Here is a 144,179-nt window from a genome sequence, read left to right as displayed (position 1 = left end):
GAAAATTCCTCTTTTAACATTTAATTGCTTAGATCTCGAATATCATGGGAATTCCTCTTTTTACATCTAAATTCTTATGCATAAAAATAAATTTATAAAAAATCCCTCTTTTCTCTTAATTAAATATTTATGCATAAATACTAAAAATGTATTCTTCCATGAATATGATAAAAATCATTCTTTTGCATAGTCTTACCTCTCTAAGTTTGGCTTGATTCTTTAACTATAGCAGTGAAGCCCCCAACCAATCAATTGGCCCCACCAAGAGGAGAAGAGAAAACTTCAAGAGTTGTTGGAGAGAGAGAGAAGCTCCAAGCTCCCCAAGAGAAGAGAAAAATTAAGGGATAATAGAAATATGCTTATTTTAAGATAATACTAGCATGGTAATGCTCTAATATGAAAATACAAAGGAATGAGGGTTTATTTATATGTGAGGGAGGCCACTAACCAAGTCCAACTAGGTTCTAGAGCCTTCCAGCTTTAGTTTGACCCAATTTGGACAAGATTTGGATCAGTTTGGCTCCCTTTTTGATCCAATTTGGTTTAGGAGAGAGGAGAGATAAAAATATCACATTTTTTTGAATTAAAAAATCCAAGCGATGATGATGAAGAAGGCACCTAGCTCAAGTGGTATTCCCACCTTATTGAGGTGTCAAAAATGCATCATTTCACTTAAATATCTCATTTTTTTACTAGTATACCTTAGTTTTTAACTAATAAACCTTGTACTCAGTCAACTCTTCATCTTATGTGAGCATTTACTCATTTTTTTGGTATTTTCTTTTATTCTTTGCATTTATCTCATCCCAACACTTGGATTAATCCCATTGGCCCATTGGAACCTTAATTGGACCATAATCCAATTTTTTTTGAAAATGTAGACCCTTAGGCTAAGCTCCCTTATACACATTTTCAATTAATTCCTAATGCACGTTGGAAAGTTGAAGGGAGTTTTACAGTCCTATGGAGCTTTGAATGATAGGTGGAGGAATTGCTAACGTTGAAGGTATATCTGTAATGAAGTTTGTCTCGGCGGTAGCTTGGGGGTGACTGTGTCACATAAGACTTTTTGCTTCCCTTTGTCTTGAGAAATCTTGACTTCAGATGTTGCCTTGGGTTTCCATTGGGTTTCCATTGAAGGGTAGGTGCTTAAGGTGTGACACGAGGTAGGGGCTTAGGTTGGAGAGGTTTGGGGATCCATAGGGTATGATTGCCTTCATGGTAATGTTGAGCGAGGATAAGATATTTTGGGATCCACTAAAGGGTTGAGTGCATGGGTTTAGGGTTCGGTCGAGGATCAAAATGCTTAGGAGGTCACGTAGGTTTGTGTCGATCTTGTACTTTGTAGGCTTGAGGTTGGTGAATGGGGGGCTTACAGTGGGGACAAGAAACTTTGGATGCCCATTTTGGCACAAGGAGGATGGTGGGACCTTTTGGGGATCCACAAAATGGAGATGCTCCCTCATAGTAGCCTTGTCCTGAAAGAAGTTGCTTGGGCACCCAGTGGGAGATATCGAACCCTTTGAAGATTTTTTAGTATGGTTAGCAGCAGTGTTAGTTTGGTTAGTATGACATGGTATGGCAGCTGCTTGTGATTTGGCCATGTGAGAGCATGCTGCCACTGTGTGGTGGTTGTGTGGGTATGAGAGAGGCGTTGGCGCAGATGGCATGTTGAGAGGTCTCTTTTTTGGAGGAACGAAGTGATAAGGGTGAGGTGTTGGGCTATTTATGGGTGGTGGTAATGGGAGTTTGTGGCATGGGAAAGAAATGGGAATTGGTTCTTCATCTTTCATTATAATGATAATGTGGCCAAAATCCAATTGTATGGTGGCCGTCCATGCATCCCAGTCGATGTTATATCTATTATGGCCCATCCATCCCTTGCCGAGGATTATTTCTTCACTCATAGTTCTTGCAGGCATCACATAAAACTTCCCTCTCAGGGGATTATTTCCAATGTGGAACAAAAGTATGATTGTGTGCCAATGCAATGAATATGCTGTGAGGCAACTGTGGTAACAACGGCAGATGTTTCTTTCAATGTGGGTTCCTAAAGGGAGCACCATGTTTCATAGGATAGTAAATTGTAACTAGTCCTTGTATCAACAAGAGCTAATTTTTGGACAAAGCTGGTTGGTGTGGCCATTCCTAACCATAACCTAGCTGGCTTCACCTCCTAGTCTTCTTCTTCTAAGTCGATTACTTGGGCCATGTTGACCATAACATGCTTCTGCCTCAGCTTGGCTTGCCTCACCTTGGCCTCTTCTTGCACAATTTTCTTCATATCCTCGTCGTCTTTTTTTGATTATTTTTAATCATGGATGGCCCTCAAGGTGGCCTCAGTACGAGGGCCATAGTAGCATTTAAGTTTTCTACCATTGAGGTATTCTTCCATCTCGACAGCATCAAGGGTTTGAATGCGCACAGCACCTTGTGGTGTGAATTAAGAGATTAGGAAAAGTCCTAACCCACGGAGCTTAAGCTTTTTCATATGTGTTTTTGTGCTGAATAAGAGGACCATGTTGCCCTTATTCATTTATTTGTCCTTGAGCTAGTCATCGAACCACTATTTATGCCTTAGCGTTTCAACAATCATGTTGTAGACTACAAGGAGGTAGGTTTCATCAAGCTTTTTAAATTTGAACAGGCAACAAGTTAAAAAGCATTTTTGGTGAGTTTTTTGTACACTGTGGCACATAGGCTTGGGACTAAGAACTCCATGGGCATGACTGCTTCAGTGCCGTAGGTTAAACTAAAAGGGGTAGCATTAGTTGCTTCCTTATATGAAGTTCTATAAGCCCAAAGTGCCGCCAACAATTTTTGTTCCCAATCGTTGTGGCTGGCCTCCCTCTACTGTTTTGGTTTTGATGGTGCACAAGAGTTTTTTTGTACTTTTGGCTTAGCCATTCACTTGAGGATAGTAAGGGGAGGAGTTCTTGTGGGTGACAAGGAACTCTTGTAAAAGGAAATTGATTAGTTCGTTGATGAAATGTGTTCCATTGTTGCTAACAAGCTAGAGAAGACACCCGAAGCGTGTGATTACAGACTCATAGAGAAATTTGGTTGTTGATCAAGCATCAGCTTTGCAAGTTGCGCAAGCTTCTACCCACTTGGTGTAGTAGTCCGTGCAGAAATTATATATCTAGCTTGAGTGTATTTGGTTGTTGGATTGATGGGTCCTACAAAGTCTATGCCCCATTTTTCAAATTGTTGTAAGGACACGATGGGGTTCAGGGGCATGTGATCCTTGAAACGAGGGATTGCTACGTGCTGGCAGTCATCACATCATTTGACATACTCAGCAGTGTCAGCCATTATAGTGGCCCACCATAACCCAATTGTGAGAACCTTATTACAGGACCTGGTTGTATCTTGAGAATCCATGTAGGAAGCTGTAGGCTTCCTTTCTCGCTACTCTATCTAACACATGTTCAGTGAATGGTAAAGGATAGTGGTCCCTTATGGTGGCAACATTGACCTTTTTGATGTCGACACGCACCCTAACTTTTTCATTTTTCTTGGGCACTATCATGATTGGTGATACCCACTTTGTATGTTCAATTTCATAGATGAATCCGGCGTCGATTTCAATCTCTTCCTAGACTATCTTGGAATATTTGGGGTTCATTGGGTAAGCTCGTTGCTTGATTGTCCTAGCTCCATCAACCATGGGAATGGTGTGGTGTACCACTTTTGGAGGTACACCCTTCATACCAGTGTACTTCCAAGCAAAGCACACCTAGGATTCAGTTAAGAGAGTAATGAGCTCTTCTTCTTCTTCCTTTGAAAGGTCAACGAATACGGGCCTCAGGTCTTCACCCGAGCCTGCCAAGTTCACTTCCTTAACCTGGATGGGGACTGTCATATGAGGTCCTAGGTTGCCCACTATGAACAAAGAGGTCGGTCATTTGAAAGGTCTTAAAGTGCTTGGGCACCTGCCGTGTTTCTTCATCTTTAGCACTTTCCTTATTAATTAGCCTTTTGGCTTCTTTTTTTGCAAGTGCTAATTTTTGTTGTGTGCCTTGCATGCAGAGCGACAAAGTTTTTCAGGGACTAGTTCTGGTTGAATGGGTTCAATCGGATGTGGGATAGTAGTGTGGACCAAAAGAGAGTTGTTTGCAAACTCTTTTTGTCATACGTCATTGAAATGCTAATGGGATTCCATGGCTCCCATATACTTCAACCAATGGGTTTTAGAGTTGTCTGGGAAAATGTACTGCTTTGGCCCAGGGAATCCTTTGGGCCTCTGAGTTTTATGGGAGCATGTACTCCTTGATGCCTTAGCTCAAACAGCCTGATCCAGTGCGTGGCTATATTGGGAAGATATTCTAAACTAAGGTGGTTCCCACAATCTTAATTTTAAGGTCCTTTAGTAGACCAATGGGTCTAGCAGTGGCTCCATTGGCGAGTTTAACTAACAATCCAAGGTGCAGTAACTTGGTGGCCGTCAGCAAGGCTGCATTAAGTTCATTGCCTTCAAAGTATTATCTGAGCTTGTTCACTCAAATGGTAGGAGTACCTTTTACCTTAAGAGATATGTGGAATTATTCTCCCTCAGATTCATCAGAGCTATTGGGCTCCATGGTTTCGTGTATGCCTACCCTGAGACATCCTTCCATCCAATCTTTTAGGTCGTTCGATAGGTTTAAGCTACCTTGGAGCAAGGTGCCGATAGGGATCTAGACCTGAGAAGAGAGACTTGCAATGTCTCTTGGGAGCGGAGGTAGTCCTTTGAGGAATAACGGGTCTACTTTGTCTCAAGCTTTTTGAGGTATATGGGATGGGAACATGTATTTCTGCGTTAGTTCCCCTATGATGCTCATCTCCCAGGTCTCTAAGATATTCCACCACCCTATCTTTCTGTTGTGGGGTATCTTCTTCTTTTGTTAACTCTTGCATGAGTGGTTGGTCTAGAACAAGGATAAACATGAGCATCATGCGCAGGACTTTGGTTTGAGACAGATGGGCATGGTTCACGGTAGGCAGTAGGAGGATCAGCTTTCATCTGAGCTTGGCACTCACGAAACTAACTCTTGGGTGGCTAGGAGCCTTTCTTTTTCCTCAATAGGATTTGGATATTCCTTTAGTTTTTTGGATAGCTGATAGGGATCAATGGGTTCTTGGGTGCGGGCAACTGCACGTAGCATATCTTCTTCTTTGGATGAAGAAGTCAAAGGATGAGTTGTTATGCTAGAGTCAGAAAAGCTTTTGATAATCACTCGGATTTCTCCCTTCTCAACCTTGGTGGCCTTCTTTCGTGAGCGCCGAGTTATTCAGGCTTGTTTAGGGGCTCTTGCTTGGTCCTGGTTTTGAGAGGTTGATGCCTCTACAGTAGCATGTGTTGCGGCCCTTTGCTTGTTATGTAGCCTGGTTACTACGTTGAGGGGGACTGCTTGAATGAAACGATCTCTAACACTCAATAGGTTAAGGCTGATGCTGGGATTATCTTCATGAGCCTTTCTAGTCTTAGAGCAAGTAGTCTTCATACATATGGTTGATACCACATCCAATGTACAGTGGAGTCAAGGCTGGAGTACCTGCTGGGGCATTCATCACCGTCCTATTCCTGTTGGGACACTTAGCCACTCGGTGAGGTCCACCACAATTATAGCAATGTATGGGCGGTCTTTTTGTTGTTTGATTCATATCCCTAGCCTGCGATATCGGCGCTGCTAAGTATACAGGATACATCTGATCACCTTCTATAACATAGTGATTTAGAATTTGGGAGGGCGGGCTCATGGGCTCTTGGATTTCATAAGTGGGAGTCTCTAGGATTTCTCTCTCATTCCCATCCTTGAAGAGTTCTGTCAGGGTTATTTGACAAACTGGTGTGACTCTGGGTAACGAGGGCTGTGGTGGGGGAATTGGGGGTGGTAAGAGCATTTCTAGGACCCTAAGGATTCCTCTTTGGGCCACTTCTTGGCCACGTTGGGGAGCGTTGTGATGTGCAGAGGTTGGGAAAGTCAGCGGTTGCTTGGGGTGGTTTGAGGGTAGTACACTTGAGGCATGGCTTGAGCTTGTGATGGTAGCAGTTAGAGATCTTGTGATTGTCCCATTTTACATAGTAGGTACAATAGAGGCTTGGGAGGGGTCTCAGATCAGGACATTCGGTGCCACTATGGTTTTCTCAACAGGTCGGGCACCATATAAATTCCCTTCTAGGATAAATATGTGGATGGCCCCCTCGATCCTGACCTTGGTTGATTCTCCATTGCTGGGTCATCTCTTGCATTAGGGCGGCAGCCAGTTTCTCCACACTTTGTCTAGACATGGACTCCTTACCCATTTCATGAGGCTTTTGCTGATCTTCTTGATGGAGGCTTTTGATGCACCCTTGTGGAGTTGTCGAGAACGTGTTCCCTTCAAGTTATCCTCAAACTTCAAAGCACTCTTGCAGCAGTGTTTAAAAGAGGTGTCACCCAAGGTAAATAAGGAGTTGTGCAGGGGAATATCTTTGAGTCCCTCCAGAAATCTCCTTATTAGTCTCTCACATTAGAGAATTGTCTACAGTATTATAGCGTGAGTAGAGATATCTGACTCTGTTTATGTAATCTCTGATGGTTTCGCCCTCATTTTGTTTGACATTATTGAGCTGTTCAATAGGGCTCCATCGGGTACCTTGACGAGAGTACCCTACCTTGAAAGATTCTTTTAGAGCCTTGAAGGAAGCTTGATCTTTACTGCTGATAGGCTGGCGGGCCTTGTTGTGGGGGGGGGGCGATGGGCCTTGGTAGACCCATTCTCTTTGGTATGATTTCTTAGTCCTCTAGGAAGACGGATCTAGTTCTTGGTTTGGCAAGGTTTTTGGAGCTCTAAATGAGCCTGCGGCCCCTGAGATGGGTATGGCTCTCCAGTCTTGTAGCTGGGTCTGAGTTTAATGTCTCTCCTTGGCCGACTTCCACTCTAGGGTCTAGAGAAGGAGTGGGCCCACTTTCTTGAGGTTTATTCATATCTCTCACCTTGGGTTGCGGTTTTACGGACTGTGTCTTCCCAGGATAAAATTACGAAACCTTGATGTAAGGCTTTGCTGAGAATGAGTTGGAGAGATAGGAGTAGGTTCCTGGACAAAGTTCTTGGACAAATGGTCTATCCATGCACTATGGTTCAAGCTTCTTGCCTCTGGGTCTGGGGTCCCTCGTCCACTATTGGGGAGGTCCTCACTCTTGCTAGTATTGTCAAAGACGAGCATCGTGACTCCACGCGGTATTTACCGATGGATCCGATCTAATTTGTGAAGGGGCGTCTAAAGAGCTCACTTCGTCAAAGAGAGGGTTATTTCTCACCAACCTACCTGAGCGTAGGTGCATGGGAATATAAAGTTATTGCTTAAAAAAAGAAGTTTTTTTAAATAAAAGGAATGTCCGTACGCTTGTCAGCGAACGGGCATACGCTCCTCAATGTAAGAGAAGGAACATACATTAGCTTCTCTACTAGCACAGCGTGTGGTTCGAGGAATTCAAAATGGAATGGGCGTTTGCTTCTAGTGAGAGAAGGAATAGACGTTCAGAATGAGATTTCAAGATGGAATAGGCATTCGCTTCTAGTGAGAGAAGGAATGGACATGCGGGATGAAGCCGATTGGAATGGGCATGGCAAGCTGATGTCACAGGTGTGTTCTCTTTAAGGTTGGCATGGGTGTTTGCTTCTGGGTCAGCCAACAAGGAACAGACATGCGAGTTTATGAGCCAATTAGAATGGACGTGGCAAGGTGAAAAAAGTTTGCTCTAGGACGAGGAGCCAACGGGCGTGTGTGGCAAGTCTTTGGAACATACGTGTGAATGTTGGAATGGGCGTGCGCTTGTGAGCATATGGTCATGGCACTGCTACATAGGGATTTTTCAAATTTGTTTGGCCGCTTACAGGTCTGATATCCAATTTGATAATACAAAATTCTCCTTATTTAAATGCACTTCAATGCACATGAGGCCTAATTAAATGCAATTAAACTAATTTTAATGCTCCTGCCAAATTTAGGTATTAAATCTACCAGATTTGGTTTGTAGGCAGAAGGAACAGGCATGGTAGAGTTGGAAAGGGCGTTCTCTGAACTTGCCAACGGACGTTCGACTCTCAGAAAAGCTTAGCAGAATGGAAATTTTCTTGGGAACCTCTCCAATTAGCAGTTGATTTAGGCACCTTCCTAGGGTCTTTTGACGTTTCTGTTTTTACAGCAGGGAGCTAGAGCTAGTCTCTAGCTACTTATTAATACCTACAATGCATGGTTTAAGCTAATGGATTGAGATTAATTGAATGATTAAATAAAAATGCAAACATGAAGAAAAACACAAAAATTAAAAATTGCTTGAATGTTGAGGGCAAGTAGGGGCACTTACTTGCTTCTTCCTCACTCTCGGTGAAGACTTGAATGCTTCGATGCTCAATCAACAATCCAACCTCCGGGTAATCTCCAACAAAAAACAAAACAAACAATGTTAAGCAACCAACAGGTGGATTTGAATCCTGACCAGGCAAAATCAAGTTCTAGCTAATGAATCAATTAGAGGACCCTAAGCCAAACGCCACTGCCACCGACACAGCGACGCCAAAGATGCTAATAGTTTAGCATGCTACCTCACAAGCACAAAAGAGAAGAAGATGAGAGTGCATGCAAGGGTCGAATTTGGTGATTTGCACTTGGCCAACCATATTAGGGTTAACTCCCCGCCGATGTGAGGCCACTAGGGGCTCACTCTACACTCTCTTTGTGTCACCCAAAGAGAGATCCAAGTAAGCTAGGTAGGTGCAAGAGGGAAGGAGCTATAGAGAGCTCAACCTCAACCTCAACCTCTACCTCATGCCAATCGTATGCAAAAAAGACAAAGTGGAGAGCAATGAGAAGGAAGAAAAGGAGAGAAGGGAGAGCAACACTATTCCTATTCACATACACCAACAATCACAAGCATGCAAGCATCACAAGCAAGCAAACTACCATAAGCTCAAGAGAGAGATCCAAGTAAGCTAGGTAGGAGCAAGAGGGAAGGAGCTATGGAGAGCTCAACCTCTACCTCTACCTCTACCTCATGCCAATCATATGCAAACAAGACAAAGTGGAGAGCAATGAGAAGGAAGAAAAGGAGAGAAGGGAGAGCAACACCATTCCTATTCACATACACCAACAATCACAAGCATGCAAGCATCACAAGCAAGCAAACTACCATAAGCTCAAGAGAGAGAGGGAGAGAAGGCAAGACTCAATTGAGACAAATGGGATTGTCCCTTTTCATATTCCATAAAATGTCTTATATACATGAGCTCACTTTTTGTACAATGGCCGGCCGCCCAATTACAAATGGGGGCCCAAAACTAGTCTTCCTAGTTTTACTAGCTCTATATACATCAATTCCTTATGACTGGCATTACGCAAGCTGTAAGCTCAGTCATCCCTTGTATCATTTACAATTGACGCTTAGCGTGGTTACAAAAAGATGGATTACAAAGGAAGTGTGGTAGCTATGCGAAAGGTCATGTTAACTAGAGTGGTTAACACTAGTTCTGTAATTGGACACTTAAGTGTCCTGAGACACTAAAGTGTCCTGAAAAGTTCTTGAATTTTTGTGGGCAATCTATTAAGAGTTTTGAAATGCTTAACATCCACAGATGTTCCTCAAGACCCAAAAAATCCTTGAGATTTTTTAAATTGCACTTTTCTTAGCTTTTGCAAGGCAATATTTTAATTTTCTTAGACACATGCTGATAAAATGCATGATTTTTGCTGTTTTCAAAAAATAGTAGTAATTTGGACATAACTTTTAGAAGGGACATAGTTTGATCATGAAACTTGGCTTGATGAAAAGCCCATGATGTAAACTAAATCCTGGAATCATCAAACGACAATTATTGGATAAATTTTTGACTCGCTACTAATATTGAAATGATGTTTTTTATACAGGTGGAGCATGAATTTTTCTCCTTCCAAATGCAAGCTAATAATGTAAAACTTGAGGTGCACCAATGTTATATAGGGTAAATACTACTTTGTTTTGAATTTTCCAAAACTTTATAGCCACTTTTTGGGCCTCTTCTCATACATGGCCTTTTGCGCAACCTGTTTTTAATACATAAAAGGTCTAATTATGAGCCTAATTTTGATTTTCATCAAAGGGGAAAGGTGTGTAAGTGCATTATTTGTTGTAACTATAGGTGTAGACTACTTGTGCAAGCATAGTTATGATTAGTTTTTGATAAAATATGATCAAATTATATGCATATATATTTTTTATAGTTTTTTTAGAACTAGGCGATAAGAACCTACTTAAGTGGAGGCTAAGTTAGTGTCATACACATCAAATTATGGCTTATTTATCTCATCTCAAGCATGAAAACCAATAATCAACATTCTCATTGATAGAGCTACATTATTTTTTAGTGGCGTGATTGAGTTTTGATAATGCGCGTCATCCACATCCATTTTCGTGACATACACATCCACATCCGTTCTTCACATTCACATTCACATCCATTTTCACATACACATTCACATCCATTCTTCACATACACATTCACATCCATTTTCACATACACATTCACATTCACATCCATTTTTCAGTTTGATTTTCTTTTGAATACAAGGAGTATTGCTTGAATCAGTATCCCCAAAACTTCTTGATCGGAATTCTGAATTTCATACCAGAATTCCTCGAATTCTATAACCTTGATCCACAGCTCAATTCGAAGGGTCTCAAACTTAGTTTCAGATTTGGTAGGAATTTTGAGGGTATTTTTCTAAACTGGTCACACCTTCTTTCCTCGAAATTGACGAAAGAGTTTGGTACTGGTCATAGTCTGATTCAAGGTTCGAGTTGGATAAGATTTTTCCTGAACTATCTTTCTCGAAAAGGTTTGATAATTCAGTCACTATTTTACTGAATTTCTTTCTTTGAATATTCACTTAACTGATTTCTAAATTAGTTACGAATTCCAATGAGGAATAAAATAATCATTTATCTGAATATTTCGATCTCGATAGATTTCTTGAATTTTCTTTTTACAATCCGTGTGAATATAAAACGATAGAAATTTCTCTCTTAGAGTATTTAATTATTCATTTTATCAAATACTCATAGAATTTAAACATAGAATTTAAGAGAATTCTATTTTTGGTATAAAAATTCTTTATGCATCTATTTATGCATAAAAATCAACTTCAATGGGAATAACGCTTTTATAAAAAAATCCTTTTATGCATCTAAATATGTATAAAATCAAATTTAATAGGAATAACACTTTTAAAATAAAAAGAAATTCTTTATGCATCTATTTATGCATAAAAATCGAATTTAATAAGGGTAACACTTTTGTAATTAAAAAAATTCCATTATGCATCTTTCTATGCATAGAAATCAAATTTAATAAGAATAACACTTTTGTAATAAAATTTTTTTTATTATGCATCTTTTTATGCATAGAAATCAAATTTAATAAGAATAACACTATTATAATTAAAAAATTCTTGTATGCATCTTTCTATGCATAAAAATCAAATTTAATAAGAATAACACTTTTGTAATTAAAAAAATAAGCAAGCTGATTCTAGAAATTTTCAGATCAGTTTGGTGAATTTTTGACCATTTTTGGGTCAGTTTAGCTTACTTTTTGGATCTAGTTTTGAAATAGGAGAGAGGAGAGATGAAAATATCTCATTTTATTGATTAAAAATAGGGGATAATGATGAGAAAAAGGTGCCTACTTCATGAGGGGAGATCCCCACACTGAGGTGTCAAAATTCAGTTTTTTAATTCTTTTCTTTGGTCCTTAGTCTTCATTTTATGTGAGCATTTACTTATTTTTGGGGGTTTTTTCTTTTATTCTTAAATTTATCTCCTCCCTACATTTGGATTAATCTTATTGGTCCATAAGAACCTTAATTGGACCATAATCTAAATTTTTTAAAAAATCTGGACTCTTAGGCTAAGGTCCTTTATTCCTATTTTCAATTAATTACAATTGCACATTGGAAAGTTCTTTTTTGAATTTCTGTTTCAGGGGAAACCATTTTAGATACTAGGAGGATTTTTATATCCAAAAATATTTCAATTTTGAATTACCTCCCTCTAGACATTTTCTCTCTCTCGAGGCCAAAACAAGGTAAAACAGGATCTTTCTTTTATTTTAGAGAGGGGAATAATTATAAGATCAGAAGGGAAGTTTCTTACACCTGTACACCTCAAAAGCTGGAGGGAGGAATCTTACAATGATGACGTTTGGCTTAAAGAATGCTCCGGCGACATTTCAACGTATGGTATATGAGATTTTGGATGAATATCTCACCACCTTCATGAGAGTGTTCATGGATGATTTCAGCATCTTTGGGATAGAACTAGAGAGCACCTGCATCATCTACGACTCTATTTGGAGAAATGCAAGAAGGCTCAGCTTAGTTTGAATCTGATAAAATGTGCCTTTATAGTCACTAGAGGAATTTTATTGGGCCATGTCATGTCCAAGGATGGTTTGGAGGTTGATCCAAAGAAGACGGAGGTCATCCAACACTTGCCAGTCCCTACTAATGCACAATAGTCATCCTGGTTTTTAGGGCAGATCCGGTGGCATAGTCGGTTTCTACGATATCTCGTGGATGTAGCTTGCTCGTTACATACCCTCATGAAGCAAGGGGCTATTTTTGTGTGGTCGAAAGAATGTGTACAGGCATATAGCCCGCTAAAGAAAATGCTCAACCTCGCACCCATTTTGGTGGCCCCAGAATGGTCTAAGCCTTTCCATGTCTTTGTGGATGCTCTGATGTTGCCATTGGTTATGCCTTGATGCAGGCCTTGGAGGACGGGTGGTGTTGGCCTATTTATTATGCCAGTAGCCCTGATTACTCTCAGAAGTTTAAAGAAATTATTCTAGCATCAAGTGGGAGTCTTTAGGCATGATTTACTCAGTAAACAAGTTTTGGTACTATTTATGGGTAATGAAATCACATTCCATGTCGATCATCAAGCTATGTTGTACTGGTGAATAAGCCCAATCTGACAGGGAGGTTGACACACTAGATGGTATTAATGAAGGAGTTTACTTTCCATATCCAACACACTCTGGGGAAAGAGCATGCGAAGTTGATTTCTTGTCTCGGTTGGAATTCGATGAAGCTCCGGTTTGGTGTCCCCGATCAGCTCCTGGATGTCGATTTGTTCAAGATTGACATCTCCATTGATTGGTAGTACGACGACATGCTCATATTCATGGTCAAAGAAACCTTTTCGGCGACATTCACAAAAGTCCAGCGAGACGAAAGAATCTAGCCTTAAGGAGTAAGATGTTTACAGTGATAGCCAGACAACTTTATAAAATGGGGGTAGATCAGATTCTTTGTCGTTGTGTGCCAGCCCATGAGTAGGCGACGACGATGCTACAAGAAGCACATCAGGGCATCACGGGTGGCCATTTCTCCAGCAAAATTACAACAAGCAGGAAGAGTTTTTCAAGTCGGAATATGATGGCCCACCATCCTTAAGCATTGATGGAAGTTTGCTTGTTGGGAATGTGATGTCTGCCAAAGAATTGGCTAGCTTGCAGTAGAGTAGATTGAATGCCTTATACCTTGGTGCTTCCCTTAGAGCCTTTCCAGAAGTGGGGGCTAGATTTTGTGGGACTCTTTAAGCCAACAGCCCGGTTTACCAAAAATTGATACATCATTGTGGCAATGGATTATTATACAAAGTGGGTGGAAGCGCGATCTCTTCGCGAACGACAATCGAGTAGAATCAGTTTCTATACAAGATGATCATGACCAACTTTGGATGCCTTATCGAGCTGGTTAGTGACCAAGGGGGACATTTTCTGGATAAAGTTATCCAAAGTCTAGCAGAGCATCACATGATTGTTCATGAAAAGTCTACAGTATACTACCCCTAGGCTAATGGTTAGGCGGAATCCACCAACAAGGTGTTGTAGAAAATATTGAAGAAGGTGATGAATGAGCATCTCACCGATTGGGATCAGAAATTGCACTTGACGTTATGGGCTTTTCAGATAGCCTATAAGGTGGCTACAGGTCTTATGCCCTTCTCTCTGGTATATATGGGCTGGAGGCAGTTGTACACATGGAGTTCATTGTCCCTAGTCTGTAGGTGGCAGTCCAGGAGCACCTTGCTCCAGAAGACTACTTGGCTCATTGGCTAAATCAGATTATGGCGTTAGATGAGTGCTGGATGCAAAGCTCTTGGAGTGCTGAAATTATCCAGCGTAGATAGAAGCTTTGGGTGGATCGTAATACAAAATACAAAATCTTTGATATAGGTGATCTGATCTTGCTTTTTCACTACCGAATGGGTCCCCACCTTGGAAAACTCAAATTATGGTGGATCGGTCCTTACCGGATTGTGGCAAAGTTGGGCAGTGGTATATTTATTTTGGTCACCATTGATGGAATGACCCTGCCAATGCCAATCAATGGATTTCGGCTCAAGCCTTACTATGGGCCTATGCCGGATTCTCATGAATGGGAGAAAGTTGTATCCGGAGGCAACACACAAACCAGTGATCCCGATCACTGCGTGGTCTATAATGGTCCGACGTCTGGTGAGGTCCGAGGTTTTTCCCGGATGAAGTGGACAGTGTGGCAATTTGGTGGCACTGTCTGGTTACATATTCGCAGTACCTTCCACGTTAGCGTCTTTTGCCATGTAATGCTCTCGAGGCGGCTTGCATGGGGTTCTTGGGCAGTGCCAACGGTTTGTACCACTATGATTGAGGTAGTTACAGAGGGGAGCCCATGTGTCAATCATGTGCTGTAGGGGATTAATACACCATTTCTATTCTTAAGCATGGCTTCTCAAGACGAGGGAGGATTTGGCAGGAGAAGACGCTCACAAAATTATCAAGATGAAGATCTCTTTATGCCAGTGCCTCGGGCCACTCAACGACGATCCTCGTCTTGGGAAAATGACCCCATTGGCACGTTCCTCCACACCCCGAATATTGCACTCTCCACATCTCAAGACAGATCAACGATGGGTTTTCTCTCCTTCTGGACAGGGCGGTGAATCTGACAGGACTATTGGATACGATTGTTACGAAGGATTGCATGGCCACCGAGGAGAATTATGCCCTTCGTTTAAATCGATGACGACTATGGTTTGGGCAATTTGTGGCGGCAAGTGTCTGTAGCTTTATCTTCTTTAACTGGCTACTTCAAGCTTCTTGGTTCAATTACCTGATTAGCTTTCTTCACTTTGTTTTCAATAGTTTAAATCTTTGAGGACTCTCTGATGTTGTCTCTTGCACTCTCCATGCCCTCACCCACGTTGCTTGCCGATGGTGGAGTTTAAAGACCTGCAAACCTTGGAGGCCATGCTGGTGCCTTCCCAAGAAGACTGGATCTATGACAGGTTGGGTTGTACGATTTTGTACACCTGCCTTGGGAGTAGTGGTGGAAAACTCTGGAGGCTCCCATGCAATTATGGCTGCTGCAGCAACATAAGGTGATTCTGTGGCCCGATGGCGGCATGGAGGAGATTACGCCAGTGCTGGTGGCTTTGGTTTTTCACCTCCTTTCTGTTGGTGATGGTCCGCCGGTGTCTGCCCCACAGATGAGAAAATGGAAAGGTGGTTTGTGTTAAAATATACAAGTGAATAGGGTGTGTGCGGGAACAAGCCCTTGGCAAAAAAGAGAATCTGTAAATGTGAGAGAACCTGTGAAAAGGTGAGAAGAATCTACTAGGAGAACATAAACGGTAGCATGAGGAGATTTAGGAGGCTATAAAAGAGAATCTGTAAATGTGAGAGAACTTGTGAAAAGGTGAGAAGAATCTACTAGGAGAACATAAACGGTAGCATGAGGAGATTTAGGAGGTGTGGAGATATTCTGGGAGAGGTGGAGATAATCAAGGTGGAGTGAATCAAGGAGAAATTAGTTGGATTGGATGCTTGGATGTAAACTCTATAAATTGAGGCATTGGGTGGCCTAATGAGAATTTGCTAGTTTTTGATTATCCATGCCTACATTAAGCTATCAATTAATTGCTCACGAATCACATCTTAATTGCTCATTAATCACATCTTATTATCATCTAATCTCTTTGTTAATGATATTGATTCTAGCATTTGATCCACCATAGCTCATCACATTGTTGTAATTTTAACATGGTATCAGAGCCTAGCCTAGAATCCATTAAGTTTATGAGCCCATTATCTAACTAATTAGAATTAGTAGATGATTAGGAAATAATCACTTTTTTAGTTATTTTCAAGTAGCCCACTGTACCCCCAGCCAGTGGAGGGGCTTGATCTCTCTCCAGGAGCAACATTAGATCAAGCCCTTGCAGCCATACAAAGCTATCTCAGTTATGCTCCAGCCAAGCGAATCAGTGCAGCAAATCGCCAAGACAAGCTCACAATTTTTGCTAATCTGTAGGCACCATTTTTTGAGAAAAAATTATATCTCTTCTTCTTTAGTTGCAATGGGTCTAATTCCTCTTGGCCCTAAAGGTTTTCAAGGGTGCTCTACAAGCTGGTGAAGTCAGAATTTGATTTGATCAAGTCTATAGTGAGATCCAAGCTCTTCATCAAATCTGCATGTGACTTTGATAAAAACAAATATTAAGCATTCAATGTTTGGTCAAATCTTGTGTTTCTTGGCTTAATCCTCTACTAGACTAATTACTATTGATGGCCGTGAAAGTATTTGAGCTCATTTGAACTCTAAGGCCTTAAATCTGGGCTCCCGCATACTCTATTTTTTGCACACAAAATAGAGGATTAATTTGCTAATCAGTGATGATTAATTAGTGCTAATCACTATTTTTGGTGCAATTAAGGGTTCAAATTAACCATTAGGTATTTGATACAGATCCCTATAGCTTCAGATTGCAATTCGGAGATGGTTTGATACTCCAACCATTTCGTACAAAAAACTGGTTACCCTTGATTTAATGTAATTTCGGGTTACTTTATGCTGATAAATCTATTGTAATCATCTCCTAAATACCATATTGAGTTGTAAAAGGGTAGACACTACCCTTGAATCTTGAAATTGGATCAAGAGGTAAGACCCCCTTTACATTATTATGAGTATGGCACAAGAAATAGCCAAATTTAATGGAGAGCAGTTCTACACACATGGAAGACAAAAACTATGTATTTGTTTGTGAGGAAAAATCTGTGTGGGGGCTAGTTGAGGGAAGAGATGAATGCCAAGAGGTGAGGGAAAAATGAGTGGAAGAGCAGGAATGAAAAAGAATTGGGACTTATCGCACTCAATTTAAATGATGAAATCATTCATCACATCATAGGGATACAATGGGCAAAAGATGCATGGGATGAACTCAATAAATTATTTGGCACACAAGCTAAAAAATCAAAGATAAATCTATTAATGTAATTCTACAAATTGGATATGAAGGAAAGTAAACCTTTAATCACACACTTGAACAAATATAAAAGAATTAAGCAACAACTGGCAGCTATTGGCAAAAAGGTAGAAGATGATGAGGCACTAGCAGTGCTTCTGAAGAGTGTGGACAAAGGTGAATATGAAAACATTGTAGCAACACTAAAGAATGTACCTGAATTGAAGTTACACGAGATAGAAGGAGCTCTACTGGAGCAAGAGGAGAGGCAAAGAGAAGAAATGGCTTGACTCAACAAGGAGGAGAAGAAAAAGCATTCTTCACCCGAGGAGGATTCTCTCGAGGACGAGGACGAGGACGAGGACGAGGACGAGGACGAGTAGGAGGAAGGACCTTCACTTGCCACAACTGTGGAAAGCTAGGACACATGGCAAGAGACTGCTACAGCAAATCCAGTGGAGAAGGAACAACATCGACAAACTTCATGGAGGCTCCTAAGGAAGTGGAGAAGGAACGACATCGGCAAACTTCATGGAGGCTCCTAAGAAAGTGGAGTTAGATCATCTTTTCGGTGAGAGAGAGAGAGAGAGAGAGAGAGAGAGAGAGAGAGAGAGAGAGAAACCCCACAACCCAATGTAACCTGCCCCAATAGAGTTAAACCACCTTTGAGCCATTGATGATGTAGGCCATGTGGTAGATGTATGTGTGATCACTTTAGTCAAGGTCACGGGCACTTGTTGTAGTAGCCTTGGACACATAGAGAGAGAGAGTGTCAAGGACTGTGAGTTTAGGGACTTGAGGCACTGGTCGCGGACTATCAAGTAAGAGGGAAACTTGGTATAAGTTCTAGGTGTGTGCTAGGATTATTCACTTCAGGGGAGGTGTTGAAATATACAAGTGAATAGGGTGTGTGCGGGAACAAGCCCTTAGCAAGAGGCTGTAAAAGAGAATCTATAAATGTGAGAGAACTTGTGAAAAGGTGAGAAGAATCTATTGGGAGAGAATAAAGGGTAGCATGAGGAAATTTAGGAGGTGTGGAGATATTCTGGGAGAGGTGGAGAGAATCACGCAAAAGAGGTGGAGTGAATCAAGGAGAAATCAGTGGGATTGGATGCTTGGATGTAAACTCTATAAATTGAGGCATTGGCCTAATGAGAATTTGCTAGTTTTTGATTATCCATGCCTACATTAAGCTATTAGTTAATTGCTCACTAATCACGTCTTAATTATCATCTAATCTCTTTGTTAATGAGTTTGATTCTAGCATTTGATCCACCATAGCTCATCACATTGCTGTAATTTTAACAGTTTGGAGCATGCCTTGCATCGTAGGACTTTTTAGTTTCCTCTTACCTCAGTGTTACTCAGAGATCTCGCCTGCGCTTCTTGGTGGAGATGGTAGCTTTGACACATCGTGCCACTTATGCTTCTAAATTTATCTTTAGTTGGATGATTATTGTAGAAAGCAAAATTATTGTTCCATGGGCCACACTCCTCCATCAAAAACTTCTTGCTGGCATCAAGAAGACCACAGTAAATGCCAAGAGTAAGCTTGGCCCTTACTTAGCTGCCCTCCTTCAGAGTGTCCAACCAATGGCGATGGCAGCCAAGGAGGAGGCACATTTGATAGCATCAGGGGAGATGGCTCTTCGGCAGCTCTGACCTTGCATGATATTTTGGTGGAGCCAAGAAGTGTAAACATTTTGACCCAGCCAAATGAGTCTCCACTCAAGAGCTAAAGAGATTGAGGAGTCAGCAGCAATCAATGACGTCTGAGGCTGGATCTTCCCCTAGGCCTGCCAGGTTGATTCCCTTGACCTTGGCCATTGACCTTGGCCAGACCATCGTAAGATGTTCTTGGCTTCTCCTTATGCGTCCTTTGGGCCTTTTCATATTGTGTATGAAACGATCTCCTACACTCGGTGGGTTTCCCACCATGTAGCCATGGGAACCTAACCTTCTCAATTGTCGCTACTTCATCGAGACATACAATGCTAGCTAAGCTACATGGTAGGTTTTAGACAATGAAGGTGCTCCCGAGACCATCCACCTCAGTGTCAACCTTGTCTGTGATGTGCTCCACCTCCCTAGAGTTGAGCATTCGTACATGTGCCACATCAATGTCATGCACCATGTGCGTGATGCCTTCCAGGGCCCGACAACCAAAGATGGCATGGAGTGGCACAACATCACATGGTAAGAGCTGGTCATTCCCATGTACGCCCTCTCCTTTCTCCTCATGACATGTTGGGTAGACCGCTTCAACTGCTGTAACCTTTCTACCCTTGCCTGCATCCATCAAGGAGTAATCGTGGACTGGGTAGAGTATCTCCACAGGGAACTTCACACCATTTCTCGAACCCACAGGGCAAGCTGGCTACCTCTTTGCTCCTTACTAAATTCCTCTACCATGTAGCCGGCTAAGAGGAGATCCCAGTTGGCTCCCTCTTTGCTCCACTAAAGTCCTCTACCATAGAGTCGGCTGGGAGGAGCTCCCACAACCTGTCCGTCCCCAAGGTAGCACCACCATCCGTCCCACTATCCCTACACCACACCTTTCACCAACCACGACACCCTCCAAGTGCCACCACCCCATGCGGAGAAGGAGGCATGACGTAAAGGAGAAAAAGAAGAGGAACTTCATTGAATAGCCCAATTTCTCAAAGTGAAGCTCCTCCAAAAACCCAGCCTCAAGAGCCAATCCTTCCTTCACCCCACAGCTCTGAAAAGATGCAGGGGGAAAGAGAGCTTGAGCTCTTGCAAGCACACACACACACTCACAAAACCCTAATACAGAACACACAAGGTGAGAGGCTGAAAATCTTCTTCTTCTCTACTCAACACTCAACACACCATATACAAGATAAGAGTACACACAATATGAAAGGTACTCAACCAAATACATACACGGGTTCTCTATAGTGTGAACCCGACTAAATGAGCTGGCGCTATAACTATGCCAGTCTCTAGAATGGCTGTCACACAGCCAGTCATCCCACTGGCCGCATATCACCCAAGATCTCACCAACCATGCCAGTGGTGTAAGTGTGGGGCCTATCCCCCAGGCGGGTCATCAGTGGCCACTGCCTCACTAGACGAGCTCGATATCTCAACACTCCCCCTCGAGCTCAACTCCATCTCATGTACACCAAGCGAAGCCCTGAATCTGCGGAGCTTCTCTGTACCCAATGCTTTGGTGAAGATGTCAGCTACCTGATCCTCTGTGCTGACATAAACAAGGTCAAGATCTCTTGCCAAGACCTTCTCTCTGACGAAGTGGTAGTGGACCTCTATATGCTTCGTACGAGCATGAAATACTGGGTTCCTGGCCAATTGTATACTGCTAAGGTTGTCACAGAAAATGACAACTTGTCTATCCACTGATAGACCCAAATCTGCAAGTAGCTTTCTCAACCAAGCTACCTCACATGCTGCCATAGCAGCTCCTCTGTACTCGGCCTCTGTACTTGATAGAGCAACCGTAGGCTGCTTCTTGCTGCTCCAAGTCACAGCAGCACTCCCCAAAGAAAACATGAATCCACTGGTAGATCTTCTATCTGAGATACTACCAGCCCAATCAGCATCTGTGTACCCATGTACACATATCTCTGTCCCAGTCTCATAGAATAGTCCACAATGCAAAGTAGACTTCACATACCTCAGTATGCGTCTCACTGCATCCAAATGCGGTTTCCGTGGAACCTGCATAAACTGACTCACCAACCCAACAGCATAGCTCAAATCTGGTCTGGTGATCGTCATGTAGATCAAACTTCCTACTATGCGCCTATACATAGTAAGGTTCTCCAGAATCTCTCCAGAATCTGCACTCAACTTGCCATTCTGATCCAATGGCACAGAAATAGGCTTACAGCCTGTCATACCATACTTGGACAACATGTCCAAGCCATACTGTCTCTGCAGTAATCCAATACCATGTGGTGACCTAATCACCTCAATGCCTAAGAAATATCTGAGCTCCCCCAGATCCTTCATCTCGAACTTCTGTCTAAGCAAGATCTTTACATCAAAGATCTCTGCATCATGGTTCCCCATAATGATCAAGTCATCTACATAGATTACAACAAGCACAACTCCTCTATCACCATGTTTCACATACAGCGAGAAATCTGCATTGGCTACATGAAAGCCAATAGTGACAAGATATTCAGAAATCTTGTCAGACCATGCTCTTGGTGCTTGTTTTAAGCCATACAAGGCTTTCTTCAACCTGCAAACATGCTCGGGGTGACTCACATCCTCATAACCAGGTGGCTCCAACATATACACCTCTTCTTGCAAATCCCCAATGCAAGAATGCATTCTTTACATCCATCTGATGTAAAGACCATTGCTTTGACGCAGCCATTGCTATCACAACTCTCACTGTTGCCATCTTGGCAACTGGGCTGAAAGTTTCCTCATAATCAATGCCATATGTCTGCGCATATCCTTTGGCTACCAATCTAGCCTTGTACCTGTTTATGCTTCCATCACTGTTATGTTTAACTTTGTACACCCACTTGCATCCCAATGGCTTTCTTGCCTTCAGGCAATTGCACTAAATCCCAAGTTTCATTTCCATATAGTGCATCCATCTCCTCATCCATAGCTTTCTCCCAACACACATTTCCAACAGCCTCATCAATGCACGTGGGCTCAACAACCTGCACAACCTTTGCCATATATGCATAGTGATGTGCCACATAACCATCATAAGTAAACCTCTGCACAGGGTTCTTCACTCTACCAGATCTTCGCAGCTTTTCATTCATGGCTTCCATAGCCTTCTTTACACCAGGTGTTCTCATAGCTGGGATCCCAAGCTCCTCATCAAGGCTCATATCTGAGCCACTAGACTCTCCATCCACATGAGAATGCCCTGCAGAAATGTCAGGCATACCAAGGGGCTCAACCACTTTCTCTTTTCCTTTACGTGATGTACTAATCACATTTGCAGGACTGGTATTATGACACAGCCTGCCACTCCATGGTCTATCAACAGACCCACTAGATGAGGACTCTCCTGGTCCACTCAAAGACTGTGATTGTTGACCTGCATTCTGTGCAACCACACTTCCACTCACATCAGCCCCAACAGCTTCTTTTTCAGCAGCATACCAGCTGCTCATCTCATCAAAGACAACATCCCTACTTACCCTCAACTCACGTGTAGCAGGGTTATAACGCCTGTATCCCTTTTGCTCAAGGGAACATCTAATAAACACACATTTTTCAGCTTTCGGATCCAGCTTAGTTCTCAGCTCATCTGGCACATGCACATATGCAATGCATTAAAAAACTTTCAGATGAGACAAATCTGGTTTTCTGCCAGTAAACCTCTCCTTTGTGGAGTTACATCATGTATGGCTGTAGTTGGAGTCCTGTTCATGATGTATACTGCTGTAGAAACAGCCTCAGCCCAATAGCAATGCGGCATATTCTTCTCTTCCATCAATGCTCGTGCAATCTCAGCAATGTGCCTGTTTTTCCGCTCAGCAACTCCATTTTGCTGCGGAGTGCGCATCTGCATGTAAACTGTCTCCGACTAACGTTCTTCTTCAAGAATTCAGAGAACTCATTGGAGAAGTACTCTCCTCCTCCATCTGACCTTAGGCACTTTACATATTTCCCTATTTGCTTTTCAACCAAAACTCTAAAATTCTGAAAGTGAGTGAACACCTCACTCTTCTCTTTCATGAAATATACCCACACTTTCCTTGTGTGGTCATTAATGAAAGTCACATAGTACCTACAGCCTCCCATAGATATGATCTTCGTAGGACCCCATACATCTGAATGCACAACATCTAGTGCATTTCTGCTCACATATCTGTTACGTGGAAACATATGCTTTGTTTGCTTCCCAAATTGGCATGCTTCACATATTTTCTGCATACCTTCCACTTTAAATTTTGGCAGCCCTGTCACAATTCCTTTTGTCTGCATAGACTTCAATCTCTGCACATTTACATGTCCAATTCTTTTATGCCATATGTCTGTGTCTGTTGCAACCAACCTACACTTGTCTTTAAAGTCTTCAACATAACAACCATCAGGGTTAAACCGAACCTGCAAACCCTGCTCAATCATCTGGCCAATTGAAACCAGATTCTTTGTTATGTTCGGTACATGAAGTACATCCGCAAGGTACTTCACTTTGCCATCCTGCATAGACAATGGCACATCTCCAACATGGGCAATTGGATGAGTAGTGTCATCCCCTGTTTCCACAAAACCTGGTCTTTCTGGGTTTTTCATCTCCTTGAACCACTCCCCATGACTTGTCATGTGGTTCGAAGCACCTGAATCCACATACCATACATTATCTTTTTGTGCTGCATCAACATTTTCAGACATGGCATTCACAACATGCTGCATAACAAACAACCTTTCATTATCCTCATTATTTCTGCTTGAGGATGCATAGTTGTTTTGCTGCACTTTCCCATTTTGCATGTCAGCCTGCTTCTTATAACATTCTGCCTGCACATGTCCAGGTTTACCACAATAATAGCATTCACGTGTATCATTATATTGCCTTTGCCAATTTCCACGGCCTCTTTGACTCCCCCTGCCTCTGAATTTTCCTCTTCCACCTGCGTGTTGTTGTTGTTGTTGTTGATTCTAGGACTGTTGTTGTTGCTGCTGCTGTGCTGGCCATAATTTTGATTACCTGTTCGGCCACCTCCTTGACCGTGTCCACGGCCTCCTCTACCTCGTCCTCTTCCTGAACTCGTGTAGAAAGCCTATTGCTCTGAACTGTTCTTACTTTGTGAAGACTGTTGGTCTTCACCCAAGTTCTTCTCTTTGATAATCAGCATAGACACCAAATCTGTAAAGTTGGGAATGTTTTCCTGAGTCTGGATAGACGTCTTGAACGCCTTGTATTGTGGCCCGAGACCACGGAGACAGACTTCCACCTTGTCATCATCATCTACTGACACACCAATAGATGCAAGGGATTCCACAATACCCTTTATCTTCAACGCATAGTCATTCACAGACATGCTCTTTTTCTCCACAGTATGAAGTTCATTCGTCAACTGTATCTTGCGTGCCTTGGTATTTGTTTCATAAAGCTTTACCAAGGTGTCCCACGCCTCCTTGGGGGACTTGGCATCCTAAATGTGCCCAATCATGGTGTCCTGTATACTAATGGAAAGCCAATACATAACCTTCCTGGCTCCTTGGTTCCAGTCTTTAAACTCTTTCACATCTGCAGAGCAGTCGGATTTATATCCGGTATCTCCGGTGCCTCTTCATGCTCACCTTCTATGTAGTCCCAATAGCCTTTTCCCATCAAGAAATTCGTCAACCTGAACCTCCAAGCATGGAAGTTATTCTTATCTAGCTTCTCAGCCACAATATGTGTTATGCCATCATTAGACATCTTGCCAAACACACAATTTTACCAGAAACTGCACTTTGGTTTTTCCTGCACAAATGCTGTATTTCTTGCACAAATGCTGTATTTTCTGCACAGCGGTACTGTAGTACTCTCAACATCCGCGGGCGAGGCCTCGGGTGTGTGGACGCCGCCCCGCGCGGGAGGCCGATGCCGCTTTCGCCGCCCGTCCAGCGGCGACAGGAGCCCCGGAGTGGCAGGGCAGGGAACCTCACAGTTGGTATCAGAGCTTTGTTGAAAGCTAATAAGGATAAACAAATTCTTATCAGAAATTGATAATAAAAACTCAGAAAAGGTATTTTTCATAATCTATTTTCATTCCGTAAGCTTCTTTAATGAAGAATTTTTAATCAAAGAAATTATTTTGATAGATGGAAGTTTCGTACTTATCTAGTATTCCCAACCTCGCCCAATCACCAAACATGACTGCATTCGCCTTTGAGCATCTCATCTCTTCCACTGCAACTCGAACAAGCCGAGTCAGACTCGCATGCCAGTTCGAGGATTTATATTTTTCTGACCCCAGTGGAGAGATGACAGCATAAGTGGTTTGCACGAGGGCAGTATGTCCATGCCTCTTGTGACCGATGTGCAACGCTGAGGCAAAATCTCTCATTGGCCATGATTCTAATAAAGTTGAAAGTGGTACATGGTGTCATTCTATATCATTCAACGCCTCAGAATTTTAGACTCTCATGCTGCCGAATCTACGGACTCCTTAGTCGCTTTATTCCTACGGAGAAGATAATAGCTCCCTTGGCAGTAAGTGAATGTTTGTATCAGGGCATGGCTATGGCCCAATACCGTCGTCTTATGCGTCTCCCGAGGAGATTTTGATTTCTAGAGCCGAGCTGCATATTGAAACTTTTATATAAATAAAGAAATGTATTCTGGAGAAAAATTCTTTGCTGTATAAGTGATTGTTTATGGACAAACTGATAAAGAAAAATCTGTTATTGGACATATGTCATAGATCTCTAATAAGATTATTTGTCTTATTTAAGAAATTATTTTTCGAATCTCTTAAGTCTTACAATCTTGTGGACGATATCAAAAATAAAAATTTAATAATATATGAGACCTTTCCCCCGAAGTACATTCTCAAGAACTCTGGCTCTCTCCAGAATGCAAAGGGAAGAACTTTGAAGCGAGAACAAATGCTTCGGATGTTAGGGATTTGGGCACCAGCTTAAGGATTGCCCATCTCCTTCGGTGGGCCAAGGAAGCCAGGGTCCCAGAGTTCAGAGACCGACTCCTTCATTTCAGGTCCCCCGTGCCAAAATCATGGTGGTAACCCAAGAAGAGTGCCAGCTCAGCCCTGCAGCCTCTATGCAAAGCTCTTTCTGAACTCTCTCCCAGAATTGGAATAACCAAAGAGAGAGAGTTCCACCTCAAACTGCAGCAGCCAGAGAAGTCACCATAGCTGAGGAAGTGGAGGAAGAGAAAGGATAGATCTATGCAGCAATTGAGCATCAGGGGAATAACCGTCGTCAATTCTCAGTCCTCCAGACTCCAACAGAGTACCAAGGTAAGAAATTCAAGCTTTTGATTGATTCAGGCAGTACTCATTCTTTTATTTCCCTAGGATGTCTGCGTTAATTAGTCCTAAATCAAAAATCAAGGAAACCTATGCAAGTGGAATTAGCCAGTGGGAAGATTCTTTTCACCTACATTGAGACTGACCTTATTCAGTTTAGCCTAGATGGGAACGTAACAGAGTGCCAATTTTTCAGAGTCCTACCCCTGGGAATATATGATGGAATCCTTGGAATGCATTGGCTCCAAAAGAATCAGGCTGACATCATTGTCACAAAGGAACCATCTCTTTCCTTGACCTTCACGGGAGTAAAGTTCAAGGAATTGGAATTTTCGGATCCCCATTGCTACATTTAGTCAAGGCTTCCAAATTATTAAAAGGGCTAAAAAAGAAGCAAGCTATGTATGTCATTAAAATGAATCCAGTAGACATAAAATGCAAGGCTAAAGAACCAGAGTGGTTAAGTGAGTATGCCGATGGATTTCCTGAAGAGCTAACTCAGATGCCTCCGTCTCGTGAAGTAGATCATGAGATCAAATTAACCCCCAGAGCCCAGCGTGCATACAAAATGCCAGTCCTTGAAGCCATAGAACTTCAGGAACAATTAAGACAACTATTAGAGTAGGGATTTGTCAGACCCAGTGTCTCACCTTGGGGTGCGCCCGTTCTTTTTCAAAAGAAGAAAGATGGAACATTAAGACTCTGTATTGACTATAGAGGATTGAATCAATTAATAATTAAGAATAAGTATCCTATTCCTAGGATTGATGAACTTCTGGATCGATTAAGTGGAACCCAAATGTTCACAAAGATAGATCTCAAATCCGGTTACTACCAGATCAGAATCAAGGAGCAAGACATCCCAAAGACAGCATTCAATACTCGCTATGGGCATTATGAGTTCACATTCATGCTGTTTGGATTGACTAATGCCCCGGTGACATTCAATCGTCTTATGCAGGATATTCTCAGAGAATACTTGGATGATTTTGTTCTTGTCTTCTTTGACGATATCTTAGTATACTCAAAGAATGCTGCAGACCATGAAGATCATGTGCGCAAAGTCCTAGAAATCCTAAGGAAACACCAACTCTTTGCAAAGAAGAGCAAGTGTTCCTTCTCTGTTGACCAGGTTGAATACTTGGGATTCATAGTGTCAAAGGATAGGATTTCTCCTGACCCCACCGCCGCAAAGATCCAAGCAGTAGTCGAATGGCCACAACCGAAGTCAGTAAAAGAAGTCAGAGGATTCCTAGGGTTAGCCGGATGGTATAAGATCTTTATACCTAGGTATGCTCAGATAGCATCTCCTTTGACCTAGGTATGCTCAGATAGCATCTCCTTTGACTAACCTTCTCAAGAAAAGTACACTTTTTCAATGGGCTGCAATGTGTCAAAGTGCCTTTGACAAGCTAAAGACAGCCTTAGTAACCAACCCTGTTCTTAAATTGCTAGATTTTACCAAACCCTTTGAGGTAGTTATTACTGATGCCAGTGGATTTGCCTTAGGTGGTGCTTTAATGTAGGAAGGTCATGCAGTGGCCTGTGAACCCCGAAAACTCAGAACACATGAGAGAAATTATGCCGTCCATGACTTGGAGTTACTCTTAGTAGTGTATGCTCTGAAGTTGTGGAGACATTATCTTTTGGGACAAAGGTTCACCTTGATGAATGATAGATCATCAAAGTCTGAAGTGGATCTTCACCCAAAGGGATCTCAACATGCATCAAAGGAGATGGATACAGACCCTGCAAGAATTTGATTTTGAAATAAAGTATCAGTTGGGGAAAGAAAATGTGGTTGCAGATGCGCTCATCAGAAAAGCCTCCTTGCTTGCAATTATAGTGGGGTTAAACCCATTGATCAATGAAGCAAAGGAGAAATTCATGCAGGACAAATTCTTTGCCCCTATTTCTACCCTTCTGATGCAAGAAAGCAAAACTCCTCAGGAAATGAGTCGAGTTCTTGGGTACAAACTGGATGAAGGATGCATGTATTATAATAATCGGCTATGTATCCCCAATGATGAGGAAATAAAGGAAAGAATTCTGAGAGAAGCCCATGATAGCCTGATAGCTGGACATCCACCAGGGTTTATAAAAACCTATATGTGTGAAGAAAAGCTTCTTCTGGCCAGGACTCAAAAAGGATGTACTTGATCATGTGCGGAAATGCTTGATGTGCCAAAGAGTCAAGGCAGAGAGAGTCAAGATGCCAGGGAAACTGCAGCCTCTAGACATTCCACAGATGAAGTGGGAATGCATCAGTATGGACTTTGTCAATTGGATTACCTTCAGTGCAATCAGGTTTACAACTCCATTTTTGTGGTAATTGACAGACTAACCAAAGTTGCCCATCTGATTCCAGTGAAAGAAACATACTCTGCAGTGGATATTGCCAAAGTTTTCCTTAAGGAGATCTTCAGATTGCATGGTTTACCCAGGAGGATAGTAAGTGATAGGATCCCAAATTACATCAAAATTCTGGACTATGTTCTTTGAAGCAGTAGGAAATTTCTTGGATCTCAGCACAGCCTATCACCCCGAAACTGATGGCTAGACTAAATTAGGTAATAGTGTTGAGATATCGAGCTCGTCTAGTGAGGCGGTGGACACTGATGACCCGCCTGGGGGATAGGCCCCATACTTACACCACTGGCATGGTTGGGTGATATGCGGCCAGTGGGATGACAGGCTATGTGATAGCCATTCTAGAGACTGGCATAGTTATAGCGCTAGCTCATTTAGTTGGGTTCACACTATAGAGAACCCGTATATGTATTGGTTGAGTACCTTTCATATTGTGTGTACTCTTATTCTTGTATATGGTGTGTTGAGTGTTGAGTGAAGAAGAAGAAGAAGATTTCAGTCTCTCACCTTGTGTGTTCTCTATTAGGGTTTTGTGAGTGTGTGTGTGTGCTTGCAAGAGCTCAAGCTCTCTTCCCCCCTGCATCTTTTCATGGTATCAGAGCCTGGTTCGTGCTAAGGGCTGAGCTGCAAGCAAGAGAACCACAGGAAGCGGTACGAGGGTAAGAGCTGCAACTACTCTTCCCTATTTGTGTTGGTGACTACACCCTTGTCGGGAGATCTACGAGAGGCACCGGCAAATGATCTCTAATTGAGGAGGTTTCTTTGCGGGAGTAAAGCTATAGGGAAACTATACTGTCCTATCGGACGACATTTTTTGGGCCGAAAACGCGTTTCGGGCACGTCTGGACCTCCGTTTTTTCAGAAAGCAGGCGATTTCAAGCACTGCAGGTAAGTCATCGATTCTTTGTAGAACTCTGTTTTAAGAACTACAGGAAGACAGATTGACTGTGCAGACACTGTGGGTGCTGCAAGGGGTCAACAGTTGTCATTGGGTGTATGTATGCACATTGAAGTCACTGGTTGTGACATTTGAGAGTACTACAGTACCGTTGTGCAGAAAATACAGTAGTTTGTGCAGAAAAACCAGAGTGCAGTTTCTGGTAAAATTGTGTGTTTCGCAAGATGTCAAATGATGGGATAACTCAGATTGTGGCTAAGAAGCTTGATAAGAATAACTTTCATGCTTGGAGGTTCAGGTTGACGAATTTCCTGATGGGAAAAGGCTATTGGGACTACATAGAAGGTGAGCATGAAGAGGCACCGGAGATACCGGATATAAATCCGACTGCTGCAGATGTGAAAGAGTTTAAAGACTGGAACCAAGGAGGCAGGAAGGAGGCGTGGGACACCTTGGTAAAGCTTTATGAAACAAATACCAAGGCACGCAAGATACAGTTGACGAATGAACTTCATACTGTGGAGAAAAAGAGCATGTCTGTGAATGACTATGCCTTGAAGATAAAGGGTATTGTGGAATCCCTTGCATCTATTGGTGTGTCAGTAGATGATGATGACAAGGTGGAGTCTGTCTACGTGGTCTCGGCCCACAATACAAGGCATTCAAGATGTCTATTCAGACTCGGGAAAACATTCCCAACTTTACAGATTTGGTGTCTATGCTGATTATTGAAGAGAAGAGCTTGGGTGAAGACCAACAGTCTTCACAAATCAAAAACAGTTCAGAGCAACAGGCCTTCTACACGAGTTCAGGAAGAGGACGAGGTAGAGGAGGCCGTGGGGACGCGATCAAGGAGGTGGCCGAACAGGTAATCAGAATTATGGCCAGCAGCAACAACAACAACAATAGTCCCAGAATCAACAACAACGACAACAACATGCAGGTGGAAGAGGCAAATTCAGAGGCAGGGGGAGTCAAAGAGGCCGTGGAAATTGGCAAAGGCAGCATAATGATGCACGTGAATGCTATTATTGTGGTAAGCCTGGACATGTGCAGGCAGAATGTTATAAGAAGCAGGCTGACATGTAAAATGGAAAAGTGCAGCAAAACAACTATGCATCCTCCTCAAGTAAAAATAATGAGGATAATGAAAGGTTGTTTGTTATGCAGCATGTTGTGAATGCCATGTCTGAAAATGTTGATGCAGCACAAAAAGATGATGTATGGTATGTGGATTCAGGTGCTTCGAACCACATGACAAGTCATGGAGAGTGGTTCAAGGAGATGAAAAACCCGGAAAGACCAGGTTTTGTGGAAACAAGGGATGACACTGCTCATCCAATTGCCCATGTTGGAGATGACACTGCTCATCCAATTGCCCATGTTGGAGATGTGCCATTGTCTATGCAGGATGGCAAAGTGAAGTACCTTGCAGATGTACTTCATGTACCGAACATAACAAAGAATCTGGTTTCAGTTGGCCAGATGATTGAGCAGGGTTTGCAGGTTCAGTTTAACCCTGATGGTTGTTATGTTGAAGACTTTAAAGACAAGTGCAGGTTGGTTGCAAAAGGCAACAGAGTGGGCAGAATGTTTACGTTGGATGTAGACATGCCTGAGATGAGTGCTGCAATGTTTGCAAATGGTTCAGGAGTTGTTGCAGACACAGACATATGGCATAAAAGAATTGGACATGTAAATGTGCAGAGATTGAAGTCTATGCAGACAAAAGGAATTGTGACAGGGCTACCAAAATTTAAAGTGGAAGGTATGCAGAAAATATGTGAAGCATGCCAATTTGGGAAGCAAACAAAGCATGTGTTTCCACGTAACAGATATGTGAGCAGAAATGCACTAGATGTTGTGCATTCAGATGTATGGGGTCCTACGAAGACCATATCTATGGGAGGCTGCAGGTACTATGTGACTTTCATTGATGACCACACAAGGAAAGTGTGGGTATATTTCATGAAAGAGAAGAGTGAGGTGTTCACTCACTTTCAGAATTTCAGAGTTTTGGTTGAAAAGCAAACAGGAAAATATGTAAAGTGCCTAAGGTCAGATGGAGGAGGAGAGTACTTCTCCAATGAGTTCTCTGAATTCTTGAAGAAGAATGGTATTCGGAGACAGTTTACATGCAGATACACTCCGCAGCAAAATGGAGTTGCTGAGCGCAAAAACAGGCACATTGCTGAGATTGCACGAGCATTGATGGAAGAGAAGAATATGTCGCATTGCTATTGGGCTGAGGCTGTTTCTACAGTAGTATACATCATGAACAGGACTCCAACTGCAGCCATACATGATGTAACTCCAGAGGAGAGGTTTACTGGCAGAAAACTTGATTTTTCTCATCTGAAAGTCTTTGGATGCATTGCATATGTGCATGTGCCAGATGAGCTGAGAACTAAGCTGGATCCGAAAGCTGAAAAATGTGTGTTTATTGGATATTCCCTTGAGCAAAAGGGATACAGGTGTTATAACCTTGCTACACGTGAGTTGAGGGTAAGCAGGGATGTTGTCTTTGATGAGATGAGCAGCTGGTATGCTCCTGAAAAAGAAGCTGTTGGGGCTGATGTGAGTGGAAGTGTGGTTGCACAGAATGCAGGTCAATAATCACAGTCTTTGAGTGGACCAAGAGAGTCCTCATCTAGTGGGTCTATTGATAGACCATGGAGTGGCAGGCTACGTCATAATACCAGTCCTGCAAATGTGATTAGTACATCACGTAAAGGAAAAGAGAAAGTGGTTGAGCCCCTTGGTATGCCTGACATTTCTGCAAGGCATTCTCATGTTGATGGAGAGTCTAGTGGCTCAGATAGTGTAAAGGAATGAATGAAGATTTGTATTTAAATTTTTAAGCAAAAATTTAGTTAAATTTATCTTTTTGCATAGATAAATTTTAAATGATGAAAGAGAAATTTTCACTATATTGGAATCCAAATATTTAACTGAGGAAAGTGTAATTTCTAGTGTTTTGCCATAACCTCCTTTGTATGGCTGACCATTTTTCAATTTTTAACTCTCTAAAATTAATTAGAAGTTCACCAAGAGTATTTAAATCATTCTAATGTAAACATTTTCTACTTATTTAAGAGAAACATTTTCTACTTATTTAAGAGAAACATTATGAAAAACTTGATTGTATCCAATAATCAATCATCTAGGATAAAGAATGGTTGGATTTACTAAAGAAGAGAGGGGAATGCCTTTTTTCAATGAGGCATAACATCATTTCATTTTAGAGAAGACAAAAATCATAAAAAACCATAAAAGAAATAGAAAAGAGGAGAATCTCCAACTTACATGGATAATTTGAGAGCTTTCCTTTGGCTTGATGGTTTGAGGGTTCTACTCTTGTTTGAAACACAAGAGTGGCCACCAATCTTTTAGAAGAGAGAAGGTCAAAAACTAATGAATTATGAGTAAAATTCACAGTTTTTGGCACTTGGGAGAAGCAGGGTAACAGTGCAAAACACTATTGAGTTTCAACAAAGGGGAAGGCTTCTATTTATAGAAAAAAGTGAGCTTCTAACCAAGCCAATTGATTCTAGAATTTTCCAGATCAGTTTGGTCAATTTTTGACCATTTTTGGGTCAGTTTAGTCCACTTTTTGGATCTAGTTGAAACAGGAGAGAGGAGAGATAAAAATATCTCATTATTTGGGAGTTTAAAACTCTCCCACACATGTGAATTAGGCACCTCCTTCATGAGGGAAATTTCCCCATACTGAGGTGTCAAAAATGCATCATTACTTCTAAATATCTCTCTTTTTAACCTTTAACCTTGTCCTTAGTCAACTCTTCTATGTGAGTATTTACTCATTTTTGGGGGATTTTTCTTTTATTTCTTCATTTATCTCCTCTCTAATTTGGATGAATCTTATTGGTCCATAGGAACCTTAATTTAAAATTTCGAAAAAATCTTGACCCCTAGGATAATGCCTCTTGAATAGATTATACTTAATTTCTAATGCACCTTCTGAAAATCTTTTTGAACTTCTGTTTCAGGGGAACTTATTTTAATAAGATGAGGTATTTTTCTATCCAAAAATATTTAAAAATTGAATTACCACTCTCTAGAAGATTTTCTCTCTCTAGGCCACTGGTATAAACAAGATCTTTTATATTTCTGGAGAGGGATTTGATTACAGGGAAATATGCTGGACATCTTGAGAGACTGGGGAGGAATCTTACATAGTTAATCTTTCTAGGATTAAGAAAGGTTGGAATGTAAAGAAGAGAAGGGGGTGGCCTTTTCATCAAAGGCATAGAATTTGAATTCAATTCAATCATTGCAAAACATAAAAATCAAGAAAACCATAGATTTTTTATTAAAATTCGTAAACAAAGTAGAAAAATTAGCTTACATGGAGCTTGTAAGCTCTCCTTTGGCTTGAGGGATTGAGGATTCTACTATTGTTTGAAGCAATAGTGGCCACCAATTCACTTTGGAGAGGATTAGGCCAAAAACAATTGAATTATTAAAAAATTCAATATAGATGGCTCAGGACAGGAGTAGAGTAACAGTGCATAAACAACATTAAGCTTTTACGATTAAGCTTTTATAAAGGGGGAGGCTTCTATTTATAAGAAAAAGTGAGCCTCTAACCAAGCAAACTGATTCTAGAATTTTCCAGATCAGTTTGGTCAATTTTTGACCATTTTTGGGTCAGTTCAGCTTACTTTTTGGATCTGGTTTTAAAATAGGAGAGAGGAGAGATGAAAATATCTCATTTTATTGATTAAAAATTGAGGGTAATGATGAGGAAAAGGTACCTACTTCATGAGGGGAGATCCCCACACACACTGAGGTGTCAAAATTCAGTTTTTTTAATTCTTTTCTTTGGTCCTTAGTCCACTCTTCATCTTATGTGAGTATTTACTCATTTTTGGGAGGTTTTTCTTTTATTCTTCAATTTATCTCCTCCGTCCCTACACTTGGATTGATCCTATTGGCCCATAGGAACCTTAATTGGATCATAATCCCAAAATTTCTGAAAATCTAGACCCTTAGGCTAAGGTCTTTTATACCTATTTTCAATTAATTTGCACATTGGAAAGTTCTTTTTGAATTTTTGTTTCAGGGGAAACCATTTTAGATACTAGGAGGATTTTTATATCCAAAAATATCTCAATTTTGAATTACCTCCCTCTAGACATTTTCTCTCTCCAGGCCAAAATAGGGTAAAACAGGATCTTTCTTTTATTTCAGAGAGGGAAATAATTATAAGATCAGAAGGGGAGGTTCTTACACCTGCATACCTCAAAATCTAGAGGGAGGAATCTTACAATATGACCCTTACACACATGAATGACTAGGAGTATTTGGTGAGAAATACCAACAAATCCCCCCCTCAATAAATATCATGTTACCTAGTGGGGTGAATTACCCAATACCATGCCATGCTATGGGTTTGAAGGTAGAATGTTGCCTCCTTGTATAAGCAATGACAATTCCCCCTCAAAAATTTCTTGTTACCTACTAGTGGTTAGTTACCTACTAGTGGTCAATTACCCAAGTGGGTTTGAAGGTAGCCTATTGCCTCCTAGTATAATTAAAGGCAAATAAGAGAACCTACTAGTGGTTAGTTACCTACTAGTGGTCAATTACCTACTAGTGGTCAATTACCCAAGTGGGTTTGAAGGTAGCCTATTGCCTCCTAGTATAATTAAAGGCAAATAAGAGAACCTACTAGTGGTTAGTTACCTACTAGTGGTTAGTTACCTACTAGTGGTCAATTACCCAAGTGGGTTTGAAGGTAGCCTATTGCCTCATAGTATAATTGAAGGCAAATAAGAGAACCCACACTATGGGTTTGAAGGTAGTCTATTGCCTCCTTGTATAAGCAAAGACAATTCCCCCTCAAAAAATTCTTGTTACCTACTAGTGGTTAGCTAGTGGTCAATTACCCAAGTGGGTTTGAAGGTAGCCTATTGCCTCCTAGTACAATTAAAGGCAAATAAGAGAACCCACACTATGGGTTTGAAGGTAGTCTGTTGCCTCCTTATATAAGCAAAGACAATCCCCCCTCAAAAAATTCTTGTTACCTACTAGTGGTTAGTTACCTAGTGGTCAATTACCCAAGTGGATTTGAAGGTAGCCTATTGCCTCCTAGTATAATTAAAGGCAAATAAGAGAACCCACACTATGGGGTAGTCGAAAAGCCCATTCATCAGCAACATAGTAGGCCTCCTTCTCTTGGTCTTCTTTAGCTTCTTCTTCTTCTTCTAATATAGCAAAGCTGAAGTCTATGCAAGCCCAAAATATTATTATAGGTTTGCTAAAGTTTAAGGTTTATGGTATGCATAAAGCATGCCAGCTTGGTATAAATAGGCCAAACATGCTTTCTCGTATGAAAAGCATGTCAGTGCAAGACTATTGGATGTTATACATTTATATGTATGGGGACCGCCGACCAAGACTGCAACAATTTCAAGCTGTAGGTATTATGTTACATTAACTAATGTGATCACACTAGGAAAGTGTGGGTTTATTTCATGAAGGTAAAAACTAAGGTGTTTGCTCACTTTTAGGGATTTAAAGCCTTGTTCAAGAAGGAAAAGGTATGCAGATCAAAATTCCTAAGATCAGATGGTGGAGGAGAGTATTTCTCCAATGAGTTCAGTGATTTGTGAGAAATCAAGAGACAATTTATGTGCATGTACACTTTATAATAGAATGGTGTTATAGAAAGGAAAAATAGACACATTACAAAAGTGGCACGTGCCTTAACATTTGAAAAGAATATGCTAGATTATTTTTCTATAAAAGAAGTATCAAACCGTTGTTTACATTATGAATAGGACCTCCATTGCACATGTTTATGATACGACCACAATTTAAGTGAGTGTGAACACTTATGGCCATATATATAAGTGAATATCTCTCACATAATACAAAGGACTCTCCCATTGTGCAATAGAGTCTTGCTCTTACTAATCCTCTTGTCTCTCCAATGCATGCTAGTGAGCGTGTGTGAGTGATGTGAGGTGACAAGAGGACGAGTACATGTAGTGCAATGCGGCGGTGTGATACGCTCAACGGGAGACACGGTGGAATTGCTTCTCAAGGAGTTTTAGAGCTTGGAGACCTCAAGGGTTACAAGATCGACCATTGGAAAGGTCTTCACGCGACGACAGTTGCGGTTCACCAGGTAATCTCTTGTAGGATGTGTTTCAAGGGGAGTTAGGGTAATCCATAACATATAGGAATATGACCAGGATGCGTATAATCGACTTAGGGTCTTAAGTATACAATAGTGCACTTGGAGAGCTTAAATCTATCAAGTAAACGTGCATATCTATAAGTGGTGTGAGCAAGATGAGGAAATTCCAATTTCTTTATTGGCTAACTCTGAGGAGGAGGAAAACTTAATGCACTTATTGGGTACCATGGACACATGTCTAAGGGCCCACTAGAACTCAGTTGTTCTATGACAAAGAGAGTAAATGTTAACCCATTGCTAGGGTTAACAAGAGATACTACCATTATCTTACATCAAGGAGTCAAGGTAGATACACCAAAAGGTCATACATTCAAGATATGAAGCAATGGCATCCAAATCTAGAACTTGGACGGGTACCCGTAATGGTCCTATGTAATACTTATGGTGATTCCTGCTTCAAGAGTATGTGGTAGTAAGTTAGGATGAAGTCTCGAGTGATGTACTTCATGGATATATTATGAGAGTAGTCATTGTAATAGCATTAGGCCTCTTATGTGAGTCTAAAAGTGCCATGTCAGCCACAATTTAAGTGAGTGTGAACACTTATGGCCATGTATATAAGTGAATATCTCTCATAATACAGGGACATTGGAAAGATCCTCATGACAGTTGTGGTTCACTAGGTAATCTCTTGTTGGATGTGTTTCAAGGAGGGTTAGGGTGAGCCATAACATTTTTGCTGCCACTGCCAGGGAATCATCCCTTGGCTTTTTTCATCATTTTTCTCTAATCTATGCATTACCCATTGCCCATTGTCTTGATTAATAGTTTCCCATGAAAAAGATGTGATTTTGATAGAGATTTGTCTGTGATGATGCACATAGCTTAGCAATTCCATGCTCTATCCAATTATGTGCCCAATGTTGTGAATTAATTAGTGATTAGTGGTTAATTATAGCCCTTGATTAGTCCAAAAAGAGAAAGGATTAGTGAAAAGATTAATCCTTGATTAATTCTTAAGTATTTTTTTACATAACTCATTAAGGCTAATGAACATTGAATGAAAAGATGCCAATGAGTTGTCAAATTGTCCATTTTGGGAGTCATTTATGAAGGGTGTAAGGGGGTGTCATAAAAGGGTTGACTTTTTTTATTCCCACTTGCCTTTTTTGGAAAATGCAAGTGGGTAGATGTGAAGATGAGGAACATTCTCATGGTACCACCAACAAGAAAGCCAAAAGATGAAGGAATCAAGATTCAGGAGAGGTAACACATAATAGAGACACAAGGGAAAAGGCTGCCTATGAGCAGTCACACTAGAAAGCCAAAAGGGTGTTGCTTCTTAGGCTCTATCCCATGCTAGTGCCATTCAAGATGTGAAGAACTTGCAGAGATTGCTAGACTTGGGGTTTAGAGTTATTATCAAAATAGAGGAGGTTGATGCTGAACAGAGAGATTCTTTTATCAAAAGAATGCACAAGGATCTTGAGGAACAAATCTATAAAGATTTCAGACTCAATTATTTTTGCTTGTTTATGGTAAGTTCTTAACTGTTTGGTACAATGTTAGCAATGAATTTTTGAAAGCCTAATGTGACTAAACCTTTTTTGACATCATGATGAGATCCAAGTTACCTCTAGACGTCCAACCAATGGTATATATTCTGGACCCCCACTTCTCTCAGGCTACAAGAAATTTGAGAGAGCCAGTAATAACAAGCTTAACCAAATGGTTTACACACTTGAACTTTCATAGGGTCGATACCATCCTTTTTCCCTATCACTCAAAGTAAGTGAATGCTGCCTATCATCTTGATCTTTTTACCATGTCTACTTGAAGACTGATTGATTTATGTCTTTCTTGTAGTGGGCATTGGATCTTTGTATGCATTGATGTCCAGGATCATCAATGCTTTCTCTTCAACTCCTTATATGGAACCCATCAAGAGCTTAGTCTCTGTATGCTTCCCTTCTACAAGTTTTGTTAGATTTTGGTAAGGTTATTTTGAAATTGGTTATAAGTACATATCTTTGTTGTAGATCCTTAAAGAGACTGTTCAATGTTCTTGATCACATTTGCCCCAATGTCAATCTTCTAGACTCTATCAAACCTCTTTTCATGCCTGTAAGTGCCGCCCTTCCCACTACACATGCTAGTTTTTAATATGATGTAGCAAATTGCTTATGATTTTTAATGCGTGTCCAGACTCCACAGTAGAAACATGAGTACTCATGTGGATGGAGGATCTTGATACATGCAAAATACATGTTGGACACTTATTATGATTTTGAAAGACCTGACATTGTAAGTTCAGACACCCATTCATTTATAATGACACTACACTGATCAATATGGGATCAAAAGGTAGCTTAAATTCATTAATCTTGATTACTACTTGATGAGCACAGTTACAATGCAGAGTTTGTGGATAGTTTTAGGGCTAAAACTGTAAGTTCTCTCCTAGACCATGCTCATAGAGCACTAAGAGAAGTGGTTCTTGTGCCAAAAAAAGAAGAGACCTTATGTGAGCAGATCAAAGAGAAGGAAAGCATGGCATTTGATTTAGAGATAGGGGAAATTTTTTAGGAGGAGACCAGAGAAAAGGAGCCTACCAGAAGAGGGGACAATGGAACAAGAGCCTGTTTTTGCAGAAGAAGGCACTATGGAACAATAGCCTGTTGCAAAAGAGGATCCCATGGTATAGGAAAATGCTACTCAAATAGAGTTCATGGAAGAGGGAAAGCCCTTGGAGCATGAACCTATGGAAAACATGACCCTCTATCTTCCTTGGATCATGAGCCTATGCTAGTAGGAGTTGAGCCTTTGACCTCCTCTCCCACTGTGCCAAAAGAACAGCCCCTACCTAAGGATCAGCATGTGCCTTTGCCCATGGATCAACCTCTCTCAGAGGATCAGACTTTGCCTATGCCCATGGATCAGCCTCTTCCTGAGGATCTGCCTTTTTTGTGTCTTTGATGATATAACTGCACTCACAATAGAATAATCCTATCAAAATTGAAAAGGATCTCTTCATTGAATGAAAATGGTTGTATATTCAATAAAATATGATTCTTATTTCTTTTTTTTTTGTGAATTTTACTTTGTTTGCGCAATTTCCCCAACGTTACGTTGGCCTTTCTCTGATTGGTGGTGAAGAGGGATTTTTCGTTGTGGGCAAAAGGCCCCAAAATGATCTCCGTTTTCCCCTAATGTCTTTTGTGAATGTGTTTCTAGGAGAGGTTGAAACATGCAATAAAAAAGGGCAAGTACATGAGTAGGCCAAGTACATCAGCATAGTCCTTAATGTGGACATCCTCATTTTGGTGCCCTCAATATGACAGGGAATTATGAGGAGAAAATCCAAAGTTTGACAAGGAATCATGGGGAGCTGTTGAGTTTAGAGTTTGAAATGACAAGACACATTTTTGTTTAGGGATTGAGGTCTACCATGAGTCGGATTACATCTTCATTTCTTAGCAGAAGTATGCAAGAGAATGGCATTTTGTATGGCCGAGTACAAGCCATATGAAGGTTGAAGACACTTCTCCACTTGTGGATATAAGGACTATAGGAAGTTGGTGGGGAGTTTTGATACTCTTGTGCAATACATGGTAATACATGAGCTTTGTAGTGAGCCCTAGGAGAACCATCAGAAGGTAGGTATATGAGTGTTCAGATACATCCAAGGTACAGTTAAGTATGGCATTATCCATACCTCGAGAAGGACCTTGACTAGATATTGTGACTCAAATTGGAAAAGAGATTATGATAGTAAGAAATTAGTTTTTGGTCACTGTTTTTCACTTGGGTTTGAAGTTGCCTCCTAGATTAGTAAGAAATAGATCTAGGAGTTTACTAGATCAGTAAAAAATAGCCTACATTGGCCTTTCTCTTCGAATGGTACAATTACGACCGTAACAATGGCCCTCATAATTCAACTAATAAATAATTGATGTTTAAAATAAGGCTCCTAATATTGAGATTATAATTGCTAAACTAAATAGTTGATTAAACTTTATCTTTCAGTAGTAACATTTTATTGACATTTATAAATTTGGTACTTCAATCAAACTTGCACTTACTTTAACTATCATGTTCTATCAAAGCAACACGGTAACTTGTTACACATATTCTAAAAACTTTTATGAAACATGACTTGTAGTAGCAAGAAAATCAAATTTCATTCTCAAACTTAAATTTTACATGAATAGCAATGATGGAGGTGGCATTAAGGCAACGCCTTAACTAAGATGGAACACAAATTTTACATGAATGACAATGATGGAGCTGGCATTAAGGCAATGCCTTAACTAAGACGGAACCTAAACTTTACATGAATGGAAATGATGGAGGTGGCATGTTGAGCAATGTTTTAACTAAGATGTCCATGCCAAGGCATTCAACTTCAACGTAATGAATTGTTGAACAAGAAGGTGCATAGTGTTTATACGTAAACAAGGTAATTACAATGTTAATAATAAGTAAACAACGAAATTACAAAAAGTTCGTGAAACCTTGGGTGTCTCAACTCTCTTCCATTGTGCTTGTGATACCGGCTATGGCATTTTCTCATCCTAGGATACTTACTCCCATGATGGCCCCGTGGTGACTTATTAAGGCACACAACCCGGGTTTAGTTACTCCGATGATTGATTGACGAGGTTTTAGATGGCCTTGAAGAAACAATTGTTCCCATCCATCCATCCACCATCATGTAGATGCATCAACACGTACTCGGCGATATTGCCTCCATGGATCGTGACACTGAGGCCTAGTGAATGGTACAAGAAGGTGTATGAGCATGTATGTATATGGGCATTTACTAGCAGCTTCCGTGTGTTCGTAGGCCTTCAAGAATGGTACCCCCCTAGGAATAGTTCAAGAAGGGGCAGCCTTCATCTTCCAAGGTGGGACTACCATCTTCCAATGTGGTGACGTGTTCACTTGGATCTTGAAAATAAGGAATGGAGGGGTGGTGCATGGAGGGAGAGGCGCTGATTGGTGTGGTGCAGATAGTAGTGGTGGTGCAATTGGGCTCTTGGGTGGGATGGTTGAAGGAGCGAAGGGCATCCTTGTCTGCTGCCATGCCTACTGCCACAGCTGCCTTCTGCACGGCCTTAGGGGACATGGCCTCTTCTTTGCCGGTCATGTTGAGCATAAGTGGAGGAGGGGGCGAGCCTGGGAAATTGAGAACTGCAGCGGGTCCTCGTAAGCACGACACGGCCACGTCGTAGGCGCGCGCAGCCGCTTCGGGAGTGGCATATGACCCCAGCCATATGCGCGACCGCTTACGAGGCTCCCTGATCTCCGACACCCATTTGCCCCATGGGCGTCTTCGGATGCCCCTATAGGCCGCCTTCTTCTTCTTGTTGTTGTTACTACTAGCTTGGGGTTGAGTTGCTGCCTGTTGTTCACCTTGATTACTCATGGGCGCTGATGGTGGGCACCCTTGTTGCTCTAGCCTGTCCATGATGATGATGATGATGAGTTAGCCCTTCTGGACTGCTAGAGGGAGGGGTCTTGTAACCAACCTGCTGCTGCCTTTATGCATTACAATGGCATTCGTGAGGGGATAGGTTGATGGCTCTCACATGACGAGGTAAGAGGGTACGAAGCATTTAAAGCAAGGTAAATGGCACTCACAAGAAGATGCGGAAAGCATAGAGAGAGAGAGAGAGAGAGGGGCGAACCAGGAGGGTTAAAGGTTTGAAATGCTTTATGGAGCTTCCAGGCAAAGAAGAACTATGAAGTCCACCGTCCAAAATCTATGAGCACGGGGACAAATGAGAGTGCCCGTTGTCAAGTAAATCTAGGGTAGGGTTAGGTCTTGATGTGGCAAGATGGTGATGCCTCAGGTCTCCTCACACGGCCTGTTACTAGAGTAGGCCATGATGCACACAGTATGGAGGTGTCTGCCGTTCCTTCTCAAATACAATGATTTGAAAAGGCCAACGCGAGTCACGGGTGTCTTGCTGTCACGCAGCAGCAGCAGCAGTAGCGTACAGCTACGGCCACGTCAAGAACTGACCCTCCACGCCTCCTCCACGCTCGCTACACGCAACACAATGTATTAGCCTATTGCCATTCCCTTCTCTCGACGCTTCCTTTGAAGATTTGTTTCCTGTGTGGCCATCTCTTTCTCAACGTCATCGCTTCTCTTTTTTATTGCTCGCCTCTAATCATGCCACACGAGTCCTCCGCAAAAGATAAACCCAGCCCACACCATGCCACATGGGATGTCCCCTTTCGTACCAAGTCGCTTGTATTTAGAGGACTCGCACTCCTAAGTCATATTCACCGCCCCAAGGTGGTACCAAACGTTATGCACTATACGGATCCGTACATACTGTACATTGTTTGGTACGGAAAAAAAAATTTAAGGTATATAAAAATACATACCATTGGTAAAAATACATACAGAAGGTTGAGGTCGTACGGCCTTCAGAGTCCAGACGCAAGAAGCAGACGCAAGCACGCCACACAGAAGGCACAAAGTTTAGAACAAAACACAACAAAACGGCGAAACGTTTATTGTAGGCGAAACCCCACACACAAAACACACACACACACACACACACACACGTACGGATCGATCCGTACGTACGGATCCCCGTACGGTACGGATTGGATCCGTACGTATGTTTTGATCCTACCTTGCACCCCCCAAATGTTGTCTACTATGATCCTTAGATAATTGGGGGCAAGCCTGATTTTAACCTCCCAAATTAATTATCTAAGGATTGAACTTTAGAGAGGTGTGGCCTACTTCCTTCACCCTCATGCCCTCCTCCCCTTATTCCCATGCGCACCTACCATCTCTCTCTCTCTCTCTCTCTCTCTCTCTCTCCCCCCCCGGTCATGTCTTTCCCATCGCGTTACACCTTTAGATGCCACCCTTGCACCTGATCCTTAATGCTTGCAGTCAATCTGCTCATGTATACTTGGCCTACTCTACTCGCCAAGAATCACTCCTACATATACATTCCTTCCGGTGTCCTTCTTCTTTGAGCACACCCAAAAAAGTCAACCTATCATGATTTGGAGCATCAAAATGTAGATCAGACATTGTGATCGAGGGGACGGTGGGAGACAGAGATAGATAGATAGACATATAGATTCATCTTAACGTCCATGGAGGCCAAATATGGCCTATGGGACAAACAAAAGTCATACATCAGTTGTGGATTGGGAGCCATGAGGCATACAAGGAAAAAGGAAAAGAAACAATAGAGTAGCTTTAGCTATGAAAGCTTCATAAGAGAGAGAGAGAGAGAGAGAGAGTATAAAATTTACATAAAACATCCTACTAATCTACTCATAAATCTACAATGCCAAGTACTAAATACAATCACCCATGCTAAAAATACACATGATATTGGTTTTTTAGTTTTGGCTTTGGATTCTCTAATAGACTACACACTTGCTAAACTTGGCTATTTCTATATTCTTATGACTGAGTTGCATTGGGGTGAGTTTCTTAACAATTCATATTTTTGTAATCTTAAGTTTTTTTTAATTGTTGTAGGATCTAAACTTATCATTTTGGTAATGATACTACATGATTACCCTCTTGTATCTTGAAATTGAGGCAAATACTACCTCCCAATCAATCATCGACATAGTTGCATATAATTTGTTCACCCAAGTACCTCTCCTCATCTACATCCATGTACCATCTATTAGGTAAGCCACCCACATGGATATGAAGGCCTTTGATGATTACCTTAATTCTCTTTCCTCGAACTCTTCTTGAGAGAGAGAGAGAGAGAGAGAGAGAGAGAGAGAGAGAGAGAGAGAGAGAGAGAGAGACTAAAACTTGAGCAATAGTGAGAGCGATGATTATATGCAGTAAAGCATCTCCCCAATTTTTGTGTGTGTGTGTGTGTGTGAGTGAGAGAGAGAGAGAGAGAGAGATACACTAAAACTTGAGCAATAGTGAGAGCGATGATTACATGCAGTAAAGTGTCTCCCCAATTTGTGTGTGTGTGTGTGTGTGTGTGTGTGTGTGTGTTTGAGAGAGAGAGAGAGAGAGAGAGAGAGAGAGTTAGTCATAACCTCTATGGGGATGCCCATTATTTTATTTATTTTAAATGTGCCTTTTATTCATTTCATTTACAAATCTCTCCCTATTTGCACACTGCACGAATTCTCTCTCTCCCTTCATTGTTGTGCAAAATCGCCGCCCTTCTCTCACCTCACCGACTATTTTATTCTCTCTCTTCCTTTTTCAATACTTCCCATCATCACTGTTGCCTATCTCTCTCTCTTTTCTCTTCGTTGAATTATACCTGCTACCATTAGTTGTTTTATTTTCTCTCTCTCTCTCTCTCTCTCTCTCTCTCTCTCTCTCTCTCTCTCTCTCTCTCTCTCTCTCTCTCTCTCCCCTTTTTGTGATGCACGTCACCGATCGCTTTTTCTTTTCTTTTCTCTCTTTGCACCATTGCCATCTAATCTCTCTCTCTCTCTCTCTCTCTCTCTCTCTCTCTCTCTCTCTCTCTCTCTCTCTCTCTCTCTCTCTCTTTGCACCATTGCCATCTAATCTCTCTCTCTCTCTCTCTCTCTCTCTCTCTCTCTCTCTCTCTCTCTCTCTCTCTCTCTCTCTCTCTCTCTCTGTGTGTGTGCTGTTGCGCTACTGCTGCCAACCTTTGCTTTAGCTACTTTGCTTAGCTAATAACTTTAGCTAAAGATTAGCTAAGGCTAACCTTTCAAGCTTAATAAGACATCAAGCCAAGCGACGCTCAGCTCTCTTATAAATCTTAATACTTCCTAGCACCTTAAAAATCTTTAAATCTTAATGCTTTATAAGGTTTATAAACCTTTACAGCGTTGCAATTCAAATATTTTTAAGAGCTTTATGATTTTTATAGCATAAGCTTTAAATGCTTAAAAGCTTACAAGAGTCCTTAAAGCTTCAACACTATAATGCTCTACATTTCAAAGCTTTATAAACTTTATATTTTATATTTTTATTTTTTAATGAGCTCTAATGCTTTAGCTTACAAAGTCCTATACTTTATAACCCTTACTATCAAAAAAGTTATACTTTCATAAGCTTCAAAAGCTTAAAAAGGTTTACACATAAACCTTTAAGCATTAAAAGCTAAAACCAGAGGCATAAAACCCCACAAATATTATACCCTCCAAAGCTTACAAAGAAAGAGGCGTACATCTAAAGGGTAAAGCTTCAAGTACATTTAACACCCAGGGATACAAGCAAGAGGAGAACTTCAAGAATTTATCAAGGTTTTTTTTTCAAGGTTAAATTAAGGGTTTACATCATCAAGGTTCTCCACCATACGGACTTCTTTGACATCTTTTTGTACATGACTCAATCATGAGGATGATAGCTTCTCTCTCAAGCAAGAGGGTAATCTTGAACATGAAAATAGTCCTGATGATCCAGGTATACCTAAACCTATTGAAAATAAACTCTCACCTCATATCCTTCAAAAAAATGAATGGGCAAATTAAGGACAAGAAAGTAATCAATGGTAAAAGTAGCTCCTAGATTTTATGGACCTTTCATCAATATACGCACATGCAACACTTCTATTAAATATCTTGTGACTTTCAAGAATCATCCTATTGAAGATGCTAAATGGATGCCACAAAGGTTTTTTCGTTCTTACCAAAATCTCATCCACTCATACCATCCATGCAATTGAGGTCAATTGCAACCCGAGCAAGAGGGAATGTTAGTCATAGCCTCTACGGGGATGCCCATTATTTTATTTTGGGATATTTTATTTTTGATACTCTTTTTATTTATATCATTTACTAGGATTAATAAGCTTGATTAGTTGTGTGCACTGAATAATATGTAGCGGATTATGTATTAATCATGGCTGGAACATTGGACCACTATGAGATATTTTGAAAGACATGTGAACACCTTTTATGGTTTCATATTTAGCCATTAATAATTTTGTAAGGCTAAGGCCTCAAACCTTTGTATATTTTATACTTTTGGTAGGCCCAATACTTTATATTTATAGCTTGCTATATTTTTTGTAGAGCTTTTATGCTCAAAAACTCAAAAGCACTTGAGCTTTTTTCCTTTTGGAGTTATCTTTTTAAAAAGTAATCTTTCCAATACATATAAATATGGGTGAGTGATACAAGGGCCACAATCATCCAACCCAATCTTGTGTCGATGGTGATCTCTTTCTTATTCTCTAGCTCTCTTGTTTATTTAATTTTATTTATTAAGGTTTATACAAGTCTATGCTATGCTCTAATTTTTGTGTCTAAGATTTAGAACTTCTTCTCCAAGTGGTCTTAATAAAGATCCTAAGAGAGAGAGAGGGAGAGAGGAGAGTAAGGTCTAAGGGTTTCCATTATATAAAATATTGGGTCAAATAACTTATTGCTCAAATTAGCAAGTTATGGTGTGTAGCAATGGCCGTACTTGACAATGGTGTGTAGCAATGGCCGTACTTGACAATGGTCTGGGGGATAGTAAGGATTCACCTATTTGTCCTTCGGCTAAGTTTGCATACAGTTGGGACCTCTTATGGAAAAGAACAATTTTTATAAATAGTAAGTCGGAAACACATGTCATAGTAATAAGGAAAATGCATGATGGTCAAAGTTCAGGTAAAATTTTGGGGCTCGAGAAAGGTAATTTAAGAATACGAGCACTTGAGACGTGCTTACATTGTAATTTTGAGGCTCTAGCAAGGTAATTCAAGCATATGGGCAAGAGAGAGAGAGAGAGAGAGAGAGAGAGAGAGAGAGAGAGAGAGAGAGTAATATAAATGTCTACAGAAGGCCAAAATGGCTTATGAGTCAACACCAAAATGGCTTATGAGTCAACAAGTACAAATTTGAAGGACCATGTTGGCCTTGAGCTAAATCTATGATACATAAAAGAAAATACATGAAAACATCCTACTAATCTACTCATATATCTACAATGCCACGTACCAAATACAATCACCCATGCTAAAAAAACACATGATATTGGTTTTTTAGTTTCGGCTTTGGATTCTCTAATAGACTATTCACTTGACTTCTTTCCGAGCTACTCTAAACTTGACTATTTCTATATTCTTATGATTGAGTTGCATTGGGGTGAACTTCTCACAACAATTCATATTTTTGTACTCTTTAGTTTGTTTGATTGTTGTAGGACCCAAACTTATCATTTTTGTATAACGATACAACATGATTACCCTCGTATCTTGAAATGAGGTAAATACTACCTCCTAGTCAATCATCGACATAGTTACATATAATTTGTTCACCCAAGTACCTCTCCTCATCTACATCCATGTAGCACCTACTAGTAGGTAAGCCACCCACATGGATATGAAGGCCTTTGATGATTACCTTAATTATCTTTCCTTGATCCTTTCTTGAGAGAGATATATATGTATATATACACACTAAAACTTGAGAAATAGTGAGAGCAATGATTACATACAGTAAAACATCTCCCTAATTTTGTGTGTGTGTGTGTTTGAGAGAGAGAGAGTGTGTGTGTGTGTTCATCTCACAATCTCTATGGGGATACCCATTATTTTATTTCAAGATGTTTTATTTTAAATGCTGATTTATTTATTTTATTTGCTAGAATTAATGTGTTTAATGAGTTGTGTGCGTTGGTATAATATAGTTAGGATTAATGTGTTTAAACAATTGTGTGCACTGACTAATATTATTTTGGATATAGGCAATTTCAGTGGGTGGATTATATATTAATCGCAAGTGGAAGATGTATTAGACCACTATGAGATATGTTAGAAGATATGTGGACACCTTTTATGGTTTCATATTTAGACATTAATATTTTTGTAAGGCTAAGGCCTTAAAAGCAATTAGTATTTAATACTCCTTATAGGCCTAAGATTCTATTTTGTGGGTTGCTATAACTTTTTTTATAGAGCTTTTACACTCAAAAACTCAAAAGCACTTGAGCTTTGTTTTTGGAGGTATCTTTTTGAAAAGCAAGCTTTCTAATACATAAAAATATGGGTGAGTGGTATAAGGGCCACACTCATCCAAGGGAGATTCAACCCAATCTTGTGTCGACGGTGCTCTTTCTTATTCTCTAGCTCTCTTGTTTATTTAATTTTTTTAATTAAGATTTATGCTTTTAATTTGTGAAAGTGTATGCTATGCTCTAATTTTTGTGCTTGAGAAATAGAATTTCTTCTCCCAGTGTCTTAAAGATCGTGACAGTGATATCAAAGCTTTTGGGAGACCACTCAAGGAGAAAGATTTTTGAAGAAAAATTCAAAAGCAAATTTTATGTAATTATTTAGAGCAAGAAAGCCATGATTTGAGTTTTGGTAAATATTAACGCTTCAAATAAAGAAGGAATCCTTGCACGGGAAAGCCAAAGAATCCCGACACTATCAAGAAAATGATTATGAAGTGGAAGGGCACTAACAAATCAGGTTTAACCATTGGAATACCTCTTCTCCATCACCTATTTCAAAACCTCCTTCCAAAACCACAAAACCACTTCAAAATCCACTTTTTGATTTCTTTATCCTCTCCAAAATCTAATCGTATGGATGGAATGAGCAGATTTTCAACATTGTTCTTCTAATTTCAGAATTTGAAGAGCTTTACTACCCAGAAAATCCATATTGGATGGTGGAGGGACTTCTATATTTTTCAAGAATTTTTTTAAAAGAAAAATTTTCAAATCTTTCAGTGTTTGCGCGCTTTCCAAATTCTCTCTCTTCCTTCATTGTCATGCAAAATCGTCACCCTTCTCTCACCTCGTTGGCTATTTTATTCTCTCTTTCTTTTTCAGTGTTGCCCATCGTTGTCGTTTCCTATCTCTCTCTTTTCTCTTCATTGAATTTTACCTGCTACCATCAATTGTTTTTTTTCTCTCTCTCTCTCCTTTTTGCATTGCACATTGTCAATTGCTCCCCCTTTTCTTTTCTCTCTTTGTGCCATCGCCACCTATTCTTTTTTTCTCTCGCTGTTGCGCTGCCAACCAGTCTTTGCTTTAGCCACTTTGCTTAGCTAATAACTTTAGCTAAAGATTAGCTAAGCCTAGCCTTTCAAGCTTAATAAGACATTAAGCCAAGCGACGCTCAACTCTCTTATAAAGCTTAATACCTTAACACCTTAAAAAGCTTTAAATCTTAATACTTTATCAGCTTTATAAACCTTTAAAACTTTACAATTCAAAAGATTCTTCTTTTTTAAAAGAGCTTTATGCTTTTATATCATAAGATTTAAATGCTTAAAAGCTTACAAGAGTCCTTAAAGCTCCAACACTACAATGCTCTACATTTCAAAGCTTTATAAACTCTATATTTTTTTTATTTTTTATTTTTAATGAGCTCTAAAGCTTTAGCTTAAAAAGTCGTATACTTTATAACCCTTACTATCAAAAGTTTTATACTTTCACAAGTTTCAAAAGCTTAAAAAGCTTTAAACATAAATCTTTTAAGCATTGAAAGCTAAAACCAAAGGCATAAAATCCCGCAAATATTATATCCTCCAAAGATTACAAAGAAAGAGGCGCACATCTAAAGGGCAAAGCTTCAAGTACATTCAACATCCAGGGACACAAGAAAGATGAGAACTTCAAGGGTTGTTTTTTTTTTCAAGATTAAATCAAGGGTTTCAAAGACAATACATCATCAAGGTTCTCCACCATACGGACTGCTTTGATATCTTTTGTTGCACGACTCAATCATGATGATGACAACTTCTCTCTCGAGCAAGAGGGCAATTTTGAACATGAAAATATTTCTAATGATCCAAGTATGCCTAAACCTATTGAAAGTAAAGTCTCACCTCATATCCTTCTAAAAATGAAATAACAAATTAAGGACAAGGAAGTAACCCATGGTAAAATTAACTCCTAGATTTTATAGACCTTTCAACATTATAGATAAAGAAGGACATCTTATTTCTGAGTCTATCATTGACCATGATACCATCACTACATGCACATGTAACACTTATGTTAAATATCTTGTGACTTTTAAGAATCATTCTATTGAAGATGCTAAATGGATGCCACAAAGGTTTTTTCATTCTTACTAAAATCTCATGTACTCGTACCATCCATGCAGGTCAATTGCAACTCGAGCAAGAGGGAATGCTAGTTATTACAACCTCTATGGGGACGCACATTATTTAATTTTGAGATATTTTATTTTAGATGCACCATTTATTTATAACATTTACATGATTAATGTGTTTAATCAATTGTATGCACTTACTAGTATTATTTTGGATATAGGTATTAATCGCGGACATAACATGTGTTGGACCACTATGAGATATTTTGGAAGACATATGGACACCTTTTATGGTTTTATATTTAGTCATTGATATTTTTTAAGGCTAAGGCCTAAAACCTTTATACATACCAATTAGTATTTAATACTTTTAGTAAGCCCAAGACTTTAAATTTCTAACTCACCATATTTTTTTGTAGAACTTTTATGCTCAAAAACTCAAAAGCACTTGAGCTTTTTTTAAAAGTTATCTTTTTGAAAAGCAAGCTTTCCAATACATATAAACATGGGTGAGTGGTACAAGGGTCACAATCATCGAGGGGAGATTCAACCCAATCTTGTGTCGAATGGTGATCTCTTTCTTATTTGCTAGCTCTCTTGTTTATTTAATTTTGTTTATTAAGGTTTATGCTTTTAATTTGTAGAAGTCTATGCTATGCTCTAATTTTTGTGTCTAAGAATTAGAATTTCATCTCCAAGTGTCTTAAAGATCCATAGAGAGAGAGAGAGAGAGAGAGAGAGAGAGAGATTAGTGAGGGAAAGCTAGTACATCAGGTGGCCATGTGGCCATGTGGCCATTTGTAAAATAATTTTTGGTCATATATCTTCTATTAAGAAAATAAAAAGAGAAAGGTCAAAGGGTTTCGTACTGGAAAATGGTCTAGGGGATAGTAAGCATTCAATTATTTGTCCTCCACTAAGTTTGCATACAATTGGGACCACTTATGAAAAAGAACAATTTTTGTAAATAGTAACTTGGACGCTCGTGTCATAGTAATAAGGAGAATGGATGATGGTCAAAGTTTAGGTAAATTTTGAGGCTCCAAAAAGTTAATTTAAGAATACGAGCACTCAAGACATGTTCACATCGTAATTTTGAGGCTCTGGCAAGATAATTTAAGCATATGGGTGCTCGAGACATGTTCACATTGCAATTTCAACAAGGTGGATTGAGTGTCTACACATTGACCAAGGGCGGGCTCCCAATAATTAATGTGCAAAACCAGATCACATGACGGAAGGCATCTTTGGCTTCATCCATTGAATGGATAATGTTTAGCATATAGAAGCTAGTGTGGCACTAGGGTATGCTCGATAATGTGCCATAAGCTTATTTATTTTGTAGAACCTAGAGTAGACAATTAGATCAAGTTTATAAGTGAGTTATAGTAGTGTGAACCACCCACACTTATCCACTTGTATAGAAGTCAATTTCTCTACTTTGGAAGAGACCATCTTAAACTTCATGTAGTTTTTCTATTTTTCCTCCTGCTAATAATGCTTGTTTTTCTCTATTGTGAAACTTTCTCCATGATTTGGTTGCACCATTGTGTCCTTGAGAAATACAGATCTTTTTTGAGCTTAAGTTTGTGGAATTAGCTCAAGATTAAAGCTTTACGTATGGCTGTAAAGAATCCATAAGAGCTTCTTTAGTAAAAGTACTACCCACTTGCTTGAGTTGCATAGTCGAGTGAAAATGAGTGGAACCATGGATGACACGGCGGTAAGAGAGTTATGCTCAAGACTGGGGACTATGAGTGAGGAGTGAGTTGTTAAGAGTGAGAATTGAGTTATTAGGAAAGAGCAAAGAGAAAAGAGTGAGGAAGAGAAGCAGTGTGAAACCATTAGGAGGTGGAAACACACTCTTAATGTGAAAATCTTGAGGGGATTGAAGGATTTTGGATGTAAGAGAGCACCATTATCACGAAAGGGAGAGGAGGACGATAAAATCTTAGCTAACTTAAAATTTGTAGAAAAATAGTTTGGGCGGAGCCATGTCACATTGCACTACCGCCGTGAGATGGAGAGCCACATCACACTACTGCACTACCTCACAATGCCATGTCATGCCGCACCACCTTGACTATAGTTTGCAAAATTTTCTAAGCCTAGATTTCTTATGCGTGATCTCTCTAGTGAAGAGCTTCACATTGTAATTTTATGGAGTAGATAGTTAAGGAAGGACATGTGTGAATGATTAGGACTAGGTAGCTTCATGATAATATCATCAAACTATAACCTCACACTAGATATTCTATTTGATAGATGCTAGGAGAGGGAGGAAGAGGTTATTGTCCTCTACAACCCAACACCTAGTGTGACACCTTAGGTCTTCTCCATCTGCAGCACTACAACCCGTACTACAACATTCATTGTATCCACTCTTGATGACTAGTGACCTTAATCAATGGGAAATACATTTATGCATCCATAGAGACTTGGTTTACAAAGTTTTGGCATACTGATCAGGGATGTAACATGTTATTGTGTGGCTAACCCCACTCAAGTACTAGGCTACAACATAAAAAGGAGAAAATTAGCCTAATTGGAGGCACAAATCCTCACTTACATAAAAAAAATAGGCAAAGAATAAAAAATCAAGAAAAGTAAGATATAACCATATTCTTTGCTAAAACATGCATACAGTTGAGATGTGGCATCATCATTTAGTGTAAGGTGGCCCTTGCCCCCTACTTCATTGAAAATGTGAACCCCAAGGTGATGTAAATTAAGTAAAACATGTGTCAATTTTGTTAGAAATCTAGTCTGGGATAAAATGACACACCTTAAAAATAAACAGTATATTTTAGAGTTCTTTTGGGTCCTTTAAATTTTAATGATGTAAATTGAATGGTTGATCAATGTGAAAATGGCATGTATCTCGAGTAAATGCTCCACCACCGGAAGCTTGTCCTTACTCGCCTAGGTGCCCATTGTTACAAGAGAAATTTATCTGATAATGATGACCCCATGACCTTAGTATTGAATTCAAAATGGCATCAAGCCTTAGGAAGTTTAAAAGGTGAAAAATTGAGAAAAAATGCTAACAGTTATACTATGGTTGGGGGATAATATCAAAATATTATTTTAAAAAAGGAAGATTAAATTAGCAAGCTATGTAAAGTGGTGACATTTGTCACCTTCCTTCACCTTGGTGTGAAGATAGCCCTCTCATGCCCATGCATATGCTAATTGAAGTGAGTTAGCCCCTCTCTTGCTATCTTTAGCTTGATGCAAGATAATAGAGGAAAAGGGGAGGAAATCATTGATTTTAGTGTCTTCCATGCGGAAAATTAGGTTGAGAAGGTGGTTATGGAGAGAACTCTATGCTTACAACAAGAGGTATAATAATGGACTTAGCAAATCTATACTTCTAAATCTTGTTTAGTTAGGGACTGATTTACTTAAGAATCAATTGTTAATCTAACCTAAATGATCTTTTGTTTACCTCTTTCCGTATACCATGGCCTAGCCTTACATACCCTCTCCACACATGATCGTGCACACACACGTGCATGTATATCTATTGGTGCACATATCTTATGTTGTTTTCTATGAGATATTAAAATGACAATTGAGCTTATTGTATATATCTTCAAGAACTCACATATACTCCCCATGTGGCACTTGTGCATATGGGATGGCCCTACTTATTGATCTATATTGAGAGCATGGGTTAGGGTGATCTCACTTCCCCTCTAGCCCAAGTTGTGGAGTCCATCTTGTGTTGCTTCCATTTGAGTTTAAGGCTTGTGATCCCCCCTCGCATTTTAGAGGTTGAGGCATCTCCTTTTAGAGTAGATAACCACAAGCTCGCCCCCCTTAGGAAAGTTGGCAATTGTCCCGAACAACCAGAGCAACCACAGACTCGCCTCCTTGAGAAAGTCGACGAGGCCCTGGCAAAACGAAACCTTGAAAACCACCCTCCAGCCTTTAGACAAAACCAAAGGGCGGTGCAAAAACAAACACTCGCACACAAAACACTTCAACACCTTTGAGGACCAAAAAAAGGAAAACAAACAGGGGGAGCTAGAGTGCTCTTGCAAACAGTACACGGACATTGATTGGCCCCAAAACGCAGTGGCTCCCCTTGCGGTATTTCTTTAATTGATTATAAGAGAGCTTTGATTACAATAAGGCTGGAAAATCAGCTCATAATAGTAGAACTCTTGAAGCCTGCAAAGACCGTGCATCATGGTTTCATATCCACTCGGCATCCACAAAGAAATCTAGCCATTGTTCACATCAAAAGACTCTTTCACATGAGTCTTGTATACAGAAGCTTTCTCCTATGATCAGGGCTCCCACAACCAGTCATAGCCTCTCACCCTATCAACAGCATCACACCCTGCCACATCCAGTGCTTCTGCATCATAACAAAGACTCCCAAACTGTCTAAAAGAGAACTCGCATCACAACACAACATACCATACAGTCAACACACTTGTACCAACCCTCTCTACCTTCCAAGGGTACTATCCATCTGTGTCATGGAATTCCCTATCCCTTGTCTAATCAATAGCAAGGCTGTACCAAACATGTGTCCATTCCTGTACCTTCAGCTTGCATGTGACCTATCTCCTGGAGAACCGTAAACATGTTTCCTCGAGAAACCTACGACCTGTTTCCACATGAAACCCTTAGGCCTATTTCCCTTTGAAACCTTTGTCCTGTTTCCATACAGAACCATTCACAACACCATTCAACAATAGTGCCAACAACGACATACATCTAGTTACCTGTTCCCTCATGAAACATTAGGAAACATAGAGATGCCCTTAACTGTAGGTCCCTCTGTTCCTTTCTAGCAGCAAGAAAACAATCTGCTCCATGAGCATGCAGCCATCACTCCCAGGCCAAGAAACACATTCAATTGACCTGTACTTGCAGCTGAAAAACCAAGCACATAGTTGAATTTGCTGCCAAACAAAAATAGCCCATAAATAGTCTCAAAACAGCCTCGGAATTGCTCATGTTCGTAGCCACATGCATTGCCATGAAACAATCCATAAACCCTTTCCAAAATAGTCCTGAACCAACGCAAAGAGAAGCTGAAAGTTCCATCAGTTGAATGCATTGACATGATGTCTATGTTCATGAGAAACCATCCCCTGGCCGCTTGTATGTCCAAAGAAACCAACCCCCTGACCACCGAGAAACTAGCCCCTTCTTTGTGCAAAAACACGCCGCCCTCCAAAAAGCACACATCTGGCCACCTGTGTGTCCAGAGAAACTAGCCTGTAACCTGCAGCGCCTGACTCTTTGCAAAAGAGGAAGCCATCATGTAAGAATAATCCAGTCCTCCGTGTGCCAAGCGAAAGAGGGAGAGAGAGAACATATGATGTCACTTCAGCTCGCCAACCCTCCTTTAGAAAAAGCACACGTATGGAGAGACTTCTCCTTGCTCTTGACGGAACCAAGGATGTGTTGTTTTGGGCATGGCTTGATTGCACATAAGCTCCCCATGTGTGAGAAGCTTGTAGTTGAGCCCTTATGCTAGTGTGCCATTATCTTCTTCTTGTGAGGTCTTGCTTTGTGATGTGAGCCTTGAGTTTGTGGGTGACATTGCTTGAGTGGAGGCTAAGCCCTTGTTCTCCAGTCCTAGGAGTATTGTGCATCATCCCTCTGAACGCTCAAAGTGAAATGTAGTTGTCCAAAGTACTAGCAAGTGTATATCTTTGCAATAATAATGTTTTGGGGATGGTATTGTTTGAGTCCTTGTCCCATCCTCAACAATCATTAATATCGTGCTCATTTCTTGACCATAGTCAAATGATTGAGCTTCTTGTTCAGTCTTTGGTCATCATCTTGTGAGAGAAGATACAAGTCTCTTATCCACTTACTCTCCTTAATGCTTGAAGTGTTTTCTGTTGATTCCTCGCTACTACTTTCAATAGCTTCTAGTCCTCTCCAAGCAAACATTCTCAGTTAGGTGTTACTTGTCGAGTGACCAGACCCGATGCTTAATTTACAAGAGGATCCTAAGTGGTTAGATGCACTATCTTCTAGAGTGAGATCATTACCAATTACTCTCCCAAATTTTAAGTGTGTGAGAAATGGTATAAACATGCCAAATACTACTCACCACACTAGTTAAACGATTAACAACTTTTTGCCATTCCACTAGGATGCGTTTTTCACAATGTCTAGTTTGCACCGTCATGGAAATCCAAAGCTTTTAATGGTGAGAACTCTACCTCGCAATGTGCTTTTTTAAGTGTAGAAAGTGCACTATACTCCAATGATCCAAACTAGGAATTGTTCTCGAGTATTTCAAGACGTGAAAAATTACCTTGGTTTTTCAGGGTGAAAAAGATTTTCATGGCTTGAAATGCTACGAGTTTTGACTTTCATTTTAGAAATTTCTAATTATGCACCCTACACAGTCCTTTGAACTTCAATTATGATTTAGACCAAGGATATTTCCTTAATCATAGGATAATGAGTTTTTTACGGACATAAAAAATAAATACTCTTAGTTTTTCAAGGATGTGAAAATCTTAGATTTTTAAGGATAAGAATAAGATGCTTTCAAATAAGTACTTCTATATTAATAAGGTAATCCTTTCAATCACAATGTAATTTGCAAGGAATTTTTCAAAAGCGTCAAAACCAAAAAATGACAATGTACAAATTTAGAGGTGTTAATGAGTGTTTTTCCTATTTCTAAAGTTTCCAATTTGAGTCCTTTTAGCATAAAATTTTCAATTTTGATATCAATAGGACTCAATTGAACACCATTTTTTTAAATTTTAATGATTAAAAAAAGACAAAAAAACACAAAACCTACAATTACATGGCATAAAAAAGCAAGGATCAAAAAAATGTACAAATGCACAAAATGATCGGTTCTCTTTTCTCAAGCTTTACCCAAGTAATCATAACCCTTTAAAAAACATATAAAGCATAAAAAAAGCCAACCTTTTCTTCCTTTTTTCACAAAACACACAACCTAATGTTTTTCTCAACCAACATAACATTGCTAAAAAAAGTGGCTATGGAAAACGATAATTGCATAAGAAAGTGCAGGCTCTAAAAAGAGTGAAAGAAACAAGAATGCCTCCCTGAGGGTGTCCAAAATGAAATGACCCATTTTAGCCCTCTCCATGGCTCACGCATTTACAGACACGACTCGCTCGAAGGTAACTTATCCTTCTTCTAAACTCAAATCACTTAAAGCCGTCCAAGTTTGATTGGTGATTGTCAACTCCTTTCCTTCAAACCCTCTCTTTCCATCTATCACAAAGGAAGTTGCGTCATCTTGCTCGAAGGACACACACCTCTCACTATCTACTCTCTCAAATGAGGAATATACAAGAACATGCGCTAAGAAGTATCTACACTCTACTCTCTACTCTCTCTCTCTTTGGTGGTTCTCTTTTGATGAGACACCAACTTCAGATGTACTCTCAGTTTTGGTCTCATAGGCCACTATGGCCTCTTAGAGACGTTAATATATCATTTCATTTCATCTCTCTCTCTCTCTCTCTCTCTCTCTCTCTCTCTCACTCTCACACACACACACACACACACACACACACACACACACACACACACGGGTCTGAAAGAGCAAAGAGCAAGTAAACAACTAGAGAACGCGTTTAGTACAAACGGGGATTGTGTCCATTCATTATGAGATAATGTGTTATATACAACTGGCCCTTATTCTAAGTTAACACCTCTCACTATCTACTCTCTCTCAAATGAGGAATATACAAGAACATGCGCAAAGAAGTAATCTACTCTCTACTCTCTACTCTCTCTCTCTCTCTCTCTCTCTCTCTCTCTCACACACACACACACACACACACACACACACACACACTCGGGTCTGAAAGAGCAAAGAGCAAGTAAAAAACTAGAGAACGTGTTTAGTACAAACAAGGATCGTGTCCATTTACTATGAGCTAATGTGTCATATACAATTGGCCCTTATTCTAAGTTAACTAATTGAGTTTGGGTGTGGCCAGATTTCTCATAAATGTTATAACTTTTATAGTGCCTTTGCATGACACTTATTCTTTACTCTTATACAGCGAAGAGCGTCTAATTAACCCAACATAAGGCTTATATAATGACCCTCTTATTTTGAAACAATCTTGTAACATGGCTTTTAAGATCTTGTGGGACTCATTTTTTTTACTAACATGGACTCTTTATTCAAGATTTCAAAAGGCAACTCCTATAAATAGTGACATCAACAAGTCTCAATAAGCACATGCCTCTTAGAGCCTATTCACACTGAAGAGGGAGTGACCGGGTGGTTAGTCATTGGTGGTCCGACGGTTTAATCCACGTGCTCAAGATAATGGTGGTGTAGCTAAGTGCCCACATGCTGCTTTCATCAACAACTTCAATACAGTGCGTGCCACGTGGTCAGCTTATGCCACGTTGGGTTTTTTTTCACTTCTCTACATTGCTATTTTTTTCCCAGTTTTTAATGCGGTGTTCGTCCACATCTATTAATATTATTTTGTTATCCTCTTCCTCCTCAGCGCCTGGAGCAAAAACGACAGTTGTTTTCGATAAGCTATGGCGACTAGGGTTTACCAGTTCTTTCCCATCCTATTTCCTTTCTCTCTCTTTGGGCTTCTCACCTGTCTAATCAGGCAAGCAACACCCGCCGCCCCCCCTTGGGTGCATGGGCACCAAGTGGAGGGGTGCCCCGACCCTATTGAGGGCAGAGGGGGCCGCCCCGCCCCGAAGGTCCCAGAGCTTCACTTCTTCCAACTTTCCAACAATTCCCCCGTTGGCCCCCAACATCGGATCAGAACATAAGAGGCGCTGATGAGGCAAGACATGATGCTTCAAGGTTTCATGGACACAAAAAAGCAGCTCGAGGACTCGAGTGCAAGAATAGAAGAACTGAACCTTATCTTGCTCGAGAAACAAATTGAAGAGAAAGAAGAGCTATCCAAGCAGGTGCCCCCCAAGGCTCCCACTACTCCATCATTAGGTAATCCTCCTTCCAATACCCCTCAGGTCTGCTTGCCCCCATACACGTTGCTTGCATTGGAAATGGATTACTCAGCCAGATGCCTACTAGGTCTCCTACTTGGACCTCGTCCTCCTGTTGAATTTTTAAGGAGTTGGGTAAGGGATAACTAGTAGGTTAGAATTGGAATTGATGTTGAGGTCATCAAGCCCTTCCTAACGGGTATTACATTTTCCTCTTCAAGGACTCTGAAATGGCTCTCAAGGTCATGGGCTCTGGCCAATGGATGTAGATGAACCTCCCCTTCTGCTTTTTTAGATGGTCCAAAGAATTTAACCCTAATGGCCCTAAGCCTTCTGCCTACCTGGTTTGGGTGGAACTACCCAGTCTCCCCTTTTACCTTTACCCATGGATTAAAAAGATTGTATCCTCTGTAGGCAAAACCCTCAGCCTTTGGCCCAAGAATGACTATAATCAGCCTGGCATCCCCAATTCTTGTTGAAATTGACCTAGACAAACCAGTACTTGAAGAAATTGAAATTAACTGTGGGGAATACACCCTTCATCAGGTCTTTTAAAAGCACATGCTTGCTTCCACTGTGGTGGGCAAGGCCATGTTATTAGGAACTGCCCTATCAAGAACCCAAATCTTGGAGCTCCTAGTCCCTCTTTCCCACAACCCCCTGACAGCAGAAGCCAACACTCTGGTGGCAATGTACAACAAGGTCCCCCTCCCAATGCCCCTGGCCCTGTAAAAGAGAAAGGAGACGGATTTGTTCTTCCTAACAGGAGGAAAACAGTAAGACAGCACAGACCAGGCCAGCAGAGGACCTATGCTAACACATATGCTCTACTAGATAACCCCTCTAACCTGGAAGATAGTGAGGATTCCCAAGAGTCCAGTCATTCCACCCCTTTAGATAAGAACAGAATCAATTCAGAAGTCAATCAGATGGACCATGACCTCATCAATCCCTACCAACCATTAGAGGAGGTGAACCAGAATGAGGATATAAACAGGGTGAACCTAGCCCAGCCAGACAGAAAATGGGAGGGTTAGGTTCACCCTGATTATATCCTTCATAGGCATTTATGTTGCAGGCCCACAGTCTACTAGGGTCAGAACTTGGAGGACCCTGAGATTGGCTCCTGATTCCATCATCCTAATGGGGGACTTTAATACGGTTGAGACTAGAGAGGACAGGTTTAGAGGTGCTACACAGATTCTCAAAGGTGCTGAGCTGCAATCTTGGCAGAGTACCTCAGATTTCTTTGAACTATGTGACCTTGGAAACTCAGGTGACTTCACCTAGCAGAAAAATGCTGTGGGGGAGCTAGCCAGATAGGCCAGACTGGACAGGGGTGCAACACATTTGTGAGGACTGAATGTAGAATTGACTTTTCCACATGCCTATCTGATCACTACCCCATTACCTTACTGCTGGACAACTATGACAAAAAGGTCCTCAATCAATGGTTTCACACTGACCCTGCTTTGTTCAAACTGTCCATGGTCCAATAAGAGGTTTAAAAAATCTGGGAAGACTTCTTTAGAAGGGGTCTCCTCACCCAAGCCAGGACCTACAGCCTTGCCACCAAATCTACCCAATCCCTTTTGATTTGCATCAGGAAGGAAATGACCAAAATCAGGAAGTCAAGGAAAGATCAGCTCTGCCTAAAGCTAAAGAACATGGAGGAATTGGCCAATAAGAAAGACCCCTCAATGCAGGAAGAGGTGTGTAGAACTAGAGCTCAGATCAGAGAGGAGGAAGAGATCTCCCTCAACATGCCAATCTCTTCTTTAGAGACTGGTGGGCAGGCAAAAGTGATCTCCCCACCCCTGAAATGTTCAAAATGATGAAGATAAAACAAAGCAAGGAAAAAATTCCCTTCCTCAAAGATAATGGAATTAGCTGTGGTTCTCAGGAAGACAATAGAAAGGTGGCCTTCCAACACTCCAACAATATATTCAATAAGAGGGGTGAGCTCACAAAGGATGCATAGCAGTGACAGGAGAAGCCAGAAAACCCACCATCCCAAAAGGTATCTCAAAAACTATGGAATATAATCTGTCAAAGGAAGAAATCAGCAGGGCAATAGACAACCTCAAGGGGAAGAAAAGCCCAAGGGTGGATGGCTTGCCCTCATAATTCTTCAAAACCTTCAAAGAGACCTTGATGGACCCCCTACTAGATGTTTGGCTGGAGGCTCTGTCATATGGAGCTCTCCCCCTCTCAATCAATGAAGGATGGATCATACTTATTCACAAGAAGGGAGAGAAAGATAACCTGGGCAACTGGAGACCCATCATTATGCTGACCAGTGCTTATAAAATCTATACAAAAGCCCTAGCTATGAGGGTCTCATGCCACATGAAAAGCTGGATTAGACAAGAACATAAAGGCTTCATAAAGTGTCGATACATCCTGGATGCTATTATTACTCTCTCGGAGGGCATGGAATTTGTTGAGGAAACCAATCAAGATTATCAAAATAGATTTTGACAAAGCCTATGATAAGACTAAGCTAACACTATGTTTTGGAGTCTCTGGGGGCAAGCAAGCACTTTATCCAGATGGTGGGGACCCTTTTTGGTAATGCCACAACAAGGGTTAATGTTAATGGGGTGCTCTCTGAGGCCCTCCCTCAGACCAAGTCCATTAGGCAAGGTTTCCATCTGCCCCCCCTGCTCTTATGTCATTGCAACAGATGGAGAAAGGGGAGATGCAGGGAATTTCCCTCCCCAGTGCAAACAACTCTGTACTCAAATGTTTGCAGATGACCCAAATGCAATGGTAGCCAACAATGAACAAAGTATGAGATGCTTTTGGACATGCCTAGACATACACTGCATAGCATCAGGATCAATGATAAACCATCAAAAAACCGGGATCAGAACACTGATTGACAAGCCAAGAGAGTGGCTGATTCATGCAAGATGCGAAACATTGGAAGATGGGGTGATATTCAAACTGTTGGGTATCCCAATAGGCTTCAAAGTCACTATGAAACAGAGGTGGCAATGGGTTCTAAACAAAGTAGAAGGCAAACTCACTAGGTGGCAAAAATGACAACTCAACCTTGCAAGTAGGGAAATGATCATCAACCACTTCATCATTCCCTCTGTAATCTATTTTTTAAGCTACGGGAGACCCTAGATGATGACCTAAGAAAATTCATAAGGTTGTGCAGGAAATTCTTGTATGGGGGGGGACCCATGGTTAAAGTCAATACCAAAGGTCAAATGGGACTGGTGCTATCTGGAAACTGGGAAATGGGGACTTCGTCTCCTAGATGTATCTAACTTGGCAGACAGAATGGCTGCTAAGTGGGTTCTGAGGAGCATCTTAAACCCCTCAGAAGACCGGGCCTGGCTGATCAATGGGAACACAGATCAGTTCAAGCTCGAAAAATTCCCCAAGTGGAAGTACCTACTACCTCTGACAATATTGATGAGCAAATATCATATTAAACATGTGGGTAGCCCTCTAGTCATTTCTTTATGGAGAGGTTGGAACTCAGTCAAAGGAGACCTACTCCTTTCACAGATAAACCTAGCCATACTTGGAGGCTCCATGGAAGAGACTCCATCTGGCGACCTATGCTGCCCATCCTCCCAGTGGAGGCGGCCGGGGTTGAACCTGCTTGCAGACTGCACAAATCAGGCATTGAGCTCGCACTCCTACCTCGTGCTCCTACCTCATGCCCATCCCTGCTAAGAAAAGGATCCCCCTGTTCACTGCACACTCGATAGAAGGTGAAGTCTCATGTGGGACATAAAACACTGGTATTTCCTCTTTGGCAAACTGTGGAACAAATATGTTGAGCCAAAGAAGGCATGTCTAGCCTGGCTAATTATGTACAGAGCCATTTGGACCCAGCAGAAAGCACACAGATGCAACGTTGGGGATGGCAAATGCCACAAATGCAAAGAGATGGAGGATGATTTACACATCTTAATCCACTGTCCTCAAGCCAAAAGATGGTTTGACTCTCTATCCACTTGCATTACGACATGGAATAGACGGTCTGTAGGATGGAAAACTCTGATTTTGGGAGATAACTGTGGTCTGTGCTGAGTTCTGAAATGTTGTGGGTACTATGATAAACAGGTTGGACTTTGTCTTTAATAGTTCTCCTACTCAGCAAATCTGGCTGAAAGACCAATTGATATATGCAATTGAAAGGTTCATCCAGAGAAGACTTGGGATTTGGATGCCAGGATATCTCAACTGCACAAGAAGGCAAAGAAGAGGAAGGCTGACAGTGTGATCAGGGCATGCAAGACCGCATGATGTTTAGAGAAATAGTTGTTACCAAGGACACCATTTTGATAAAAGCTCTCTATTTTATGTAACTCTTTTCTAAGTTCTTAATATAAAAAGCCATTTCCTTGAAAAAAAATATATATTATTTTGTTAAAGGGCCCGACTGTTCAAGCAGTTTCCATTACCACAGTGATAATTCTAAATTTCCCCCAGCACCCACCTAGTGGCGTGAACTTGGCAGCCCACCAGCTGCACCATTTGGTGGGGCGCTGGTGGCTGCATTAATTCATTTACCAAAGAAAGGGTTGCAGGTTCCTCTCGGCCATATATGTAGGGTTTAAGAAGAGGATAAGACCGTACATGTAAGGTAGGAAGGGGAGTGCAGGGTTCAACAAGAGGAATCCTGAGGTTATACCTGCACAAACGTTTATAAGCTTCATGCACACATGTACAAGTTTCATAACCTGGGTACTAAAGACTTCTTCTAGCGAGTTCACCGTCTTGGCAAAACGTTACTTCTGGAAAACATACGCAATAGTGAACTGTTTCCTAGTCATGTGGTAGAATTCATCTGTTTAGCACATCAAGGCAGTCCGTGAAGAAGCATTGGAATATGACCCAATTGGATAAAAGGCATCATAGTTGACCGATACAGGCCAGTGCTATCAGACAACAAAAAAAGGGAGACTTTTGTAGGATCTATGGAAGAACATATTATGTTTGTGTTTCATTTGCACGTAGTTTGGTCATTATCAGAAATGTTAAGCACCCTCTTTAAATGCTTCCACATGTCAAGCCTGGCTGTTTCATGAAGAGCTAAATCAGAAGCTCTCTGTGAATTTACAAAAGCTCTTAAACCCATCTGTAACATCTCCACCAATTTAAGCAGCTCTGTATTTTCTTCAATGTGCAGCAGCTTTTGGGATAGTGCGATTAGCATCTGGCAAGTTTCATATTCGAATGTAGATTGAACCTTCCTCGCACTGGATGGCCTCCTGCACATGCATTTGTAAGCAAACATTACAAATGGAATTGGGCACTTTTAAAGCAACAAAGCATTGACTTGTGTACACTAGCTTCTAGTTGTGTAAGCACTTGCAGTTGATTTCCAAAGTATATGACATCATCTAACATATTGAGCAACAAACTGGCTAGCAAAGGTTGGTCCAGTTATGGAAACAGCACTCTTACAAAAGCTACATAGAAAACTTTTTCCCTGATTGGCATATTTTGAGTTTCCATAACATGGGCACTTAATGGAATTCAACAGGATTGTCAGGTTGGTTCCGTCTGACAATATTTTCATCACATCGGAAGACATTGCCCAGGCAATGGGTGTCGGTTATGCACATAGTTTCCACGAGTTTCGGAAACGGGGGTGCGGAGCACGGCGGGAAACGGAGTTTCGGAGTTTCGGCCTTCGGGAAGAAACGGGGAAACGGAGTTTCGGTTTTAGGGTTTAATACATACATATATAATTAATAAAAACATTACAAAAGCTTGAAAAATACATCTTTGCTTAAGTAACAAGTTCAATGTCAAAGACTCAAATGATAGATCAAAATTCAGAAATGACAACTGTAGGCTCAAGCCTCAAAAGAGTCAATACAAAACAAGATCCATCATCCATCATCCATCATCCATAATCCATAATCCATATGTATAGACTATAGTAAATACAAAACATGATCAAAAATATCCATGTGGCTGGCAGGCTGGCAGCAGCTGCTGGCATGACAAAATCCTAGAGCTAAGTGCTCCAAAAATCACTCATCAAGATCATCCATGGAGGAGTCATCCTCCGACTCATGAGAGTCAGGCTCAGATGAAGAAATGGTAGGATCATGGTCCTCTGCCTCTGCTGAAGTGGAAGCGATGGATCCCCCCCTCTGCCTCTGAGAATGGGTGGTGCAGCGGGTGTTGTGGCTCGGCACTGTCAGCTCCTCATAAAGCAAGGTGTACATATCACGCTCATTCTGTGGGATCTCTGGGATGAACCTCTCCCTCATGATGTCGATCTTATCCACATTCACCTGTGAAGGCTCCGGATGTCGGGCATTCCTCTCAAGGAGCTGGAGGTTGCAATGACAAAACACCAACCGCTCTAGCTGAGCGGTACTCAGCCTATTCCTCTTCTTTGTATGGAAGAGGGCCCAAGTGCTCCAATTCCTCTCACATGGACCCGAACTGCAATCCTGTGAGAGCACTCGAATGGCGATGCGTTTCTGTTATTGAAATGCACATACAATTAGAAATTAGAACTAAGTGGAAACAAGAAAGATGCACATTGTACAGTGTACTATGTAAACTGTAGTTAAGGGTAGTGAATTACCAGCGTGGGAGCACAATTTCCATACTTCTCCCACCATGAGACAGGCTGTAGCTGAGTCTCTCGAAGCTTTGCAGTCTCTCGACCAAAGCTCCCTGTCTGGTTGCGAAAGGCCAAGAGATCATCCTCTATACATTTCAGCATGTGCACATTACCAGATGTCAAGTTCCTCATGTATGTCATGAAGCCTTCTTCTAGCTCCTCGTTCTCGTATTGCTCCTCATCTCGCCACAAAGGATGCAATACATGTGCTACTGCATGAATCGGCCTGTGAAACCAATCCCATCGCCGATTCCACACAGCCTTGATTTCATCAACCCTTTAGAGATCAAACCATAAGATACAAAAGGACAAAAAACAAGAGTCAAGAGTCGAGACCAATGTAAAGACTCAAGAGTAAAATAAAGATAAGAAGTAAAGCAAGGGTAGCCATGACTGAGGAGACTTACTGCTCTGCTCTCAAGTAGTCTTGCTTGTTGAGAGCCTCCCCAATCTTGTCCATGTACTCGTATAAAAGGCCTAGAGTACTGCCCTCCATGTCTGTAATGCGTAACACTGTGTAGATGGGGTTGAGAGTTTTGATCAACCCCTCAACCTCTACCCACCACTCCTCTCTCATGACATCACGCACAAAAGCTCTTGCCTTGGGGCTCTCTCTCTCATCCCACTCTAGCCATTCATTTGAGTAGACAGTGCGTACCAACTCTCTGCGGACTCGCAGGAGTCTCTCAAGCACAATGAACATGTATGCAAATCTGGTGGCTGCAGGCTGCAATAGCTCAAGAGTGCTGTAGGCCCGATACATGCTCAAGACTTTTGGCCTCTTCTTCACAAACTTCACCATGCTTCGTGCGGTGCAAAAGATGGCTTCAACCCATTGTATTTGACCTATGTCCTCAATCAATAAGTCGAGGCTATGTGATGCACAAGGGGTCCACACAATGGCTGGAAATTCATCCTCTAGCATAGAGCCCATAGACTTACAATTACTTCCATTATCTGTCACCACCTGCACAACATTCTCAGGCCCAACTTGCACTATAGCCTCCCTTATATGTGTCCAAATAAATGCACCTGTAACTGTGAGACCTGGGAGGGAGGCATCAATGGCTTTCAAAAACATAGTGCCTTTGCAGCATGACACCAAAACATTGTATACATTTCTCCTGCGTACATCTGACCACCCATCACACAATATAGTGCAGCCATACTTTTTCCATGTTTCCTTCAAGGGCTCTAGCTGCACTTCTATGCATGATTTTTCCCGCTTTAGCTCTCGTGTCCGCAGAGCCTCAGATGTAGGGCCATCCCACTCGCATCCAATGCGGCTGATGGCCCTCATGGTCTTCCTCCATTGATTTGTCTTGGCCACATGAAAGGGAATGGCACACCGTATGAACATCCGGGTGAGCTCCCTAGTTGCCTCTGCAATTGCTTGCTTTTGAAATCCTGCTTGGATGCTAGCCCTTTGTACAGTATTTTTTGGAGGGGTGTCTTGTGAATGTGATACATCACCTGGCAAAGGAGTCCTCCTTGCATGCACACCCGACACTGAGGTAGAGGAGAAATCTGATCCTGTGTCTCTGCCTCTGGCCCTCTTTGCTACTGCTGCTTGACTTGAACCAGCTTCATGCTCTTGACCACCCATTGCTGTAGATACTTCCTCTTCGGGAACGGCAAAACGCTTTTGCCTCCACATTTCAAGGCTTTTCCGAACATCTAGAGGAACAGAGGGGCATGGCCCTACATCTTTGTTTGGAACATGAGCAAGATGGTCCTTCACACGGGTGACACTCCCCGTTTTGACCAACCCACAATATTTACATCTCCATTTCCTGGAGCCACCAGATCCTGCATAAGCCCCCACTTGCTCCACATGCTGCCAAAAAGGATCCGGAGTCCGAGCCATGTTACTTACTTGTGCGGTTCGAGGTCGGAAGACTCGGAGAGATTCGAGAAGTGGAGGCTGTTTTTCTGGTCCTGCAGGCTGCGAGCAAGGTGTGACTCCTTCTTGCTTGGTAGAGCTTAGATGGCAAAGGTGGAGGCCCCAAGTAGAGAGGTAGAGGGCGTGGTAGAGGGCTGATGTGGAGGTAGAGGAGTAGAGGGCAAGGTAGATGGCTAGAGCAGCTCCAAACAGGCGGCGGAAAGAAGCGAAAAGTGCCGGCGAAGAGAGCATGCGGGTTTTTGAACCCTGGAAAAAAATAAAAGCCAGAAACGCCGTTTCCGTTTCTGGAAACGTTTCCGAAACGTTTCGGCGTTTCAGTGCTCCAGAAACGCCGTTTCTGGAAACTATGGAACTTATGCAGTATGCACAATGATGTAGGCAGGAGTGCCTACACCCTTATCCAATCGCTGCTGAGGCAACCGCCAAAATGATTGGGACCGTGCTAAAATGAGAGATGATCGGTAACCCCACAGCTTGCATTTTTGGCGTGAGGCCATAGAGAGGATTTCTACCTCTACAAATCATATTTTCACACTGCCCACCCTAGGGAAGCACTTCCAAGGTTAAAAATGCATGTATTAACCTGGTACATCAAAATTAATTATAACTTTTGGGCATACCAAGATCTAAATGGGTAGATAAGTTCTGCAACTGCACCAGAGAAAATTAGACGGACAAAAGTGTCATTTGGAAATATTAGAAACTAATTACCCCCAAATATACCCTCATACTTAACGGTATGGGATTGATCGCAATTGTATTGAAGTGTGCATAGAGAAAAGAAAGAAAGTTATATTAACGTTACCCAAAGGGTCTATGAGACCAAAATGGTGTACATAGAAAGAAAGAAAGAAAGATTTTATTAACGTCTTCCAAAAGACCGAACTCGGCCTATGAGACAAATCGGTGTACCTGTATGGGGTATCCTCTGTCATCCCAACAAAATGAAAAAGTACTGAACTAAAAAGCTGAATCTGGGTGTGCAATAAGTACAATGAATGGGGGAGGAGATGGAGCTCTACTACTAGGAGAATGCAAAGCTATATGCATGGAAGAGAGAAAGAAACAAAGAAAGAAAGAAAGTTATATTAAACATCTTCAAAATGAAAAAGTACTGAACTAAAAAGCTGAATCTGGGTGTGCAATAAGTACAATGAATGGAGGAGGGGATGGAGCTCTACTACTAGGAGAATGCAAAGCTATATGCATGGAAGAGAGAAAGAAACAAAGAAAGAAAGAAAGTTATATCAAACATCTTCAAAAGACCCAGTGGGTCTATGAGACCAAAAGTGATACAATAGTGTCCATGTAATCTCATCATGGTACAAGAGAGCGGGGAGGAGGAAGTGAGGAGTGGCACACTTGGTAATGGCCAATATAGTAAGATATTTCCACTGATTGCAAGAGACACATGTATGCCATGACTGACACAGTTACAAAAAGACATGTTGAATGCCATGTTTGCAGTTTGCAAGACATCTGGGATATGTCGGGACAACTGACAGCTTATGGGATGCCATGCAAAGTTGTAGGTACGAATACAAAAGTCAGATGTATAGCCATAGGTGCTATAAGCCAAAATGTGCCTAAACAAAGGATGTATTTAGAAAGTTTTCTTGGGAGGACTGTGCATGTAGTGCCACTTCTCAGTAAGTTGTGCATGCATGAAGGATTTTGCAAAAGCTTTATGCTTAGGATTTTATCAAAAGGGAAACATCATCTTGGGACCGTGTAAGGCTAATGTTTGGGCTGTTCAGGCTGCCAGTCAAACAACGCAAAATTCTATGCCCACCTCGCAAACTAGCGATAAGCATGGTCTGAAGAGTACTAAAGCTTCAGGCTCGTAGGTGATAAGTTTGATGATGCACAAAGCCTTCTCCAATGCTACCTCCACCCATTCAAGCTTTGCAACATTCTCCATCATCAAATTTAGAGAGTGGCAGGCACAAGGAGTCCATACAACGGTTGGATAATCACCCACTACAAACTCCTTCATCTTTGTGCAATTTGCTCTATTGTTGGCGATGACTTAAATCACGTGTAGTTTGCCGAATGTAGTTTTGTATAACCCCAGTAAGATAGCTATGTTTATGTTTTGTTTTTGTTTTATTTTCCATTCCATGATGATGAGATATGCCATGGACATTATTGTATCACTTTGGTCTCATAGGCCCATTGGGTCTATAGTAGACGCTTAATATATCTTTCTTTCTTTCTTTCCTTTCTCTCTCTCGGGTGGGGCCACTGTCGCTTCCGTGAGAGTTTTGGTCCATTATCCAACATCATGGACTTCTTGGACCAACGTTGCCTGGGACTCTTTCTATTGGAGCTTCACAAACACAACAATGCCACCACCCCTCCTTCCTCGCTATCTGACCATCACCAGTTTCTTCTCGGCCTGGTGAAAGGATATCGGCATAGTGGACTGTCACCATTTGGACACCCAATTGGTCCACCCGTGTTTTCTCATTATGTATGTACATTGGACTGACGTCCATGGGAGTTGCATATGCCAGGAATTGATGCCACTCCTGTGATTCTGTGGACTTGGCTTTCCATTTGGGACTTGTGCCTATGTGTACATGCTCGGAAATGCTTGGAGGATTGGTGTTCCATTGAATCTGGTACCTTGTGTACTTGGGAGCACGTCTATTTTGGTATAGTTCCATAAACGAGGATTGTCCATACCAATGCTGCATTGCATAGCATCTTTATGTGCTTGCTTGCAATTGAAATTGTATGCTGTTTTCATGCTTGCCTGACCAATGTGTAGTTCTAGGTAAGGGGACACCCACCTGTGAACCGTGCGTATAACTGTATGCTAACATGGTTATGTGGCATGTGACAAGTGGTAAGTGTTGGTCATAAACCTAGCTTTAGGAATAAGCACTAATTTATAAGTGAGTGTGTACACACTTCATTAAGTTTTGGGCAACTAAAACTCACTTATAAGTTATGACCAGCCCTGTGTTCACACACACGATGCCCCAAGGTGGACAAAACCCAATGCCCACCGCCCAAACCTTATCCCCTTTGTACAAAGAGAGCAACCAGCCATGTGTCTGTTCTAGCTTGCACCACAAGGCACTTGTCCTCTATACTTGACACCTAGAGTGGACAATTCACCATCTCTCTCCTCTCTCTCTCTAGAAGTAGGCGCCCCCTTCATGAGGCGTCTTTGGCTGTATTTTCTGCACTTTCTCCTTCCCAACTCCATATCCAAGCTTGCTAGTGTGTTTTCCAAGCTTCAAAGAGTACTTCCATGTGGTGTTCACTCTCCCACACACTCCCAATGACTAAAATTCAGCAAAACAGCTCTTATTTTTTTTGTAATTTCTGGTCTTTTTACTGAAAACCCTAATTTCAGCCCTCCTTTCTCAAGTTGAACCATACGGGAAGCTTTCCCAGGGTTTCCTTCATCCTCGTGAAGACTTTTGTCGCGAAGGATCATGATAAATCGAAGATTTCAACACTCCAAACGCTTCCATCATGAAGACTGCTGTTGTCATCGACTCTACTTGCAATTGGTAAGCTTTGATGCTTAAATATGGAAGCAAGTAGCATTACATACCGTGTGTACTGTTCTCTTGTCCTACGTTCTCTCTTGCATATTGTTGCTACCATGTGTTAGTGGAACAATAGAAAGCAGATGATAGGGAACATGGGCATTTGAGAGGATAGTGTGAGTTGCAAGTCTACACCAACAACACATTCTTTGCAATATTGTATTCATATGCATTGGTATGGAAATCTAGTCAGAAATGCCCACGACACTATATAATTGATTCTACCAAGATCAATATACTTTATTTGACCGAGGGGCCGGCCGTTCCAGCTCATTGTGCGTCTCTTGTCAATTCAGCAAATTACTTCTTGTATTGAGCATGTTGTCCATTAAATCTTGGTGTACTTAATTGTATTGATTAGCATTGTGTTCAACCAAGTGACATGGACCTTGTGGGTCCACCACAAGGTACCTCCGCTCCGCCCCATCCGCAAGGACTCAGAACGGGCTTGTGCGCTTCGACGTTCCTAACGTCCCAGCCACACGTCCCCAGCCACAGGACACCAACCACAATCCTCCCATCAGCTCCAGATCTAGGCCATGCTCCACCAGCATCACACCACCTTCCCAAGTATCATGACAAAAGGGGACCTCTTGGCCATACTCAGTAACCCCATGCTTGACATACTTGACAAAGGTGTACCCTCTTCTAGATGATGAAATGCCTCACATGCTTCATATTCTTATGTACTCCATGATGAGAGTCTCTTGTACTAGTGCTTATACTCCATGATGATCATTGTATCAGCCTCTAAAGCTATGTCATTTGTACTTATTTTGTTTTTCTTTTACATGATGAGACATACCTTGTGTAACACTGTATCACTTTGCTCTTACAGACCTATTTGGTCTTTAGGAGACGTTTAATATAACTTTCTTTTTCTCTCTCTCTCTCTCTCTCTCTCTCTCTCTCTCTCTCTCTCTCTCTCCGCCATCGCCTGACCGCTTCGCAGCCCCGCTTCTTCTGCGCCCCCCCCCCTCTCCCCCCGCTGCACGTTGTGGTCTCTTCCATCTCGATAGCGTGACGTTGCGCAGGCCCCCCTCCCTGCTTGTGCTGCGCGCTGGTGGTCTCTCTCTTCCTGCCCCCCTCTGTTCGCGCTGCACACTTGCAGCCCCCTCCGCCCTTGCTGTGCTACGCCTGTTTGCACCCGTGGTGCTGCACCCTTGCTGCGCCTGTGCGTTGTGTGTCCGCCTCCCTTTTCCCACCCACGCTGCTGTGCTGCAGCCTGTTTGCACCTGCGGTGCCAATTCCCCACCGCCCTTGCTCAGGCCCCGAAGGCAGCAACTAGGGGGAAATAGCCACAATGAACCTACAGGAGATGGAGGCATACATCAAGACAGTGGAGGACAACACCAAGAAGTTATTGGGCGAACAAACGAAGGTGCTGGACAGGGTTCTGAACCAACATGAAAAACAGTTGGAAGGCCTCCACAAGGAGATTCGGGGAAAGAACAACAAGATTGAAGAACTGGCAGCCCAAGTGAACCATCAGGAAGAGGTGATTCAGATGTTGAAAGAGACCCAGCTGCAACAAACAGGAATGCCAGAGGCTGCCCAAATAATAGGGGAACTCCGGGCAGAAATGGAAGCCCTAAAGGCTACAGTCAAGGACCATACAGTGGAGGAAGGGGAACTGAATATTTAGGAGGGTTTAAGGACTGACTTGGAGCAGTTGAAAGCTGTGGGAAGAACATCAGACCACTCAGAAAGATTGGGTGGAGGTGGTGAAGAAGCACAAACCCCCACAGAGCATCATATATGAGACTCTCGAGGAGGAGAAACGCAGGAAGGATAGGGCCCTCCATGTGTGAGTATGGGGGCTTCCCCAAGGAGGATGCCATGACGCTTTGCCAGATGCTAGGAGTGGACAGGATCTTCCCCCCCTTTGCAGACACATGGAGGGCAGGCAAGGATATGACACGAGAGAGGCCCCTCATCATTAGATTCCCTGATGCCACCAGCAAACAGGCCTTCTTAGACACGCGGGCTGCCCTCAAGGGCACACAGGTGTACATGGGAGATGATCTCACTCTAGCACAGGTGGCACACTGCATGAAGCGATGGTGACTGTTCATGAGGCCCGCAGAGCAGGCAAGTGGGCTATCTATAGAGATGGTAGAGTCATTATCACTGAGCATCGTCCCAAATAGGGACGCGGGGTCTATGAGACCAAACACCTAAGGTTGGTAGTATGGAACCGCAATGGCATGTTGTGGTCGAATACAGGAGGCTTGAGCGAGATTCTCACAGGCACGGATGTCATTCTTTATACAGAGATTCATCAGGGCCCTAGGAGGGGCTTACCATACATAGCCGCGTATGAGTGGGAGTCGGATTTTCGAGACAAGACCCGCACATCAAGAGTACTACACGTGGCTCTGGGGGGGTAGCTGTCCTTTTTAGATCCCATCTCCAACAGATTGTCAGCATTGTCCGGAAGGACAAGGATGCACCGTATCTTTGGGTGCGGCTACAGCTTAGCAGTGACAGAGTCATCCACATTGCTGTGTGTTATTTTGCACCACGCCACTCCCCTTACGCCGCACAGCATGGCCAGTCACCGTACTTACCATTATATGGGGATATCATGGAGTTCTCACAGTTGGGGGAACTCCTGCTGCTCAGGGATTTTAACGCCACGACGGGAAGTCAGCAGGTCCCACTACTCGATCTAGACGACCCTCTCAGACTAACAGAAGCTGGACATCATTGACAGAGGGCTGTAGCGATCATCACAGGACAGCTACCCCTTAGAGTATGGGAGATATCTCTTAGAGCTGGGAGCTGCACATGGTCTCGTTATCTATAACGGGAAGTCCTGATGGCCCTCCTCTGTCTCATTTTTCTATGTTCTTAGTATTCCATGATCAGTTTCCATGCACAGTTTTGTATCACCCCAGTGAGATAGCTATGTTTGTGTTTTCTTTCTGTTTTATTTTCCATTCCATGATGAGATATGACATGGACATTATTGTATCGCTTTGGTCTCATAGGCCCATTGGGTCTTTAGTAGACGCTTAATATATATATCTTTCTTTCTCTCTGAGGAGACAGAGGAGAGAGCCGGCCGAGATAGATACAGAGAGGAGGTATATGATGGGTGGAAGCCGATGGAGAGGCCCCTAGTGGCGATGATCTCACGCATGATTAGGAGTAAACCATCAGTGCCACATGAGATTGTGCGGGCAGAGATGGGGGCTGCACCGATAGTGACAGAGGCTCTATTCTAGACAATGACATACTGGCAACTTTCTTTCTTTCTTTCTTTCTCTCTCTCTGGAATTTGACATTCTCAGCTCAAAGCTCTCGTCCTTCTTTTCTTTTGTACCAGGACGAGATTACATGGACACTATTGTATCACTTTTGGTCTCATAGACCCACTGGGTCTTTTGAAGACGTTTAATATAACTCTCTCTCTCTCTCTCTCTCTCTCTCTCTCTCTCTCTCTCTCTCCGCTCACCAGCCTGCTCTGTCCGCCGCCCTCTCGCGTTTCTACCTGTGCGCAATCTGCTCTCTGCTTTGTGCGCCGCCCACCTTCTACTTTGAGCGCCGCCCACCTTCTGCTCTGTGCGCCGCCGCCATCTCTCCCGTTTTCGCCTGTGCGCCCTCTATTCAGCTTTCCCCTGCTCTACGCCGAACAAATGGTTGAACCCTCAACCAAAAGCCACTCCAGCCCTTACTCCATCTCGCATCGGGCCATCTCCCATCTTCTCCTGTGTCCTTGACCATAGCTTGAGTTGGGCGATTGTCACAATGGTGCTCCCTCTTGAAGACAGAGTGAACAAGATCGAAGAATAGGCTTAGAAGGCCCTTTCAGACCAAAGAAGCTGATAGACATGACATTGAACCAGCATCAAAAGGAGATTCATGCTATGATGAGGACTGAGATCCAGAACAAAGATAACCGAGTAGAGGAAACGTACAAACAGCTCCACGATGAAATGCAACAAGAGATGGAAGAATGGAAGGACGCATGCCTGGCTGCATGCATGGAGAAATGTATGGAATTATGCAAGGAAGGAAGTGATGCATAAGTATGGTAAAGAGGAAGGAGAGCTAGCCACACAAGAAGTGTAACTATTTGGTCCTTCATGTTCTTTTCACATGATAGAACTCATACCTAGACACATGGACATGATTATGGACATATGGAAACAGGGTTCCTAAAGTTCGAATTGCAAAAAGTCAAACTTTGTCACCAAAAAGCTGAGGGCACCATTGGAAAGAGCTCGTCGAACTGAGTCAAAAAGCGGCTCCAGGGCCAAAAAGCAAGGCCTTGAAGTTAAAATGAAGAACTTTGACTAGTATTAAAACAAAAGCAAAAGCAAGTGAATAAAACAAAAGCCAAGTGGTAAAAACAAAAGCAAAGCATGGTAAAAGTAGGCATCCCCTCAAGTATTTAAAGAACCAAACACCCTCTTGGTGGATCATAGAAGACTCAAGGAGAACCTTGGAGAAAGAAGTTGTGAAGACTCATCTTCATCATCATCCTTGCCAACTAACCTCTCCACCACAACCGGCGGCCATCACCCCTTCAACCCCCCAGCGTTCTGCCATCCTTCGACCCTATTTGGAATATTCACCCGACTGTGCGCCGCCAACAGCACCAGCACCGCCACTGTTTCTGCCTACTGTTGCGCACCATCTGCACCACCAGTGCCGCCACTATCTCTGCTTGCTGCTGTGCGCACCCCTGCTTTTTCAGCACTTCCCCGTGTGCCCACACTGCCCTGTGTACCGCGTCTGTTGTCACCTGGAGCCACTTCAGCTGCTGCCAGCAGCGCAAGTAACATCAGCAGAACACTATCTGTTGCCATCGGTGTCACCCTGTGCAACAGCACCAACACTGCCATCTTCAGAAAGCTGCTGCCCTGATCTATCTGCACTGCCTTGAAGCGCTGCCCTATCATCGTTGGTTGCTCAGCTGTGTACAGCAGTACAGTCAGCCAACCGCCACCTTGTGCCTCTTTTTTTTTCTACCATTCAGTCGTCGACAGCCACACATTCAGCTACTGCCGCATTAAACCAATTTTTGTCTATCAGCATCCATCACGCTGTGAACCTTTTGGATCCCCTTTGTTCAGATTTGGTGAAGAGATACTAGTGGGTATTTGAGAATATCTAAATCTGGTCCAGACGTGGATTTCGGTACTAGCCCAGTGTAAGCCTCTTGTGGGTCATTCTCGTGCTAAGCTCGGCATCAGTTATCTTGTGCCTCGACATCGACATCGGCCCGATCCTAACATAGGCACTTTGTTTGATATTGTGTTCATTTGTTTCATTGGTCCTGGCTTGGGAAAGCCTGTGGATTGTTCCTGAAATAAATTCCTCAAGAGGGGGCGGGCCTGTTCCCCGCTCAACGTGGTGTACCGTGTGAATCCCCTATTCCCATCTTTCTCTCCCCCTTCTCTCTCTCTATCTTTATCTCTTATACACGTGGTTGCATCTGTCACTTCACGTTCCCTTGGGCTTTTTTTGGAGTGACAAAACCATGTCGAGAGTTGAGGGAGACCAAGGGCCTCAAGAAGGGAACAACTTTGAAGACAACCCAGGACATCCAGAAGAGATCCAAGGCCACCTGTCTGTCTCTCATGAGATCACAGTCATGACATCAGCCGAATATCGAGAATTTCAAAAGTTCAAAAGGTATCTTCAAGATGAAGAGTTCCTAGCTTGGAGAGCCAAGAAGGAACAAGACTATAGAAGAGCCCAGATGTTCGAAGACTTTGTCAAAGATCAGACCACCGAAGCCGAAGGTGTGGAAGCCGCCAAAGCTTACCTACGAGGTAAAGGGGTTTCCTTTAGAGAAGAACCCTAAGTCACCCGATCCATCACTTATGGAGGACAGAGAGAAGCTACCCCTAGACCCGCTTTATAAAATATAGCTTCTTCCGGCCAAGCAAAAGAGAAGAAGGCAAAGGAGCCTTCAACCGGTAAAGTAGACTTCAAGTCAAGAGAGAAAAGCGTAAAGTTTGATACCTGCTATGGAAAGCGGGACACTCAGAAAGCTCTATCCTTCATCAAACAGTTTGACACCGCCTTTGGAGGAGAGGACTTCTATGAAAAGTCCAAAATCCGCACCGTTCATATGCACTTGAAAGATGCCGCCTTGATTTAGTGGCTAAAGGTGGTCCAAGAAGGGACCGAACATACCTCATGGGCTGATTTCAAAACCATGTTCAACAAGAAGTTCCTTCCCGCTACCTTGAAGCAAATGTGCAGAAGGAATGGGACGAGATAAAGCAAAAAGTGGGAGAAAGTGTGGCAACATATTTTAATAACTTCTCAGCCGTCTCATTGAAGTTTACCTCATATACTCCTATTCCACCATTGATGGAAATGCGAAGGTTTGTAAATGGATTACAGCCAAAGCTTTATCAAGCAGTCTATATGATGGGACCCAAAACCTTGGCAGAAGCCCAAGACAAAGCCGAAGCTCTATATATGCCTTAGATGGTGGGCAAATCAAAGAGTGAGACTCGAGACTCGTCCCAAAAGAAGAAGTTTAAACTGGAATCTCAAGCAAGGAACGAAGCACAAGAAAAGAAGACTAAAAATGAGAATAAACCCCCATTGTACCAAAAGAAGCTATCCCGCAAGCAACTCGAGGATTATGTCAAAGAAGGTAAATGTTTCCAATGTGGAAAGAAAGGACATATGGCTGCAAAATGTCCTGATAAACCAAGCCAAGAAGCCAAACCACCCCAAAGTAATGCATTACCTAAAGAACTTCGACATCAAGATGATACTCCACCAAAGAAGAGGCAACTCTTCAAAGCTTGGGGCAAAGTGGCAAACCAACTCGTACTTATCCACTTCGAGTGGTTGAAGCCATGAACCTCCCTCCGGATAGGTTTAAAACTCCTATTACAGCAAGTGCCGCTTTTGAAGGAATGTCAGCCGAAGTAACTCCTATTTTGGGAAAGCTCCGCTAACAGATTGGAGACTATGTGGATCACGAGAATTTTGTGGTTGGTAAAATTGGACATTGTGATGTAATTTTGGGAATGCCTTGGCATAAGAAGATAGATCCGGCCATTGATTGGGTTTGAAATAAGACTAGGTTTCCTTTTAAAGGCAAGACTGTACAAGTTGACGGGAACTCCATTCCACTCATTAGTCATGTACAAGTTCCTAAAGCAATAAAGCAATCTATTTTCTCATACTTGATATATGTAAGAGATCCAAAGGAATCTGAGGGTGATGAATCACTCTCAACTCTTGATCATGAAAGGAAAGACTTTTTAAAGAAGTATGAGGATTGTTTTGCAGATACTCTTCCAGGAGAGCTACCTCCAGAGAGACCGGAAGATCATAAGATTGACATCATGCAAGGAAGTTCACCTCCTAATAGACCTCCTTATCGAGTGAGTCAGGCTCAACAAGAGGAGATTATGAAGCAAGTGCTAGAGCTTTTGGAAAAGGGTTTGATTTGACCTAGCTCATCACCTTTTTGCTCCCAGTTCTATTGGTTCAAAAAAAGGATGATTCTTGGCGTAGTGCATTGATTACAAGGCTCTTAACAAGATCACTGTAAAGAACAGGTTTCCTATTCCTAGGATTGAAGATATCCTGGATAGATTGGACGGAGTTACTATTTTCAGCAGGATTGACTTGAAGAGTGGATACCATCAAGTCAGGATTGTTCCAGAGGACATTCACAAGACCGCATTCAGGACTACCTTTGGACTCTACGAGTATTTAGTGATGCCTTTTAGTCTTACCAATGCCCCCGCTACCTTCAACCGAATGATGGAAAGAATATCTCGAGCACATAGAAAGTTTGCAGCTACTTTCTTTGATGACATTATTGTGCATTCAAAGAATGAAGAAGAGCATCGAAAGCACTTGGATATGGTATTTCAGGAATTAAAGGAACCACAAGTTGTATGTGAATGGTAAGAAGAGTGAGTTCTTTTTGTCAGAGATTCACTACTTGGGCCATATAGTGTCCAGGGAAGGGGTCAGGATGGATCCAGAAAAGGTCAAGGCTATTGTGGAATGGCCAGAGTTGACTAGTGTGCATGCAGTTCGAAGTTTCCTTGGCTTATGCTCTTATTACAGGAAGTTCGTCAAGTGGTTTGTTGTGGTAGCAAGTGCACTTCATGATTTGACAACGACAGCCGTGGGATTTCGGTGGACCAAAGCTGAAAAAGAATCCTTTGAAGCACTAAAATTCTATGCTAGCAAAGGACCAATATTAATTATTCTAGATTTGTCGAAGCCATTCGTGTTAGAAAGTGATGCTTCAGGAGATTGCCTTGGAGCAGTCTGGTTAGTTAGTACGAAAGGTATGGTACGGTACGGTACGATAAAATACGGTACTAATTGGTACCTTAAAATTTTTTGAGGTACGGTACGATATTAGTACGTTTTTTAAAAAAAAATACTTCCTAAACTTAAAAATTGTAGACAAGAAGTTACAAAATAGTAGAACCATGAACATAATGTCATCATGCCATTAGAGTACAAAATTGCTACAAAAGGATAGGCCAAAAACTCATGGCATGGGCAACCGCCAACATGCGTACATACATGATACTACATACTACAATACATCATCGATGGGCTAGAAGGAGATAGATGCCCAATGCCTAGAGAGCTATAACATATCAAAAGTCTACATCATCACCAACATCTGCATGATCATCAACATGATCACTACTAGAGTGTCCATCAAGAGAATTCTCTGAAGAGGACTCTTCGAAGGTGGACGAGACACTCTGGGAATCATTCTCGCTAAGTAGGTTGCCATCATCATCAAACAAGGGCTCTCTAGGCAGTGGGGTATCATCGTGAGGGGGCAATGGAATATCATCATGAAGGCGGGGATTGGAGCTCGAGGATCCCCGCCTCACATATGTGCAAAGGCCACCCTTTGCCGATGCCGAAGGCGGAGGCCTATGAACTCCAACTGCTCGGCCCCGTCCATGCTGACTTTTGGTGCTGCGAGTATCTGCTGCCACAAGCTCACTATAGAGCTCCATGAAGATTGCCTCCTCCTCATCATCAGGTCAGGCAATATGATCGCTTGCCTAATATGGCAATGGCAAGTGCACACGCTTCTGACAAACAGCTCCCTATAGGCTGCAAAGGGCGATGAATGGCTCTCTAGAAGACTGAAATTGCTCCACGCAACAACAACAACAACAACAACGCCCCCCCCCCCCCCCCCCCCAACCAAAAACGTACGGTATCGTACGAATCCGTACGGTGCCGTACGGTACGGCAAGTACATACGGTTTCAGCCGTACGACGTACGAAACCAACTATGGCCGTGACCTATGAGAGTCGAAGACTTCAAGGAGCCAAGAAGACCGCACCCACTTGCAAGAAAGAATTGATGGCTATCATACATGCTTTAAAGATTTGGAAGCATTATCTTATGGGTATTGAGTTTGTTATCAAGACACAGATCATCAAAGTCTAAGGTATTTTATGTCTCAACCTAAGATGTCAGAAAAGCATATAAGATGGGCTAGCTATTTGGCCCAATTTTACTTTCAGATTATGCATACTCATGGGTCATGGGAAAAGACCCATGACCCATGACCCATGCAGTTTCCATGGGATATTTTTTGGACTTCACTATGATGAAAGATCTTTATGCTACAGATGAAGATTTCAAGGACATTTGGGATAGGTTGCAGAATGGAGATTTGGTGACTTCTTATGTCATCAAGGAAGGGTTTCTTATGATGCAAACCCGTTATGTGTGACCAAGGATTTGAGACCCAAAGTAATGGAAGAATGCCATATCCCACCTTATATGGGACATAGAGGTATCATGACAACAACTCAGGCTTTGGAAAGTTATTTCTTTTGGCCTAGTATGAGAAGGGTTATTGAGCAATATGTTCGAGAATGTTTGGTTTGTCAGAAGGTCAAATTTGATCGACAAAAACCCGCAGGATTATTACAACCTTTGCCAATTCCCAACATTCCAGGGGAAAGTATTGCTTTGGACTTCATCTTTGGATTGCCAAAGTCAAGCTTTGGGAATGATGGAATATGGACTATTATTAACAGGTTCAGTAAGCAAGCCCACTTCATTCTAGTGAAGAAGACTATCCGTGCAAATCATATGGCAAGATTGTTTATTCAGCAGATCTTCAAGCAGCATGGCTTACCCAAACCCATTGTAGGGGATAGAGATCCTCGGACTACCAGTTTCTTTTGGAGAGCACTTTTTGACAACATGGGGATAAAGCTGAAATTTTCTTGGGCTTATCATCTTCAAACAAATGGGCAAAGTGAGATTGCCAACCTCACTATATTGGATATGCTAAAGTGTTATGCTCTCAAAGCGAAGCATCAATGGGAGAAGTACTTGCCATTGGTTGAGTTTGTGTATAACAACACTGTTCACTCTTTGACAGGCAAAACTCCTTTTGAGATTATCTATGGCAAACCGTTATTGTTGCCTATTTTGAAGACCAAGGAAGAGATCTTCTATGCAGACGAGTTTGTTCGAGATTTGGATACGACCTTTGCACAGGTTCGGAAGGCTATTGAGACATATCAAGCCAAGCAAAACAAAGCTGCGAACAAGCATAGAAGAAAGGTCACTTTTAAAGAAGGGGATGGGGTGTTATTGCGATTTGAAAAAGCAAGACTTAGAAAGTCAAAAGCTAAGGAGCTCAAGGAACCCAAGCTTGCTCCCAGGTATTATGGACCTTTTCAGGTTACCAAGAAGATCAACGATGTATATTATCGTTTGGACCTTCTAGATCATTGGAGGATACATAATGCCTTCCATGTCAGTTTATTGAAGCCATATACAGGACTATCCCCAAAGAAGCCTGTATTGGAGGATCCACCAGAAGTGGAAGAACAAGAAGAAATCTTACAGCCGGAACATATTGTATTCTATTCCATGAGAAAAAGAGGAAGGACAATGGTCACGTAATTCCTCTTGAAGTTTAAGAACTATTCGCCTATGGATACGAAATGGATGCCAGAAGAGTACTTCAAGGACTACCCAGATATTCTTCGAGCATATGAGGAAGCAGTTGGTCCAGATGTATTTGAAGTATAGGCTTGATGCGTCTTGAGATCAAGAAAGATTTAAGAGGGAGGGATTGTAACCCTAGCCCTCTTCATTGTATATATAATTATACTGAAATGGAATTGATCATTATCTTGCTTATGTAATGATTTTGATTGGACATACTGTAGTTTGGGTGGCAACAATGCCAGAAGGCCCAACGAACAACATTTGTATATGGGAGGCAACAATGTAGAAGACCCACCAGACGGCAACGATGCCATATGCATTGGACTTCGCAGTCGAGCGGTCATTGCGACCAAATGGCCCAAATGACTACATTGGATTACACAGTCGGGCAATCATTGCGACCAGATGGCCCAGATGACTGTATTGGATATCATAGTTGGACGCTCAATGCGACCAGATGGCCGAGATGACTATTTATGACTCTCGGACGGTCCTCGAGACCAAATGGCCTTGAAGCGGTCCTAGTGACTAGATGGCTCAACACGGTTTCGATGAAACCAGACAGAACAATCCATGAACAGGAGGATCATTATTTGTGCATTGCATACTGATGTATGTCGGAGTTTCTTTGACTTTGCGTGCTGTTTTGATGCATGGAAAATGCTTGGATTTATGGCATGTGATCAGGCTTAGTTCCGTACGTCGTACGGATCACATCGTACGTACGATTCGTACCGTACGTATCCGTACGATTAGGTACGATTTTGCCCTATTTCTGCCCGTTGGAAGTAGCCGTTTTTCTGCCCGTTGGAAGTAGCCGTTTTTTCTAACCGTTTTTTGCCCCTTTTTTTTGGCTGTTTTCCTTTCATCTCTCCTGAGTCCTTCTATAAAAGCCTCAAGGACCAAGCCTCTCCTCCATCTACTCCAAGCCTCTCCTCCACCACCCTCCATCTACTCCAAGCCTCAAGGACCAAGCCTCTACTCCAAGCCTCTCCTCCACCCTCCTCCACCCTCCTCCAAGCTCCTTCCATCCCACTTGAGCCTCTACTCCAAGTTTTTTTCCTCCAAGCTCTTCCCAACCCTTCTCTTATCCATCATGCCTTGGGAGAAGCATGAGGCTTTTGATTTGCATTGCCTCAATGTGGAGAAGGACACCAAGAAGTCCAACTCCCATCATTGGAGTGAAAACTTTGCAAGTGTCAATCAACAACCTGATGAGGAGGAGGAGGCAATCTTCATGGAGCTCTATAGTGAGCTTGTGGCAGCAGATACTTGCAGCACCAGGAGTCAGCATGGACGGGACCGAGCAGTTGGAGTTCATAGGCCTCCGCCTTCGACATCGACAGAGGGTGGCCTTCGCACAGATGTGAGGCGGGGATCCTCGAGCTCCAATCCCTGCCTTCATGATGATATTCCATTGCCCCCTCATGATGATACCCCACTGCCTAGAGAGCCCTTGTTTGATGATGACGGCAACCTACTTAGCGAGAATGATCCCCAGAGTGTCTCGTCCACCTTCGAAGAGTCCTCTTCAGAGAACTCTCTTGATGGACACTCTAGTAGTGATCATGTTGATGATCATGCAGATGTTGGTGATGATGTAGACTTTTGATGTGTTATAGCTCTCTAGACATTGGGCATCTATCTCCTTCTAGCCCATTGATGATGTATTGTAGTATGTAGTATCATGTATGTACGCATGTTGGCGGTCGCCCATGCCATGAGTTTTTGGCCTATCCTTTTGTAGCAATTTTGTACTCTAATGGCATGATGACATTATGTTCATGGTTCTACTATTTTGTAACTTCTTGTCTACAATTTTTAAGTTTAGGAAGTATTTTTTTTTAAATGTACTAATATCGTACGGTACCTCAAAAAATTTTAAGGTACCAATTAGTACCGTATTTTATCATACCGTACCGTATAGTACCTTTCGTACTAACTAAGCCTGCATGTGATAGTCCACTGGGCTCCAAACTACTTGGCCACTACCTCGAATACCTAGTAGACGCGAATGATGCATACTCATTTGTTGTATAGCTTGTGTCTAGTTTTTGCAGACGGTGAGTATGCATTAATTTTCTAACCCTTGCTACACGCTATGAAGATCATGTACCATCAAAAACAAGGACATCGGTCAAAAGAAAGGCATAAGGATGTTGCCAGAGGAGCAGAAGACACCACATGATATAAGAGGGAGGGAATGTAACTATTTGCTCCTAAATGCTCTTCTCACATGATAGAACTCATACCCGGACACATGGACCGGATGATGCACATATGGAAACAAGGTTCCTAAAGTTCGAATTGGAAAAAGCGCTCGTCTGGGTTAAAAAGCAAGAAAAAGCAAAAGTCAAACTTTGTTCACCAAAAAGCTGAGGGCGCTGTTGGAAAGAGCTCGTCGAACTGCGTCAAAAAGCTATAAGCCGCTTTTTCAAAAAGCGGCTCCAGGGCCAAAAGCAAGGCCCTGAAGTTAAAATCAAGAACTTTGACTATTATTAAAACAAAAGCAAAAGCAAGTGAATAAAACAAAAGCCAAGTGGTAAAAACAAAAGCAAAGCATGGTAAAAGCAGGCATCCCCTCAAGTATTTAAAGAACCAAGCACCCTCTTGGTGGATCATAGAAGACTCAAGGAGAACCTTGGAGAAAGAAGTTGTGAAGACTCATCTTCATCATCATCCTTGCCAACTAACCTCTCCACCACAACAAGCTGCCATCACCCCTTCAACCCCCCGGCGTTCTGCCATCCTTCGCCCCTATTTAGAATATTCACCTGACTGTGCACCGCCAACAGCACCAGCGCCACCACTGTTTCTGCCTACTGTTGCGCGCCGCGTATACGACCAGTGCCACCACTATCTCTGCTTGCTGCTGTGCGCAGCCCTACTTTTTCAGCACATCCCCGTGTGCCCGCGCTGCCCTGTGTAACGCGTCTGTTGTCACCTGCAGGCCACTTCAGCTGCTGCCAGTTGCCGCGAGCAGCGCTAGTAACATCACAAAGCGCCGCCAGCACAACACTATCTGTTGCCATCGGTGTCACCCTGTGCAACAGCGCCAACACTGCTATCTTCAGAAAGCTTCTGCCCTGATCTGTCTGCACTGCCTTGAAGCGCTGCCCTATCATCATTGGTTGCTCAGCTGTCTACAGCAGCACAGTCAGCCAACCGCCGCCTTGTGCCTCTTTTTTTTTTCCTACCATTCAGTCGTCGATAGCCACACATTCAGCTGCTGCCACATTAAACCAACTTTTGTCTATCAGCATCCATCACCGTGTGAACCTTTTGGATCCCCTTTGTTCAGATTTGGTGAAGAGATACTAGTGGGTATTTGACAATATCAAAATCTGGTCCAGACGTGGATTTCGGTACTAGCCCGGTGTAAGCCTCTGGTGGGTCGTTCTCGTGGTGAGCTCGACATCAGTTATCTTGTGCCTCGACATCGACCTCGGCCCGATCTTGGCATCGAGACTTTGTTTGATATTGTGTTCATTTGTTGTATTGGTCCTGGCTTGGAAAAGCCCGTGGATGCTTCCTGAAATAAATTCCTGAAGAGGGGGTGCGGCATGTTCCCCACTCAGCGTGGTGTACCATGGGAATCCCCTGTTCCCATCTTTCTCTTTCCCTTCTCTCTGTCTATCTGTATCTCTCATACATGTGGTTGCATCTATCACTGCACGCTCCGTTGGGCTTACAAGAAGCCCTTTGTCTAGAGATTGTCTAGTTGCAAGACGCCAATGCCAAACACAAGGCGGGACTAGAGAAGGCTAAGAAGGCAATCACAGCAGATATTCAAGAGGCCAAATGAGGATTCCGGGAGGAGCATGCAAGCCTCCCAAGAGACATGGAAGCAACCAAAGAAGAGGATGGAGAAACCTCCAAATGGGTTGAGGTTGTAAAAAAGCAAAAAACAGCCCACACCCCAAATGTCACATTCATCATGACAACCACGCTTGAGGAAGCGAAGCGTTGCCAATCTAGGGCTCTACATGTGCGAGTAATAGGCTTGCAAGCGGGCAACTCAATAGGAGTTCCGTTTGGCTTTCTTGCAAAAGAGGGCCACCCTTCAAACCACTAAAACATACCATGGAGATGACCTCACCCCCCTACAGGTGGAACACAGGAAAGCCGGGATGGTTCAGGTTACGGACGCCTGCAAGGCAAGAAAATGGGCCGTTTATCGTGATGACTGAGTCATCATCACGGATAAACGCCCCACATGACAGCGTGGGCTCTATGAGACCACAGATGCATTGAGGATGGGAGTATGGAATTGCAATGGAACTCTATGGTCAGACACAGGAGGCTTCAAAGAGACTTACACAGATATAGATATTATCTTCTACACAGAAACGCATCAGGCTACCCAGAGTGGAGGGTTACACATGGGAGTCAGCTTTCAGAGGACAAACGCACACCACAAGGGGGGGGGGGGGGGGGGGGGGGGGGGGGGGGCTCGGGAGGGGTGGTTTCAGCCTCATTTGAGAGGCATGCTCGCAATGGTTAGACACGATGAGGAGCTTTGTGTGGATGCAATTAGCCAAGCCTAGCTTGAGAGTGATGCATATTGCAGTATGCTACATCATGACAGAAGATCAACCGGATAATCCGGTTAGATCTACTTGGGCTACACATACACCAAACATGGGTGTCTCTGTCAGAGATTGGTAAGAAGTGTGAGCACTACAGAGATCACTTCTTGAGACTCTACGGGCATGGATTCTTTGAGATCCCGAGATACATACAGATAAACATGTCACATGCTATGTGTATCACGATCGGCCAGCTCAGGGTATCCTCCCACTGTCACAAAATTCCTTACAGCTTCTATTTTTCTACCGTTCATGTGTGGCATGTGGAGCCTGACATGACATACATGGTAGCCTGACATGGTGTGTCTGTGTGGCATATGGAGCCTGACATGACAGTACATGTATGGCTGGTGTAGCCTGACATGATAGTACATGTGTGGCTTGTGGGGCCTGACATGGTGTACATGTATGGCCATGGAGCCTGACATGATGAAAGTCTCTGGGACTAGCTATCTTCGAGATCTTGTGTATTTATGTTCTGGGAAGGTTTCGGAAGGATCATGAGCCTTGGACATTTTATCGGACACAACTAAGCAGATGGGTGTTTCTTCCAATATAATTGCACTCATGTGTGTGCATGACTTTGATTTTATCTTTGGATGACTTGTCCTGTTTGCCTAGACAATGCCTGAGATTTCTGCCTGTGTTGTCCATCGGGCCGGGGACGCCTGGGCACCATGTGGACGTGTATGTGCACACCTGTTTGGGACTGACAGGTGGTCTACATGTGTTTTGGCAGGTGGTAAGTATTCCCAAAAACTCAATTTACAGCTTTATGAGTTCACATGTTAATAATTATGGATGCAAGTTCACACTCACTTATAAGTGACCGGACAACTTATAAGTGAGTACACATTGAGCAGGACTTATTTAATACATGTGGCGGCCAAAGACCGGGCACTAGACATTATTTGGACTCCCTTCACGTAGGCAAGCTTCTAGACCAAAAAAAGCACATTGTGGGCTATTTTCAGCGGGGAAGCCTCTATTATTGAAAAAACTCCAGATTGGAGGGGGGCGCATGCTTTTCAAGAGTGCATGAGGGCTGGTCGGCTGGTTTTCAGCCTGTTGGCAAGTTTCTACAGCCATCCATTGCGATTGAAGTTCACCAGATGCATGGGAGAAGCTGGCCGACTCCTTCTACATGTTCTCCACTGCTGGCCGGCGGATTTACAGCTTAAATAGAGGCTGGACAGAGGTTAAAAACAGGGAGGAAGAGCTGGTCGTGGGCTTCTAGACAATTTTCCTTCCGACCGGAGGTTTGCAGGCTTGTGCACAACTGCTGGTCGCTTTCTTATGTGGCTACTGAGGGCTGGTCGACTGCTGAAAACAGCCTTTGAGGGCTGGTCGACTTGCTTTATGAGCTAGACAGGAGGAAGATGATGATGTTGAGTTGTCTCGGGCTGATGTGGGAGTGCTATGGACTTTCCATAGTTGTCCTGCATGAGCTTGATGCCAAGAATGCTCACTTGTGCTGAGATTGTCAGCAAATTCAGATATTGTGATGTTTTTCTTGTTTTCATATTGTATTGAAAGAAATAGGTGCAGCCAGTGGTGAACCCTAAGCACCCGCAAAGTTGTATTGGAAGCAGACCCTGGGAGTGCTATGGGCTGTCCATAGTTGTCCTGCATGAACTTGATGCCGGGAATGCTCACTTGTGCTGAAATTGTCAGCAAATTCAGATATTGTGATGTTTTTCTTTGTTTTCATATTGTATTGAAAGAAATAGGTGCAGCCAATGGTGAAACCTGGGCCCCTAGTGTGTACTGTGCAGCTTTGCCATCTTGTTTTATCTGGCATGCATATGTGTATTTTCAGATTTCATGATTGATTAGATTTTCGGTGTTCGTTGCCCCTTCCATTTACATTGGTATCAGAGCCTGGCTTTCTACACAATTGTGCCTAATATGCTACTGGATATGGCTGTAAGGAGTCATTATCCTTGAGAGAAGGTTGGGATTCTGAGGTAGTCCTCGTCTTATTGTCGCGCCTCAAAAGAGGTTACCTTTCGTTTAAGCCGCAATAAGCGTACGGAAAGACTTTGTCTTTGTAGGGGTGCACCCTTGCAGTCTATTCGGTATCATACTCGGAAAACTGGTAGAGAGCCATTCCGGGGCACGGAAAATTCTTTTCTTTCTAAAAGGCTGGAAGATACATTATGGCCAGCCAGTCTGATCATTCTGTGGAGGACTCTAATCACCCATATTCGCCGCATGCGGGAGGACGATAGAGATAGGGATCATGTTGGGGCTTTGGTGGGTAACGATCCACCGTTATCTACAAGGGCTGAGGATCAGCAGGGTATTGATGCCTTGATGAATGAGCTTGAAGAGCCCCGTGCTTTGCAAAGAGATCCTGATGTTCAGAGGGTCATAAAATCAAGGTCTCATGTCAACGCTGATGTGGTCACTTTTGATGCAGTTGCCCAACAGATGGGAATCGACAAACCTTGAGAGTTGACTGTTGCTTATCTAAAAAGCCGTGGCGAAGTTGTTTCCGATAATGAGGGCAAGTGGGTCTTCACACGGCAACCTCACAGGCTATCCCGTGAAGGGAATTCCGATGATGTTGTGAGAGGGCATGCAAAGCCGCACCAGTGATGTGAAGGGCATGCAAACTGCACCAATGATGTAAGAGGGCATGCAGCCCGAGCAAGTGATGTAAGCGGGCATGCAGCCCGAGCAAGTGTTTTGAGGGGCATGCAACCCGAGTAAGTGTTTTGAGGGGGCATGCAGCCCAAGGAGATGACGTGCATTGACATGCAGCTCGTGGGAATGATGAGGGGTTTTCAGCCTATTTGAGAGATGCAGAAGATCTTCATGCATTGTCGGTGGTATCTCCACCTTCTAGGTATGCTCCTGCTCCTAAAGTTCCATCCAGAGTGGAGGGTGTTACGTCGGAAATCAGCCCTAGATCTGGGCATCATCGCCAACGTCGGCATGACGAGGAGGAGGATGTATTAGAGCGTCGGGATGCCCGTCATGGCAAGAAGGCCAAAGTGTTCATATCAGGGGACAAGGACATTAAATTCGAGAGCTATAATGGAAAGTTGGATACTACGAAGGCACTTGCTTTCATAAGGCAATTTGAAATAGCCTTTTGCACTGAGGAGTTTACCGAGAAATCTATGCTCAAGCATGTGGGTATGCATCTTAAAGAGACTGCAAGTGATTGGTGGATGGCAAAGCTTTTGGATAGGACAGCTGCCCGTACATGGAGTGCTTTCAAAGAGCATTTTATGATCAGTTCCTTCCTCCTCACTTTGAGAAGGATGTACGAAAGAATGGGATTGGCTAACACAGGATGAAGGTGAATCCGTTTCTTCTTATGTTTCAAAGTTTTGGCGGGATTCCTCTCAAGGTCACACCTTTCATGACGATTAGTGAGGACGAGAAGAAAAGAAAGTTTGAGTCAGGGCTGCAACGAATCATTAAAAAGAGCCTGGCACTGTACCCCCACAACACTTTGCAGGAGCTCATATACTCAGCAACTATTTCTGAGGAGTTGCATGGCAAGGGAGCATCAAAAAGACAAGAATTCAGCTCATACAAGGGAAAATTCAGAGCTGGAAATGAGCAGAAAAAGGGTGGACAGCCATCTAAGTTTATGTCTCACGAGCCCAAGGATGCAAAAGGGAGCTCAGAAAAGATGCCAAGGGGTAAAAAGGATGATCCTAAGCTGTCGAGACAGTGTATCTCTGATTGCATGAGAGAGGGGAAGTGTTTCTCATGTGGGAGCAAAGATCACATGAAAGCTCAATACCCCCAGAATCGGAAAAAGAATAATGTGCACGATGCCAAACCAAGTGTGAATGTTATACCTGATGTTCAGGGTAACACTGCACATAAACCAAAGAGCACGATTTTATGCAAAGCTTGAGGCAAGTTAAAGGACCAAACAGCTTTATTCCTTTTTGATAATGCCTCAACAGATAACTTCATATCCATACAGATGGCTGCTGCTCTTGGGTTAAAGCCTGAGGAATTGGGCATGGACTTTCATGCAGATGCTGCCTTTGAGGGCAAGGAAGTTAAGGTCACTCCCATCATTAGGAAGCTTCGCATACAGATTCAAGGATATTTGGATCATGAAGACTTCCTTGTGGCACCACTTACAGGATGTGATGTGTTACTTGGGATGCCTTGGCATTACCGTTTGGATCCCAAGATTTTGCACACAGAAAAGAAAGTTATGTTTACTCATAGGGGTAGGGAAGTTTGTATTGATGCGGGTACTACTGGGAGTACCATACCCGTTGTAAGCCATATATCTATTTCAAAGGCAATAAAGAAATCAGCTTGTTCTTACCTGGTCTTTGTACGTGATAATGTTGAGCATGATGCTGCAGCTCCCCTAGATCAAGATAAGATTGATTTCTTAAGTGAATATGCTGATTGTTTTACCAATTCACTTCCAAGACAGTACCTCTAGAGAGACCAGAGGATCATTGTATTGACAAAATCTCTCGGAGCTCTCCTCCTAACCGGCCTCCTTATAGGGTTAGTGCTGCCCAACACGAGGAAATCATGACTCAAGTAAATAATTTACTTGAGAAGAGGTTGATAAGGCCAAGTTCTTCACCTTATTGTTCTCCAGTTTTACTTGTGCAGAAAAAGGATGGGACATACAGGATGTGTGTTGATTATAGGGCCCTTAACAAGAATTCTATCAAGAACAAGTTTCCGATTCCCCGAATCGATGATATTCTTGATAAACGTGAGACAGCTGCTTGTTTCAGTCGCATTGATCTTAAGAGTGGTTACCATTAAATTCGAGGGGTACCTCAAGCTGTGCACAAAATGGCTTTTCGAACATCATTTGGATTATATGAGTATTTGGTTGTGCCATTTGGACTTACGAATGCTCCCGCCACTTTGAATAGAATGATGGACATAATTTTAAGACCTCACCGCAAGTTCACATGAACTTTCTTTGATGATATTATCATTTTCTCAAAGAGTGAGGTTGAACATAAACAGCATCTTGCCATTGTTTTTGAAGAGCTAAGGAAACATAAGCTTTTCATCAATGGGAAGAAGAGTGAATTCTTCTTGTCAGAAATTAATTATTTAGGGCATATTGTTTCCAAGGATGGAGTAAGCATGGATCCTGCAAAGATTCAAGCAATCCAGGATTGGCCGGAACTGCAGAATGTGCATCAAGTTCGGAGCTTTATTGGTTTATGCTCGTACTATCATGGATTCATTTGACACTTTGCTTTCTTAGCTTCACCGTTACATGATCTAACGAAGAAGAAAGTAGCATTCCATTGGTCGGAACCCGAAAAGACAGCTTTTCAGAAGTTAAAGGATGCCATCATATCAGGGCCAGTTCTTATTATTCCAGATTTGCATAGGCCCTTTGTGGTCGAGTGTGATGCATGCGGAGATTGCTTGGTGGCTGTTTTGAACCAAGAGGGACATGCAGTGGCTTTTGAAAGCCACCGCCTGCAACATGCAGAATTGTATTTGCTCTCGACACCGGCAGAGACTACAACAGAGGATCAGGACCATACTAGCACGGCATGGGAGATGTCCAGTCAGAGTACTCACCATGGAGGACATTGAGGATATCCGCCATCGACCGATGAGAGACATCTTTGGATAGTGATGTATATGATGCTTACCTTTGTTGCTGGTGTTTTCCTTCCCAGACGTTATCCATTAGGAGCTCCTAGTACCTTACTTTTCCTCATAGTTATTGTTTCAGTTTCAGTTAGTTGTTTAGTTGTTTTAGCTTTTCTTACACAGACATTGTATCAGATCCACCAATTGTTGTAACCTTTTTGGTCTCATAGGTCATTTTGGCCTTTTGAGGACGTTAATATATCATTTCATTTCTCTCTCTCCAGGACCAGCGTTGCATGGGCCTCTTCCTGCTTGAGCTCCGCAGCCACAGGGACACCTTGAGACACAGGCCCCAACCACCCCGCCCCCTCCCTCTACATCCAAACATCACCAGTTTCTTCTGGACCCAGGAGGTGGAGGACACCGATATAGTGGATCTTGTGGACCCTCCACGAGCTACTCAGGACCTACCTCGCCCGAGAGGAGTTACCTCGGACCCGAGCCTCTGCACTCCAGCGTGCCCGACGCACTCAACCCCCCCACCGGCCACGATCACCTCATCAGCTCCAGATCCAGGACATGCTCCACCGCCATCAAGCTAGCTTTTCACATGACATAGCTGAAGGAGACCTCTCGGCCATACTCGTCAGCCCCATGCTTGACATTTTGGAGAGTGGTACACCATCTACTCGGAGCTGATGTTGCTCCCATGTTTTATGTTCTTGACAGTTTTGTATCACCCCAGTCAGATAGCTATATTTATGTTTTCTTTCTGTTTTATTTTCCATTCCATGATGAGATATGCCATGGACATTATTGTATCACTTTGGTCTCATAGGCCCATTGGGTCTTTAGTAGACGCTTAATATGGTACAGGATGGAGCTAGCTAGGTTGCATATCATGATTGTATACTCCATGCATATAGCTTTGCATTCTCCTAGTAGTAGAGCTCCATCCCCTTCACCACTCATTGTACTTATTGCACACCCAAATTCAGCTTTTTAGTTCAGTACTTTTTCATTTTGTTGGGATGACAGAGGATACCCCATACAGGTACTCTGATTTGTCTCATACGCCGAGTTCGGTCTTTTGGAAGACGTTAATAAAATCTTTCTTTCTTTCTTTCTCTCTCTCTCTTCAGTCCTTTCTTTTCTTTTGCAAATAGTGTATCAGACGCCATATGGTTGTAACTTTGGTCTCATAGGTCACTTTGGCCTTTTGAAGACGTTAATATAACATTTCATTTCATTTCATTTCTCTCTCTCTCTCTCTCTCTCTCTCTCTCTCTCTCTCTCTCTCTACTTTCATAGTTTATTTCATGTTCATTTTGTCCTTTTTATTTCTAGACATCTAGAAGACATTGATAGTTGTACATTGATTTGTCTCATAGGTCGAGTTCGGCCTCTAGTAGACGTGTTGGAACAAGTATGGAACATTGTCAATTGGTTTTGAGAAAAAGTGTAACCAACGTTTGTTAGAGAGAGTGACACCGGGGTTCCGGACGGTCCCGACTGCATACTTATCAGTCTAGCTGCATACTTATCGGCACTGCCGAATGGCTTCTCGCATAGGAGCAGATATCACGAGGGGCGCACTTATTTCTTTCAGTAGTTGTACTATTTCTATCAACAAAGATAGGAATGGCTGAAACTACCCTCCTATCCCCTTGTTGAGGTATATACTCGATACTCATAAGGTGGGAAAGCCTCTCTCGAAAATATGTGAAAGTATTTGAGTAATACAGCTTTCTTTCTTTCTTTCTCTCTTTCTCTCTTTCTCTCTCTCTCACACACACACACACACCCCACACACATTTCGAAGTTGAATGTTGACATGGTTTAATAAAAAAAATAATTTCATACCATCGCCAAGATGTATCTACTTCAAGAGGAGAAGAAACTTGTGAAAGAGGCCCCTCAACTAACTCTTGAAAATCTTTGAGAAATGTACCTAGCCCCAAAAAAAAAAAAAAAAGAGAAACAAAAGATAAGTGTGCGCTAATAGACACAAGCAAGCATTGAAGCTACACAATCAGAAAAATCAAAATGGTCCTCAAAATTGAAGCTAAACAATCAGAAAAGTTAAAATAGTCCTCAAAAAAACTTACTTCACGAATCTAGTGCCAAAACATTGGTAGTTAAATAGTAGAAGGATTGTACATATTACAACATTACATGCTAGCATGTAACCAAGGTGCCTAATCATGTGTAAGTTTGTCACAACTACAAAGCATCCTTGTCATTGCAAAAACTAGTCGTGCATGCAATCACTTCTGGCAATTAGGACTGTGTAACCATTTCCGTAGAGCATCTACCACTTCATATCAAGACAAACCTACATTAGAAATTCTGCCTCACAAGTCGCCCCGCACTTATTACAAAACAAACAACCTTTTTTGGGGACAATACATTACCAAAAAGGCATCTTGTCAAGTTTTCTTCTCCTTCTTTTTCTTGCTCTCCAGTTAGTTGCTTGCTTCTTGTCTTCATCTTGCTCAATACATGTATCTTCTTCTATATTAGATTGATTATGCATGTCCTCACACCATAATATGTATAAAAATATGTTAATATTTATCAGTTTTTTTTAAAAAACCGCACCTAACATACTTTATCCTAATCAGTAGTTTTTATACTCATTTCATACAATATGAAGCTTAATCTTCTGACCAGCACCTATTTAACAACTGTCGTGTCTAGACCATGGATAAGCACATGTACTGTCATAGGATTTTCCCAACACATCCAAACATAACCCTTGTTACCAATAGTTTTGTTGGGAAAAAAAAATACAGCAATTTGTTTATGAGGAGAATGGGTTCCCTTAAAGTGAGCCACAAGAAAATGAATCATGACTAATCCAATCTTGTGTGTAGAAGTCCTACTACTCTATGTACGATTGAACCATAGTTACGGGAAATGGCCTAAGAACAAGAAACAATAATTGCCATTTGCTAGCATGCCCATACGGCATGCCTAAGAACAAGAAACAATAATTCCCCTTTGCTAGCACGCCCATACATTTCAATTGAGGAAACGTTTCCCATATGGGAAAATGGGGGAAAATGTTTCCCTTTGCTATTCCCCTGCATTTTCATCCATTTCCCAACTAACACATGCCCTTTCCTATCAGAGCCTAGATATCAGGCCAAAATTAGATTCTTTTTTGTTCCTCCACAAGTCCAATCTCCTTTCCCCAAGTCTACATTCATATTCTCTCCTAATTTCCATGTGTTTCTGCACTCCCCCTTCTTCTCCCCTCTCCCCTTATTTGCATCACCCTTGCTAATGTGGTGTTTCAGCCCTCTTAAAATTTCCATTTCCATTGTTTGGTAAAGCCGTTATGGATTGAACACAGAAATTGGGCTCTACAGTTTTTTTTTTTTTTGGGTGAGTCTAACTTATATTAAATTATACTATTACTACCTGTCCACCAATGTAGAGAGCAGAAGTCAAACCCATACCACAGAGCTGGAAACCAACTCCACAACAATGACGGTGATAATTTCCATGTTAAACACGAAACTTTCTGAATCCCATCCCAAACAGTGTGTGAATGTTGTTGGTCTTCCCAGGAGAGAGCGAGAGAGCACACAACCTCAACCACTTACAAGTACAGAGACGAGATGATGAACATGGAGAGACAAGCATAGAGCTGCTGGAACAGAAGTCGCACATAATTGCATTTCATTAACCATAATTCATTTTGCCTAATAGAACCTTTGAGTAAGTGCATATAGCAAGTCTCCACACTAATGCCAAGTGTCACTAATGCTATGCAAGCAAGTACTAATATTTCTAACCCTTTTATTTACTACATAGTTGTCAAGTACAAAGGTATGAAACAAGACGAAGGTACAAAAAAACGGTACCAGTACGGGACTTTTTATTTCGGAAAAATAAGTTTGATAGAGGTATGGTCCACTTTAAAAAACACTTGAAAAATAGATATTTGTACACATTTAGAGATGCAAAGTTCAGAGAAGGTGGCAAGGTAAAAAGCCTCCATTGCCGAAACGGCCAGCTCATAAGAAGCAGCATCCTCTAAATCACAGTTGTTAATCATCGAAGTGGGTTCCTCTAAATCATAGATGTTATTCATCGAAGCAAAATTTGCATCTTGTCTGCCTTGAGCCTGCTCATAGGAAGCAAACTCTTTTAAATCACAGATGTCACTCATCGAAGCAAAATCTGCATCATGTCTAATGGATTCACCTCTTTTACCAGTCCTTGTTCTACTCTCAAATGGAGCTGAAAGTTTACTCTCCTATAGAGTACAAAACAACCATCTAGGGACTGTTTTTGCCTCTTCAATGGCTGTCCTTTCTTGCCTTACAACATCCTCTACATCTGTAGACATCTCCGGCTGATCCATGGGCTGATTTACATGACCATTCTGAGGCAAAAGCTGACTTCCAGCCTGCTGTCCTCAATTTTCAGCAAGTGGCAAAGGCAAGAGATGACCAATTATGTCTTCGGGATTTGCAATAGCTTGCTTATCTCAGGTACATAAGGAAAGAAAGAAAGATATATTAAACCTCTACTAAAGACCCAATCGGCCTATGAGACCAAACTGATACAATAATATCCAGAGAGACTGAAAATGATTCTTAGCAAACACATCATCCCTACTTCTGAAAACCTTGTGTGTAGAGAGGTTATACAACCTGTAACCTTTACTCTTACTACTGTAGCCCACAGAGATGCATTTCTCCCTTGTCGTCAAGCTTGGTTGGGGGCTTCCCTCAAGGCAGATGCCATGACACTTTGCCAGATGATAGGAGTGGACGAGATCGTCCCCCACCCCTGCGCCCTTTGCAAACACATGAAGGGCATGCAAGGATATGACATGAGAGCCGTCCCTCAGCATCAGATTCCCTGATGCCACCAGAGCAGACAGGCTTTCCTAGATAGAGGGGATGCCCTCAAGTGTACAGGGGGGATGCTCTCACCACAACATAGGTGGAACACCGGCGTGAGGCGATGGTGATAGTTCATAAGGCCCGTAGAGCGGGCAAGTGAGCGCAGTCCTAAATAGGGATGCGGGGTCTATTAGACCAAACACCTGAGGTTAGCAGTATGGAACTGCAATGGCACCGTGTGGTTGAATCCAGGAGGTTTGAGCGAGATTATCACACGCAAGGATGCCATTTTCTATACAGAGACTCATCAGAGCCTTGAGACCATACATAGCCAGGTATGAGTGGGCGTTAGCTTTCTGAGGCGAGACCCGCACAGCAAGAGGAGTACGTGGCTCAGGAGGGGTAGTTGTTCTTTTTAGATTCCATATACATCGTCAAGAAGGACGAGGATGCACGATATGTTTAGGTGCGGCTACAGCTTAGTGATGACAGAGTCATCCACATTGTTGTGTTCTTTTGCACCAAGACACTCCCCTCATGGCCAATCACCATACTTACCATTATATGGTGATATTATGGAGTTCTCACAGTTGGGGGAAGTCCTCCTGCCTTCCAGCTTTAGTTAGGCAGCATTAATTTGTCTTTTTCGTCTATTTAACAGTTTTTTGTAACACGTTTGCACCATAAGGAGAGTCGCCCTATCTGCCACTATATGATGATATCATGAGGTTTGCCAGCATGGGAGACATATTACTATTGGGATACAGGCACAGAGCAGACAGAGCTGTATGATACTCATGAGGCTATGTACCGGAGATCACGGCAGAGGATGTAGGGTTGCAGAGATCAGCACAGGATGAGAGGGAAATTACAGATTATGGCAGGCATTTTCTCACACTCGGGAGTGCACATGGGTTGGTCATATACAATGACTTATCGAGATGGCAGGGATCAAATGCTCACATGCTGGAACTCTAAAGGGGGAGCAAGCACAGTTGACTACTTGATGGGATCTCCTTCATTGATACCTGATGTGTGGGATTTCACGATTTCTAGTCGGCCCATCGGCATAGCAACCGATCATGCATACTTGAGTTTCACACTAGTAGGTAGATCCCCGAGAGATGGGCCAGCCACTCATCTACCTAGGTACCCGAGATATTAGTTTACACATGAGACAGCTGGGGTTTACCGAGATGATGTATCTGATGGCTTGTTTGCTTTAGATCGCATCGCCCTCCGGACGAGATTACGAGAGGATTGGCAGGTGTACTACATGCATCCGCCTCATATGCATTTCCTTGAACTATGATCCCTTCCAACATCAACACCCCCCCCCCCTCAACCCCACAGAACAGTTGGTATGATGATGAGTGTCGTGAGACACGGGCACAACTACAGCGTGAGATTGCCATTGGAACTCAGACACATAGAGATACCAGGATGATCTTTCGGCGCCTTGTGCAGATGAAGACACGAGCCTACCTGGCTAAATTAGAGGAGGAGATCTACCAACTCTTCCTAGGGAAGGACCACAAGAGGGCATGGAAGATTTTTCAGGAGAGACAGCCTGGTACTCCGATTACTGCACCTGAGGCATGGCATGCTTATGCTAGACAGTTGTATGATGCACCAGGACAACCCCCCACCTCCCCTCCACTGGGAGCTAGACCGGCTAGCAGCACCTTTTTTACTATGCGGATGGTGTTAGATGCGATAGACAAGTTATAGAATGGAAAGGCACAGGATCATGATGGGCTAGTTGGAGAGCACTTCCCATATGTGCGTGATACCTTGGCTCCGCTGATTGTACATGTGTTTAATCGTTAGTTCTAGTCTTTGTATTCTTTTGTACCATGATAAGATTACCAGGATTAGTGTAACACTTGGATACTTTGTAACACCTTTTTGTCTCATAGACCTTAGTGGTCTTTTGAAGACGTTAAAAAAAGTTTCAGGAGGGTCTAAGGAGTTGCAGGAAGAACTACAAACCACCAAGAAAGATTGGGTGGAGGTGGAGAGAAAGCACGAACCCCCCACAGAGCATCATACATGAGACAATCAAGGAGGAGGAACGCAAGAAGGATAGGGCCCTCCACGTGTGAGTGTGGGGGCTATAGGCAGGGGCTTCCCCCAAGGAGGATGCCATGACGCTTTGCCAGATGATAAGAGTGCATGGGATCGCCCCCCCCCCCCCCCCCCCCCCCCCCCCTCCCCCACCGAAGATACATGGAGGGAAGGCAAGGATATGACATGAGTGGCCCCTCATCGTTAGATTCCCTAATGCCACCAACAGACATGCCTTCTTAAATAGACGGGCTGCCCTCAAGGCCACACAGGTGTACATGGGAGATGATCTCACCTCAGCAGCACAGGTGGCACATCGGCGTGAGGCGATGGTCACAGTTCATGACGCCCATAGAGCAAGCAAGTGGGCTATCTACAGAGATGGTACGGTCATTATCACTAAGCGCCATCCCAAATAGGGACATGGGGTCTATGAGACCAAACACCTGAGGTTAGCAGTATTGAACTGCAATGGCATCCTGTGGTCAAATCCACGAGATTTGAGCGAGATTCTCACAAGCAAGGATGTCATTTTCTATACAATGACTCATCATAGCCCTGAGAGGGGCTTACCATACGTAGCCGGCTATGAGTGGGAGTCAGCTTTACAAGGTGAGACCCGCACATCACGAGGAGTACGTGGATCTTGAGGGGTAGCTGTCCTTTTTGGATCCCATCTCCAACAGATTCTCAGCATCGTCCGGAAGGACGAGGATGCACGGTATCTTTGGGTGCGGCTACAACTTAGCAGTCAAAGAGTCATCCACATTCTTGTGTGTTATTTTGATCCACGCCACTCCCCTTACACTGCACATCATGGCCAGTCACCGTACTTACCATTATATAGGGATGTTATGGAGTTCTCACAGCTGGGGGAAGTCCTCCTACTCGGGGACTTCAATGCTACCACGGGAAGTCAGCAGATCCCACTACTCGATCTAGATGACCCTATCAGACTACAGGAGCTCAACATCACTGACATGAGGTTGCACAGATCATCATAGGACCATGAGGAGGTCACAGTGTATGGGAGATATTTCTTACAGTGGGGAGCTAAACATGGTCTGGTTATCTATAACGGGATGTCTCGATGGCCCTCCTCCAACACCCTCGCCTACTTCCCTCACTCAGGAGGTACTAGCATTGTGGACTATCTAATGGGATCTCCCGCTTTGACACACCTTCTCCCTGACTTCTCCAGCCCGCCACCACCACCCTTTGAAGCTGACCATGCCTACCTCTCTTTCACACTTACCTGCACACCACCCGTCCCTCCGCCACCACCCCCGATCTCACATTACACCCAGGTCCATTTTCATCACAAGCTTGACCTTGTTTACTCCAACCAAATCTACTGCCAACTCCAAGATGTGGAACCTATTGTCCCCCTACCCACCCTCACATCACAGCTCACCACCATACTCCACACATCCACCACCACTTCTTTCATCTGCACGCGGCGGTCTACCGCCAAGCAACCTTGCGGTTCCATGCCCCAAAACTGTTGGTATGATAACGAATACCGAGCCAAAAGCTCCCATCTTAAGCATGAGGTACGAAATGAGCAAATCATGAAGCGCCAAGCACAACGGGTTTCTCAACGGCTCACCCAACGCAAGAAACGGGAGTTCTACGGTCGAAAAGAGGATGAGTTATACCTACTTTCCTTAGGGCCGAACTGCAAAGAGGCCTAGAGGAAACTCCGAGAACATCACCCCCCAACACCTATCGCCTGCCCAGACACATGGCACTCCTATGCACGCTCCCTCTATCATAACCCCCATCAGCCACCCCTACCCCCACCACCTCCACCTTCTTCACAAAGGGCATGGTCTTCGAGGCCATTCGTAGACTAGGAGCATGAGGGACTCATTGCCGAGTACATCTCGCATACCTTCACGCCCCTACTACCCTACATGTTCAATAGAACCCTTTGTGAAGGATTTCCACCCTCCTGGTCAACCAACACCATCATCCCCATCCTCAAAGCCGGAGATCCACTTGATCCTAATAATTACAAGACGATCATGATTGGCCACACATTGGCCAAACTCTATGGATCGATGCTAGAGGCGGAGCTCGGTTCATTTGCAGAGAGACAAGGATGTAGAGCCTTGGGACATGCAAGCTTTCGGAGGAGCTACTCTACCCTTGACCACATTTTGACCCTCCATGCCATCATTGAGGCCGGTAGAGCACGACATCAGGGGATTTACTGCTACTTTGTGTATTTCCTCAAAGCTTTTGATACTGTACCCCGAGCCTGCCTCCTACAGGGATAGGAGTCCCATCTGACATGGTTTGGAGCATCATCGCCCTCTATGAGTCCGTCACCGAACGAGTGAGAGCCCTAGGAGGTACATCATAGTTTTTTTCCAGCACTATTGGGGTGAAACAGGGCTGCCCTCTATCGCCCACTCTTTTTGACCTCTACATTGATGAGACGTCAAGCTCCATTGACGGATTAGGCGGGGCTGGTCCCACACTGGCAGGCATATTCATCCCCATACTACTGTACGCAGATGACATCGTCCTCCTCTCAGATTCAGCCGAGGGGCTTTAGAGATAGTTGGATACCTTATAGGACTTTTGCATTCAGCGGGACCTCTCTGTTAACCTTGGTAAAACCAAGGTAATCGTCTTCAATACTTTTCGCTCCTTCACATCCAGATTGAGCTTCACATATAGAGGGGATCCTGTAGAGATTGTCTCATTCTATGTCTACCTTGGTGTCACGTTTAGTGGCCCCCGCTTCATCTTGCTTCCCACAGCACATGCCAGAGTGACACAGGACCCCAGGTCATGATGTTCTCCTGTATGATCCGCAGCAAACCATCAGTCCCACACCCGATTTTTCATGCAGAGTTTGTGTTGGGTTTTTATCTTCATACTTGTACCTTCTATGGGAGTGCTGGTGGTTGGTAGGTGGGCCGGGGCACTTTTTACTTCCCTTATGGAAGGTTTTTTTCCCTAGGCTAATAATAGCCCATGTGATCTCATTCTGAGGCTAGGGGCACTCTGTTTTAGGCCTAGATAGCACTTAGAGGTGTGCTTAGTAGGCATAACCTAATCTATTAGGTTATGTGCATAACATTACATTGTAGAAGCACTTTTCTTTGATCTAACTACTGCAATACAACAGACGTTTTTTTGCTCTCTCCTGCTTTTGGCCCTCATTCTCTTGCATCCACCTCCATCATTTGGTATCAGAGCTAGGCTCTACACTCCCGTGAGCTCCCCCACCGCATTCCCCACGCGAGGAACTCTCAGAGACGACATCGAAGTTCTGTTTTCTTGCTGCAGCTACTGCAAAACAGTGCGCCGCCCTATTTTCCAGCACCCGGGAGCTTGCTCTCGCTTTCTGTCGCCGGAAACTGCATCGGGAGGTCTTCTAGAGCTGGTGCGCAGCCTTCTAGTGCTGGTGCGCAGCATTTCCAGCAAGAAACCGGCCTGTTTCAGCCTCCAGGAGCCTCCAAAAATCAGGGCGCATCATTTCCAGCCTGTTCCCGACAAGTTCCAGCCCTGTTCGTGGTCAAACCAGCTCAAAATTGCTGCACACTAGTCTTCTACAGCCCGTGGGTAACTACAAAATCATTTTTCAGTTGTTTCCTTCGTTCCCGAAGCTTGTGGGTACCTGCAGGTGTCCATTTCAGGCTTTGAAATTGGGGATTTCGACTCCCGTGAAGTGCTGTAACAGAAATCAGCATGTGGACAGCTCATATGCACTTTATTTGTTGAGGCATTGCCTTCCAGTCAAGGGGCTTTCTGTATTTTCTTTGTTGTATGCCCGGTTTATGCTTGGTACAGCAAGAAAAGTGCCCGTCCACTCAGGAATTGAGTGCGAAATTGGGGGATTTTATGCCTAATTCAGTTCAGAAATTAAAAGGTGCATTTGGAACAAAAAGGGGGATGCTTTGCTCTCAGTTTTGACACTGAGAAGGGATTTACAGATTGGGACAGCAAGTTATAGCAGTGACATTGCTCTTGTGCAGTGAAAGGGTGAAGTACTGAGGTTGTGCCCATCTCGGAAGAGATTTTTTATTTGAGGTCTCTATTTTATTTCCTTGCAGGTGATCTTTGCAGTGACACATATTGCCATGGGGAAAGATGGTGTGCTTGATTTACTTTCAGCCAAGAACAAACTTGATGGCAGTAACAACTACCCTTTGTGGTCATACATGATGAAGCACATACTTGTAGCCAATGGGCTGAGCAAGATTGTTGACGGTACTGAGGTTAGACCCGGTACACGTGCTACACCACCTGATGATGACTCTGCCACTACTTCTATTGTCACACATAGTAGAAGAACACCTTCTTCACCATCAGTGCCATCCACCGAGGCTCAGCAAAAGTGGGATGAGAAAGATGCAAAAGCACATGCGATGATTGCATTGTCTGTGAAGACTGGTATTATTCCACATATACGGTCTTGCCAGCCGGCAAAGGATGCATGGGATTGTTTGGCTAATTTGTACCAGGTACGAAATGAGGCCAAAGTTGCCTATCTCAAAAGGCAACTAGAGCATCTTGTTATGCATGAGGGAGATGTTATGGATGATTTTCTCACCAAGTTCAAGGACTTGCGTGAACAGTTAATCTCTCTCGGTGAGGAGATGTCAGATGGTTCATTGGTCACCATTATCCTAAATGGTATTCCAGATTCTTATCAATCACTTGCATCCACATTGCGTCTTATTATGAAAGGGAATCCAAACTCTTTCAAGCTTGATGACTTGGTGCAGGTGTTGTTGCAAGAAGAGCAATCAAGAGAGAATCGGAATATTATGAAGGAAGGGGATCAGGCCTTTTATGCAGGGCAGAAAGGAAGAGGGAAAGCTGCAAATAAAGTAGCTGGAAACAAAAGCAAAACAGCACCAAATCAGCCCTCTCCCAGTGGGGAGAAAGAGGATGCAAAGGGCAAAAAGAAGGGCAAGTGTCATTATTGCAGGAAGCCAGGGCATCACATCAATGAATGTCGCAAGAGGCTTGCAAAGGAGAAAGAAAGGGGCACAAAATGAGAAGCAAATGTTGCAGTAACGGATACCCATGCAAGTGAGAAGCAGGAAGTAGCAAACTACACTCACATTACTCATGATGATGATTATGATGAGGAGTGGGCATTTATGGTAGTTTGCAGCTATGATCCTTCTATGCATGATGATGTATGTCTCTCTGTGGCTAGTACTCAGGAATGGTACTTTGACAGTGGTGCTAGCAAGCATATTACAGCACACAGAGAGCTATTCTCAGATTTTGTGACTACCTCACAAGGGGGTATGGTCACATGTGCCAATAACTCCAGCTATCCAGTGCAGGGAGTTGGCAAGGTTGTGTTGAATTCAGCCCACGGTGGTTCTTTCACCTTGAGTCACGTGTTGTATGTGCCAGGTATCAGAAAGAATCTTATATCCGTCCCTGCAGTTGCCTTGGGAGGATTGGATGTGAAATTCTCAGGACCAAAATGCATAGTGCATGATCTTGAGGATGCAGGCACCATAGTGGCTTCAGGCACACTCCGCAAAGGATTGTATAGGCTGGATCATTACGCAGCAAGTACACATGATGCTATGGCAGTGGTAAGCACAGAGGAGAGGGCCAATGCTGAATTATGGCATGCACGGTTTGGTCACTTAAACTTTAAGAGCTTACAGAGACTCCATGCACATGAGATGGTGTTAGACATGCCACAGATACATGCCCCTGGAAGACATGTTTGTGAGGGGTGTATATTGGGAAAGATGCATCGGGCTCCATTCCCGAAAGATGCCACTGTAAGAGCTGTCCGCAAATTGCAGCTTATACACAGTGATGTATGTGGTCCCATGAGGACACACAGTCTTGGTGGTTATGCATATTTCCTCACTTTCATAGATGACTTTTCATGCTTTACATGGGTGTATCCTTTGAGGCATAAGTCAGAGGTGTTTGTCAGGTTCAAAGAGTTTCTTCCCATGCAGGAAAATCAAACCTCAGAAAGGGTGAGTACATTGCGTACTGATAGAGGTGGAGAGTATATGTCAGATGCCTTTCATGGTCTTTTGGCAGAAAAGGGAATTATACATCAATGTACAGTGCCATACACTCCCCAACAGAATGGGAAGGCGGAACGAAAGAACCGTACTATGATGAAATGGCACGGTGCATTATTAAGGCTAAAGGCCTGCCCCCAAGTTTTTGGTTGGAAGCAATCATTTGCGCCAATTATGTGTTGAACAAGTGTCCAACCAAAGCTCTTCAAAACATTACACCTTGTGAGGCATGGACAGGCAGGAAACCTACAGTTCAGCATTTTAAAGTATTTGGATGCCTGGCATATGCACTTATCCCTGAGCACAAGCGGGGAAAGCTTGATGATAAGGCTGCAAAATGCATTTTTGTGGGATATAGCACTGAAAGCAAAGGCTACCGGTTGTATCACCCAGGTACACGGAAAATTATTGTGAGCAGAGATGTAATGTTTGCGGAGGATTCAGTCCTACCAATGCAGTCCATTAGGCAGCAGCCTGCAGTTTATTCTCGTGACATCTTTGAGTTTTTGTTGCCTCAGAGGGAGGGAAACACAGCCCCACATTTGGAGCCTGTGGAGGAGCCTGTGACAACAACAACGCAGCCCACTAATGTGCAGGAAATTAATGAGCAGGAAATTACAGTTGGTTTGCAGCCAACTAATCATGATGTGCCACAGGTTGATGTGCCTGAATCTTTCAGAAGGGTACCTAGGTGGCTCACCGAGACACTAAAGGACAGCCCTCTCGATATGCCTTTGTCAAGCAAGACAAGATTGGGTGCACGCAGAGCTCAGGGTCTTTGTACTGAGTATGCTTTGGAGAGCACAAGTCATGAAGAAGAGCCTGTCTCTTTTGAAGAGGCAGAAGAAGATCCGCATTGGATGGCAGCCATGCAATCAGAATTTGATGCAATCATGAAGAATGATACATGGTTTCTGACAGACTTGCCAGTGGGCAAGAAAGCAATTGGTGTGACGTGGGTTTATAAGATTAAGAGGCATGCAGATGGCTCAGTGGAGAGATACAAGGCTCGTCTTGTAGCCAAAGGGTATGCACAGCAGAAGGGCATTGACTATGATGAAACCTTTGCCCCCACTTCCAGGATGACTACTGTCAGGAGTTTGATAGCATTGGCTGGTCATCATGCATGGGTTACACACCAGCTGGACATAAAGACCGCATTTCTCAATGGAGATATTACAGAGGAGGTCTATGTGCTTCAGCCCCCAGGTTTTAAAGTGAAAGGACAGGAAGCTAAGGTGTGCAGGTTGCAGAAGGCCCTGTATGGTCTTAAGCAATCACCTAGAGCTTGGTATGCTAAGATTGATTCCCATTTGCTTTCACAGGGCTTTGTACGCAGTTCAGCAGAGAGTACTCTATACATTAAGAGTACTACTGAGGTGTTTCTTGTCATCGTACTTTATGTCGATGACATGCTGCTTACAGGACCTTGAGAGGATCATATTGCAGCCTTTAAGGCTGAATTACAGCAAACCTTTGAGATGTCAGACCTTGGTCCTTTGCACTACTATCTTGGGATACAGTTTATGCAGACAGAGAGGGGCATATTTTTGCAGCAAAGTATGTATATTCAGAATTTGCTGCAGCGGTTTTCCCTTCAGGATAGCAAGCCCGTGGCTACTCCTGTGGAGCCAGGTGCAAGGTTGAGTCTTGAGGACAGTGGGGAGCCGTTTGATGGCACTCTTTTACATGCAGGCTGTGGGATCATTGCTTTATGTGTGCAACACTAGGCCTGACATACAATATGGGGTCTCTTTATTAAGCAGATATATGCACTGCCCAGGAACAAAACATTGGCAAGCAGTGAAACGGGTGTTTAGGTACTTGAAAGGTACTATGCATCTTGGATTGTTCTATCCCAGGGGGGGAATATCACGCTTGCATGGTTTCAGTGATTCAAACTGGGCAGGTGATTATGACACCAGGGTGTCCACGACAGGTTATTGCTTCTACATTGGAGATGCATGTGTTTCATGGCTTAGCAAGAAGCAACCAACTGTGGCCACCTCTAGTTGTGAAGCAGAGTACAGGGCTGCTTTCACAGCTACTCTTGAGTGTGTATGGCTCAGGAGATTATTTGCAGATCTGGGTATGGAGCAGCATGCTCCCACATCCCTCTACACTGACAGTATGAGTGCCTTGGCTGTTGCCAAGAATCCCGTGTTTCACGCTCGCACGAAGCATATAGAGGTGCACTATCATTATGTCAGAGAGAGACTCTTAGCAGGGGAGATCAGCATGTCTCATGTGTCGACACACGACAATGTAGCAGACATCTTCACCAAGGCATTACCTCGTGATAAGTTTGAGAGCTTTCGACAGCTTTTGAACTTACTTCCTTTCGGTGATTGAGGCTACATCCCTGTATATGTACATACACCACACATCACTCCAGGGGGGTTTGTTGGGTTTTTATCTTCATACTTGTACCTTCTATGGGAGTGCTGGTGGTTGGTAGGTGGGCCGGGGCACTTTTTACTTCCCTTATGGAAGGTTTTTTCCCCCAGGCTAATAATAGCCCATGTGATCTCATTCTGAGGCTAGGGGCACTCTGTTTTAGGCCTAGATAGCACTTAGAGGTGTGCTTAGTAGGCATAACCTAATCTATTACGTTATGTGCATAACATTACATTGTAGAAGCACTTTTCTTTTATCTAACTACTGCAATACAACAGACGTTTTTTTGCTCTCTCCTGCTTTTGGCCCTCATTCTCTTGCATCCACCTCCATCAGTTTGCTGCAGCCCCAATGGTAGTGCATGCAATCTTCCTTGATCCGCAGCAAACCATTAGTGCTACAGCAGATTATCCAAACAGAGTTTACTGCAACCCCGATGGTTGTGGATGCACTCTTACAGACAGTCACCTACCTCCATCGCATCAGTCACATGGACCCCCACAGATACCCAAGGCTTGCCCTGGAGTCCTCAAGACAGCTAGTGCTTGAGAGCCACCCTGGAGTATGGTATGCATTAGTTTCCACTTGGTTCTCAGTATATGGGCTCCGCATGGTATGCATACCACCCCTTCAGTACAGTTTGCACTGCCCTTTTATCCGGCTCTCTCACAAGGATCCCAACCAGGTTATCCAGTTAGATCTTCTCAGCCTCTACACCCATTGCACATGGATCACACCTCTGGATCTCCCAATGAAGATGCACTTCTACAAAGATCACTTCATCACGCTCACTGAGGATGGATTCATCCGCAACCAGGCTACCGGACTGTTCACATGTCCCATGCCATGCGGATTGCGATTGGCCACATACGGGTTTCATCCCAGCGCCTCAGGTTGGAGACAAGTAGAGCTGAGCGCATCTTCAAAGCCGGGAAGCTCATACGGAGACCCAGAGAGAACAAAGAAAGAAAGAACAAAAGATATATTAAACGTCTGCTAAAGACCCTATGGGCCGGCCTATAAGACCAAAGTGATACAATAATGTCCATGGCATATCTCATCATGGAATGGAAAATAAAACAGAAACAAAACATAAACATAGCTATCTCACTGGGGTGATACAAAATTGTCCATGGAAACTCATCATGGAATACTAAGAACACAGAGGTTGAAACGGAGGAGCATTACATACGCCGCTCCCCAGTATACTATGAGATCCGCGGGAGGTTTCACTATCTGTTTCGTGAGGGTATTGGTCCACTCCCCAGGATCGACTTCCCGTACCTACATTGCCTAGACCTCTTCCTGCTTGAGCTTCTGCGCTAGCCACGCCACCCCCTCCCTCACATGCCACCCCAACCCAGGAGGTGGAGGACACCGATATAGTGGATCTTGTGGACCTACCTCGAGCTACTCCGGACCAGTTATGGACCGCGCCACCGCACTCCAACGTGCCCGATGCTCCCGGCCCCCGGCCACGATCTCCTCATCAACTCCAGATCCAGGACATGGTCCACCGCCATTGAGCTACCTTTCCACGTCACATAGCTGAGGGAGACCTCTCGGCCATACTCATTAGCACCATGCTTGATATTTTGGAGAGTAGTATATCAGCTATTGGGGGCTGCTGTTGCTCTCATGTTTCTATGTTCCTAGTATTCCATGATGAGTTTTCATCGACAGTTTTGTACCACCCCAGTGAGATAGTTATGTTTATGTTTTGTTTATGTTTTTTTCCCCATTCCATGATGAGATATGCAACGGACATTATTGTATCACTTTGGTCTCATAGGCCCACTGGGTCTTTAGTAGACGCTTAATCTCTCTCTCTCTCTCTCTCTCTCTCTCTCTCTCTCTCTCTCTCTCAGCATAGACGGAGGAGGGCATCCCAGCATAGACGGAGGTTGCAACGGCGGATTCGGATTATTCTTGCGAGACATGCGGGACACCCAATCAGGGTGCTGACCACAGAGGATATTGAGGAGATCCGCCAGCGTCCGATGCGGCACATATTATGAGATGGAAGCACCTCCATAGTGTACCCCCCCGTCCCACATGATATTGTATCCCCTCACTGTACTCCACTCACCTCCATAGCGTACCCCCCCCTCACTATATTCACACCCTATAAGCGTTTCTGTTTACCTTCCAGTTCCAGTTTCATTTTCTAGGTGCCAGTAGTATCATCTTTATTTTTCATTTTCTGGTTTTTTATCCAGACATTATATCAGATCCACCATGATGTAACTTTTTGGGTCTCATAGGTCATTATGGCCTTTTGAAGACGTTTATATAACATTTCATTTTATTTCATTTCTCTCTCTCTCTCTCTCTCTCTCTCTCTCTCTCTCTCTCTCTCGTAGAGGGATTCCAGTGGGAGTCAGCATACAGGAGGACCACACGCCAGGGTACCTCGAGAGGGTCGGGGGGAGTAGCAGTCCTATTCAGACGAGAGCTACAGGGGAGACTGAGAGTGGTAGCACAGGATCCAGAGGCCAGATACATGTGGATCAGCTTACAGCTCTCACAGGACAGGGTTATATACATAGCTCTATGTTACTTTTCTCCATCAGGATCCTCCTATGTCATTACAGAGGACATGCCACAGGAGGAGGAGATAGGAGCCTCGCCATACACTTGTCTGTCAGAGGAGATTATGCATTATTCTACACTAGGGGAAGTATTTCTTACGGGCGACTTCAATGCCCACACACAGAGCAGACAGTGTGAGGTGTATGACTATGATGACATGGAGATCCTCCACCCTGTGGATCCAGAGGAGATAGGGGCTAGTCGGGCATCAGAGGACACTGGACCAGACAGAGGACATTATGGGGACCACTTACTAGAGTTGGGAACCAGGCATCGTCTCGTTATTTATAACGGGATGCTACAGTGGCCGGGATCAGGAGGACTGACATGCTTCCCACATGGGGGTCATACACGGACCGGAGGCACGGTGGTAGACCACATTATGGGGTCTTTGGAGGCATCACAGCTTGTCACCTCATTCTCCATTCCACCTCGTCCTATTGGGGCAGATCATACATACTTGGCATTTTCACTAGCCGGATCACCAGTATCACCAGCCCCCCACATACCGACGCCACACACTACCATCTACTTCACACATGACATGGCAGACATATACACTGGCAGAGTAGAGGATGGGCTCCTACTCATGGATCCCCTGGCATCTATGGATACCATTACAGCCCAGCTCGCATCACTCCTACACACGGCTGCATTACAGAGCTTCCCACATCGTGTACACTCAGGAGAGCCTTGGAGACCTGGGACTATGCCCCAGAACAGATGGTATGATGACGAGTGCAGAGCCCTATACTCACGACTCCGCATACAGAGAGCCTTGGGAGCCATCACAGAGCAGGAGTCGAGGAGAGAGATGAGGAGACTTACTCGCCGCAAAAGGCGGGCCTTCGCAGAGATGCAGGAGCTAGAGATCTTTCATTTCTTCATGAGTAGAGATAGCCCTGTCTCATGGCGGCACTTCAGAGAGCCCCGGACCCCGACACCTATTGCAGACCCACAGACATGGCACACATATGCAGAGGGTCTATACCATGCCCCACAGCAGCCACCTATACCTCAGCCACAGGAGCCTCGACCTACCACAGCTAGCTTCTTTACCCACTCGATGGTACAGGAAGCTATCCACCGCCTACAGCATGGACGGGCCGCCGACCATATGGGCCTGCAGGGTGAGCATCTCATATATGCAGTAGATTCTTTAGCTCCTTTTCTTGCACACCTGTTTAACAGGGCACTAGCAGAGGGTTTGCCTGCGGAGTGGACGATGCACACCATTGTGCCGATTCACAAAACAGGGGATATGCTCGATCCGAGCAACTACAGGACGGTTATGGTTGGCCACGTGCTGGCCAAACTCTATGGTGCAGTGCTGGAGCAGGAGCTTAGCTTATATGCTGAGCGAGCAGGTTCGAGCAGGTTTACGCTCATCAGGGCAGGCAGGCTTCAGGAGAGCTTTCTCTACCACTGACCATGTATTCACTTTGAGATGTATGATTGATCAGGCCAGAGTGAGGAAGAGAAAGCTCTATTGCTGCTTTGTGGATTTCCGCAAGGCATTTGACACAGTACCACGAGAGAGGCTCTTTCAGCGCCTGCAGTCTCTTGGCATACCAGCAGATATGACATGGGGCATCTATGCATTATATGAGCAGGTTTTTGGGCGAGTCAGATGTCCAGGAGGTATGTCCGAGACTATTGCTAGCACCATTGGTGTGAAGCAAGGATGCCCACTTTCCCCCACGCTATTTGGGTTATACATTGATGAGGTGGCTGACTTCATTACACGGGGAGGCGGAGATGGAGTTGATTTAGCAGGTACCTCAGTACATATTATGCTCTATGCTGATGATATTGTATTAGTGTCTGAGTCCCCAGGTGGTCTACAGCAGCATCTACATGCACTCCATGATTTCTGCACACAGAGGGGTCTTACTGTGAACCTTGGGAAAACCAAGGTTATGGTCTTTCATACATCGAGACAGGGCAGGAGTCAGCTGACATTCACTCTCGCAGGATGCCAGGTGGAGGTGGTGACATCATACGTGTACCTAGGGGTTACCTTCTCTGCAGCAGCCACACGCTTTACCATGGGTTCAGCAGCCAGAGCTAGATTGACACGGGGGATATGCAGCATTGGCTATGCTAGAGAGACAGTGCCACCAGGCGCATTTTCAGGAGCCCCGGACGAAGGGGTGGCTATTTGACACATTAGTCACACCGGCATTGATGTATGGAGCAGCAGTATGGGCGCCAGGCCTTGCTACCCATTGGTGGACACAGATAGAGAGACCACAGGCCCTCATGATGGCACGCATGATACGCAGCAAACCGTCAGTACCTCATGACATTATCCGAGCAGAGTTTGCTGCGCCTCCTATGATGGTAGAGGCCATATTTCAGACTATATGCCTGCTAGACAGATTCAGAGAGATGCCACAGGACAGATTATCATACAGAGCTTTTCAGGCATCTGGACAGTTGGCTGAGGCAGGAGACAGAGGATCATGGTATGCACAGGTCACACATTGGTTCTCACAGCATGGCCTAGACATGGATCATCTACCACCATTCCAGTATGACAGGGATGCACCACATATCCGTCTCTCTCATAGTGAGAGGAACAGAGTATTGAGACAGGATCTATGGCAGCTCTATACACGAGAGACATGGATATCGCCTACACAGCCTCTTCCACCGAAGATGCTATACTACAGAGATCACTTCATGAGTATCACTGATGATGGATTTATAGAGAGGCCTAGATACATGGAGGGCTTTTTACCACGCGGCTCCCGAGTGGCTATTGGTCAGCTCAGAGTTTCATCACACCGATTGGAGATTGAGACTGGCAGAGCAGCACGGATCCCCCGAGAGGAGAGGGTATGCAGATTGTGCAGAGAGGAGGTGGAGAGTGAGGAGCATTATGTATGCAGATGCAGAGCATATACAGCCATCAGAGAGAGATATCCCATTTTATTCAGAGAGCCACATTCCCTACGCCAGATCTTTGAGGCAGCAGACCAGCGCATACTGGGGAGATACATTCTAGACATACAGCGCCACAGAGAGACATTATTACAGGCTCAGACAGCTCCAGAGGGGGGGCGACAGACACAGATTACTACATTTTTTCAGAGATCCATACCCCTCCCAGCCCCTACACGGCAGGGAATTACTCTCCAGAGAGCAGAGACACTTAGAGCCCGCAGGAGACAGAGGACACCTGGCTTTCGGACACCACGCCTATACCAGAGAGAGATGACAGAGATCAGAGCTCAGTTTCACAGAGAGGGTGCGGAGCGACTGGCTCGCTTCAGAGCACACCCAGGCATGTTCTTCAGGGAGCTGTGGACACCCCCTTCACTGATGTATACCATTTTATACCCCCAGTATGGTACAGGATGGAGCTAGCTAGGTTGCATATCATGATTGTATACTCCATGCATATAGCTTTGCATTCTCCTAGTAATAGAGCTCCATCCCCTGCACACCCAGATTCAGCTTTTTTTTATTCAGTACTTTTTCATTTTGTTGGGATGACAGAGGATACCCCATACATGTACTCCGATTTGTCTCATAGGCCGAGTTCGGTCTTTTGGAAGACGTTAATAAAATCTCTCTCTCTCTCTCTCTCTCTCTCTCTCTCTCTCTCTCTCTCTCTCTCTCTCTCCCCCCCCCCCCCCCCCCCCCCCCCAAAAAGAGAATGACTCTCCAGAGAACAGAGACACTTAGAGCCCGCAGGAGACAGAGGACACCTGGCTTTCGGACACCACGCCTATACCAGAGAGAGATGACAGAGATCAGAGCTCAGTTTCACAGAGAGGGTGCGGAGCGACTGGCTCGCTTCAGAGCACACCCAGGCATGTTCTTCAGGGAGCTGTGGACACCCCCTTCACTGATGTATACCATTTTATACCCCCAGTATGGTACAGGATGGAGCTAGCTAGGTTGCATATCATGATTGTATACTCCATGCATATAGCTTTGCATTCTCCTAGTAATAGAGCTCCATACCCTGCACACCCAGATTCAGCTTTTTTATTCAGTACTTTTTCATTTTGTTGGGATGACAGAGGATACCCCATACAAGTACTCCGATTTGTCTCATAGGCCGAGTTCGGTCTTTTGGAAGACGTTAATAAAATCTTTCTTTCTTTCTTTCTTTCTTTCTCTCTCATGCGCAGGCTGCAAGACTTGGGGGTTCCATGTGAGCTCATTTGGGGTATTATGGCACTTTATGAGACAGTAGTTGGGCAGGTGCGGACTTCAAAGGGTCTCTCCCAGCCAGTACACTCCACTATAGGGGTGAAACAGGGTATACTCCATGCATATAGCTTTGCATTCTCCTAGTAGTAGAGCTCCATCCCCTGCACACCCAGATTCAGCTTTTTTTTGTTTTGTACTTTTTCATTTTGTTGGGATGACAGAGGATACCCCATACAGGTACTCCGATTTGTCTCATAGGCGGAGTTCGGTCTTTTGGAAGACGTTAATAAAATCTTTCTTTCTTTCTTTCTTTCTCCGACTCTATTTGGACTATACATTGATGAGATCTCTGATTATATTGGGACACGAGGGGACAGAGGAGCCCAGTTGGCTGGCACTTCGATACCTCTGCTCTTATATGCTGATGATATTGTGCTTATAGCAGACTCACCAAAGGGTATGCAGAGGCACTTGGATACTTTACATGCTTATGCACAGGACACTGGGCTCTTAGTTAACCTTGGTAAGACCAAGAATATGGTGTTTAACACTACAGCTTAGTGGGTCTGGAGATCAGCGCCTATTTTCACATATGGGCAGGAGACAGTGGAGTATGTTGACTCATACACATATCTTGGAGTGCTGTTCACTGGGCCCACATTTTCCATGAGGGGGGCAGCAGAGGCCAGATTGACTAGAGGATATGCAGCACTAGGAGGTCTAGAGAGGATGTGTTCACAGGTACAGTTTCAGGAGCCACGCACTAAGCTGTGGCTTTTTGACACGCTGGTAACATCGGCTATGCTATATGGAGTACAGATCTGGGGGCCTAGCCTAGATCGTCGCAGTCGATCAGGACGCACATACAATGGATGGAGATCGATGGAGAGACCACTTGTGTCCATGATCTCCAGGATGATTCGGGCTAAGGCCTCGGTACCCCATGAGATTATTAGAGCCGAGATGGGAGCACCACCGATCGTACTTGAGGCTCTTGCCAGATCAGTGTCCTTCATTCATAGCACCTGGGAGCTTCCCCCACACCATTATGCACGACTTGCTTTAGAGTCCTCTCATCAGCTAGCCATGGACGGAGACGCTTAATGTTGGTATGCGCAGATAGCATCCTGGTTTGAGCTCCACGGGTTCAGCTTAGACAAACTTCCACCCTTCCAGTACTCTCTAGAGGCACCCTCTCTCACCTTGACACATTCTGAGATTAGAAGAGTCATCAGACAGGACCTCATTCAGTTGGACACTAGGAGGACATGGCTAGAGCCCTCACAGGAGTTAGGGACGAAGATGGCTTTCTATAGAGACCATCTTCTCCGCACCACTGAGGATGGCTTTATACTTACACCGAGCTACATGGATACCCATTTGTCTCATGGATTGAGGTGCGCCATTGGGCAGATCCGCACCTCTTCACATCAGTTAGAGATAGAGACAGGCAGATTTAGAGGCATACCTCCAGGGGACAGCATATGTTAGATTTGTTGGATAGAGCCAGAGACGGAGGAGCACTACATCTGTCGCTGCACAGCATATTATGAGATTCGAGGGCGCTACCATTGCCTTTTCAGAGCGGGATTTGGACCATTGGCTAGAGTCGTGGACTATTGTGATCAGCGATGCTTGGGTTTTTCTCTCCTGGAGATCCGCAGGCTCAGAGAGTCCATTATGAGGAGCAGACGCCCGAAATGCAGGGAGTCCACACAGAGACAGATTACTGACTTCTTTAGAGGGACTACCTGGGAGGACACACAGCCGACAGCCCAACAGTGGGCACCCCGTGGGACTCTAGTTGAGAGAGCTATCCAGTTGGGCAGATCCAGACGCCCGAGGGTTCGCAGATCCTCACATCAGAGACGGTGCCTACACCGGAGGATTCAGAGCATCATTGTGAGGCATCGCGCTCGTCCGACCAAGCATCTCACCATGGGAGATATCCAGGCCATCCGGCAGAGACCCATGCTAGAGCTCCTAGGATGATTACCACTCCAGCCATATACTGTTGTACTCACTGTCACTTTTGTCCTCCCCCATATTCATGTATTCATGTATCCATGTACTCATGCACCCCATTTTGACTAGTAGCATTAGCTTCCCACTCTCCCTAGTTGCTGCTTCCGCATGCTCCCTACTGATGTATTGTAGGGCTAGATACTTACCCTCAGTCCTTTCTTTTCTTTTTCAGATAGTGTATCAGATGTCACATGGTTGTAACTTTGGTCTCATAGGTCACTTTGGCCTTTTGAAGATGTTCATATAACATTTCATTTCATTTCTCTCTCTCCCTCCCCCGCCAGCCCCTTGCCCCCCTCTGCACTAGACCCCTCTGCCCCCCCTCCCACTAGCGCTGCCCTGCTGACTGTTCGCCGATTCCGCCTCGCTGATTCATTCGCCGGCCGCCCGCTATGCTGGCTCGCCTTCCTCTCCGATAGGCCCTGTGATTCCGCCTCGCTGATTCACTTCACTGTTCGCCGCCGCCTCGCTATGCTGCCCCGCATCCCTCTCCGCTAGGATCTGTGCACCCCTTTCCACACCTACCCTTGCTCAGGCCCCCAAGGCAGCAACATAACTCTCTCGTTCGCTTCTTCCCATTTCGCCTCTGCCCCGCCTCTCTCCCATTTCGCCCGTGCCCAATTCGCTTCTTCCCATTTCGCCCCTGCCCATTTCGCATTTCGCCTCTGCCCAGTTCGCTTCCCCTTTCGCCTCTCCCATTTCGCCCCTGTGCCCAGTTTGCTTCTTCCCATTTCGCCCCTGCACAGTTCGCTTCCCCTTTCGCCTCTCCCATTTCGCCCCTGTGCCCAGTTCGCTTCTTCCCATTTCGCCTCTGCCCCGCCTCCCCCATTTCGCCCCTGCCTGCCCTGTACGCCGCACAGTTCTGCTGGCAATGGCCACCCTTGCTCAGGCCCCCAAGGCAGCAGCATAACTCTCTCTCTCTCGCTTCTTCCATGGCTTCCCCCTTGCGCAACCCGATGAAGGCGACCTTTATGGTCACAAACAAGAGGATAACAAATGTGGAAAAGGAAATGAAGGAATGGAAGGCAGAGATGGAGGGATGGTGGAAGGAGAAAGCCAACTTTCTCCAAATGGTATTCAATGAGGGTAAGCGGTGGAAAGAGGAGGAGGAGGACCTCTTAGCGGAAGTCAAAGACCTTCACGGGGAAGTCAACACGCTCAAAGGCGTAATTTCAGCTCTTCAGAGGGAGCTTGCAGAGGCCAAGGCAAATGGTGGACTTGAAGAAGGTGAAATTCAGCCATCAATGATAGAAGAGCTCAAGGTTATCAAAGAACAAGTACGGGCAATTAAGGAAGAAGAGAAGCAACATGAAGCAAAGACTTCCTCATGGGTGGAAGTCATCACCAAGACGCAAAAGAAGATGGATGAAGCGGAGAAGTGGATAGAGGTCGCCAAGAAGGGTAAAGGTAAGGAAATAACAACCCCTACACCTACAATCATTAACATGACTTTGGAAGAGGAACAACGAAGACGTACACGTGCTTTGCATGTGAGGATTACCGGCCTTAAAGACACGGATAAAGTTGAAGAGGAGGTGAAAGAGCTTATGGTGTTGATGGGGATTGACAGTCCGGCACACGCAAAAGCTTGGAGAGTGGGCAAAAAAAGCGGAGGCAACGGGGAAACATCAAAGGAAAGAGCTCTCATACTTCGCTTCCCCTCTATTGAGGCGAAGAAGGAGTTCTTGAAGAGACGACCCACTTTAAAGAATACAGGCATTTTTCTTGGTGATGATCTTACTCTTTCACAGCTTGCAAATATGAAGGAAGTTATGCCAGAGATTAGAGCGGCAAGAGAAAAGGGAAAGATAGCATTTTATAGAGAAGGGAGGGTGGTCATCGTGGAGCGACGCTCTACATGACGGTGCGAGACCTATGGGACCAAATTAAAGTTGGCAGCCTGGAACTGCAATGGATCCCTCAGACTTGATGTAGGTGCCTTTGAGGACAGCTTTAGAGATAGAGATATAGTCTTCTACTCGGAGACTCACCAGGCTCCTGGTCAGATGATGCCACAGGTGACAGGATACAGATGGGAGACAGCTTGCAGAGTAGGGACGAGATCGGTACACAGTAGTAGAGGATCAGGAGGGGTGGCAGTTCTTTTCAGGGAGGAGCTACAACCGCTTATACACATCATTCGGAGAGATGATCAGGCCAGATATATGTGGGTGAGACTAAGGGCCGACACAGGCAGATTCCTGTATATTGCCATATGCTATTTTGCTCCTAGTACATCGACATATGCAGCACCTAGAGGACAGTCTCCTTTCTCTGTGCTAGATGATGACATATGGGAGTTCTCTAGGGATGGAGACATCATCCTGTTAGGGGACTTTAATGCCCGGACGGGCAACCGCCAGACAGCCTTTTATGATACCTCGGAGGAGATGCTGAGAGAGCTGGACACTCTGGATATGGGATTAGACAGACGCTCACAGGATGTGGAGTGCACAGAGTATGGGAGATATTTGGTAGATATGGGGACTGCACATGGGTTGGCCATACTTAATGGCGTGCAGAGGTTTCCGTCAGCAGCTGGATTTACTTGCTTTCCACATAGACATGGTGCTAGCACAGTGGATTATGTTATGGCTATGCCCAGCTTTGTTTCATGCATTGAGGACTTCACAGTTGGATCTCGGCCCATTGGGGTAGTAGTGGATCATGCATTGTTGACATTGACTATCTCTTTTCACTTTACCACAGCTCAGAGGACACGAGGGGCAGATCACACTCGATATACTTTTACCTCAGAGACTGATGTTGTCTACACAGATGGGATTTATAAACGTCTGTACACAGAGGAGCCAGAGAGACCTTTCGAGGAGTTGACCCATATACTGACAGAGACTTTACATGATGCAGCGAGAGAGGCATATCCACATACTCAGCCTGGACAGAGACAGCGTTCTAGATGTATGCCCCAGAACAGCTGGTATGATGAGGAGTGCAGAGAGACCAGAGCCCGACTGCAGCGGGAGGTTGCTTTGGGAGTCACTACTCACCGACAGTCACGTATTGCCTTCCGACGTCTTGTGCGAAGGAAGAAGCGGGCCGGCCTTGCTCAGCTAGAGCAGGAATTATACCAGCTGTTCTTGAGCCAGGATTCGAGGGAGGCTTGGCGTCTGTTTCATGAGTCCTCCCCTGCTTTGGCCATCACTTCTACAGAGGTCTGGGGTAGTTATGCAGCATCTCTATATACAGTTCCTGGACAGACACCTTTTCCTGACCCGCCAGCACCATGCCCACGGACATGTACTTTCTTTACCGCAGAGATGGTAAGGAAGGCCATTGATAGGATGAAGACTGGGAGAGCATATGATCATGATGGATTGGTCGCTGAGCACTTTATTCATGCGAGAGACATGCTGGCAAAGCTTCTAGCAGTGATGTTCAATCGTGCTATGTGCGAAGGCTTACCCGAGACTTGGAGTAGGTCCACCATCGTGCCTATCTTCAAGTCAGGGGACCCTATGGAACCAGGGAATTATCGCACTATTATGATTGGTCACACACTAGCACGATTGTATGCATCCATTCTTGAGCAGCAGTTGAGTAGATGGGCAGAGAGAGTTGGCATTCGAGCAGAGGGACAGGCAGGGTTCAGGAGAGGTTTCTCTACTCTTGACCACATCTTGACTCTCCGGGCCATTATTGAGGAGGGCAGGTCACATGGGCGACGGATTTATTGTAGCTTTGTGGACTTCCGCAAAGCATTTGATACAGTGCCCAGAGCCAGATTGATGAGGCGATTACAGGAGATGGGGGTACCCACAGAGCTCATATGGGGGATTATGGCTTTATATAGATCAGTTGCAGGACAGGTACGCACCCCAGAGGGGGTCTCTACTTTGGTTCACTCCACTATAGGAGTGAAGCAAGGTTGCCCGTTATCTCCTTCACTGTTTGGTATGTATGTGGATGAGGCTTCTGACTACATTGAGAGATTGGGGGACAGAGGAGCCCAGCTAGCAGGTACATGGATCCCACTATTGTTATATGCTGATGATATTGTGTTGATCTCTGATTCCCCTGAGGGTATGCAGCGTCATCTGGATGCTTTACATGAGTTTGCACATGATAGTGGATTGTCTGTCAACCTTGGCAAAACCAAGGTTATGGTGTTTAACACCACGCCACAGTGGGTTAGGCGATCAGCTTCCACATTTACATATGGGCAAGAGATTGTGGAGTATACAGATGCATATACATATCTTGGGGTAGTATTCAGTGGGCCAGTGTTTTCGATGAGGAGAGCAGCAGAGACTAGATTGACTAGAGCACATGCAGCCCTGGGTGGTTTGGAGAGGATGTGTTCGCAGGTTCAGTTTCAGGAACCTCGAACGAAACTTTGGCTTTTTGACACTCTAGTGACATCAGCTATGCTTTATGGAGTGCAGATATGGGGACCTTCAGTGGGCCATCACAGCGCAGGCGGGTGGAGAGGTATGGAGAGGCCTTTGGTATCTATGATTGCTAGGATTATTAGAGCCAAGGCCGTGGTACCTCATGAGATTATTCGAGCAGAGCTGGCGGCTGCCCCTCTGGTGATTGAGGCTCTTACGAGATCAGTCTCCACACTAGCAGGAGGACAGGTAGACGTGGTAGACTCATGTGTGTACCTTCGGATTACATTTACGACTCCGCTAGGAAGATTTACTATTGCACAGGCAGCCAGGGATAGACTCACACGAGGGTATGCAGCTCTGGCCATGCTAGAGAGACAGTGTCACTAGGCACAGTTCTAGGAGCAACGCACGAAGGGGTGGTTGTTTGACACACTAGTCACCCCTGCTTTGATGTATGCTGCAGCAGTATGGGCACCTGGGCTCGCCACCTCCACATGGTCTCAGATAGAGAGGCCTCAAATTCTCATGCTCTCACGGATGATCCGCAGCAAACCCTCCGTCCCACATGACATTGTCCGGACGGAGTTTGCTGCACCTCCTATGCTAGTAGAGGCCCTCTTCCAAACGATCTGCTTCATACACAGGATCAGAGAGATGCCATCAGATCGACTCTCACATAGAGCTTTTGAGGCATCCACGCAGCTCGTAGATGATGGTATTCACAGATGATACAGTGGCTCACTCACCATGGTCTTGACATAGATCACCTGCCACCTTTCCAGTATGATATACATGCACCACACATCCAGCTCTCTCACAGTGAGAGGAACAAAGTCCTTCGGCAAGATTTATGGCAGCGATACACTCAAGAGACTTGGACTACTCCCAGTCAGCCTCTACCGCCGAAGATGCTATACTACAGAGATCAGTTTATGCGTATCTCAGCGGATGGATTCATACAAAGACCTGGATACATGCATGTGTACATGCCTCACAGTGCCCGAGTGGTGATTGGCGAGCTCAGAGTGTCATCACACCAGCTTCAGATTGAGGCAGAGAGGGCAGCATGGATCCCCAGAGCAGAGAGGATATGCTGAATATGTCAGGAGGAGGTTGAGAGTGAGGAATATTATGTATGTAGATGCACAGCATATAGTGTCATTAGAGAGAGATACACCACCATCTTGAGTGGACATCCCTCACTCCGCCAGATCATGAAGTCCACAGACCAGCGCAGATTTGGCCAGTTCTTGCTAGAGACACAGCGCCACAGAGAGAGACTGCTACGGACTCATACCACAGGGAGAGGTGGGCGACAGCTCCAGCTCATTGATTTCTTCCAGAGATCTATCCCAGTGCCTATCCTAACACAGGAGGGGGTTACATTTCAGCGCGCTGCGGACCTCCGAGCCAAACGTAGACCGAGAGCACCAGGCTACCAGACTCCCAGACTACATTTTGTCCTTTTTTTTTAAGACATCAAGAAGACATTGACAGTTGTACATTGATTTGTCTCATAGGTCGAGTTCGGCCTCTAGTAGACGTTAATACAGCTTTCTTTCTTTGTTTCTCTCTTTCTCTCTCTCATGGCGTGATGTTCCGCAACCCCCCTGCTCCCTGCTCGGGCTGGGCGTTGGTGGTCTCTCCTGCCCGCGCTACTCTGTGCTACCCGTCGCCCTTGCTCTGTGCTGTCCTGGCTGTCGTGCTGCGACTTCTTTGCTCGCGTTGCCATGTGAGTCCGTCCTTGCTCAGGCCCCCAAGGCAGCAACTAGGGGGAAATAGCCACAATGATCCTACAACAACCGGAGGCATATATCAAGACAATGGAGGACAACACCAAGAAGTTACTGGGCGAACAAAAGAAGGTGCTGAACAGGGTTCTAACCAACATGAAAAGAACTTGGAAGGCCTCCGCAAGGAGATACAGGGAAAGAACACCAAGATTGAAGAACTGGCAGCCCAGGTGAACCACCAGGAAGAGGTGATTCAAATGTTGAAAGAGACCCAGCTGCAACAAACAGGAATGCCAGAAGCTTCCCCAATGATAGGGGAACTCCGGGCAGAAATGGAAGCCCTAAAGGCTACGGTCAAGGACCATATAGTGGAGGAAGGGGAATTGAATATTCAGGAGGGTTTAAGGACTGACTTGGAGCTGTTGAAAGCTGCGAGTGATAAGCTGCGGGAAGAACTGCATACCACTAAGAAAGATTGGGTGGAGGTGGTGAAGAAGCACAAACCCCCATAGAGCATCAAACATGAGACTATCGAGGAGGAGAAACACAGAAAGGATAGGACCCTCCATGTGCGAGTACAGGGGCTACATGCGGGGGCTTCCCCCAAGGAGGATGCCATGACGCTTTGCCAGATGCTAGGAGTGGGCACGATCCCCCCCCCCCCCCCCCCCCCCCTTTGCAGATACATGGAGGGCAGGAAAGGATATGTGACACGAGAGCGACCCCTCATCATTAGATTCCCCAATGCCAACAACAGATTGGCCTTCTTAGACAGGCGGGCTGCTCTCAAGGGCACACAGGTGTACATGGGAGATGATCTCACTCCAACACAGGTGGCACAACGGCGTGAGGCGATAGTGACTGTTCATGAGGCCCGCAGAGAAGGCAAGTGGGCTATCTACAGAGATGGTAGAGTCATTATCACAGAGCACCGCAGATGATTAAGAGGGAGCGGTTTGTGGCTGGTTTGGAGCCAACGATCCGTCTGAAGGTGGAGCTGAAGAACCTAGATAGCTTTGAGGAGGCTGTCAGAGTAGCTCATGAGAAAGAGTGGAAGGTGAAGCGTCTGAGGCAGATGGGAATACAGGAAGAGCCGAGGAGGTTTGTGAAAGGGCCAGAGATTGAGAGTATGCATCCTGGAAGAAAAGCTGCTGTTGTTCCTAAACAGAAGGATTCTTTGAAGAGGGAGGTTCATGATGCAGTGGAGCTCATGAAGTCTTTAAGCTTGAATTGGATAGAGTCCAGAGTCCACGGGAAGAGGACGAGGCATAGGTGCTATGAAAAGGAAGACTGATGCATCATCTGATTCTGAAGAAAATTCAGCAGATATTGGAAGAGAGAGAGGGTATCTGAGTGATATGCAATGCCGGAATTGTGGTGAGTGGGGTCATATCAGTCCACAATGTGAGAGACCAGCCAAAGCTAATGGTGGTATATATCAATTGTTTATGGGAATGAGTGATAGGGTGATGGACCCTAGTATGCAGATGAAGGATGCAATTCAGCCCAATGTTCATGAAGTTCATGAGGTCACATTTGCAGAGCAGGATATGGGACAGATTAGCCTGTTGGAAATGGAGAAGCGTAAGGTTTCTAGAATCAGCCCTAAAGAGCTTTCAGAAGGTGAGGAGGAGGAGGATGGAAGTATTGATGATGCTGTGGATTGTGAAAGTGATGCTAATGCTGCGGAGCCTGATGTGTTTGAGTATGGATATGACTTGGATGATCTTTTTGATTCAAAAAAGAGTAATGATTTGCATGTGCCAGCACTTCAGCCAGTCAAGGTAGAGAGTGATGATCAAGGTGTTACTAATGAAGATACTATGGATGGAGTATGTATGGATGATCCGAATGATGAGTTGGATATTGCAGCCTCTGAGAGTGTGGATGGTGAGCTGGACTGTATTCTTGATAATGCATTGGATGATCTGTTGGAATTGGTTTCCTTGGAGAAGGTAACAAATGCTTGCATACCAGTTGTGCAGGAAGGGAGTGATAGTGTGACTGATGATGAGTTGAATGCTATTTTGGATGATGATGTGATGGATTTTGGATGTGCGGTTGCTGATCATAAGGTGTGTGTTCCTTGTCATGCCCAAGAGAATGAGTCGGTTGTGAGTAGTGGGAATGCATGTGAGGCTATTGTTGTTGGTCAGGGGGGCCAAGATGCTTTGCCTGGCAGTTTGGGGAGCTTGGACTTGGTAGGGATGCCTGTGCAAGATGTGGAGAATCTTGAAGGATCGCCAATGGTCTTGAAGCTAGAGAAACTGCAGGAAAGTGACAATGATGAGTCTGCAGTGCATGAAGTTGCTATGTGTGATGTTGATGGGCTGAAGGGAAATGGGTTAATGGTGGACACACCACATGTTGATGCTCAGCATATGGATGAGTGGTTTGGTCATAGTCTTAGTCTAGGGGGAAGCAACTAGTGATGTGGCCAAGGTAGTAAGCATGGTGTGAAAGCTATTTTGGGCGGCCATCTTGTAGCCCTTGGAAAATAAAAAATAGTAAACGTGGCCATTAGTGAAGAGACCACGCGGAAGAGTGAATGGCTGCCAACGTGAATTCTCGAAGGATGGCGAAGCAGCCGTGGGAGAGCGTGGCGAGTCGGCGCAACTGCTGACGGGTATGAGTGGAGGAGGCCGCTTGGTTGGGTTTTTGCTCTCTGGCGCAGCTGCAAGACAGAGAAAAGAAGAGCTGGGCGCAGCCGGAAGTGCTGGAGTAGACAGACGTGAGGTCTTCGCCGTGTGGAGAGCTGTGGGGCCTCTGGAGCGTGCAGACGTGGCTGCTGGAGGACCAACGTGAAGACTGGCTGGCATGTGGGAGCCGCCCAAGTGCAGCAGCTGGAGGAGCCGTCACAGAGGACAGGAGTGGGGCTGCGGTTGGTGATTAGCGATTGGTAGCCAAGGGGAGCCGCCTGGGGGTAAAAGGCAACGAAGAGGAGTTGACTAAGCGGAGGAGCCTGAGGGGTGACGACTGGCGCAGAGCACCCGACGACAAGAAGGCTGGGTGTATTAACATAAGGTGGTGGGCGACAAGGTGAGGGAACTGTCTGCAGAGAAAGAAGTAAACGGGTTGTGAGGGGGGGGCTCGCTGGCGTAGCCACAGGACAGAGCTGGTAGCGAAGGAACTGTAGGGGCTCTTGGGTGTGTGGCCGCCTTGTGAAGAGCAGCGAGAAGGCGGCTCTGGAGTGCTGAGAGAGCGCAGCTGCAGATAGCAAAAGGTGAGGAAAGCCAACGATGAAGTGGCCGTGGTGTGAAGCGGGCTGCTGACGGTGACTGAAGAGGCCTTAGTGGTGACTGGGCAACGAGCAGACAGAGACGAAAAAGCGTGGAGTCGCTAGTGACTGTGAGGAGACGGCCGTTGCAGCTGCAGAAGAAGGGTAGCATTGGTTTAGGTGGAGGCGGGTCATGGTGGCAGAGAGAGAGAGCACGCTGACCACTGCAGAGGAGTTGGCAGTGAACGAGAGTGAGAAGGGGCGTGTTGGGTTTGCTACGAACAGGGCTGGTAGCACGCAAGCAGGTTCTTTTGCTTGGGCTGGATATTGGGCTAGCTGCAAGTGTTGACAGCAATTGAAAGGATGCTTCTCTGGTGAGGTGTGGTTAGCAACCAGAGAGAGGGAGGTTCAGAGGTGTAGCTGAAATCTTGCTTTGAGGACTGGAAGTGTGCTGGTGGTGTGGCAGAGAGACCTTCAGCTGAGGTGCAGTGCAGTGAACGAAGGGGTCGGCTACAGAGAAGCAAGAGTGAACGGATTTGGAGCGACCAGGAGCTGGAGTGGACTGATTGCGAGTGGATGCCAGATAAAGCTGGTGTAGCAGAGAGACCTTCAGCTGAGGTGCAGTGCAGTGAACGAAGGGGTCGGCTACAGCGAAGCAAGAGTGAACGGATTTGGAGCGACCAGGAGCTGGAGTGGACTGATTGCGAGTGGATGCCACATAAAGCTGGTTCTAAGGATATTTGGGTTATCCATCTCTGTAAAGATAAAGGTCTGTTCTGAAATATAAGTCTTGTTCATGCTCTTTGGTCTGGTGTTCTGGTGTGTTTGCATGCGTGTGTGGAAGTGTGGCATTCTATAAAGGCGTAAACAGCTTTACCGCTTCCGTGCCATCATCGGCAGGCCCGCAGGATCTCGACTTTCCAGTGGCTGGTCGCCCACAGGGGCTCAGCAGCAGTTGGCACCTGGCTTGTTTACAGCAGTCTTCCGGCGGCCTGCGTCCGATGCGGCCACCCTATGGAGACACAGAGACATTGCCTTTGGGATTGCCCTCAGGCGCAGCAGATTTGGCTGCGGATGCTGCGTATTCTGGCCCCCCTCTCTCCAGAGGGTATGTTTACGTGGGGTGCCGCTGCTTGGTCGACTTCGACAGGGCCTGCTATGGGCTATGAGATGGAGCAGGACAGTCAGGCCATCAGATTCATTAGGGGCCAGCCTCGCCTGGTTCCGGCACCGGATTTCTCGTCCGCCAGCTGGACACAGGAGAGGGATTTACGATGGGAGCTCCTCAGCAGCCTGACCATCTGGTTCACCTGGAGGGCCCGGTGTTTCACGGCCTTTGAGGGGAGACTGGAGCCACCAGCAGAGACTGTTCGGGGGATCTGGCAGGAGTTGATCCACACCCTGCGAGGACAGTATGACCGCATCCGGGGCGACTCGGACGAGGCTATCTTGCGGCGCCAGGCCTTTCACACCACCTGGCGCAGCGGCCCTTTCTACACCTTACACACGGGATCCCCCCGTTGGCATTACAGGCCACCTGTTTGGCTTCCCCCCCCCCCCCCCCCCCCCCCCCCCCCTATTGTATGATTTAGCCCCTCAGTCCTTAGTACTGATGCTTGTATTTTGCAGCACCTAGGGAGAGTCTCCCGGGCTGCCTTGCTGTATTCACTGCTCTGTTTCTCTTATGAGCAGGAGAGATCTTTTGTAGCCCTACGGGCGTTTTTATATAACTAATGAAAGGATCTTTTCTCGGGAAAAAAAAAAAACGAGATTTGAATAATACAATAATAACGACACACTGCATGAATTTTGAAACCATATCCTGGTGGAGGACAGTGCAGACTTAGCAACAAGGTTGAGAGTAGTTACCACAAGGACCTCTAACTGTTGGCAACAACAAGACACAAGAGCACACCACAGACACCAGAGAGGTACTTGTTGCAGATGTTCCTGATAAACACTGAAGGTTGATCAGCAATCCAAGAAGGTCTTTGTTTACTGCACTCTCTGAAGCACTTGTACCAGCATCTGTACTTTTCATGCTCCTCAAGAACGTCCAAGCTGTGGCTGGGCTCTGCAAGACAAGGCCCTTCTGCAGTTCACCTAAAATCAACGAAGCTGCTAGCCATCCCAAGATTTTGGCTATTAGCTCTTCCACCTCAAACCTAGATTTGGAAAGGTAAATATTTTCCTTGGCATTTTCCCCGCCAATGTCCTCCAAGGAATATGCTGAAACAAAATGGTCTTTTAGCACCACGGTGAGTGCCCAAGTTCCAACTTCACATAAATAGATTTTTTCCTGAAGCAAAAACCAAAAGAGAATCAAGAAAGCAAAGAAATTGAAAAAACACTATTATGACAGGCTAAGTGTATGACTATCAAGCAAAAACAAGTCATATTATAAACCAAAAGAATACAAACTGCACTACACAAAGTAGGAAAGATAAGATATGCAATGAAAGAATTCAAGGAGTTTCCTGAGGGTACCAAACAAGCACTCATTACAACCATTGCAATGAAAAGATTTAGGGACTACCTTGGGGGGCCAGGGTACCTGAAATCCCTTCATTGCAACCATACAGAGCCATTGACTCATAGAACAATGGACAAAGAGAGTGGATGCTAGAGCACAACACAACAATACACAGCCCATGGTTACTCAAACTTTGTCCAGCCCGTAGACATAGAAATTAAACTACACTGCCATCTACATTCACATAGGCCAGTCAGCTAGTTATATGACCTCATTTCCCTTAAGATAGTTCAACAATTTAAACACCTGGCATCAGCATTCCATCAAATTGAGAGTGGGACAAGGCGAGATTAAGGCAGGTTGGATCAGCTACTATACATTTGAAACAAAGTCATTTCATGGAGGGATTCCCATATGGCACCTTTATGCTCAAACACACACACTAGGATGATGTTTTTTATACCCACTTTTGGAGCTATCTCTATACTCTACCATGTACTTTGTAGTTGAATCACAGTTTTGGATCCACTACAACCTCAGCTCATAGCCTTTAGAGCCTAGATAGCTTAGCCCCCATCATACCCTACTCAAGTTTATCCCAGTTCATTTCAGTTCATTTCATTTTACTTTGTACCCTTGATTATGTATCCAAAGGATGAGGATGTACTATTTTGGTTTCATAGGTCATTTTGGCCTTCTACAAACGTTTAATACGGCTTTCTTTCTTTCACACACACACACACTCTCTCCCCCTCTCTCATACACATACACTCTCTCCCCCTCTCTCATACGCATATAGGTTGCATACTGGGCCTCTAGCAGTAGTGCTCCATCCATAACACCCCCCCACTAGCTCAGTACTTTCATAGTTTATTTCATGTTCATTTTGTCCTTTTTTTTCCGGACATCCAGAAGACATTGACAGTTGTACATTGATTTGTCTCATAGGTCAAGTTCGGCCTCTAGTAGACGTTAAATACAACTTTCTTTCTTTCTTTCTCTCTCTCTCTCTCGAAGACATTGACAGTTGTACATTGATTTGTCTCATACGTCGAGTACGGCCTCTAGTAGACGTTAATACAGCTTTCTTTCTTTCTTTCTTTCTCTCTCTCTTTATATATATATATATATATAAAAGACGCCTCTAACGTCTCTAAAAAATACGAGTCTTTCAAGGCACGTACCATACCCGCCTCGTACCAAACGCCTCCGACGCTTCAAACAAAAAAATCCATCTACGACATGTTTTGTACAGACAGTAGAATGAGACCCCAGCATAGTCCAGTCGGAAATTATTAATCCCAATGAATGGGCGATTTAAAGAGACCCCGACGCACTCCAGTCGAAATACTATTAATCCCAATGAATGGGCGATTTAAAGAGCAGCTTGTGAGAAAGGTTTGTGTGTATTGAAAAAACAGGCTAGCGATGGTCGTGATCAAAAAAAAAAAAAGGGGGAGAAAGCTTCGGCGCTAGCGATCAAGGCTCTTACTGAAGATATGAGGATTTCACAGGTTGCACCTTGCAGAGGGTGAGGGTTTTCGAGCACGTGCATGGCACATAGATCAGCACCCGCCAAGGTGGCCAAGGAGAGTTTTGGCGGTTGTGGATTTGGGAGTGCCAACCTCTCATGCGGTTGCAGTGGGACCCTGGAGAGTGGACTTGGCATGATCCCACAGATAGGGTGGAGACTTTGGATGCCCCTTTGGCGGTTGTCTATTTGGGAGTGCCAACCTCTCATGCGGTTGCAGTGGGACCCTGGAGAGTGGACTTGGCATGATCCCACAGATAGGGTGGAGACTTTGGATGCCCCTTTCTTTGCATATACAACGCGGCTCGGCCGCAGGATCCAAATGCGGGAGATAGATAGCACACTGGCAGCAGCAACACATTGGGAGTCTCAGGGCCTATCATAGCGCTTCCTTTCAGACTTTTGGAAGAGGTTTTGGGACAGCTTTCAGCCAAGGAAGATCATCCTCTTCCTTTGGCTGACGGCACACACGAGTCTGGCAGTGGGTACTTGGCTGGCAATCAGAGTCTAGTCAGCACCTTGCCTGAGGTGCGGCCACCCTCAGGAGTCTCAATGACATTGCCTTTGGGATTGCTCGAAGGCTCAGTAGGTTTTGCAACGGATTCTTCGCATTTTCGCTATGGACAGGGCATCGACCCGGATCATCACTTGGGAAACTATCGCTTGGGTCACCGAGGCTAGAGTGGTCACGACTTATGAGGAGGATGGGGGAGGCCTCGCCCTTCAGGTCTCCCACCATCGTATTGCAGTAGTACTAGTCACAGCCCCAGCTATAGGTGTTTGGTGACCAGGCTCATGCCAACGATGGGAGATTTGCAGTAGCATAGCAGCCTAGCACATATGGCGTGCTAGATGTAGCGAGGCCATCGAGGGTACCCACACTCCGTTGGTTGAGACCATCAGGAGCATATGGCTAGACATCATTCACACCCTCCACGGCGAGTGGGGGAAGCTGCACGAAGGTTCTAACCGCATGCGGAAGCGGCGGGAAGCCTTCTTTAGACTATGGAGGCCTGGCCCTTTCCTCATAGATAGAGGCGGTGATCCCACTTGGCATTACAAACCACCTATGTGGTTCCCCCCCCTCCCCCTCCCCCCCCCCCCCCCCCCCCCCCGCGCCCGTATTATGTGATAGCCTTCTCCTCATAGAGCGACCAAACGGAGGAGAAGCATCTCTCCCCCTTATGATCACTTTTTCCCACCCTTATATGAGGCGAGTTTGTATTTAGCCCTTCCTAGTTGTACTTAGCCCTTTGTGGTTGTTCTTTCTTTAACTAATTGAAGGATCTTTTTCCCAGGAAAAAAAAAGAATGCGCTCCTCGAAGCATCCAAATATAACCTCAACATGAGTAATCATCCAATGCCTAAAGAATGGAGTTTTCATTGCTGCAACAAGACTTGATAACATTAAAGTCCAGGGTTGCTTTTGCTCCAACAAACTCAAAAGAAGAGAAGCTTTCCTGTCAATAACATGAAAGTGTAAATACTGTATATTGAGGCCACCATACATTCTTGGAGAACAGACCAAATGCTTTTTGAGTAGCCTGATCGGTTTTTTGCCCACCTTGGTATGCCATAAATATGCTAATCATGCTTAGTTCCGTACGTCGTACGGATCAGGCCGTACGTACGATTCGTACCGTACGGTGCCGTACGTATCCGTACGATCAGGTACGAGTTTTCCCTGTTTCTGCCCGTTGGAAGTAGCCGTTTTCTGCCCGTTTTCTCTGGCCATTTTTTGCCCCTTTTTTTGGCTGTTTTCCTTTCATCTCTCCTGAGTCCTTCTATAAAAGCCTCAAGAACCAAGCCTCTCCTCCATCTACTCCAAGCCTCTCCTCCACCACCCTCCATCTACTCCAAGCCTCAAGGACCAAGCCTCTACTCCAAGCCTCTCCTCCACCCTCCTCCAAGCTCCTTCCATCCCACTTGAGCCTCTACTCCAAGTTCTCTTCCTCCAAGTTCTCTTCCTCCAAGCTCTTCCCATACTTCTTCTTCTCTACGCTCTCTCCTCTACTCCACGCTTTAGCCCTTCTCTTATCCATCATGCCTCGGGAGAAGCATGAGGCTTTTGATTTGCATTGCCTCAATGTGGAGAAGGACACCAAGAAGTCCAACTCCCATCATTGGACATGCCGATATTGCGGCACCAGTGGTGCAACAAGGCTTCTCCAGCACCTTTCAAAGATTGGGGGACAAGTTGCCCCATGCAAGGAGATTCCGCAAAGCATTGCCGATGACATTTCGTGGAAGATGAGCGGCGGCTCAAATTCAAGTAGAGGAGCATCATCAACACATGCACCGGCACCACCACCAGCACCACCATCGGCACATGATGAAGCGGCCACCGGCTCTTTCATTGGTGTATCCTCCACTGCCACTTCCACGGATGCACGGTCCGCCTCCGCACCGGGCAAAAGGCAAAGGGTGGTGGAGCATGAAGGGGTGCAACCCTCTCTCCACCAAGTCACAGGTAGTGTGAGAGGTTCGGTTGCATTCCTTAAGGAGCAGCAACGCCTTGCGGAGATAGAGATTGCTCGCACCATTATTGAATGCAATCTTGCCTTCAATGTACTCCAAAAGGAGCAATGGAAGAACATGGTGACGGCGATTGCGAATGTGGGCCCATGTGAGGGGTGGACGGGGGTCTCTTACACGGCTATGCGCATGAGGAAGATTGATGAAGAGAAGGAGAGAATTGATCGAGCACTTGACCCGATTCGAGCCGCATGGACGAAGTATGGATGTTCTATTCTCACAGATGGATGGAGTGATCAAGGGAAGCGTGGCATTATCAACATCCTTGTGTCTTGGCCGCTTGGCACATACTTCTTGCGTGCGGTTGACACCAGGAGAAGGGGGAGAAAGACTACCGGGAGTTTCATCTACCGCCATATTAGGCAAGCGATCATAGAGGTAAGCATTATTTTACTTAAGTGTGGCTGATTTTGTCATTTGTGCAAAGCCCTCAACTCATATGATTTATCTACCATGTAGGTTGGGGCTCAAAACGTGGTGCAAGTCATCACCGACAATGCATCAAATTGTTGACGCATGGGCCGCTTGCTTGAGGCGGAATTCCCCACCATTGTGTGGACTCCATGTGCGAGTCATTGCATTGACTTACTCATGGAGGATGTGGCGAAGCTCGGGTGGGTGAAGAGGATTGTGCAACAAGCTACATCTATTGTCAACTTCTTCATGCTAAAGGTGAAGGTGCTTGCTATGTTTCGTGAGCATAGTAGGCTTGACTTGAAGAAGCCATTGGCCACCCGCTTTGTCTACATGTGGCTGGTTTTGGAGCGTCTATACGATGTGAGGCCCGCCCTTCGCCAGACAGTTGTTTCCACCATGTGGAACGAATGGGATGAGCACGTCACTGAAGAGGCCAAAGCCATGCAACGCTTTTGCCTAGAGGAGAGATTTTAGACTAGAGTCCTCTTTGCTATGACTCCATTCTATAGACTCTTGCGGATGACAGATTGCGAGGGGTCCACCATGGGCCTTCTTGTCCACTTCTTTAGAGCTGCCCTTGTGGTGTTGGAGGCTTGCACAGACATTACATTTGACGAGCGAGCACAAATCATGGAGATTGCACAGAAGAGATGGAGGTGGATGCACAAACCAATCCACGGGTTTGCAGCATTGGTACATCCAGCCTACAAGTCTCCAGTAGTTTGCACCGATAGGGAGCTTTGACAAGATCGGGATGCATATATGCTTCGAGCTGTGCCAGTTGATGAGCACAATGCCTTTCTAGAGGAGTTGGGCTACTATGTTGATCAGAGAGGTCAAACCTCCTTTTCGTCTCCCACTTGCTGGAGGAGGGAGTCACTTGTGAAGCCCCTTTTTTGGTGGGACAATTTTGGGTATGGACTAGAGCATCTCCAAGCCATAGCCTTAAGGGTCCTAGCCCAGGATTGTTCTACGGGTGCATGTGAGAGGAACTGGAGTTCCTATTCTCTCATACACAAGAGGATACGCAATCGACTGAGCACACGACAGTTGGAGCGGTTGGTCTACTGCCGCACTAACTGCTGTTTGATCTTTGACCTAGCAGCCCTAATCAAGGAATGTCAAATTAAGAACCTGCATAACTGAAATTCCTGTGGGAATGTTCAGATGGAATTTTCGGTCTGATGGACCATTATTATGTTAAGAATATGAATGAATTATTCTCTGATAATGAGTTTTGTATGTTCTTCTTGTAGAAGGGATCTTTATCCCAGGATTCTATGAGGGTTGACCAAACTATAAGGAACCCCAGAATCAGTTGGATCTAAAGTCGAATTTGAATTTTAAATAAAGTGGTCTTTTCACCTTAGTGTCTTGGTTAATTTGGAAAAAGGGACTTAACAAAAAAATTTGTATTGATAGGATCATGGATCGAGGTCGTTCGTGGTAGGAATTATAACCCCCAACTCAAAAAGGAAGAGCTTGACCCAGATGTTCGTAAAGCTCTTCATAGAGCTCAGCCTAGACCTTTCAAGGGTGAAGGGGAAAACTTGGGTGAGGTTATGGAGAAGTGTCTCTACCTGCGTTTTTGCATCAAATGGTGCGTTTTTGCACCAGAAGGTTTCCAAGAGTGTTTAGGGCTGAAAGAAGACTCCCAGAGCTTCCGCGCGTTACATTGGTATCAGAGCATCAGGCTCAGCCAAGCTAAACACTGATTCAGTCCCATATGATGGTGTAAAGGTCCAAGGTACAGGAAAGTACACGGATTCAAAGCCCAAGACAAGAACACAGATCGGGAAGAACTCCCAGGAGGTTTGCAGGAGTTTGTTGGTGGTGTTCCATAGTGCCAGATGGGGATGGCAGTTCCGTGAGCCAGATAGGTTCTCAGGTAACGGTCCCGAGGGAGGTTGATCCTCCAAGGGTGATGTGAGAGTGCCAGACTCAATTCCAGGAAAGAAGACCAAGACGGTGTTCAGAGTCAGGGCAGGAATGGATTGTGGACTAGAGGAAGACCAGATGCATAGATCTTCATCAGAGACAGAGTGGTTTGGAGAACAGGCCGGATTTTCAGAGAAAAAGGGTTGCCAGGAATGGATGATGACAGAGGGACTCCGGGACAAGATTGGGATGATGACAGTCATCCAAGAGCATGTTGGATTCCCGTCATCAAGTTTAGCAGAGGGGGATGTCATGTGCATCATAGATGCCATGGACATTCTCAGGGCTAGATCCAGAAAAGGCAACCAGATAAAGAGTAAGAACCAGTAGAAGATAGGTAGAACCAAAATGTAGGAGCTTTAGGTGTAGCATCTGAGGTGGACATGGAGCAGGACTTGGAGCAAGGCATGGAAGAAGCAGTCGGCTGGCCATGGCTGCAGATCCAGATACCTTTTTGTATCACTCACCCTCTTCACCTATTGTACGGAATTCCGTACCTAGTGGGTGTATTGTATTCAATTGCGATGTGAATCGGTAAAGTGCTCTCTGGCATTACTCTTTAATGATTATTTAACCGCAAGATTAGGGCTCTTAATTTTCCACATTCCATTGGTATCACAGTTGAGCATACCTTCCCACTCTGGTGGAAGAAGTCATGTCTTGTTCTAAGTAGCTATTAACGAGGATAATCAAGGATGGCTAATCGTTCACCTTCACATATGAGTGCCTCTCGAGGAGTTGCAAACTGGTCACCATCTTGAGTGCTTCTCACAAAGCACACCTGGCTGTCCAATTGGAGGTGGACCTACAACAAGCTATGGTGCATAAGGAGTAAGAAATGCAGAGACTCGCCCCCGTCTCCTTCGCGCCCCCCGCTCCCCCCCTTCCTCCGCATCCCGCACCCCTACCTGCCCCCGCCCTCCCCCCCCCCCCCCCCCCCTCGCTCCCCGCTGCCCCCCCCACCCTTTTTCTCCGCCTCTGCCTTCCACCCCTCCCCCTCTGTTTTTTCCGCCCCCCTCTGTCTTCTGCCCCTCCCCCTCTGTCTTCCACCCCTCCCCCTTTGTCTTCCGCCTTTCCCCCTCTTCCCCTCCCTGCTCCGCTTTTTCGTGTAGCTTGGTTCTTGCAGGACCCTCCGTTTTTTCACTTCGCCCTCGACTCAGCTTCAGACTCTGATGGAGGTTCCTCCCGCCCCACCTCAGAGAGACTCTTCCGCGGCCCCCTCGCCCGCCCCTGAGGATACCCCCATCAGGCTTTCTCTTTCGCGAGAAGAGGAAGCGAGCCTCACCGCAGAGGTGGAACGCCTCCAGGCACATTCCACCATCTGCCGTATAGTTGGCACTCGCCCCAACAGAGGGGAGAACGGGGATCTTCTCCAGGCCCGCCTTCTTGCAGATGTGGGCAAGATCCTGGACGTTCAGTTACTGGGCCGCGGACACTACCAGATTGAGTTCGAGACAGCCCAGAGCGTGGCCCAGGTCCTAGCCATGAGTCCCCTTGACATCAGGGGCGCTCGGACCTTCTTCAGACCTTGGCAGCATCGTTTCGACCCAGCAGCGGCGGCCGAGCAGGGAGAGCGCCTATTCCATGTCACAGTTTGCTTTCCTGGACTTCGCCGCGAGTACCTTCCGCTCCTTTCTGGGATAGGATCATTGGTGGGCTCAGTGCTTGAGACTGGTCCCACAGCAGGTTCAGTGGTGGCTAGAGCAGATGGCCTGCCTTCGGTCAGAGTTTTGGTTCCTAACATCTCCTCCCTTCCGAAGGTCATTCAGTTACCTAGGATAGGGGGGGGTGGATCGATCAGAGAGTGGAGTTTTCGGGGCTCCCGAACCAGTGTTTTATATGCAGGCAGGTCGGCCACCTGGCCAAGGCCTGCCCTCGCAGGAGACCCCGACCTTCACCGCAGCAGCAAACCCCCGATGGCCCGCCCACCACAGATGCGGCTCGGCAGGCAGCCTCCGGGACACCTGCTCAGCCCACAGAGACCTCGGATTGGCAGCCTGGACAGGGGCGCCGTAGAGGGAGACAGCCACAGCAGCATGCCCAGAGACTGACGCAGCAACAGTCACAGCCTCAGCATCACTGGGTTCCAGTGAGGAACAGCTTTGCTCCCCTCCAGGAGGAGACCCTAGCGCAGACTGAGGATCAGGAGATGCCAGCAACCCCCCCTTCGCCCCCATCCCCCCCCCTCCCCCGTCCCCCCCTCCCGCCTCGCTTCTACCTTTGCCTCCTCCCGTTCCCACTCCTGCTTTTTCAGCGGCTCCTTCCCCAGCCCCTTCTCCCCCCCTCCTCCCCCTCTGCTCGCCTCAGCTCCCCGGGAGGCACTGGCAGTACCCTGGCACTCACCTGCAGTCCGGCGAGCACTGAGCACCGACCTTGCCGAGCACCGCAGGAGACCTACCATGCTGATTCGAGCTTCACGGATATCCTCTATCCGCAGTTGGCTGAGTAGTCTCAACACTAGACAGAGATCACTCGATCCAAGTCGCCTCGGATGCGGTCATACTGTCCTCGCAGGGTGTGAATCAACTCCTGCCAGATCCCCTGAACAGTCTCTGCTGGTGACTCCAGTCTCCCCTCAATGGCCCTGAAACAACGAGCTCTCCAGGTGAACCATATGGTGAGGCTGCTGAGGAGCTCCCATCGTAGATCCCTCTCCTGTGTCCAGCCGACGGACGAGAAATCCGGTGAAGGAACAAGGCGAGGCTAGCCCCTAATGAATCTGATGGCCTGGCTGTCCTGCTCCGTCTCGTATCCCAGAGCAGGCCCTGACGAAGTCGACCAAGCAGCGGCTCCCCACGTATACATGCCCTCTGGAGAGAGGGGGGCCAAAATGCGCAGCATCCTCAGCCAAATCTGTTGCGCCTGTGGACAGTCCCATAGGTGCATTAATTTTATCGAACACGTGTTTCAGGTCCTAAAGAAGTACTATCAAGAACAAAGCCATTGGTCAAAGATAAGGCATAGAGATATTGCCAGATGAGCAGATGGCACCACATATATGAGAAAAGACCAGATGCACAAGTTCACTAGATGGGACTAGTACCTGGAACTCATGCAACACTCGTATTCCACACTTGAGGACAACTACGATATAAGAGGGAGGAAACGTAACTATTTGGCCCTCCTAGCTCTTTTCACATGGTGCATTAATTTTATCTAACACGTGTTTCAGGTCCTAAAGAAGTACCATCAAGAACAAAGCCATTGGTCAAAGAAAAGGCATAGAGATGTTGCCAGATGAGCAGATGGCACCACATATAGGAGAAAAGACTAGATGCACAAGTTCACTAGATGGGACTAGTACCTGGAACTCATGCAACACTCGTATTCCGCACTCGAGGACAATTGCGATATAAGAGAGAGGAAATGTAACTATTTGGCTGTCCTAGCTCTTTTCACATGGTGGAACTCATGCCGGACACTAGACAGGTTGATGAAAGCATGGGAACAGGGATCATGAAGTTGGCATAGGAAAAAGCACCAGTTTTGGTCAAAAAGCAAGGAAAAGCAAAAAAGTCAAATTAAGTTGACCGTTAGCCAAGGACACCATTGGAAAGAGGAGACTAAGCCAAATCAAAAAGCTAAGAGCCACTTTTCCAAAAAGCAACTCCAATGCCAAAAAGCAAGGCCCTGAAGCTAGAAAAGCAATAATTCAAGAACTTTGGCAAAAGATGAGGTAATACTTTATTATTATTAAAATACTAAAGCAAAAAGAGAAAGCAAAGCATAAAGTATTGCTTTTGGCAAAAAGCAAGGCCCTCCCCAAAGTATATAGGAAGCTAGAGCCCTCTTGTTTGGGTATAAAGTTTGTGGAGGAGCAAGGAGATCATCACCATTATCATCATCATCTTCATCCACTTCCCACCGCTACCGTCTGCGCCGGCCATTGCTACCGTTGATCTCCCATCTCAGCTCCACCTTACGCCACCCCCGCCCTCAACCGCCACTGTTGCCCGTGCCTTCTCCAGATTCCCAGAGAAAGATTTGCAAGCAGGCCCATACATCCGTTATCCAAGACAAGAGTTCCACCGCCATCTTAGTGTTCGTTTTTTTCGAGTACCTTCTTCAAGTTTTTCTTCAGTTTGGGTATTGAGCTTATTACTTGTTATCATTGAGACTTGGGATTTGATTCACATTCTGGATATTGGTACTAGCCCGGTGAGAGATTCTTGTGGGTCATCCTTGTGGTGCACTCGGCATCAGAGATCTTGTGCCTCGACATCGACTTCGACCCAGATTTCTACATCGACATATTGGTTTGATATTGTATTCATTGATTGTATTGGTCCTAGCTTGAAAAGCACGTGGTTTGTTCCTCAATAAATTCTCGAAAGGGACCGGGTCTATTCCCCGCTCAATGTGGTGTGCAAGTTTCCATTTCCCTTCTCTCTCTCCCCTCTCTATATATCTTTATCTCTTGGACAAGTGGTTGAATCTGTCACGGCACACCCCACTGGGCTTACATTATACTGAGGCCAACACATGGGGTGGGCCGAGACCCCCCAGCAGCGATTGTTGCCAATATCTGCAACTGTTAAACTAGGAAGACACCTCGTTACAAAGGAGACAATGAAATCACCACATAGTTCATTAGGGCCTGCCTAGGGGCTTCCGAAAATGTGTATGGCAGCAAGTGTGAGATCAAAGACCCAAAAAAGGATCACAGTCCTTTTGGGACTGCTCATTCATGGGATTTTGAAGCCACTCTTAATCTTTAATAATTGGTCACGATCAAAGCCCACCATACCGCACAAATTGGTTACCAAACAAGAAAAATGTGGCAGGTCAAATAAAACTCCCTTGCAAAAGAGGAAGTTAAAATCATTTACATTTGCAAAAATCATCAAAGCCATTGAAACAAGTAGACTAGAACAGCAGTAGAAAATCCACCAAAGTCTTTGTTGTCAGAAAATGCCCACCTGGACAGAATGGCATGCTGGTGGCGAGCTCTCAAGGATGGTTTTTAATGCTAATGGTCGAGTTTCACAAGTTGTAATGTTGTTTTCCGTTTCAACAAGCTGAATAATCCCAACAAAATCTGCTATCGAAAAATTCAAGTGACTTTGGAACTTCTTTCTTGCTTGTGAAAGACTGAAAGCAGTTCCTAAAATCCTGAGAAAAGGTTTGATGAACAAAACCCGCTCACTGAAAGTCGAGCTCTGTATCAAGGCACAGTGCAACAACATTGCCATTTTAGACAGCTCCTCAAACCCATCTAAAATCAGCCACCGTTTAACGCTTCTCCACAAAAGAGCATTCTCAACAATCTGGAAAGGCACAATCATGTCATTAAACAGTAAAGAATTTCTTCTTGGTGAAACATAAAAAAATATGGAAAAAAATATGTAATACAGATATTTTATACAAAACTACGAAATGATTTGATACATAAAGCAAAATTAAAGATCTGACAAGGAGATGAGCTTGGTATTATAGAGAGAACATACTAATTCTAAGGCACGTAATGCATTTACATACATCGACACCAATGTGTCTACAGCTGGCATGTCTTGAAGTGCCCTTTTCAGACATGTGTTAGCAAGCCGATCCACATGTCCCATCGCAAATGAGCATTTTCTTGCGTGTCCTTGATGCAACCAAACTCACGCATATAGCATGCATGTCAATCAAGTCATCCTTTATCATACTATAAACTTGCAGCCCATTACTTGCAAAGTTCATGTGGGTGTTTTGGCCAGTTCGTAAGGCAGATTGAATAATGCATGCATTAAACATAAAATACCCAACTTCACGTAAAATCATGTACATGTAAGAAATTGCAACTTGTGTGTCAACACAAAGAGCAAGACCTTCACAGAGAACAAGATCTAGCAAGAAAGAGTTTCAATTATTATTACAAACCAAGATTAGAATTGATGGCAACTCAAAGAGCAAGATTCACAGAGAACAAGATCTAGCAAGAAAGAATTTCAATCACTATTACAAACCAAGATTACAATTGTTGGCAACTGCCTTCCAGACGTGCGCTCCTCTAAGAGAACTTAGATGGTGATATGTAAAGACACTGAGACGGAGGCCGTATGCACTATGAAAGAAGGGCACACAAACCAATGAAGGTAGATCTCAATGTAAATGAAATGGAAGCTGTCTATAATGCCCTTGAGCGCATGTGCTAGGGTTTCCAAAAACAGAGGAAAAAAGTGCAGCGGAAATCAAACACAAGCACACACAAGTAGCCCTAAATCTATCGATTGTATAATGTACAATGAAAATGTTTACAACTGATTTTCAAGTACAAAATGTTACTGAAAATGTTGACTCCGGATCTCAGCCCCAAACGCTGCTGAAGACCACCCTTGTCCAGCCCCACACGAGAGAACGCACTCTACAGAAAGCACAACTGCTTGGTAGGAATCAGATGAAATGACTGAATATCCAACGCAATGTACATATAGGGGTCCTCATTCCAAGTATCTACTTCTCTCGGCCTGTAGAGGACAGCCACAACTTGCAGAAATGCAGTAGGTTTCACATGTGGCTGCTGCCCGACACATGGGCATCATTATCCAAGTCCACCCAACTGCTCCATAGTCTGCCAACTACTCCATATGCTGCCTCAGCGGATATGTCTACCAATGGCACTCAGGTACAGTTGGCCGACAGCAATACTATTGGTCGACTAGGAGCATTGGTGTCTATATTTATGTGGATAGCCAAATTGTCATATTCATCTCAGTGTTGAACTTCACAGAGCGTTGTTCTATAGGCAAAGTGCTAGCCAAGAGTGTACTAGTCACAAGGCTTTGATTTGATGTCTTCATTTCTAGCCACATCTTGTACTTGAATTTTAGTTGTATTACAGTTTACTACTTTATGTACATAATACAGAGGAGTAGTTTAGGATTCTTGTGTGTGTTGTATGTGTGATTCCGCCACTCTTCTATCTCCGGAAAATCAACTTGCAAATATCTTTTCTTTTCTGGCACATGCGTGCGTTGACTACATGGATAAGGTAGAGCACTTAGATTCAAAGAGTATAGAAGTTTGAGTTTGGGAAAAGTGAATATTTGGATACTCTTCATTGCACTTGGGTTAGTTGGGGTATACAATGCCCCACCAAAACCTTACCTCATCATGTAGGGCTGAAACCTTCAAACCCCTCAGCCGGTCCTTGATCACTCGATATTTGTCATGGATCCACAACTCACTGATTCACTTCTCATCATGAATGCATCCATGGACACGCACATGGCTAAAATGGAGGCTGTATCTGCCCATCTCAACAGGATGGAGTCAGCACCTCGAGCACCTAGTATTCCGGATCTGGAACCTACAAGGGCCCATGTTTCGGAGCAAGTGTTGGATGATTCCAAGCACAAAGTGGCAAAACTTTCTAGAGGAGGATTTCTCTCTTTTGGATGCAGGCTGTAACATGTGCAAGCTTACAGAAAAGGTTTTTACTTTGACAAATACTTTCAGCCCTTGGTTCTTGACGATGAATAGCACAATGAAGAGAAGATCAGAGTTCAGAGAGAAAGGCAGGACAAATACACACTATTGGGAATGGCCCCCACCACATACAGAGTATTTGCTTTATTGAATGAGTAGACTGACAGACTACTAGCTATAAGTAACTGCTACATCCCGACAGGCCTAGGATTAGAGCTAGGGGCATGTGACAGCCCAAGATTAGGGTTAGGGTTAACGTAGGATTAGGGTTAAGCGTTAGATAGGGCGTGGGGACCTGGAGGGTTCACACGTGGGCTAAAGGCGCTAGCAAGAACAAGTCTAGATGGCCCCCCACTTGGAAAAAGCTTTTCTTGCTTTTATTCAAAACTCCACCCCCCTTTTTAGACCAAACGTAAAAAATAACACATCCCTCTCTAAATTAGATCAGCTAATATTTGGCGTAAGCTTTTTTTACCATTTGCTTTTTTTCCTCATGCGCCTCCTCCTCCTCTGCCTTTTATGGCCAACTTTTTTTTGTGCACCAAACCAGTTGCTTCCTGTTGTCGCCTCTAGCTAGTGCACATGGCTTGCCCCACCAGCATGATGAGTCCAGGCTGCTACCTGCTATCTGACATGAACAAGCTGTTCTGGCTTCCCATGTTTGCTACTACTGAGCCAATGCTGTCCAAACTGTCTGCCCTGTACGAACTTGCTGCAGCCTGCACTGTGGCTGTTTAGCTGCTGCTGTGCCCAGCTGTCATGTGCATCTCGCATTTGGATGCCACGTGGCCATATCTGTACAGCAGGACCTAGAGTGGTAACTTGCCCCTTGTGAGCCACAGTCCAGGACGAGTCAGCGAGGGATCCACTTAAGAGTCCATGGTCAGGTGTACAAGTTCCGTACATGGTCATGGTCAGTTGTGCAGGTCTGGCACTCGGATGTCACCCTCTAGAATGATGTAGAGGTGTGCTACGCATGGTTAGGTTTTCAGCCAGATGCAACCGCACCAGAACATGCAAGTAGTTGCATGAAGTGCATGGGCAAAGCAATGTCTTTGCTGCCCTGCACTTGGGCATGGTTTGGGGCAGCCCATGGGCCATGCTCTTGCCCTAAAAAAGCCTTGTTGGTCAGCCCCCAAGGGGCATGCTCCTGTCGGCCCGGCAGCAGGCTCTGTCGGCCAGCGCTCCTGCTCACACGTGTGAAAAGGCCCCTCTCTTATGCTAAATATTCAAGATGTTAGCTCAGGTTGCCGCAGCCTTTGAGCTCAACCAAACCATGCCATTCCAAAGGAGACCAACTCCACAAATAGCATTATCTCAATATCCAATTGACCAATCCTGTGATCAAGAACAGCCGGAACCATATGACAAAGATCAATGTCCCAATCTTCCTCAGTCATACCTTAGTTCCAAAGGCAAAAACCATCCATAGTTGCAGTTATAGTTCATAGTGCTGCCGACTGTGAACCATACCCAACTTTACCATCTCATGTGACTAGTACACAATATCATAGAAGTTCCATAAGCAAAAGTACTGTCAGCCTCAGTACCTTCCGGTGAACACAAAGATATCACCAAGCGACTCCTAGATGACAACTGAGC

The 144,179-nt window shown here is 44.3% G+C and overlaps 3 protein-coding genes across 3 annotated transcripts; all 3 read right to left on the bottom strand.

Moving 5' to 3' along the window:
- Nucleotides 1–40,841: 40,841 nt before the first annotated feature.
- LOC147641389 (uncharacterized) lies at nucleotides 40,842–42,556 on the bottom strand. Its single transcript, XM_086820942.1, has one exon. It carries the CDS (start codon nucleotides 42,143–42,145, stop codon nucleotides 41,543–41,545), a length of 603 nt encoding a protein of 200 aa, XP_086677068.1. The 5' UTR covers nucleotides 42,146–42,556; the 3' UTR covers nucleotides 40,842–41,542.
- Nucleotides 42,557–64,471: 21,915 nt separating this feature from the next.
- On the bottom strand, nucleotides 64,472–140,467 carry LOC147641387 (uncharacterized). The gene is made up of 4 exons (XM_086820931.1): nucleotides 140,087–140,467; nucleotides 128,143–128,572; nucleotides 94,693–94,780; nucleotides 64,472–64,870 (listed from the first exon to the last, which is right to left on the bottom strand). The coding sequence occupies exons 1-4, from the start codon at nucleotides 140,450–140,452 to the stop codon at nucleotides 64,603–64,605; spliced, it is 1,152 nt and encodes a 383-aa protein (XP_086677057.1). The 5' UTR covers nucleotides 140,453–140,467; the 3' UTR covers nucleotides 64,472–64,602.
- On the bottom strand, nucleotides 65,413–76,272 carry LOC147641388 (uncharacterized). The gene is made up of 4 exons (XM_086808012.1): nucleotides 76,219–76,272; nucleotides 66,654–68,395; nucleotides 66,208–66,523; nucleotides 65,413–66,100 (listed from the first exon to the last, which is right to left on the bottom strand). Exons 1-4 carry the CDS (start codon nucleotides 76,270–76,272, stop codon nucleotides 65,642–65,644), a joined length of 2,571 nt encoding a protein of 856 aa, XP_086664138.1. The 3' UTR covers nucleotides 65,413–65,641.
- Nucleotides 140,468–144,179: the final 3,712 nt, after the last annotated feature.

Source organism: Cibotium barometz, chromosome 2, assembly GCF_041138505.1.
Source record: "Cibotium barometz isolate CiBa-2024 chromosome 2, ASM4113850v1, whole genome shotgun sequence".
Taxonomy (NCBI): Eukaryota; Viridiplantae; Streptophyta; class Polypodiopsida; order Cyatheales; family Cibotiaceae; genus Cibotium; species Cibotium barometz.
This window is presented reverse-complemented; position numbering and strand designations above follow the sequence as displayed.

Bases quoted from the DNA above. Each gene is read 5' to 3' on its own strand.
- LOC147641389 (XM_086820942.1), bottom strand. From the start codon at position 42,145: ATGGACAGGCTAGAGCAACAAGGGTGCCCACCATCAGCGCCCATGAGT.
- LOC147641388 (XM_086808012.1), bottom strand. From the start codon at position 76,272: ATGGCAGAACGCTGGGGGGTTGAAGGGGTGATGGCCGCCGGTTGTGGT. The intron at 66,524-66,653 runs GTAAGTCTCCTC...TGATCTCTAAAG, and splicing joins GACTACTTGAGAGCAGAGCA to GGTTGATGAAATCAAGGCTG. The intron at 66,101-66,207 runs GTAATTCACTAC...TTTCAATAACAG, and splicing joins GAAATTGTGCTCCCACGCTG to AAACGCATCGCCATTCGAGT.
- LOC147641387 (XM_086820931.1), bottom strand. From the start codon at position 140,452: ATGATTGTGCCTTTCCAGATTGTTGAGAATGCTCTTTTGTGGAGAAGC. The intron at 128,573-140,086 runs GTGGGCATTTTC...TTTTTGCTTCAG, and splicing joins CAGCATGCCATTCTGTCCAG to GAAAAAATCTATTTATGTGA. The intron at 64,871-94,692 runs GTATGAAATTAT...ATGCATGTGCAG, and splicing joins GTAGATACATCTTGGCGATG to GAGGCCATCCAGTGCGAGGA.